The sequence below is a fragment of the Lytechinus pictus genome, chromosome 2, assembly GCF_037042905.1.
Source record: "Lytechinus pictus isolate F3 Inbred chromosome 2, Lp3.0, whole genome shotgun sequence".
NCBI lineage: Eukaryota > Metazoa > Echinodermata > Echinoidea > Temnopleuroida > Toxopneustidae > Lytechinus > Lytechinus pictus.
Window position 1 is genome coordinate 21,141,646 of NC_087246.1, and position 121,436 is coordinate 21,263,081.

The 121,436-nt window shown below is 36.5% G+C and overlaps 4 protein-coding genes across 33 annotated transcripts; 2 read left to right on the forward strand and 2 right to left on the reverse strand.

Moving 5' to 3' along the window:
- Positions 1-14,185: 14,185 nt before the first annotated feature.
- LOC129254581 (deoxynucleotidyltransferase terminal-interacting protein 1-like) lies at positions 14,186-31,958 on the forward strand. The gene is made up of 10 exons (XM_064112770.1): positions 14,186-14,304; positions 14,976-15,064; positions 15,960-16,065; positions 16,468-16,566; positions 19,912-20,076; positions 20,561-20,632; positions 21,240-21,415; positions 22,302-22,362; positions 23,421-23,545; positions 24,094-31,958. The coding sequence occupies exons 1-10, from the start codon at positions 14,224-14,226 to the stop codon at positions 24,230-24,232; spliced, it is 1,113 nt and encodes a 370-aa protein (XP_063968840.1). The 5' UTR covers positions 14,186-14,223; the 3' UTR covers positions 24,233-31,958.
- Positions 30,303-54,250, reverse strand: LOC129254580 (DNA repair protein XRCC1-like). Of its 2 annotated transcripts, XR_010296423.1 has the most exons (10): positions 54,163-54,233; positions 47,188-47,326; positions 46,239-46,391; positions 44,971-45,137; positions 43,023-43,147; positions 41,882-42,270; positions 40,622-40,982; positions 36,304-36,431; positions 33,987-35,193; positions 30,303-32,073 (listed from the first exon to the last, which is right to left on the reverse strand). XR_010296423.1 is itself a non-coding variant. In XM_054893077.2 (9 exons), exons 1-9 carry the CDS (start codon positions 54,205-54,207, stop codon positions 34,325-34,327), a joined length of 2,376 nt encoding a protein of 791 aa, XP_054749052.2. In that variant the 5' UTR covers positions 54,208-54,250; the 3' UTR covers positions 30,303-34,324. The 2 variants fall into 2 exon arrangements, 1 of the variants encoding a protein (XP_054749052.2); XM_054893077.2 differs by having other exon boundaries at positions 30,303-35,193; positions 54,163-54,250.
- A 5,597-nt stretch (positions 54,251-59,847) lies between these two features.
- Positions 59,848-86,136, forward strand: LOC129254578 (RNA-binding protein cabeza-like). Of its 27 annotated transcripts, none has more exons than XM_054893058.2 (17): positions 59,947-60,023; positions 65,846-65,876; positions 67,282-67,372; positions 68,176-68,356; positions 69,113-69,379; positions 70,868-70,924; positions 71,084-71,149; positions 71,777-71,830; positions 72,348-72,422; positions 72,827-72,929; positions 78,353-78,393; positions 80,739-80,801; positions 81,635-81,738; positions 83,202-83,331; positions 83,733-83,964; positions 84,574-84,650; positions 85,007-86,136. In XM_054893058.2, exons 1-17 carry the CDS (start codon positions 60,008-60,010, stop codon positions 85,255-85,257), a joined length of 1,839 nt encoding a protein of 612 aa, XP_054749033.2. In that variant the 5' UTR covers positions 59,947-60,007; the 3' UTR covers positions 85,258-86,136. The 27 variants fall into 27 exon arrangements, with proteins under 27 accessions (XP_063968983.1, XP_054749033.2, XP_054749040.2 ...); XM_054893065.2 differs by having other exon boundaries at positions 69,113-69,292; XM_064112786.1 differs by having other exon boundaries at positions 68,179-68,356.
- A 2,711-nt stretch (positions 86,137-88,847) lies between these two features.
- Positions 88,848-117,259, reverse strand: LOC129254577 (ADP-ribose pyrophosphatase, mitochondrial-like). Of its 3 annotated transcripts, none has more exons than XM_054893057.2 (8): positions 117,022-117,259; positions 107,156-107,769; positions 97,177-97,428; positions 96,600-96,698; positions 95,741-95,827; positions 95,108-95,219; positions 94,581-94,724; positions 88,848-93,925 (listed from the first exon to the last, which is right to left on the reverse strand). In XM_054893057.2, exons 2-8 carry the CDS (start codon positions 107,752-107,754, stop codon positions 93,695-93,697), a joined length of 1,524 nt encoding a protein of 507 aa, XP_054749032.2. In that variant the 5' UTR covers positions 107,755-107,769; positions 117,022-117,259; the 3' UTR covers positions 88,848-93,694. The 3 variants fall into 3 exon arrangements, with proteins under 3 accessions (XP_054749032.2, XP_063969048.1, XP_063969060.1); XM_064112978.1 differs by lacking the exon at positions 117,022-117,259 and adding an exon at positions 115,478-115,902; XM_064112990.1 differs by lacking the exon at positions 117,022-117,259 and adding an exon at positions 110,190-110,237.
- Positions 117,260-121,436: the final 4,177 nt, after the last annotated feature.

The window sequence follows — 121,436 nt, forward strand, 5'->3', positions numbered from 1 at the left end:
GGTAAAACCACACACGTTTTAATGAGAATGATGGAGTCAAAGATTATATAGGGGTCAAAAGGTCAAACAATATGAGGTCATGTCCATCCCTTTTAAAAAGTTTTTGTTCAACTTTGTCTTATTTCTTTATTTCTGCATCAATTGTGTTCACACTTGGTACACATTTAATACCACACATGTCCATGAGAATGAAGGGGTCAAAGATCATCAAGGGGTCAAAAAGTCAAGTTTTTGTTCAAATTTCTCACATTTCTTTATTTCTGCATCAAGATTGTTTACACTTGGTACAAATGATCCTTGGGTAATACCGCGCATGTGTTCATTTTGATGATGGGGTGAAAAGTTCCAATGATATGAGGTCATGTCCATCCTTTTTTAGAAATAAATAATTTCAGCCCAGAGTAGGCCTACTCCGGGCTGAAATTATTTATTTCTAAATAAATAGAGTAAAATTGACAGAGCAAAATTCTGAAATTTCATCAAAATCTGGTTACAAATAACGAAGTTATTGCTGAAATTTAAATTTTAACAATATTTTGTGAAAACAGTTATATGCAAATCGTCATGAATATTCATTAGACGGACTGATGATGTCACATCCCCACTTTTCTTTTTCTTATGTTATTACATGCAATCATAATTGTTTCATTTTTTCATCGTGTGTAGACGTGTCTCCCTTATATGTAAGTTGCCTCAATGAATTTTAATGCAGTCAGTTGTCAATCCAACTTTCTAATAGTTCTTGGGGAAAATGTAAACGTAATTTCACATGACAAAACAAAAAAGTGGAGATATGACATCAACATCATTTCGCTCAATGAATATTCATGAATACATGCATGAATACATGAATACATACATGCATTGACCAAAATAATCTTTAAAATGCATAACTTTGTTATTCCTTGTCCGATTTTGATCAAATTTTCAGTTTGTCTGATTTTTCTTTATCTATTCAAGTCATAAAGCGGCCTGGAGTACCCCCCCCCCCGGGCCCTTTAAGTTTTTGTTCAAGTTTCTCTTATTTCTTTGTCTGCATCACTGAATTGTGTTTACACTTGGTACAAATAATTATTGGGTAATTAATGAGAATGATAAGGGCAAAGGTCATCAATATTGGTCAAAAGATCATGTTGCATATTTTTGATCGCGAAATGAGGCGAGACTCGTGGTTCATGAACCCGGCCCCTTCTCCGTGTAATTGCTCTGCTTTACTTTGCAACGACCTTCGTCATCCAAAATGTTTTTTAAAAAAAATCATTTTTTGAACCGACAAGAGATCGAAACAGAAAATTATGAAAATGTTGTCAATTTCTGTGATGATAAGAAGAATTAAGATACAATAAAAAAAAGTTTTATGAAATTATTAATCTTCACTGGAATAGTTTTTTTTTAATATTAATTTCATTTTCATTGATAGCAGTTGAAAGGGAAACATGCATAAAATATGAATGAAGGTTCTGCATTCAAAAATTCACAACACTTTTCTAATTTGTTTCTTAAGACAGGTTGAAATCCTGGGTGAAATTTTCCCTTATATAGGGAATTTTTACACTTTCTGGTGAAACAATTGCAGACTATACTTTCATCATCACACATAATTTAACAAAAAAATATTACCTATTACACTAGGGACACCAACATATGGAGGGGGAATAAGTAGACTGCACCCCCATACTTTGGAAGAACAAGGGAGAACGGAGAAACTAGTGGGAGTGGAAGGATCAGGGAAAATAAGAAAGGACTTGATCATGAAATGGAACCATATAGGCCACTAAGACATTTATCTGACAAATGAGAGCAAAAAAAAAGTACGTTCCTTTCATCAGGTCAAAATTGCCCCCCCCCCCCCCAGTTTAGCAAAATACCCATAAAAATGCCCATGCGATTTTAATTGATTTTTTTATATTATGTTTATAACCCTTTTGAATAGAGAGTTAAATTGTTAGCCTGTATATGGATTAATGTAGGGTGTTTTCGTTTTCCCTGAGTTGAGCCTCGCGACCTCCACCCTTTTTCAGAGTCGAATTGTGCAAAAAAAGGGTTGCTCATCTTTCCTTATTAGTCGCTGCTTCAAATTTGCATGGCATGACACATGCACAGTATACAGTGCTGCTAGTGGACGCCAAATATCCTTACTTGTCGCTAAGTTTGATCACTGTTTGGTAGCTTCTTCTTCTTCTGTATCCTTCCTCCGCTGTATCGGAGATCCGCAGTTTAATACTGCATTATATTAGCGTTAAATACTTTGACGTGAGAGTAAGGTAGACCGAGAGAGGTGAATCTTATGCAAGAAATTTAAGACAAGTAGGTTGAGGTCGTTACTGGAGGAATCTATTAATTCGACGTCAGGTAGAAACAGGACGGAAATGGTAAATTGTTGAGGTTCTTGATCATTGAAGTGCTCAGAAAAATACTGCAGTTCCTCGTCTTCTTTTATTAAGTTTAGAAGTGTTTTCCTGTGTGTGCTAAACGCTGGGCATTCTCCAAAAAAATGTATAACACTTTCCAATTCGGAGTGGCAGAACTTGCAGGACTTTGTGTTATTTTGATTCAGAGAGAATAACCTTCTATTCGTTGGGTATGTACTGCAGGATAATTGAGCTCTGATGGATATAGCTTCCCTCAGGAGAGGGATGGAGACTTGTTTTGGGTAATAATTCTTCTTATCACGTTGGATCATGCCTAACCATAGACTTAGAGAAGATTTTTTAGCAATTGCAATTTCAAGGGCAGCATAGTGGTGTTTATAAATTTGTCCCAGTGCTAGCTTCTTCCATACTTTATATGGAATGTGATCTCTGAGGATGTTAGTGAGACTTGGAAGCTGATAACTATTGAGATTTTCCCCAAATTTTCATCCAGCGTCTCACCAAAGGTGTATTGTTGGCTATAGCATTCAGCAGGATCATTCTTTCGGGGCGTTCGTATGTAAGGCTTGCATATTGCCCGAGTAAGAGAATAATTTAATAATCGATTCGCTTATCCATTGGGAGGATATCGAGCAATAAATAAATAATTTCATCAGCCGCACTCCTTGGCAAACCAAGCACTCTTTTAAACAGTAATGTTTGAGCCTTGTTCAGACGGGACAGCATGTAGCCAGTAAGTTGAATAACTTGAATCCCATAGCATTCTTGGTATGCAGAACATTTTCCTCAGATGAGCACATATAGGTGGCAGCAGGCGTAGAGTTCCTTGCTTGGTTCCACTGAGAGAGAAGAAGCTGTTATATCCCTTTCAAATGATGTCATTGGTGTGGTCATTATTACAACTGCTTTTAACTATGCCAAGGTGTGGGTGCTTTCTGCTTTCCTTGATCGTCATTCCTCCCATTTTCCATTCGTCTGAACTTACACAATCAAAGAACGTAGAGGGCAGCAACACACATCCGTGTTGCTGCCCTCTACGTTCGTTGGTAGCAATTGTCCTGTTTGTGCACGAATCAACTTCCGAATTTCCGCCCGGGACTAATCCTGTCTACTAGTGCCAGTAAGTTATATTTATATTGCATTAAAATTAAATATGATTCGTCATGAGGAATTTGTCGTTTTTGTTCACTAAGTGCTTAGAGTGTTGAGCTGTGACTGTGAGTTTGAAGAAGAATTTTAGTTGTGACAATATGCATGAGTCGATGACGGACTGAGTCGGAGAGCTTGCGACTGGCGAACACAGTCACAGCCAAAGCGCTCCGAGGGCCGGGGACAAGCGCTGGCGAGGCGGCCGGCGGTGAGGCTCGGCTTGGACTGCAGTGCCAGTAATTATCCAGCCTAAATAAATTCTGTTTGTAATGCAGATCTTTGAATAATCTGCTCTGGCAGATGATCGCAGCCTGCGATCATCTGCCAGAGCGGATTTCGTCAAGTAAGTAAAAGTAGGCCTAACGCTAGACAGCTGGCAGCCGTCTGTTTCGAGGAGTTTTTCAACATTTTTTTATTTTTTAAATTTCTCCTCATACACAGACGGCTCGCTAGCGTGTCGCCACCATTAGGGGAGGTACAATGCAAATTCCCCCCGACGGGGCTCATCGATTTTTGTCTTTATTTCATAAATATATATGAAAATAAATGGACAAGTATGCGAATTAATGTTCCCTCTTGGCATTAATTGCCAAAAACGAGGGAAAAATAAAGTTAAAAGGAGAAAAAACAGCGACTTACCTCGGCTGTCGTGTAGCTCCTAGTTCACTCGTTCATCCGAAGTCGATATAACACACAAACATATGCCATTGGAAGAACTTCCGGGTCAACTGCGTATCAAAACCATTGGCCAATCAGATCATCTCTTTTACGTCGGGTTTATGAATACTAAAATTCTAGATGGTTTTTTTTTTCATTTTCCATTATCTCTTTCTCTTTCGTTTTCTCTCTTTTTTGTTTTACTTTTCTTTTTAATTTTTATTTCCCCTTTTTTCTTTTGTTTCTTTAACTGCTCCTTTCTTTCCCCTTCTGTAATGTGTGACGTAAAGGTCATGGGGCGGAGTCTGACTTTCGTCGGCCACTTTTTCATGAATTATTCATTACCAAGATGGCTGCCCACAAGTCCGAGTCGCAAGTGTCAATTTCAGAGTTAATCCCCTGATTGCCAGTTTTAAAGCGGGAATTTAGGGTAAGAAACTGTCGTTACTTATACATTTTCAGCTATAGGTGCATATGTATGAACTTTTGGTGGAAAATATCGCGGTATCGAGGAGAAAAACAAGAAATTAGCGGTGGCCATTGAGCCCCTGTACAGACGACGGTTTAACTTCGGTCTATGTATTTGGTGAGTGGAGCCAACGTAGTTCAGCGGAACAACCAACATAACAGAGACCGAAGCTTTTGGTCTAGCCTAACGCACTCATTCAATTTCAAACAATGAGCAAGTAGGATGGGGGATCGGGTGTCCGGACACTTTATATTTTTGAAGCCTTCTTTTTTGTCTTAAGATTACACTAAAAATATTAATTCAATAGTTGTAATCATCTTCTATTTTGTTCTCTATAATATTTTCTAAAATTTTGTACTAAAATTTGATGAAACTTCGCTTGTAATTTTTTCCAAATGACTTTCTAAAATTGATCGTCCAGACACACAACCTGTCCGGACACACAACAACTGGGTATACTAAGTAGGCCCTAAGTCAGACTTAGGTCTTAGTTAGCCAGGCGGCTTCTAGAGAGTAAAAATCATTTACTAACGTAAGGTCACTCTCATGAAGCCAGGCCTTCTATCCCATAGACCCACACAATGGAAGCCAAAACCTGAAACTTTCACCCCCGAGGTTTTGGCTTCCATTGTGTGGGTCTATGGGATGGAAGGCCTGGCTTCATGAGAGTGACCTTACGTTAGTAAATGATTTTTTACTCTCTAGAAGCCGCCTGGCTAGTCAGACTCAAGTCAAGGTTGGCCTTACCTCGAGCGAAGTTCGTGCAGGCTCCACTCCACTTCACTACCGCTACACTACGCTTCACCTACCCGAACTCCGAGACCATGAACTCGATCGGATATTCCGAGTGACAAAAGGTGGGATTTTATGGGGAGAAAATACAAAATTCATGCAACATCACGATCTTTAAAAACAAGTGCAACTAATATTCTTACTTTACACAAAGTTTCACTTCTTTTCCATATTTCTATCAGTCTCAAAATTGATGATTTAGAGCCAACATGAAGTTCCTCACACGTAATAATTCGCTGCCGATTTCGCATGCGCGCGAGGGTCCGAGCTCGGACCAGACCCGGTACCTCCCGCATGCGATGTTTTGAAGTCGGCAGCGCATTAATATTTATACGTGTGAGGAACTTCATGTTGGCTCTAAATCATCAATTTTGAGACTGATAGAAGCATGGAAAAGAAGTGAAACTTTGTGTAAAGTAAGAATATTAGTTGCACTTGTTTTTAAAGATCGTGATGTTGCATGAATTTTGTATTTTCTCCCCATAAAATCCCACCTTTTGTCACTCGGAATATCCGATCGAGTTCATGGTCTCGAAGTTCGGGTAGGTGAAGCGTAGTGTAGCGGTAGTGAAGTGGAGTGGAGCCTGCACGAACTTCGCTCGAGGTAGGTTGGCCTTAGAGTTAGACAGCTGGCAGCCGTCTGTTTCGAGGAGTTTTTTAATTTTTTAATTTTTTTTTAAATTTCTCCTCGTACACAGACGGCTCGCTATCGTGCAGCCACCATTAGGGGACTTACAGCCCCGTCAGGGCTCTTCAATTTTTGTCTTTAATGAATCAAACTTTTGAAAATTAATGCGAACGAAATGCAGATTAATATTCCTTTTGCCTTGGCATTAATTGCCAAAAAACTGGGGAAAAATCAAGTTAAAAGGAACAAAAACAGTGACTTACCTCGGCTGTCGCGCAACTTCACCTCCCTGTTTTATCCAAAATTAGTACATAAACATATGGCCATTGAGTCCCCTGTACACAGTAGAGGCGCACGGCCAATATTGGAGACTGTCTCCAATGTGGGAGATTATCTCCAATATCAGAGACTTTTGTAAAGAATTTGGGTATCCAATTTCAGAGACAGTCTCCAGTTTTGGAGACCAATTTCCTTTGTTTACATTTGCTGCGAAAGGATTACCTTGGCGGCAAATAAAAATGTGATAAGCAGATTCCTCATGAAAAATTGCCCCTTTTCACCGTCTACTTTAAAAATTCACCGTCTACTTTTGTTTTGATAAGGATTTTTGTTGTCAATCACACACAAAACAAATGACCTCAGTGAGACAAAATTTTGGGTGGAAAAAATCATGCTTTTGTTGGTGTTGTTTCTTTTGTCCTTTTGCAAAGCAAGTCTCCAATGTGGGAGATTGTCTCCCCTATTGGAGAGAGTCTCCCATATTGGCCGTGCGCCTCTACTGGTACAGATCACGCTAGAGCTTCGGTCTCTGTATTTGGTGAGTGAAGCCAACGGAGTTCAGCTGAACAACCAACAGAGACCGAAGCTTTTGGTCTAGGTTGGCCTAACCGGCTAACGTAGTCTTGAGGACTCCATGATGATCATGATGTCTTTTTAAAAAAATTTGACATATACTTATTCATGATCATTGCCATTGGAGTTGTTGTTGTTGTTATTTTTAATAGGCAAACTAGTCAGTTTTGACTATTGTTGCCTTGTAAAAATGCTTTCCTTTTTTTTTCCAAAAACATAATAATTTCTTTGTTGAATCTATATCAGTTAGAAAAAATAAAGGAAAAGAGAGGAAAGAAAAGTTCCTAGGAAATTGTGCAAGACCACCTCTCCTGCCCTGTACAGCACGTTATCCTGACAAGCCCGCTCGAGTTGCATTTCGAGGGCGTCTCAGGAGTACAAAAAAATTGTATTCCCTATGTCTCTCAAACGTGAGCAGGGGGCACTCTATCCGATACTTGAATCCCCTCCCATATATGCATAAGAGAGACATGTAAACAAAGATGGATTTCCCTAAGAAATCCATCTTTTTTATTAAAAATCACGTAAATGATCATGATTTTATTATTCTCCACACCTTCCTACGCCTAATGCATGAGAAGGTTTAAAAAAATATTCAATTAAAATGTGAAAAAATAAAGGTTTCTTACCAGACCGATGTCGTGTAGATCCCTCGATCCAAATGTACACAACGCAAATACAATAGGGTCGTCCCTTGAACCGCTTACCGTTTCGTATGACGTACATCCGGTTAGCGATGCCGTTTTGAAGAACAATTTATAGATAAAAATTATTATTTTACAAATAATAAAATTCATTACATGATTATAAATAATTAGCAGTATTATACTAATTATTTATAATCACGTAATGAATTTTATTATTTGTAAAATAATAGTTTTTATCTATAAATTGTTCTTCAAAACGGCATCGCTAACCGGATGTATGTCATACGTAACGGTAAGCGGTTCAAGGGACGACCCTATTCAGGGTGCGACATAAGCGCTTGCCCGATTGCCCGGGGCAAGTAAAAGTTAGAGTCGGGCAAGTGTTTTCAAGCAAAGACAAAAACTGATTGCCCGAATCGGGCAAGCAAAATTCTCCTAGGCTATGGAAATTATATTTTAGAAAGATTCCCCATATTTCACCGTCAAAATATAGAAAAGAAAAAGAGGCAAATAAGCAATATCATTAATTTCTTCTTTCAAAAAAGTTTATAAGTCATGATTCGAATTGCAAAATTTGCGCCATTTTCTGCAATAAACACACAGCTCAGAGACATACACACACACACAGAATCAATGGCAGTCTAGCATAGCTAGCTAGCGCCTAGTCCACACAACCGATGCATGTAGTTAAGTTTCTACGGAGTACGGTGCTGCACGAACGATGTTTTCTCTCCCACAGAACTGTCAAAATTCACATTTCTTACCAATGAAAATTCTTGTAATGTCCATATTTCCTTAAAAAATTGGGGTAGCTCTGTCATTTGTAAGCAGTAAAAGGAGAAATTTTCACTTCTGTTATGCTTCAAAAAGATCGGGTTTCGAATGATCGTCTGTATCGCACACACTGAAATACATTGTTTGACAGTCCCACATATGCATTTGTGTGTATGATGATAAACGTGGTTTCTTTCGTAACTTTTTTTTTTAGCCAAGAAAATTAATAAATTTTCTTCTTTATTTATGACTGGATAGTTTGAGCTTTCTTCCTCTCTATTTTCTTTCCTTCTTTTCTTTTCAATCTTTCTTTTGAATCTCTCTTTATTTCTTTAAAGGACAAGTCCACCCCAACAAAAACTTGATTTGAATAAAAAGAGAAAAATTCAACGAGCATAACACTGAAAATTTCATCAAAATCGGATGTAAAATAAGAAAGTTATGACATTTTAAAGTTTTGCTTCATTTCACAAAACAGTTATATGCGCATCCCGGTCGGTATGCAATTGAGGGAACCGATGACATCACTCACTCACTATTTCTTTTGTATTTTATTATGAAATATGAAATATTTTGATTTTCTCGTCATTGTCATATGAAATGAAGTTTCATTCCTCCCTGAACACTTTGTGGTTCAGGCAATGAGGTCCTAATCGTCAAATTGGTAAAAATTGAAATATTGTATAATTCAAACAATAAAAAACAAAAGAAATAGTGAGTGAGTGACATCATCGACTCTCTAATTTGGATGTTACTGGCTCGTTCATATAACTATTTTGTTAAAAATAAGCGAAACTTTGAAATGTCATAACTTTCTTATTTTACATCCGATTTTGATGAAATTTTTAGCATTGTGCTAGTCTGATTTTTCTCTATTGATTCAAATCAACATTTTTCTGAGGTGGACTTGACCTTTAAATTTCCTTCCTTCTTTTGTTCATTTTTTTTCTGTTACTATAGCTGTCTTTCTTTTTTGGCATTCTTTTCTTTCTATCTTTTTTTTCTTTCTTCCTTCCATCCAACCTTTGTTTACCTCTTTCTTTAATCCTTCTTTTTCCTCTTCCTTTCATTCTTTCTTACTGTCTTCCTTCCTTCCGTCCATCCATTCTTTTCCTTTTCTTCCTTACTTTCTTCATCCCTTTCATTCTTTCTTTTCTTTCTTTATTTCTTTCCTTCATTCCTTCCTTTCTTTTTGTCTTTCATTCTTTCTTTCTCTTTCCTTCCTTTCTTTCTTTCTGATTTTCTTTATTTCTGTCTTTTGTTCTTTTGATCTTTCTTTTTTCCATCCATCCTTTCTTTTCTTATTTTTTCTTTTTGCCTTCCTTCATCTCTTTCCTTCATTCCTTCCTTCATTTCTTTCTGTCTTTTGTTCTATCTTTTATTTCTTTTTTTCCTTCCTTCCATCTATCATTATACCTTTTCTTTCTTCCTTCTTTCCCTTCTCTCGTTTTCTTTCTTTCCCTTTTCCTTCCTTCCATCAATCCTTTACATTTTCCTTTTGTCTCTTCCTTTCTTTCTTTTCACTTTTTTTTTATTCGTTCCTTCCTTTCTCTTCCCCTCATTTTTTTCTCTTCATTTTCTTTCTTTCTTTTTTATTTCCTTCTTTCTTCCTTTCTTTTTCTTTCCTTCTTTCTTTCAGATTTTTTTTTTCTTTCGTTCTTTTGATCTTTCTTTTTTTCCCATCCATCCTTTCTTTTCTTCCTTATTTTTTCTTTCTGCCTTCCTTCATCTCTTTTGTTCATTCCTTCCTTCATTTCTTTCTGTCTTTCGTTCTATCTTTCTTTTTTTCTTTTTTCCTTCCTTCCATCTATCATTATACCTTTTCTTTCTTCCTTCTTTCCTTTCTCTCGTTTTCTTTCTTTTCCTTCCTTCCATCAATCCTTTACCTTTTCTTTTTCTCTTTTCTTTCTTCCTATCTTTCTCTTTAACATTTTTCTTTCTTTTTCTTTTTTATTTGTTCCTTTCTTTCCTTCCTTTCTCTTCCCCTCATTTTTTGTCTCACCTGCATAGCAGAGTGAGACTATAGGCGCCGCTTTTCCGACGGCGGCGGCGACGGCGGCGTCAACACCAAATCTTAACCTGAGGTTAAGTTTTTGAAATGACAGCATAACTTAGAAAGTATATGGACCTAGTTTATGAAACTTGGCCATAAGGTTAATCAAGTATTACTGAACATCCTGCCTGAGTTTCATGTCACATGACCAAGGTCAAAGGTCATTTAGGGTCAATGAACTTAGACCATGTTGGGGGAATCAACATCAAAATCTTAACCTAAGGTTAAGTTTTAGAAATGTCATCATAACTTAGAAAATATATGGACCTAGTTCATGAAACGTATACATAAGGTTAATCAAGTATCACTGAACATCCTGCTTGAGTTTCACATCACATGACCAAGGTCAAAGGTCATTTAGGGTCAATGAACTTTGGCCGAATTGGGGGTATCTGTTGAATTACCATCATAGCTTTGAAAGTTTATGGATCTGATTCATGAAACTTGGACATAATAGTAATAAAGTATTACTGAACATCCTGTGCAAGTTTCAGGTCACATGATCAAGGTCAAATGTCATTTAGGGTCAATGAACTTTGGCCAAATTGGGGTATTTGTTGAATTACAGCCATAAATTTGAAAGTGTGTTGGTCTAGTTCATAAAACTTGGACATGATAGTAATCAAGTATCACTGAACATCCTGTGCGAGTTTCAGGTCACATGATCAAGGTCAAAGGTCATGTAAGGTCAAAGAACTTTGGCCACGTTGGGGGTATTTGTTGAATTGCCATCATATCTCTATAAGTGTATTGGTCTAGTTCATAAAACGTGGAAATAAGAGTAACCAAGTATCACTGAACATCTTGTGCGAGTTATAGTAGTTTTCAAAATCAGCACTGCTGCTATATTGAATCGCGTGATGCAGGTGAGACGGCCAGAGGCATTCCACTTGTTTTTCTATTTTTTCTTTCTTTCTATCCTTCTTTCCCTTCTTTCTTTCTTTCCATCTTTCTCTTCCCCGCAGCCATTCTCTCTCTCTCTTTATTTCTTTTTTTCTATAATTCTTCCTTTATTTCTTCCTCTCTGTCTTTCTTCTTATTTTTTTTCTTTTATTCTCTCCCCCTCTCTTAATTTCTTTTTTTTCCTATGGTTATTTTCAGTGATTTCCCCTTTTTTTATTGTGTGTCCTAGTCCCCTCCAAAATATATGGAAAATATATGAGATTAGGAAATTAATTAAGAGCATATTGACCATATATTTTGTCATGATGTTCAAGATAAAAAAATAAAAAAAATACAACTACAAGGTCAGGTACATCAGTAGTCATGTTAAAAAATGTATTTTTAAAGCCGTCAATGGTATGGTATGTAAAACCATAAAACCTAACTTGTTTTGAAGCAATAAAACTTTGTTTTGAAGGATTTTTTCGGGCAAGTGAAATCTATATTCGGGCAAGTATTTCCCAACTATTTGAAAATTTACTTGCCCGACTGGGCAAGTGCTTCAAAAAGTTATGTAGCCCCCTGCCCTATTGTCTTTGCGTTGTGTACATTTGGATCGAGGGATCTACATGACATCGGTCTGGTAAGAAACCTTTATTTTTTCACATTTTAATTGAATATTTTTTTAAACCTTCTCATGCATTAGGCGTAGGAAGGTGTGGAGAATAATAAAAACCCGTTCATTTACGTGATTTTTAATAAAAGAGATGGATTTCCTAGGGAGATCCATCTTTGTTTACATGTCTCTCTTATGCATATATATGGGAGGGGATTCAAGACTCCAATGATGAAGAAGTATATGTCAAATTTTTTTAAAAGACATCATCATGGAGTCCTCAAGACTAGGCCTAACGTCAATGACAACGAGGCTTTTAATAGGGTGTATGGAGAAAAAAATTATTTTTCTTATTTCAAGAAAATATCACATTTTCTTTGTGAATTTGAAGAGAAATAACCTTCAGACTGACAGAAATGTAACATTTTTGAAAAAAAATCCAATTATTGGCTGCAAAAAAGAAGAATGAAATTAGGTCAATTTTCAGCATTTCTCTGCCATAGGCATACATAGACTGTGTAGTTAAGAAATGGACAAACACAATTCAAAATTTTTAGCTTCCGAGAGCTGTTATAAATTCATCATTAATGCCAAAAACTTGTCCATAAAGAGTCTAATAAGATTTTTTTATGCTCTTTCTGATGGTATGATTTTTATAAAGATTTGGAAACCAGATCACAATGAAAAATTGCGACGAAGTGAAAAAAATTGTGCAAAACAGACATTTCATTATCCCATAGAAAACGCATGGGGAAATGACAATCTCAACACACACAAATGAGGGTTTGCAATTTATCTCTAAATCCTTATTTAAAATGATCATATAAACTTGTCCTTACTGTCAAAAGAAGCCCTTGAATCTTCTCTTTCCATACATGCCAAACACAAGTTAATAATAAATTCAGATCACATTTTCCCCCTAAATCAGCCTGTTTTATGCTGACACTTCAGTGTGGCTTCAGACACCCTACTATTAACGTTGTCGTTAGATCTTGAATCTAATTCTAAGACTAACGTTAAGACTAACGTTAAGCCTAACTTGTTAATTTTGTATTTGTGGACGCGACCAATCGCAAGTCTATTGTTAAATCAATCATTTCTTTTGTAATTAATTGTAAATTTGTGATTGATTGTTGAACTAGAAAATGTACAAACAAGGGCTACTAAATTGGTACCTGAGCGCACTGGTCAACATATCATATAGTCTATAAGGATTATGCTCGGGCACTTTGTTCAATAATTGGTGCTTTTATACTTTTCAATTGTCATAGAGTTCTTTACATGGATGGCTGACAGTTGGTCCTAAGGGGGAGATGCCTGCCCCTCAAATTTTGAATTTTGTGCAGCAAACTTCTGGGGTTTTGTCTGTGTCTTCTCATAGAATGACTTAAAAAATGTCATGAAATTTCAATGCATGATTGAAAGTTTTGCATTGTGACAAGTTTCATTGCTGGAGTTATCAAGTTCAGATGCCATACAACTTGAATCCTTTCATGGACCAATACTTGGATTCCTTAGACGTAGGATTTAGATCCACGTTTAAAGTCAAGTTGGAGACAAGACAAGTAAGAACATTGAATTGAACCAAGACTGAACAGGAGCGGGGGAAATTTAAAGGGGAATCCAACCCAAATAAAAACTTGTTTTTATAAGGAAAAGAAAAATCAGACAAGTTGATAGGTGAAAGTTTGAACAATATTCGACAAACAACAAGAAAGTTATGAATTTTTAAAAGTTGTAAATATTGTTAATCACTATACCCATGGAGACTTCAAATTGGCCGCATAGGGGATGTCATAGTGATGTAAGGCAAGGACTACTCTTCCATGTACTCCAATACATATTATGGCTTAAATGTCATTTTCCCCAAAAGTTTTATTTCAAATTATATTTTTCTTTCATGAGGAAATAAAACAATATACTACCTGGATTATATTTAGATTACTGCCCCAGGGGAAGGGGTACTTAGGAGAAAACCACAAATCCCTGATTATAAAGTACATGGCCTATGGGAAAGTTGTCCTTGCCCTTTGTCATAATTTACTTACCCAGTTGCCAATTTGAAATTTACATAGTATTATTGATCTCAATTTTAAAGCAGCTATAACTTTCTTATTGCTTGTTCGATTTCTTTCAAACTTTCACCATTCTGTTTAATTTATTTTTCTCCTTCCCAACACAACATTTTATGGGCAAGGCTGGATTCCCCTTTAAGCACTTTCCATTTTCACAGGAAAAAATCATCAATCCTAGACAGTGTATCACACTACAATGCTGACAAATTTTGTTATGATTTCCTTTCAGGTACAAATACAATAAAGAATTTGACAGGATGAGTTCTGTTGAAAGCCTGTCACCGCACTGGACGAATGAAAGACTCACCAAGAAGAAGGCCCTCCTATGTAACAAGATAGTAAGCATCCCATTCATAACTTTAAATATCTATTCTATGTCTGTCTGTGTCTCTCCCAGGGCTAGTGCATTCGAGCGAATGGGTGACCACCCCACCCTCTATCATATTTCAAAGTAGTCGGGGCAAAAATAGAAAATTGGGGGGAGGAGAAGAGGGAGAGAAAGAAAGAAAGGAGAATATGTAAAGAAAGGTTTTGATTGTTTAACTCTATTATACCCTTAAAAAAAAATAACACAATTTTTTAATTATCTTGACACCCCCCTTCCCAAATCATAACATTAGTCATAGAAGATAGGGGTCATGATTCATTTCTCAAATCTGATATTACCAAGTTAATACATTTAGAGTGTTAGACATTATCAGATAAAAGGGAGAGAGTTGGTCAATAAAGGTATTTTTTTCATCGTTGGTGATGTGGAATGTATGCCATGATTATAATTTCCAATAAAGATTTTGGATACTTTCAAGTTGGTACAGTGTATTTTTTAAAGGTGGAGAAGCGATTTATCCATGTTATGGAGAAATGAAATGGTATGATATACTATTAATTAAATGGATGAGTATATTTTTCTCAATTATAGCTACATGTACAGCATTACACAAGTATGTGCTTAATGTTATTAATAATTGTGGGTGTGTTTTTCTTTACAAACTTGTTGTACTCTTTGCAGAAGAATCCATATTGCATGTCTTTGAAGACCTTTCCTACCAACAAACATCAGCGGCTCACCAGGCAACCTGGTGTTAACTTCAAGACAAGGTAGGAACATGTGATGGTAGAACAACAAAAATTCAAGAAAGTGTGATATTCTCACTTGTGTAACTTTATCCTTATCTCAAGTTTTTCTTTCTTTTATATTAAAAAATATATGATAACACATTGTTGGCTTGAATGTCGAATGGTACTCATCATCTCTTTATTAACTCATCAAGATAAGAAGTGTTTCAATAAGTACATGGATTCAGTGGCGGACCGTGAGCCGGAGGAGACAAAGCATTGGAGGAGCACAGCATTGTTCACAAACAAAACAGTGCTGCCTCCAATCATTGTCTTCACGGGTCATGGTCCGACAATGCATGGATTACATGCAGAACATGGTTATAGGTGTTATTCATAGCATACTTTGCTGTATCTCTGTATCTTGAATGGTAACACTTGAATATGGAATTTTATTTGAAAGAGATATATGAACTGGACAAAAATGCTATATTATTGCTGATCCTGAATATAAGTCATTTTACTTGAGCTAATCATTACATATTTTGAAGTGGTAGCTTTTCATGAAAATTCTGATTTTATAATTCATTTTCACTATTATTCATATTTAGGTTGTTTTTTTTTAAGTATGAAAATGAATAGAAAATTAAAAACTGTGGCCAATTTAAGGAGAAAACAGACAAATAAAAGATGTGGTCTCTAATGTAAGATGTTTGCTGTTGACTGAATCCTGTAATTTCCATAGACTTTATTTGTGGACTACCTCAATCCACGAAGCAACGGATTCATTTTCAGATTAAGAGTTTTAAGATTAACACTTTCTTAATGTTTGTTTTGATTAGACATTTGCTCCAAAATATCCCACTTGTAGTATGGAAATTACCAGATTTATCTTATGTACATTTACATATCTTATTTGTCATTGTTTTGTATGCAGGAGTGGCGTGGTGTTCAATCCCATCACGCCCTTGGAGATTTTACGAGGGACATTGCAGAAACGAATTAATAAAGATATCCATTGTATATTCCAGTATTATGCTCAGGTTGGTACGATTGTTCTTATTTCATTGGCAAAATATTGTGTCTTGGGGCAACCTTTAACATTCAAGTATCTTAAAAGAACCTGTCCTATGGAGAGGTCACAGGTCATGTTGCTTAAATGTGAAACACAACCCTGAACAAATTTTGTATTTCTTTCAAGTGTATAGTTTTGTCTTTTTGTTTAATGTAGGCCTCTATAGATAATGTACCTGTAAGTGATCCCTTGCTCTAACAATACTATAATTGAGTGGAATCTGATCATATTTTAGTCACTTTCAGGCTTTGTTGTCTGGTGGGATGATATCAAATATGCCTTTATAAAGAAATGCACTAAGTATTATGTATATCTATGACTATACTGATTAGATTAAGCAACATTTTCATTTTTTATATTTTTTTCAAAGTATTTCTACATGGCTGTTGAAAACATGAGAGAGAACTATGGAGCGGACAGCGTGACTGAAGAACATGTTCTCACCGTCTTCAGGAATAGCTTGGAGGCCGTAAGTTGGCTAATTTAAGCTGAACCAAGTGGAATTCTGATTCTCTCAGTATTTTCATTTCATTAAGGGAATAATAAAAAGAACAATTATTGAATTGAAAATAGAATGAATAATGACAAAATAGTTCTGTTGGTTTTAAATGAAAGAAGGGAGAAGAAGAATGGATTGAATACTCCATATGTCATTCGGAATCTTACTTCACTTTGGTTGTTCAACCAGCTTTAAGTGCTCTTCATCACCTAGAGTGGAGTAAACTTGTTTGAATAGACATTGGGTGATTTCAAGTTTGGTGTTGGGGTTGATGCTGCCACCAAACGGATATCCGAACGGTTTCCGCCCGCGTGGACGGATAACGGTTTTCATTTTTCGGGTTCGGGTATCCGTGGACACTGATTCACCACTTTCCTGTCACAAAAACTCATTACATTTAGTAAGACTCACCAACAAAATTTATAAGTTTTAGTCGCCAATATATCACCAATATCATTTAATCTTCTTCTGTAATATATTCCCGCCGAAAACCATCGTTTTTATCAGTTTTGAAACATGACCTTATATCAGTTTTAGAGATTGACTGTCCGTGAATGGAGTAAAGTTCCGTTCTGACAACGATGGCGATTTTACTATGGTGTCGCTTAAGATCGTTTTTCTTTCCCGTCTTATGTTTTGATGATTTCAAATGCGTAACTCATCGCATATTTTCTTACCTCGACTTTCAATGCGAGTGAAGAATGAAAATAATTTGAAACCATTTAAGCGTCAAATAAATGTTGATCGTGTTACTCGGGTGTGTCATGTTGTTTCTTGTAATTTATTCATCAAATGCAAAATGAATTCTACTTTTTCTCACAGCAACTTTGGTTACCAATGAAGATGATTATTTTTGAAACTATGAAAAGTTGAAAACGTCGAATGAATGTTGATTGCGTGTGTCATGTCGTTTCTTGTAATTTATTCATCAAATGCAAAATGAATTCTACTTTTTCTCACAGCAACTTTGGTTACAAATGAAGATGATTATTTTTGAAACTATGAAAAGTTGAAAACGTCGAATGAATGTTGATTGCGTGTGTCATGTTGTTTCTTGTAATTTATTCATCAAATGCAAAATGAATTCTACTTTTTCTCACAGCAACTTTGGTTACAAATGAAGATGATTATTTTTTAAACTATGAAAACGTCGAATGAATGTTGGCTGCGTGTGTCATGTTGTTTTTTGTAATTAATTTAAATTGAAATGCGTAACGACATATTCATTTTCAGTACTTTTTTCTCACATCAACTTTCGATATGAATGAAGAATGAAGATAATTTTGAAATCATGTAAACGTCAAATACATGTTGATTGGCCGTTTTATTTTGTTTCTTTTGACTTATTTATCAAATCTGAAATAATGATTCATCCCTTTTCTTTCTTGAACTGTCATTAATAATAATTAATTAGAATGAAACTGTCCATTATCTAGATGTCAATTATATTTGTGTTATTGCAAATTTTAAATTGTTCACGTATGTTTATATTTTGATAACTTGTTCGTAGAAACTTATATCAGGATCAAAACTTCATATTTTATTCTGGTAGAATTATTGAATTATGAAAGAATGATAATTGTCAATTGAAAATCTCTTTCATGAATTAATATTTAATATATAAATTACAAAACACACAATTTCCTTTATTTCAGTTTAAATGGCATATCCACTGTAAATTTTGATATCCACCATCACGTAAACAACAATTATTTAAAAGGCGGTATCCGATCGTGCCAGAAAGGTTTATGATGTGCGCCTGCCGAGTATGTGGTCGGTTGTGAATCGACGTGTTTTGCAGTAAAACTTACAGGTGATGAATGTAAGTGATTAGTTACTGTTACTGTGATTAAATCTTGTCTTGAATCTTTGTTTAGAAGTGTGATTATGTTTCAGAAGTTGGGAAATGTGAAGCTTGGCTATAATTTGGGGAATGGGGAGAAACCCGACATGAAAATGAAAATATTCCAAGTACGATCCCATTTGAAGGTGTAGCAAGTGTAATGTGACCGAATAAATATCGGACGATTCACTCCAGACAGGACAGCACGTGCAGGAGCTGAATGATGTTAGCCTGTCTGGTTTTAGACTTTTAGTAATAGTAGACTCGCACTTACACTCGCCTCGGTCAAATTCATTGCATCTTATTTCATTCGATCGGAACTTAAAAAATAAACACACATACTCTCGCAACCATTAAATCGGATGGTTACTAGGCCCGACTTGTATAATTCAAATAATAGTCATTTACTAATAGCTTACACAGTCATACGATCTACATTTGTAGCCGTAGCCTCACGCTAACTCACATTAGTCGAATCCGATTGCAAAACAGATTCAACCAAAAATATTCAGCTTCTCGTAATTTCGTGGTTTTCAGAAAAATTTTAATTAGCGCACGCTGACTCTCGCCATCATCGGATAGGTTCAAAACTCAAATATAACAGAAAATCTTAAATATAACTCAAATAAGTGCAAATGGATATTATTTTTTATATTTCAGGGTAAAATTTCGGATACCCGTCCGCCGTCCGGTTTTCAGTGACGGGTATTCGAATATTAAAATATCCGTTTCAAGTCAGGCCTTGTTGGAAACACAATATAGATTGCCATTCCTCACTCCAAAACCCAATCAGTGTCTATGAATATGATCCAAATCACATAATAGTTCAACACCTGGTGAGATTCATCCCAGAATATCTTCAGTACAGATTTGATGACATGCTGATGAAAAAAAAATTGACTCAACGGCAACATCAAAACGTCATCACTAAACTTGAAACCACCTGTTATGTAATGTTCTGTATATTTCACCCATCGATTCATATTGTTAACATTATCATCTCGTTTTCACTGGGCCAACAATGCCTGATGCAAACCAAGGAATGTCTGTAATGGGACAGCTAAATTGGCTGAGCCGGAAGATGAAGCCATGTTGCTGGCATTTCCATTGGGTCCGAGTTGGTTCGGTCGGTCCTTTGGAGCCTGATTGAGGCTGCTGGTCAAGAAATACATATGAACTGCACAGTTAACTTGTTTAAGAACTAAATTTCCTTAAAGTCAACCAAGTGGCATTATGACAGTAAGGTTACTGCGCAGGACATCTCAATTTTCTTGCTTGAATTTATTGTCCTGTAGCGGAATAATATTGTTGCACTCTAGATTGATGTGCACTGCATTAAACAACTATCATCATTCGATCCTCACTCGGAAATGGCGCTATAACTCCCTTAGAATCACAAGTTGTAAACAAACGAGACAAAATGGCTGTGCCCATAACCAATGGCTTTTTATTATCATTTTCATACTATACAGGCAAAGGATCTCTTCCAACCATCTGGTAAGCATACAGGCAAAGATCGACATGAAGACAATTCTCATAAGATCAATGTTAAGATGCATCTTGATAAGATGAATCTGACATCGGATGCTGTACTTAGAAGGAACGATGATGATGATTGTGATGAACCAGAGAGAAAGGTCGGTACTTAATTGGATGTCACTTTCAAACAAAAATTACTTTTTACTGATCATCAATTTGTGTTTATTGACTAAACCACTCAACATTGATTAATTGTAATGTGCAAATTAATACGCTGTGAAAAATTTTTGCCCATGAGAGAATGAATAATTATTAATTTTGAATTTTTTTTTTTAATACAAATTTTTTAGGGAAAACACAAGTGTTTGTATGTGTTGTTCTTCTAATTTGGACAGCAATGTTATATTTCATTATGCATTTTACCATAATTTCTATCAAATTAGATATTTTAATCTGTTTATCAATATCATATTGATTTCTTCATTTCATATATGCAGAAGTAACCCTTTTTGCTTCAGAGTTGTATTGATATGTTCGCTTGTGCACTTTGGTTTTGTTTGGGATGGTAAGGTTCATTGTTTTTGTTTGATACATAAGGGAAAATGTATTAGTTGTATTATATTCTTGTTTTGTTTTGAACAGAGATCCAAGCATAACCAAGATAACGGCTCTACATTCTCACTTAGACCACCTCCAAGAATACAGACAAGAAAGGTATGTTAAAAGTGTGTCATGAATCTGTAGACAAGGCGACTATTATTGTTTTTGTTATTATTAGTAGTATTATTGTTAGACTTGTAAAGAAAAGAAAATGTATAAAACTTTAGAGAAACGGAAAATAGCAAAGCAAGTAAAGAGGAGAGTAAACAAAAGAAACAAAATAAAAGGAAATTTTATAAGGGAAAAGGATGAAAATGACATTAGTTTGAAAAAAAATATATATATAATCACTGCAATTATGTACATAATTATACAACAAGAATTGTGGCAAAAAATCATTTATTTGAAAAGATGATTATCATCTCAACATCTCCACCATCATCACTATCATCATCTACATTATCATTAATTTTGTACATTATAGACAAAAAGTCATAATTCATTAATAATATACATAACTTAAGGAGCCAGAAAGGTTTTTTTTTTTCATTTATATAAACTGCTTATGGCTAATTCCTTGGCTTTTCACTCCAACTGAAAAAAAAAAAAATTCATTTTTAAATGATAGTTTTTACAGGTAGTAAAAAAGAATTGTGAAAAGTTATTACAGTATAGTATGTCATAACTGGATTAATGTTGCAATTTCAAATTTACTTTACAGAGGAAAGGACGCCCTCCTGCACATCATCGTGACTACACTGACGTGATAACAACGTCATCCGGTAATTACAAAGGTAGTAAGGTCAAAGTGGAACCGGTCAAGAGAGAAGGGCCAAAGTGGGACCCATCTAGACTAGTCCCGGACACCATGTTTGTCATGGGTGCCAAGGCTAACAAGTAAGTCCATTGCTCTAGAACTTTGTCATCTTCTTCAGGGATGGGGGTGGTATTCAGTATTCACATTCTGTGTTCAGAGCTGCTTTTTCTATTGTAAAAATATCAAATATTGATCTTTACTTTTGATATCTTTTGAATAGTGTTCATGATTGATAATTTGAGTGACGATATTCGTGATGATGTCTATCATGTTGGTACTGGCTGCTTGTTGTTTATTAAAGTGAGGACAGGGGGGCATTTCATGACAGTTGTCAGCAATGACTAAATTGTTTGTACTGACAATTTAAAAAATCCTTGGTTTTGATTGGCTAAGAAGCTCTGGCTTATGACTGTTACTATGGTGACTGTCAGAGAAAGAGAACTTGTCAGTGCGGACAAATTTCATCTGACAAATTTCATGAAATGGTTCCCAGGAATGGAAATTCAACTATCAAATAATTTGTGCATATCTCCATACATGCACAGCCAACATTCATTATCATGAGAGGTTTGTGGGCTGACTACTCTCTCTAAGACACGCAAGAGACCACAGGCAGGGAGCAAGAATTGTAAGCTTTTAAAGAAATATTTAACTGAACCGTGAATCCCAAGAACAGGGGAAAATATGGATAAATTAGTAGTATGGAAGTGAGATCATAAGAAAACTGTACTGTTGGACAAGATTTGTAATGAATTTGAAAGAGAAAAACATTCATGCATGGTGTTTTCGACCAATCTTTCACAATCAACCCAAATAGATGACAGCACAATAAGGGTGCCACTCATGTACATGTTATGTAACACATATTATTCATTGTCATACCAGCGTTGAGTTGACAGAGACCTTGACAATTTCAAACAAACACTTCATGATTTTTATTTCTTCAATATTTGATGCACTTTTCAGAGCTCTTGGTCTAGGCGCTACAAGAGGACGGTTGTATATCAAACACCCGGAACTGTTTAAGGTAAGACTTTTTTTTCCTCTTTCAAATCATTCAGTAATCACAATACTAAATGAATGGTCAGTTTATATTGAGTTGTTATACAGCAGGCTTAGATTTGGTAACAGTTGGCATATTGGCATAAGGGAACTCTCAAGTGGTTCCTTAGTGGTAATACAGTTGTATTAATGGTTTTGGGGGGGGGTATGTTTAATATTTAACAAATTTAATTAAGGGAGCAGTGGTACTTATAGAGCTCAAAATGAATGATCTGGGGAGCTTTTCATGAAAGGACTTGTCAGCCGTTTTATCCGACAAGTACTGTTTTACCCGACAGTTACTATGGTAACAGTGCCTCTCAGCCAATCATTATCTAGGAAATTTGTCAGAGCTGACAACTTGTCGGACGAAAATATTGATGAAACGTTCCCCTGATGTACACTTGGTTGGAATTTTTGTGATTTCATTAAATTCACTGTAATTAAAATGAAAATAATGATAGAATTTTACAATTTTCAAGGTTACTTCCCTTGCCCCCTATCGGTAAGGGTAGTGAATGATATTAAAGACCAATGAAATTACAGGGCCTGTCTTACAGGCAGAGTTGCAATGTTGACTCAAATTCAGATCACTTCTTTAGCCCTCGACTCCTCAAATTAATGATAATTGCATACATGCCAATTGTTTTCTTTGAATAGGGATTCCGTAGGTGAAAGAGAGAGCCACTTCAACCACAGTGTCCCTTTTTTGTGAAAAGTCCCTCAGTACTACATGTAATATATAGGGTACTGTGGAATTTCTGTACTTAATGGTCGGCAGGTTTGCAAATTTTGTGAAAGTGACCTTCAAATGGATAATGTCAACTTAAGTGAAATAAATGAGGTTCTGTTATATTTCTTTACCATGGAATGTGCTGTCTAGCTGTGAAGTTATACAAACTTGAAAAATGTGTATACCTGTTGCCACTGTCAGTAGCCCCCCCCCCCCCACCTCTTCCAGTCAAATATTACCATAAAAAACAGCTTTCAAACTAAATTTATTGATGAGGAAGTTGTCTTATCTTCACCGACCTTTCAATATAGTATGCTGGGGACCAAGACGATAAAACATGGCTGTACGACAATCACTTGATGCCTGCCACTGGTGGAAAAGCTTACATTCTTCTGCTGGATGATGTCCTGCACTTGGCAGAAACAGAGGAGTACAAGTGAGTCAAATACAACAAAAAATCTTTTTTCAGATCAAAATGGTTGTGGTGCAAGTCTAAATTGCTCTTGAATTTGTTTGCCCTATTTAATAATGTTTATGCATCATTTTACTGATATATTGATGTAGTTTTTGGTTTTTGAGAATTTAACCTCGTGTCAATCTATGTATGTATGGTATGTTGTAAATATGTACGAGTATGTTTCCATTAAATCATCAGATTAAGACATACACATAGTGCAAAGAAAATGATTTGATTTCATGGGTACTTCCATCTTCAGTGCTAAATTTTTATGTTTAAAAATAAGCAATAATTCTCAAAATTTTATTAATGGCCCTTATGTCCAGTCTTCATCAATTGACTTTCCACAAGTCAAATTATTACGTATGAATGTTGAATAAACTATTAGGTTGACTTCTGTTAGGTGAACTGTATATTGAATTGCATTGTCTACACATTTTATACGTTTTCTTTTCTCCTCTTTCTTTACCCACCAACTCTCGTTTTCTTGTTCCTTCATCCTCTATACAACCTCAAATCTCCAATAGGGAATGTGGAAGCCTGGCCGTTGAGGAACTCCAGGCGTTCAAAGTGACACCCATGATCCTCCAAAAGATGAAACGACACATGGAAACTCATCGTACCGATGGTGATGGAAGTAACAATAGCAGTGATAATAATGAATGACATTTTTCATAAGTTAGCTATATGATTGCACTGTATCATGTCACAGTTATACTTGCCTTAGTCATATCTGTTGGGACTTGAGAATTACCTTGGACTTTGAATAGAAACAAATCAACTTTAAAGTGTTATAATCAATAGAATATTTTAAAGGTGAATGTAAACAAGTAAGCAATTTTTTTTCTCAGCTTTTGCAAGTTGGACGTGGGCAAAGTCGACTATATATATATATATATATATATACAAGTAATGAGATCATTAGAAATACTATAAAACTTTGTTAAAACATCCCAAGCACTGCGGTTTATGTTTAAGCACTTCATATTCTGCGTAAATGGTTTATTTTATGACAAATTCCTAGTTATCAACTAATTATTTCAATTGTCATCCTCCCCCACTTTTTGTCTCGCGTGCATAGCAGAGCGAGTCTGTAGCATTTTAAGGTCTTGATTTTCTATGCTGTTGTACTCGAGCAAACTCCCATCACTCCCGAGCGGTCATAATTGTGAGATGAAGCAACCATCACTAGCGCAGCAATCAATCACTGAACCAAAATATATGGCTTAGTTGGTACGTATCGAGAACAACTGAACAACACCAAAACAACACAACTTGCTCACACGCTCACTATTTCTCTCAGCTTTCCCTCACAGCACTTGTGTCGGTCTATTTTCCAGCAATCATCATCAAGAGCAATCAAACAAATGGCTTAGCTACACATAATCTACGGTTAATATAGGGGAAAATAGAGTTTATAAATCAATCATACGTTGAACTTGTCTTTATTATTGAAGATTTCCAATGAACACTAGTCTTCACCACGGTAAAATCAATGAGCACTCCGTGAGCACAGTATAAATACACACGCGTTACATAATAATACAATGAACTGAACTGCAAGCTGGAACACAATTAACTGAACCTGCACACACAGTGCAGTGTTTTTTATACCCTAATGGTGGCCCTGCTATTTCCTGACCCTGGCTGATAACGCCCTCTCGAGGCCTATTTTGTCACATGACCCCCCACTAACTTTGAACTTCCCTGTTTTAAAATGACTATAAAAACAGAATGACAAAGTAGCGAGATACAAAATATCAATATCAAAACATAATAATGACTTAATAAAAACATATCGTAAACATTTCAAAATGTAACAACTTCAATATCATAACTCGTCATCAAGACAACTAAATTCTGAACGTATTGTTCTGTACCAGTAAATAACTTCAGTAAATAAAGCAAATATTCACTCCGGAATTCCAACACAACAATTGCTCTTTAATCATCGCCCATTTTCTACACAATTTCTTCGTGCACCCTGAATAGCATTAGTCTTACTTCAGGCTTCTTGGTTTATGAAGCAGTATACACAATATCTCCCCTCTACTTGAAATGGGGTATCAACGTTGACCTGTTAATTAAATTTTCAGACACCAAATTATCAAATAACAAGTCAAGCTTCCCTGATCCATTCACCGTAACTGGAAACAAGATTGCATCCTTAGATGGGTGAATAGACAAAACCTCAACGTTATCTACATGTAGTTGAGACTGTTCTGTAGGAACCTATACACTTTAGCAAAATGTCCATTTTCCCCGCATGAATTGCAAGTTGCTTCTCTAGCTTTACAAGAGACATCATTAGCTTTGTGCCTCTTATCACCGCAACAATAACAAGTAACAGTTTTCTGTTCTGGTGGATTTTTAACACTGGCAGTTGACTGTTTCCTCGCACCAGGCTGTTTCTGTTTACGCTTGGGCTTAAACTTCACTGCATTCACACTATCTGCAGGTGCATTCAGTGCCCGAGTCTGTCGTGACGCAGATTCCATCTGACGTGCAATTGTCATAGCAGACTGAAGTGTAAGAGATGGCTCGATCAGAAGCCTTTCCCGAATTCGCTCTGAGTTTTTTCCACTAGTTGATCCCGAATGAATTCATCTCGAAGATCACCAAACGCACAGGTAAGTGCTAGAGACCGGAGTGCACAAATGTATGTTTCCACAGGCTCGTCTGGCATCTGGCCTCTCTGTCGGAAACGGTAACGTTCTGCCACAATATTAATGTTCGGTAAAAAATTATTGTCTAATCTGGCTATGGCTTCACCATATGAACACAGCTCACTAGCACCGGTTTCTGTAGATGACCCAGCAGGAGAGGTCCAGATGAAGTAGGTGGTAATGTATAAAACACCTGCTGGCCCTCCGCTCCGAGACAGTGGAGTAGCAAGGCGCGGCGACGGTCTTCACTAAATTTGTTGGCGGCCGATGCAATGAGATACACGTCAAAATGTTCTTTCTACTGTTCCATGGCATAGCAGGAGTGCCTGGAGTAGGTAAATAGTGGTGGTGGGGGTTGCAAATTCGCCATCTTTTCACCAATGTTCAGTACCAGTTCATAATTTCAGTAAATAAAGCAAGTATTCACTCTGGAATTCCAACACAACAATTGCTCTTTAATCGTCGCCCATTTTCTTCACAATTTCTTTGTGCACCCTGTTTCGGGTCATAATAGCATTAGTCTTAATTCAGACTTCTTGGTATATGAAGAAGTCTGAATTATACACAACACGTATACAATATGCATGAAAACATTTCATAGAAAACATAATCTGTATATAAGATAGACATCAGCTGTATATAAGATAGACTTTTTGGTATAAAACAGTACAAAACTTTATTGCATAAAAAAAGGCAATGATACTGGATTTTTGCATAATATACTGATAAAAATATACAGAACTATCAAAAAGAGTATGTAAGTGCTTGCCCAGCAATAAAACACGAAAACTCTTCATATCAAAATAAAACTACACCAATATTTTTAGTTTACACAATCAAACTACCCAAAGGTATCAAGATCAAGATGAATGTGTATTATCATTGCAATATAAAGAAATATCTCTAACTTCCTTATGCACATGAGTTAAAGGCAGAAATACAAAATAGTACTTTTTTTAGCAGTTTGTTTAAACCAGAAGGTGCTGTACATATTTACAACAACGAAAAATACTGGTCTTGAATGAAAACATGAAACTCAAAGAAGTAGGAAGATCCGAGACAGGGGAGGTAGGAGCATCAGAGAAAAGAATGGAAACATGTAATAGAAAGAACGAATCTCGAGTTCACTGAAAAAAAAAATATACATCATAAAATATCAAAACATCATGGCCTCATGAATACAGTCTTCTAAAATTACTTCTGGAGTTGGTGGTAGCAGTCCTGCTTTTGGTCCCACGAAGCAGGCACAAGCTGGAGGAATGATTCGGTAGTGTCCTTTTGTCGGATTAGTTTCCCTTGAGATTAGAATCGTTGAACCCTCTCCTCAACAACGGAGACAAGGATTTGCATAGAAGCAGATTCAGGAGCGATGGGAGACGGTGGTGTAAAGATGGAACAGGTGCAGGTCGAGGCTGAGGAGTCAAAGGGGTCTCTGGATAGTTGGTTATTAGGGCTGGAGATGTTGGTTTCTCCTCCTCACTGTCCTCCATACTCTGTAGCAGCATGGCAAGGGGCTTGCCGGTAGGACGCTGAGGGGCTGGTGGGATTTTAAATCCATATGAAGTTGTTATTGATATAGCTACTGGACTACTTATTACATGTAGTCCCTGTGACGTACTCGGTACGTCCAGGCCAAGTGGGTCCCGTGAACACATGTCCTTCTCATGGACCAATATGTGACGCCGGAGGTTGGCGGATCTCATGGTCCTATAATAGTGACATCGGTCACTTCTGTGCTTTCTTTTGTCGTGCTCATCTCTTCCCTTCTCCTCACATTGATGCCTCTCCCTTACGTGCTGTGTCAGCTCTTGTCCATCGAAGAACTTCTTCCCACAATCCCTGCAATAGATTGCCTTCCTGCATGGAGCCATCTGGAGTAAAAGAAAGAAGACACAATGAGCAAATTCTCATACTCCATCAGATATTGGGTTTTTTGCTGTATACTTAAAGGGTAACATCTTCCGCTGTTAGCATCATGTACAGGATCATTATTATGGTCATTTGTAGCTATTTCATTTGAACCTGAAAGCAAGTTAGTTGGAAGCTCATTGGTAATGAGATTTGGTTCATTTCCCCCACAACAGTTTGCACTGTTTCTCTTCCCTCATCATTTGTGTCTTCGGTTATTATAAGAGCATCTGGATGTGTCCATGTCCATTTGGGTAGATCAGGCCCATTGTACGGCCTTAGTCGATCGACATGGACCACAGCAGGTTTCGCTCACTGTCTTGCCTGTATCCTCATGGTGACATCTGACAGTCGACTTACGATCAAGTAAGGACCTTTCCATTGTAGCTGCAGTTTGGGTGACACACCCTTCTTCTCTGATGGGTCATGTAGCCACACAAATCCCTCACCTTGAGACCATGTTCCTGAGAACTCCAATCGTAATTTTTCCTCTGTCTGGCTGCAGACTTTTCCAAGCAAAGCTCTTGCTCGTTCATGAGCTCTCATCGTTTTCCTTAATTTCATGGCGTCATCGTCTGATTGTTCCTCGTCGTCAAGGGATGGTGTCATCAGGTCCACTAGCATCCTCACTTCCAGGGCCAACATGATGATATTGGGGCTTTCTCTCGTTGACTCCTGAGGTGTAGCTCTATATGCACTTGTAGCATATGACAGATGTTTATCCTTACTCTTCTTTGCCTCATCTTCTTCTAAAACCATGGAGACAATATTGATTAACGTTTTGTTGAATCGTTCCACAAGTGCGTCAGATTTCAAAATGTACTGGGAAGCCCAAGTCTTGGTAATTTTCAATATAACTCACACATCAGCGAACGACCGGGATTCAAAATCGGATGCTTGGTCTGAGTGAAGCTCTAGGGGTATCCCGAATCTGCATATGAATTCTTCAACAAGTGTCTTTGCTACTGTCTCTGCTCTAGCATCAGGAAGAGAATATGCCTCCATCCACTTGGTGTGGTATTTACCAACAACCAGTATCCATTGGTTTCCTGATGCTGTCTTGGAAAATGGGCCCATCGAATCTATGGCGACTCTCCAAAGTGCCCCTTTGCTTCAGTGGAGCATTGCGTTTCTTTGAAGGTGATAAAAACTCTGCACTGTGTGTGCAGGTTCAGTTCATTGTATTATTATGTATTGAGGAGGAGAAACCAATCTCCTGCCCAAATAAGCAACTATCCAGAGACTCCTTTGACTCCTCAGTCTCGACCTGCACCTGTTCCATCTCCATCATCTGTTCCATCTTCACGACCTGTACCATATCCCACCGCTGCCACCACTTGTAACGTTTTAAGGTCTTGATTTTCTATGCTGTCATACTCATGAGCAAACTCCCATCACTCCCGAGTGGTCATAATTGTGAGTTATGGAGCAAACATCACTAGCACAGCAATCAATCACTGAATCAAAATATATGGCTTATTTGGCACGCATCAAGAACAACTGAACACCGAAACAACTCAACTTGCTCACCATTTCTCTCAGCTTTCCCTCACAGCACTTGTGTTGGTCTATTGTCCTGCAATCATCATCAAGAGCAATCAAACAATCGGCTTAGCTACACATAATTTACAGTTAATATAGGGCAAAATAGAGTCACAAAATACAGTTTTTAAATCAATCCGGGGAGCGTTTCATGAAAGGACTTGTCGGACGTTTTATCCGACAAGTCCCATTTTATCTGACAGTTACCATAGTAACAGTACCTCTCGGCCAATCAACATCAGAGAAAGATGTCAGATCTGACAACTTGTCGGATGAAAATGTTGATGAAACACTCCCCAGAACTTTGAAAGTATATGAATCTAGGTCATGAAAATTTTGGACATAGGAGTAATCAAGTATCGGTGAACATCCTGCATGAGTTTCACGTCACATGACAAAAGTCCTTGAAGGTCAATGAACTTTGGCCATATTGGGAGTATTTTTTAATTTACCATCATAACTTTGAAAGTTTAAGGGTAGTTCATGAAATGTGGGGACATAAGGGCAATCAAGTATCACTGATCATCTTGTACAGATCTTCGGTCACATGATCAAGGTCAAATGTTATTTAGGGTCAATGAACATAGTATTTTATTATCATATGAACGGTGTTAAAAAAAAAAAAACAATTATATAGTCATTTTCAAAGTCAGCACTGCTGCTATATTGAATCGAGTAATGCAGACAAGACTGCCAGAGGTGCTCCACTTGTCGTTTTTTTATAAGAGGAAAGAAATTGCATTTCCCATAGCAGTGCACAGGAAAAATGTCCCCCCCCCCCCATAGGAAAATCTCATATAAACCATATGTACCTCTGAATGGAAAAGATTTAGATTCTTTCCTCCAAATTCAGAATGGTTGATAAGTCTGGGTTAAAAAAATCTACGCTCATTTAATCGTATATAAAATATATTGAGAATAAAGTTTCGTAGCGGTATGTGAATAGGAACATATATTGTGCAATCTTGTGTTATTTGCTGATATGGCACTATTTGTTAGCACAAATGACATTCCATGATCATCTTGTATTAGCTTTTATTTTTGTACATGTATTTAGAAAAAATGCTGTTGTGCCATTTACTATTAACACAGGTTTCTGTCTAACAACGGAATATTAACTCAAGCCTAACTTAACAAATGGGATTTAAACCAGAATAGGGCACAAAACCACAAAGTGCTCTAAAATTCAGGTAAATACATATTATATGATCCAAAATATATTTGGATCATATTCTGTATGTGTGCGCACTGAAAAAAAGAAAGAATTTGGTTGGGGTTTAAACCAGAAAAGTTTAAACCTCCTTTACAACTTTGGGCTGTAGACATTTTCTTCCTAACTGGAATGAGGGTTGGAGATAATCATGACTTTAAAGTATACATGTAAGAAATCCCAATCTTTTATCCAGTGTAAGGTAGTCTTTTATATGTATTTTTCTTTTATTTATTTGATGTATATACCTGGCATGTTTGATATCTGTGAGAAGTATCAATTTTTTTTTTCATGTTATGCTCATTGAGGCCAATTTCCCGTTTTTGAATAGGGATCATCATTAAGTCCAACTTAATATATATTTTTCTCAGCAGCACTTTAGAATTGATAAAGAGTCTGATTTTAAGATCAACTTCATTGGGTTTTGATTGATCTCATGGATTAATATAAATAATTACTCTGCAAAATTTGATAGTGTAAATTTCAGCTTTACAATTGAAAATCTTGATAATTATGATTTTGATGAGAAGGCAAATAAATACTTTTTGAATATTTCATGTCAAAGAAAATATGTTTACATAATACTTCACAAGTTCTCATTATTGCTATTTGTTTGCTACATCTCGGCATTGTTGCACAACCTTATGCTGGAAGTTTATGTGATTTCTTGTCATTCAGGTGCGGGGGGGGGGGTGAAGCGACACTGATAGGGTGTTACCAAAAAAAGAAATTGGCCAATACAAAATTCATCATATATATAGATTATCTTTGTTGTTCAAAAGTTTTATAAAGCATGTATAATTCATATCATTTAAAAATGTCCTGTTAACCAATCAAATATCAGTGAGCACAAAATAACCACTTAAATTTGTCTTAGAAATTTTGTTTAACAAAGTCATTTTATTGTACATTAAATAAGTATAAGAGTACAAATGTAAGATATTAATATTACATGTATTTACAATTGGTAGAAAGGTAAACATGTTTATCTGAAGAAAACTATTTTAATATACATGGAACTATGATAGAGTTATTGGAATAAATATCATTTGCTGAAAGCCTGAAATGATAGATTCCTTGTGTATTTTGTAGAACACTTTTTTATACATATATATGTATGTATTTTCTTAATACAAAGAATTATGTTCATCAATACAGGGCAGAGGCGGTGGAACATCAGGCTCAAACAATGAAAGTGGAAGGGCACCTATTGTTTGGCAGACAAAAGGTTCCCCTCCCCTTTCTTTGTCCGAGCCTGATGTTCCGCTCCCTCTGATACAGGGCAATATTGCCATCACATAGGGTCTACAAAGACTCTGCATAGGTACTTAGAGTTTTCTAGACTACCATATTGTCTTAAGTCTACGAGGTTGGCGTATAAAGATATTAAGCAGAGAAAAATGCAAGCAACAAATGTTGATACCACAGGCAAGTTGTTATCATTTGGCTTAGTCTTATGATTGAGACCGGGTTCTTAGTCATATGATTTGGGAATGGGTTGGGTTTGAGGCGAGTCTTTATATGCAAATTGTCATAGGACTAAACTCACAGATGGTGCCAAATCATATTCTAAATCATTTCATTTCTCATAGGTTGATATCCAATCTTTTCATATCAAAACCTTTGAAAACCTGAATGGAAAGTTCATTATTAGAGTTGAGTAGGAAATCTACTCCAAAAAAAGGAAACATTTGGGGTATCTCATTTAGCCGCCAAATGGGTCCCGGGTCTTGTTTGATCATTTGCTAGAATGCAGTGGTGCTGAAAATTTAGTGAACCCCACCAGAAAATGCACTCCTTCATGCCAAGTGTCGAACATAGACAACAACACTAGAATGTCCAGCAAGGCAAGCCCAGAGAAACAAACTATATTGAATGTAATATTTCATCACCTGACTTCACAATTACATACCTAAAAGATGGCAGAATTTGAACACTTAAATGTTTGGTGCAAATTGAATAATGGAAGCGTTTCCAGAATTGAATGTTGATTTCACACTACATATTCATTTACATGAATATAAATAAACAAAATAGAAGAAGTTAACAACTAGCAATGAGTAAATGGCTGATTAGTTTACGCCTGCTTCATCTACTTTCCATTTTGTCTCATCCCACATGGTTTAATCCTGGTTCATCTAAAACCATTTACCTACTAACCAATTGATCTAATACAATTTCTGTCTAATTTCCAATTAAGCTATACTGTATACCATTTTGTCCAATATCCACTTTTTAGTATTTATGGTTAGATGAACTCTCTATGAACCAAATATTCATTTTCAAAAGTAAAAAAAAAAAGATTTGGAAGTTAGACCAACTTAGCATAGACTAGGTGGGCATTAGACCAAGTGTAGTGTAGACCAAACAACAATTAGACCAAATTAATAAGATACCAAATGGTCTTAGTCCATATGTGGGAATTAGACCTTCTGCTTGTAGTTATAGTAAATATAAACTGCGTAAATGTACCCCCAAAATAAGTTTTTGTTCAAATACAGTGTGACAACTTTAGCTCAGCAACATTTTCCAGAATGTTTAAACACGGTGGGACGAAATCTCCCACATGATTGACCATGCAATTGTGGACAAGCTAATTTGCATTGAGTTTGATTGGTTCACTAATTTCTTGTCACCTTGTCTCTTATCTTGCAACATTATTAATACCCATATACCCCACTGACTTTGAACACATAAATATTGCTGAGCTTCGTCGTACTGTATACAATCACAGGAGCCCGTAACACAAAGCTTAGCAATGATCGTAGAACAAATTTTTATGATTGATTGCATTGACTACTATGTACAATCAATCGTAAAAATCTAGCATACGATCAATGGCTAACCTTTGTGTTACGGGAAAAGGCAAGCAATTGATTTACGCATGATTTATACCATTGATTGTACATTGTAGTCAATGGAATCAATTGTAAAAAATGTTCTACGATCATTGCTGAGTTTTGTGTTACGGGCCCCAGGTTACAGTCTTTATGTTTTACAATTTCATTTATGGCACGGCAGTCAGATGTCTGGTTCATCAATACGGTATAAGACAAAATAACTGGCAAGTTTTGAGTTTAAAAATAGTATCAGCAAATTGTCCTCCAGACAATGCCATCTTTCCATACTCAAAGCTAAAAACTTTAATACTGACAAATGTTCTATTTACAAATAGAATACAAAATACTTAATACCTGGGCAGTGTTTCATAAAGCTGTTCGTAAAGTTACGCACAACTTTACGCACGACTGGAACAAGTTCTTAGGACATATTCAATTACATAGGGATATCACATGGCACAAAAAAAGGATCACCAGTCGTGCGTAAAGTCATTCGTATCTTACGAACAGCTTTATAAACCACCCACCTGAAGACATGATCAAATGACATCAGTCAAGGAGATAAAACTTGTCCCTTTCCATATTTTCATGATCAGTCGACCCATATAGCAGCTTCAACATCCCTGAGAAAACCCCCACTTAGTGCACCGAAGCCTCCCAATCCCAGCCCACCACCATGCATCCCTCCTCCGGACTCCCCACAGAATGCTGCATGGGTTTCTATGCTGCACTGAGGGAACTCCTGGTTGCAGATGGGACAGGAGACCATGTCCAAGAGCATTCCTGGCTGAGGATCATGATACGAGGTGTCCATGTCGTCAGAGACATCAGAGCTTCCAGGTGAGTTGGTCCATGGATTCGGTAAGCCATTTGCAGGTGACCTAGCCTGTCCTCGACCTCGTCCCCTACCCCTGGGCTGACCACGCCCTCTTCTCTGCCCCCTCCCTCGAACGGAAGTTGAGGGTGTCATATGATCAACTTCATCGTCGGAGCTTGAGAGTGGATCAACGTATTCTACTGAGGTAGCCTTCTTTCCTTTCTTGGTCGATGATTTTGTACCACCTCTACCTCTCCCCCTCCCTATACCCCTACCACGCCCTCGTCCAGGGGTGGAGGCGGCATTTGTTTGACCATTGTTCTTCCCACCACGCCCTCTTCCTGTTCTACCATTGGAACCACGCTTACTTCCTCGCCCACCTCTCCTTGGGGTCCACATATCTTCCTCCCCATTGTTTATCCATGATGTTGCTGCATTATCAGTTGCCATGGGAACTCCTCCACCAACTATCCCACCACCTATTTGCCTTTTTGATGATGATTCATTGAGATGTTCATGGATCAGACTGTTGGCTCTACGTTTCAGGTGGGTTGCAGGACTTTGTGATGATCTAACTGGCGTTGATTCTCGTTCCCCTCGGCAATCCCAGATGTGCACGTTCATACGAGATGCAGGAAACGACCCTGTTCAAAACAGAGCAAAAAAAGGAAGATATAGGTATAGTGAAGCATGGAACAAAGAAAGTCTTCATATGAATTTGACATTAGTATCCTCATAATTCTATAGGTTAAACAAGGTCAAATCTATGTTCTATCAAAAGGTTTTCTGATTCATTATTAATAAATCTATACGCAAGATGGCGTTTTGCCATGGCACACAATGTATGCTGGTAGCCCAGTACAGCATGGTGTTTCATATGGTTATTAACAGGAATATGAAACCAAACATCTAATACCACATGATATCATTGATTAATACAGGACAATCAAAATGAATCCACTTATACCCTAATCAGTTTTCTCAGTATGGAGTACCACCTCTTCAAATTTGAGGTTCTTCAGGTTCGAAGTCTCTGGATGGAGGTCAGAAAAGCGGCGATTGATTCTCACTATCTAATTTGCCAATTTGGAAATTGTAGATGATACAGGTGTAAAACTTATCATTAAAACTCATCAAATCAGGGTTTTTAAACAATGAATTATTGAACAAAGTTTCAATGATAGATTCATGTGTTTTATGTGTCTATTTGATTATTGGTAAAATAGAATCTATAATTGCAAACATAGATATCTACTTGTAGATGTAGTTTATGAGAGCATCACAATTTTGAACCAATCCTGTGAAAATGGCGACCTCCATCCAGAGACTTTGAACCTGAAGAATCCCAACTTTCAAAAGATGGTATGCAATACTGGAAAACCTGATTGGGATATAAATGGATTTATTTTGATTATCCTGTATTAACAATATTATGTGGTATTAGATTTGTTTCATATTCCTTTAAGTATGATGACCCATTTATTTCAAGAAATCAGTTCTTCTTTGTTTTCAAAGGGTTGTTGCATACATTTCAAAGATGAAAAATTATGAATGACCAAGCATATGAAAAAGAATGATTTTTATGAGATTATGGTATAGCAAGTAAAGATTGGCTAACAGACCTTGGGTTCTGACAAGAAATGTATGGACTTATGAGGGACAGTTCTATGTACTGAGTGAAAGACAAGCATGAACAATTTAATTCTTAATTGGTTATGGTCAAGAAGGAAGCTACTGACGACCTTGAACCTTACCTCCACATTTGGGGCAGGGTTTGCCCTCACCACTTTGAGCAGGGGAGTTCATCCAAGATGGAAGGTCACGACCTTTGTCCCCAGGGTCTTTAGGATTGATGCCAGAATAGGGGATCCTGATATCGTCCCTGCAAGGAGGAAATAAATATTTCATTCCATACAATGATACAACCATAGCTATTATAGATATTATTCTGGACATCTGGTTCATTAAAGGGGGGGAGCACTCATCTGTATTGATGTACTACACATGCGCAAGCAAATGTTTGAGAGCATTTTATCTTTCAAATTTTCAAAATAACTTACTGAGGTACTTCAGCATGCAGTGTAATATTTTAAGAGAGAAGGAATAAATCCCAAAAGGCCTATTTGTATTCTTTGCCTCTTCTCTTTATTTTTTCTCACTCTTGACACCCTTGGCCATGTATATATAACTTCTCAACCAACAAAACTCTTCTTATGTCTTCTACTTGTCGAACATGTGTACATAAATATAGTTGAATCCCCCCCTCGCAAGTTCTCTATTGATCCATTATTCAAATAAAAATTTAGCTCTTACATTAAACAAAGAACACGATGCGATCGATTCTTAATTGGTTGGCCAAGCTTTCAATCTACAATACCTTTTTATCTGGATACCTAATCCTTAATGCAAAATCATCCGAGATATAATCCTACTTTTGTTCCTTAACGCTTTTGGAAGCCAGAGAAATAAATCTTTGACTCAGGTATGCTGTTGGTATTAATTTGTGTTTCCTCTCCCACCATAGACATTCACAAAAAGCCCAGATAACTAGCTTATACAATTTGCAGCTTAGTAAAGCTTAGAAGTTACATGTATCTTGAAAGGAGGCCTTAAGAAATTGTTTTAACTCTTTGCCCGCCACGTACACTATCCCCTCTGCGCCACATTAATTTTGGGGTGCCACATTCAGAGGGGGTTTGCGTGCACTGTCTTATTCAACTCGCAATAACTTTTTACTGGTTTGTCGTATTGAAACAAATTGTGTAGCAAAGTTTTAGAGAAATGAATATTCTTGCCAATGGTATCATTTTTGCTACGTATAAAATCATAGATTTTGAGAATTTTAACTTTACATTCTGTATCCAATTTTTCGTTTAGGAGGGTATTTTATACCTCTTATATTCAATACTTCCTAATGAAGGTTAAATTTTTAAGTTAATTCATTAAAAAGATGTGTTCTTTAGCTTTCATTACATACCAAATCCATGTCTTTATGGTCATTATGAGCTAAGCAGTTTAGGATTGAAATGGGGCATTCAAAAAGAGTAAACTGACAATGAACTAAACTCTTCTATTGAAATCGTCCCTGGCTACTTCTCAATAGACTTCCCGTCTATTGATACTTTGATCCCCTTATTGGAGACTTTTAGGAGCAGTGAACGTGAACGACGTAGCAGTCCTCTGATTGTTCGAGTGAACGTCGTCGTCTGCCCTTGTTCACTACAGATGCGAATACTTTACATTTTACTCGACTTGTACGTGTACGTACGTCCACTTGAAACAGCGCGATAACCAGCGGTTCATGACATGCTGCCCGACCCTGAAGATCTGGCGCACCATCGCCTGGCGACCCGGTCGGGTGATGAGAAGGTGCAACTTGTGCACATGTGCCCTTTCACTTGCTTTTATTCCTTTTTACTTGAGTTAGGATGTATATCGATATAAATTTTGGAGGTCAGAAAGCAATTCCAATTATAATAAACATAATGCATCGTACAACTTACATTTATTTTGTGAAAAGTCACTGAAAACTGTGTTTCAAAAGGGAAAGGTTGATCTTCATGCTGGGCTTGAACGGTCAAAATGACGTCACTCACGTACACGTCCACTATGATTTAGGAGAACCGCAAAATGGATGTGGCGAGATTCTCGATTCTGATAGTGGACGTGTGTGAGGACCTGAGGCATATGGAACGCCAAAAAATGACGTCATCTCGTACCAGTCCACTATGTGGACGTACATTTCTAAAAGTGCTCATTGTTATAGGGAGGTGGCAATTTGTATCATTCTTTTACTACAAGGAAAGCAGTGCAAGCTATTGAAAGCTCATCGAAATATATTCTAAAGCAGTTAAAAAAACTCAATTTTACGCGAAAAATATCTATGTAAACAACGTCGGCGAAAGCTATAACACGAAAGCTAGATTCGTAAACAATGCAATACACGCGTCGCTATTGTATGTGTGTGCACACAATTACAATTAAATGCGTTCCGTATGCATTGTGTGCGAACTGTGACTTGAGTCGTCGTTGGCAGTCCGCTGTATGTGCCGCGAGTCGTCCGTGGCGGGCAAAGAGTTAATGGGAAATATTGAGGGAAGGAGTAAAGGGGAATATAAGGATAGTTTGGTATGGTTCTGCAAAAATTTGGGCAAACTAAGAAATAAGTAGAGGAAGTAGGAGCGGCGCTCATTGGAAAGGTTAGGATCTGACGGTTGTGCAATGAACAGCAGGGCCACCAAATTCAAAAGAATATTGCAATAATTTGTGAACAAATTTTCGGCATTACTCCTATGTGTTTAAGATCGCATGCTCGATCTTTAATGAAAATCATAAGTCAGAAAAAATTGGAACCAGTGGGATTCGAACCTGTTATCTACTGCTTGCCGGGCAGCGTCTCAACCACCAGGCTATTCTGGTTCATGGCTAAGTCACGATGAACTGGAATACGAATACCCTATATCCTCTACTTTCTGCCGCCGTGGACAATAAATAGTAAATAAAGAGGCTTTAATAGGAGGTAATAATAATTTGTGAAAAATTTTTCGGCATTACTCCTACGTGTTTAAGATCGCATGCTCGATCATCGTGAGTTAGCCATGAACCAGAATAGCCTGGTGGTTGAGTCGCTGCCCGGCAAGCAGTAGATGACAGGTTCGAATCCCACTGGTTCCAATTTTTTCTGACTTATGATTTTCATTAAAGATCGAGCATGCGATCTTAAACACATAGGAGTAATGCCGAAAATTTGTTCACAAATTATTATTACCTCCTATAAAAGCCTCTTTATTTACTAATATTGCAATAGGTATAGAGACAGACAGAGAGAGAAAAAGGAAAGATCAATAAATAAAAACAAGTGGAACGCCTCTGGCAGTCTCGCCTGCATTACGCGATTTAATATACATGTAGCAGCAGTGCTAACTTTGAAAACTACAATAAAATAATCATTCACAAAAACACCATTCATATAATGACATAATACCACGTTCATTGACCATAAATGACATTTGAACGGTGACTTAAGACTTGTCAACTACACCCATGTCCACATTTCATTCACTCTATCCATAAACTTTCAAAGTTATGATGGCAATTCAACAATTACCCCAACATGGCCTAAGTTTATTGACCTTAACTGACCTTTGACCTTGGTTTTGTGACCTGAAACTCACAGGGGATGTTCAGTGATACTTGATTACTCTTATGTCCAAGTTTTATGAACTAGATCCATAAACTTTCAGAGTTAGGATGGTAATTTAACAAATACCCCCAACACGGCCAAAGTTCATTGACCTTAAATGACCATTGACCATGGTCATGTGACCTGAAACTCGCACAGGATATTCAGTGGTACTTGATTAACCTAATGTCCAAGTTTCATGAACTAGATCCATAAATTTTCAAAGTTATGATGGTAATTCAACAAATACCCCCAACTTGGATAAAAGTTCATTGACCCTAAATGACCTTCGACCTTGGTCATGTGACCTGAAACTCAGGCAGGATGTTCACTCATACTTGATTAACCTTATGTCCAAGTTTCATGAACTAGATCCATAAATGTTCAAAGTTATGATAGTAATTCAACAAATACCCCCAACTTGACCAAAGTTCATTGACCCTAAATGACCTTTGACCTTGGTCACGTGACCTGAAACTCGAGCAGGATGTTCACTAATACTTGATTAACCTTATGCATAAGTTTCATGAACTAGGTCCATATACTTTCTAAGTTATGATGTCATTTCAAAAACTTAACCTTCGGTTAAGATTTTGAAAATAATTCTCCCAACATGGTCTAAGTTCATTGACCCTAAATGACCTTTGACCTTGGTCATGTGACCTGAAACTCAGGTAGGATGTTCAGTAATACTTGATTATCCTTATGGCCAAGTTTCATGAACTAGGTCCATATACTTTCTAAGTTATGATGTCATTTCAAAAACTTAACCTTAGGTTAAGATTTGATGTTGACGCCGCCGCCGTCGCCGTCGGAAAAGCGGCGCCTATAGTCTCGCTCTGCTATGCAGGCGAGACAAAAACCAATTTTAGAAAATAAAACACAAATACCTAACAGGAGGGCTTGAGGAAGCAGAAGGCGGTGATGACTGTAAACATCCATTGTTCTTGCTATTCCTAGTTGGTCCAGAGATTGGTATATTTGGCCATGAGGTATTAGCTTGTGACCATCTGTTATTTAGCGAGCTGGCATCCTTACTGCATGGTCCAACATTTGGTATACTAGGGGTGGGCTTGGCTTGTAGCCATCCACTCTCTTTCTTGCTTGTCCTTCTCAGTCCAATGTCTGGTATATCGGTCCCTGCTGGGTCATCTAAGGCTTCTACTGCATGAATGGCCAATCGTTTGAAGATTGCTTTCTCGCTCTTTACTAGTTTCCGGCCGAGGCAACTCTCAAACTTGGGTCTCAATTCTGGATTGAATGATAGGGGGAAAATATCAAAAGTTGTTGATAATAAATAGCAATAATGTGATTTTAAATCAGAAACCCACAGACAGGAAGTTTTGTAGAAGATTTCAACAGGATGATATGCTCATAAAGGCTATTGCACAATGTAGGACATGCTTGAGCACAGAATATTACCCCCAAAGCTTTCAAAATTTGCAAATTACAAGAGATATCTTCAAGTGAAGACCCTATTCAAAACTTAAGACAAGTTATTCATCTACATATATACCTCATGTATGTATCACGTCATACATGGATATACATTTGCCTTGAACCTAGCTTATAATCGTAACAGATGCTGCAGCTGTCTTTGATGTTCAGCTAGGTTCAGGCAGCCTATAATCGAGGGGGAGGCTTCAGCAATATGTCTGATGCAGTGAGACTACTGGATGCAAATGACCCACCACCTATACCGCTAAATGTAAGCGATACAACTGTTGTGACAAGACGTTAAACCATGGATTCAAATTGCAAAGTACCCACTGGTTGTACCCTCTTGCCTTGCTTTCATTTTCATCATCTGTGATTCAATGCAGATTTTTGTGTGCAAAAGACTGCCACCAGATATCAGCCAAAGAGAAAACAAGAGTAGGTATAGATGGTAGGTGCTTTGCATCCTGTAGTCTCACTGCATCAGACGTATCTCTGAAGCCTCCACCCTGAACCTAACTGAACTACACTTGGATAACATTCAGATGACTACTTATTATACTTAATACACATTTCTTATGTTGCCACAAAGATTGAGACGTTTTTACTACTTCCTCTATTCCATTCTGACATCCCTCAAATAGGCATGCACCAAAAGTTCAGCAAACAGAAATTGGACAGTAAAGGCAGCAGAGAACACACAGTTTCTTTACCTGTGAGAGTAGCATCCTTTAATGCGGGGCCTACATGGGACAGAAATTCCTTGACCTGTTCCTCAAGGAGAATAGCTGCATCATCAGGTGGCTGCTCCAAGACAGACATCTTGTTCTTTCCTTTTCCTCTCTTGGTGCCTGTTGATGATGATGAAGAAGGTGGTGGTTGAGGAGTTGAAAGTGATGCAGTTGGTATGGTTATTCCCGATGATGTTGAGGAGTTCTCATTATTGATGGAAGACTGGGAGGTCGATGAGGGTGCTCTTTTTCCCGATGCAGCTAAGATGATCTGTGCAGCTCTTCCCAAGGAGTGTCCACTCTGAGACTTAGACTCTGAGGTAGACTCTATCCTGACAAGCCTGTCTTTAAGGTCTAATGTTGCACTACTCCTATTTCAAAAATGAATAAAATATGAATACAGAGTATGAAAAGATATATACAGGTACTTTTAAAATCAAGTATTTTCCTTTTCATGAAAAACAGGAATAATTGTCAATTCCAGCGAGAAATGATTCATGAACAAAACATTATGATGATGTATATTCTTCACTGGCGATGGCAACCACAACATCTCGCAACACAAAACTTTTACTTCAAATTATAGGATACTTTTCCTTCACGAGGACAAAATCCATGCTACCTGAGCTATAGTTTGATTATCGGCCCAGGGGAATAGTTGCGTAATTAACTTTGGCCTGTGGGAAATTTATCCTACCACTTGTCATAATTTACTTACAAAGTTGCAAATTTGAAATTTACAAATTAATAATAATAACAGCTATAACTATTGCTTGTCCGATTTCTTTTAAACTGTCACCATTCTGTTTTACTTATTTTTCTCCTTTCTCTAAAAAGTTGACCAATGTTGGATTCCCCTTTAAAATAATTAATTTTGAATGATTTCTATTTCACCACAAGCTATTTTCTGGTTAATAAGTACCTCTTTGAACTTTGACCTTGTCACTCCAAAGCTCCTAAAGTAAATGTCTGTCCTGTATTTATATGTATATCAAGTTTGAAGTTGATTTGTGAAACAGGTTTTAAAAAATTTACACTAAGAAATTACAAAAAGCCCCGTCCCCAGACAATGCAATTTCAAAATAGCCTGGGCTATATAGGGTTAATGAATGATTTTACTTACTCTCCAGGGTTGATTGCATTCACTTTTTTCTGGAATGCAGCATTTGACTTCCAAGATGGTGAAAGGATCGAGACCTTTTCTTGTTTCTGAACAGGCTTAGGTTTCGGGACCGGCTTCTTTATCTCCTAATTTTACAAAAAGGGAGATAGGTTTTTAATAAAGTTAATGCACATATAGAGTGGCTTACATTACTTCATGTTACACAATACTTTGCATGGATCTTTTTGCACACTATAAAGAAACCGAATACTATTACTATTTATAGAGTTTAGAAATATATGAACAACTGGTTTCAGACATAAACATGGAAAATGTCATTTTATTGTCAGAAGTGCAGGGCAGGCAGGTGGGATATTAAAATGCTGGCTGGAAATTTTGAGTAGTGGAAGATCCACTCAACCATCTAGTGACATCCCTATTTTCAGAACTTAGGTCAAAGGGTGATTTTATTTAGAGTTTGTCAACTCTTTATCCAGACAGACCAGACAAGGATGTAATTTGTTTTATATGTAAATTGGGATCAAAGTCACTTGAATGGAAATAACTAAGAGTTGAGTTATTTAGGTCAACTTTTTCTTTATGCTAAGTATTTTTTCTCAATTTGTTCAGGTATACAATAATTCAAATTCACATCGTTTATTTCCTTATTTTCTTTAACTTTGCTTGAATATTCATGTAAAGTATACTGATTAATCCATTGTTGTTGATAATATTTTTAATAACAAGAAAGCCTGAACATATCCAGTGCTTCCAACACAAACACAAACTTTGATATTAAATGTTTTTATTTCTCCATATCAGTACTGTTGTCTGATCTCAACTGTATTTTAAAAAGAAGGCTTGTTGTTACACATTTTCCAAGCTGATATACATAAATTTGCAATGAAATAATGTCAGTTGCTTAATTTCAGGTATTTCACATTCTTGCAGTGTGTCGACTCAAGTCGACAGAAGCACTCAAAAGCGCTTGCAGTAAGCGCCCTTGAGGGCAGGGCAATTTGAAAAAAGTCTTAGAATCACTGTCAGTATTAAATATAGCAGCTTTGAGGGCAGCAAGGCAGTTGCGATAGGCACCACAGGCAACTGCCTCTCTCCCCTTGGTCACCGGTGACAGTCAGGGATGTAGGCGAGGCTGGTATTTCTGAGTCACAAGGCCTTTGGAAAAAACCTCCCATAGATTTTGTACATGTGAATCTGTCCAAGGCCAGTGAAATGTGGACTCAGGGTCGGCCTTGACTATATCCCTGGTGACAGTAGCAGGGAAAAAGTCAAATGTGCAATACTTAAAGGACAAGTCCACTCCATGATAAAGTTGAAAAATCCAACAAGCATAACACTGAAAATTTCATCAAAATCGGGTGTAAAATAAGAAACTTATGACATTTTAAAGTTTCGCTTAATTTCACAAAACAGTTATATGCCCATCCTGGCTGGTATGTAAATGAGGAGACTATGACGTCATCCACTCACTATATCTTTTGTATTTTATTATATGAAATATTCTAATTTTCTCCTCATTGTCAAGTGATACAACTATTAATTCCTCCCTGAACATGTGGAATTAGCATTGTTTAATACTATATAGTTCAGTCAAGTTGGTCCTTATTGTCAAATCTATGAAAAATGAAATATTGTATAATTCAAACAATAAAAAACAAAAGAAATAGTGAGTGATGGACATCATCGACTGACTCACCTAGTTGTGCATATCACTGTTTTGTGAAAAATAAGCGAAACTTTAAAATGTCATCACTTTCTTATTTTACATCTGATTTTGAAGAAATTTTCAGCACCATGCTAGTTTGATTTTTCTCTTTTTATTCAAGTGGGCATTTTCCTGGGGTGGACTTGACCTTTAAATGATGGATTATGCATAATGCATAATCCATTATGCAGTTTAGAAGGTGGAACAGAATAAAATAGTGCAACCCATACACAGATGACTTACTGTATGCATGACATGCGGCTGTCTATCTTCAGCGACATTCTCTTTCTCCTCAATGGAACTAATCTTGATGAATGCAAGACCAAACTGAGCATCTTTCTTGAAGGGTTGTCTACAAACCACCTTGATTCGGTCCCAGTACTCATCACGAGCATCCTCACAAAGTTGGTCTGCAAAGTCAGTTTAAGATTATGAAAATATGACTCATCAAAAGTAAAAAAAAAAAAAAAAAGCATTCACATTGATGACTCTGAACTTAAATATATAGCACTTAAAGGAGAGGTTAACTCTGAAGAAAAGTTTGTTGTAAAATTCCAGATGAAATAAAAACAATATGGTGAAGGTTTGAGGAAAATTCATTTTAAAGATTTAAAAAGTTATAATACTTTGAAACTTTTGATTTATGATGTAATATACGAGCAGCTGACCCATATGTCATGTAATATAAAATGCATAGATATAAATTTTTAAATGGTTCGAATGACTAAAATGAAAATCTTTCAGGAGCAGGTGTGGAGAAGTTTGTCTGCTGATATACTGAAAGTACAATAAAAAACGTTCTCAATTCTTTTTAAAAAAATGACATTTAATCTATTTTTTTCTACTACATATTAACGCGAATGACGTCAAAAATCAACAAAATTAAAATTTTAATAACTTTTTAAATCTTCGATAGATTTTCCTCAAACCTTCACTAATATTTTATGATTTTTTTCTGCTATAATTTTACAGTTAACTTTTTGTCAGGGTGAACTTCCCTTTAAATCGTTAAGCACAGCCCCGGCACCAATCTTTAATGCTGTGACATCATAAATGTATCTCAGTTTATTTCAGAATGGCGAGAAAAGTCAGGGGGATCATGCTAAAAGGGGTCCAACTCAAATCCCAAGTTGTTCTGAAATAACATGCAGATTGGTGAAAATTTTTACAAAATCAATCAATGTCACACTATAAGTACATAGAATTACTGAGATACAACTTTTTCTTTTACAAAAAAAAAATCACTCAGTATGATTTCTACTTCTTTTTATGAACTATTGCAATAGTGGGAAAATGTACTCAGAATACAAGAAATTAATGATAATTAAGAAAAAAAAATTTTTTACAGTTGTCCCTTCAATTTTCCATAACTGATGTACCAATTAATGATTAATTTTTTTCAATCATTACACATTTCATTTTTCTTACATTGAATTTTTCTCTTTCTTATTTTTCAGCTTTCCATTTTGTTTCTATTACCGAAAGTGGACAACACACCCACTATATCTCACCTCTAGAGAACATCTTGACACCTGTTTTGTTCTTGCCCTGTTTACTATCCATGGGTGTCATACAGCTTGTCGTTGGTACCAGAGTCTTGAACTGATCATCAGAGGCAGATGACCGACGCACAAGAATCTCAATCAATGCGGATCCATAGTTCCCTTGGGAAAACAAATCAAGATATCAATGAGAATAAATAGTACATGTAGTACAATAAAGTTTACAAATTAAAATTTTCATTCTAAAAATTTACAAACACCTTTCCCCTTTTAAAAGGAAAGGGAAAGCATGCAGTACTTAACATAAGTCATAAATGTTGATCTACCATGGTTTGACCATGTGTGATTTATATCAAAATGGTGTCAAATTCCCCATGAAAACAGACAAAAGCCCTCTTCAAAGCTTTAGTTTTCTGCTATACAATTTAACTACTTCTCAAACTTACAATGATCTTATTCTTCAATTTTTTTATTTTTAAACAAACCTTATTGCTTCAAGAAATTCTTTCTCTTAAATCAAGGCAGAATCATATAGTAATTTGCAATTTTATATCCATATAGGAATTATCTTCAGCCAGTCAGGGAAGGTCGGGAATTAACTACAACTTGTTCCTAGTACCAGTGATTTCAATGCTTCTGTAGTTTTCACCTCAGGAGATAAAAGTGCAAATACTTCGGGAAGAATCTGTACACATGGCAACACAGGAATGCAAACTATGGAAACAAAATAGGGTTTGATGAACTGTGAGTGCCTAACAGATTTGCTATCATTTTTTCTTTTAATTTCCAACATCTGTAGGTAAAATTTCTTGTGCTTTACAACAATTTAGATTTCACATAGGCATGAAGTTTCAGAAAATTTAGAATGGTAGTTGTTGAAAATTATTGAGGTTTTCCAATCATTATCGTTGTGTGAGGCATATGACACGTAGATGTCCCTTATCGTGTTTTAACATACCAATATCTATGAATCCAATCCTAACAGCTCTCTCCAGTTGAAACTCTGCTTGAACTGACCCAGATCGATCACCAGGAGCACACAACCAACGCCTCCATTGATTAGTTTCTAGAAGGTTTTTTGCACAATGATCTGTATCCTAAAATGTGAACAAACAAGAGTCAACAATCAAAAGATTAAGGTGATAACAGTGAACATATCAGATTATCAACCAACATCAAACCAACATAGTTTTTCTCAAATGACAGGGGAACCCAAGATTGAGTTGAAATTTTAAGTTGAATGTATTTCAAATTCAGATTAAGATTTTCCATGTCTCATTAAAGAAAAAATGCAAAGTAGGCATAATTTTAGAGATAAAAAGAAAAATATCCATGGTAAAATATTACAAGTAATGAAAGGCAAAACCCACACTGTACGATATTCGCTCCTCCTCCTCTTCTCTTTCTTGCTCTTCATCTCCTCTCCTTTCCTATTTTTTGTCTCCTCATTATTCTCCCCCTTTCCCATCTCTTGGTCTTCATATATCCTCCTTTTCAATCTAATTCCTATTTTGTTTTCTTGATGAGTGTATACCACCTCTTTCTTCTTTCTTAACTTTGTAAAATTTATTCTCCTTGTTCTTCTTTTCCATCTTTTGACATATTTGATCTTTATTCCCTAATATTCCTTTCTTTTTTAAAATTTATTTTAACCAACTTTATCTTTATTTACTCGACTTTTGAACTGAAATTCTTTTGATTCAACATTCTTCTTTTTCTCATTCTTCTCCTCCCCCTTTTAAATGAATATGATTTTTTTAACAAAAAATATTGTTGTTGACAAATTGACATTATCATCATCATGGGTGAATATAATTCAAGTCGGTCAAGACAAATCAAGTTCAAGTTTATTTAAAGCAATCAAACAAGAGATACATTACACAGTTTGACAAAAATAATAAGACATGATAGGTTTGGGACCCCATAGAAGCAGAGCTTGTGAAAAGAGCCCCTTTATGAAACAAACATAATAAAACAAACTAACAAAGTAAGTTAAATATAACATTATAACAAGAATACAATGATAAACTAGAGAGTAAATAAGAAGAAATATACATATACCCACATATACCCAATCAGCAGAGACACTTTTTTTCATGGGACCCTTTGTAAAAAAATAAAATAACAATAGACACAAACATATATATAGTACAAACTAAATTTATAATTACAAATTATAATATCCTCCTCTCCCACCTTTTTCTTCTCATCTTCCTCTCCTATCCTTGATTTTTTTCACATATTGGTCCAATCATTGTAGGATCATAATCACTGGCGGATATATCAGCCGAGGACTAGTATTTCAGCCGGTTTGCCGATCAGCCGAGTATTATACATTACCGATGATTAATTCCTTATTTTTTAAATTTTTCTGCCGGAGAGGAAAAACTGGCAGCCATTGTTGCTGCCCTCTATGTTCGTTGAGTTAGGCATTTATTAAGGCTTCCCAATTAGAATTTTTTATATCCTGGCCAATCAATGCGAGCGACAAGTTATGCATGCACATAGACAAGCGCAACACAGCGGCACGAATCGCGATGTATGGCGTCTTAAGGATGATGACGTTATCCAAGATGGCAACTTACGATGACCAACGAAAGGATCGAGGATGGAATTAGCAGTAACTGCAATCTAAGGTACGATATTTCTGAATTTTATATATTTTGTGTCAAGTTGGATGTAATTTCTTTTTTATGTGACATTTTATGTTTTAAAAAAACGATCCAAAAATCAGGTTTAAGTCGAATGTTAGAACTAACGTTACTGCTAGTACATCTTTACGTATGGGACAACAACAACACTTCAGTCTATTATTGGTGAGTGGAGCCAATGCAGTTCAGCGGAACAACCAAATACAGAGACTGAACTTAGCTTTTGGTCTATCTCGATTCTCGACTAATATTGTCTTGTTTTGGGTTAAGTCGGCATATAATGCAGACTTGCTGTACTCCGCCTACTTTATTGATGAGTGTGAGATCACCAAGTAAGCAGGTCACTTACTAGGTTTTTGAGTGATTTTGGATTTGAAAGAGTCCAATGGGTTTATCAATGTTGTGTTCATGTTTAACTCGTTCCAATCTAGTTCGAGGTTCGTGAGCCCGAGGGCGAGGTTCGTACCGGCGTAAGTAAGTCTAGACTAGACAGAAGAAGTAGATCTATACAGTGCATATTAAAAAAAAGTTTACACTTTGAAAATATCCTGTAAAATTACACATTTGTAATATCCTGAAGATTTTTCCACATTTTAACATTGGTACAGATCCATTTAAGCAAATGACGATATAACTGTCGAAAAATATTTCCCCTTGAGTGAGCACCACTTACTTTTGAAAAGTTAGTGAAAAATAATTTGCGCAGAACTTTGAAATCGTTATGCAAATAAAAGTAGACCTTAATCATGAAGAACAAGTGGAATTTAGCTAGTAAAATTGATTTGAAGATATCTTATACCTTTTAAAACTTGTTTCCTTGCCCAAAACAATTCAAAGAGTGCATTGCGCCCCACCCTACTCCCCCACACACAGAGGCCATCGAGATGTTATTTGCTTTACACTGAGCTGTGATTTATATGAAATGGCTTTGGCTTGATTTTCATTTAGTTAATCATTGTCAAGCTTGGAAAAAGTGTGGAGAAACAAGTATTACAGATCTCATTTCCTTACGCTCTAGTACCTCCTCAAGACCTCTTCGTTCATCGTCTACAATGCAGTTAACTCCTGGACCTCGAACCTCTACAAAATATGGTGACCGCGCTTTTTCTTCAATTGCCCCTTCCCTTTGGAATAAGCTACCATCTTACATTCATAATGCCAAGTCTGTGAATCAGTTCAAAACTCTACTAAAAACCTACCTGTTTAATAGATGATTCACAGTTGTGGGTCGGTCAATTGGAGGTGCACACCAGTTTTGATTTTTGATTATTAGTATAGTTGTATTACCTGTTTCATTATCCCCTACCACTTTTTTTTTCTTTCTTTTTTTCTTTAACCCAAGTACAAACCATAAACAGAACACAGTGCGCTTAGAAACACCAGTAGTAAGCGCCTTATAAATGTTATGTATTATTATGTAAGTATTAAATGAAAAATGAAATGTAAACCCACTTTAAATTATAAAAACTTAGTGAAAAAATGCTGGAGATGTCTGATATAAACTTTTATTCAGATTCAGTTATGTCCTCAGATCCAGCTGGCACAAAAAGGGTAAAGATTGTACTTACTAAATGTTAAAATTTCAATTTGGGTGGCAAAATTGTTACAAAATGCTTGAATGTATCTGTTTTATTTCAATGGACTAAAAGTGCAAGGGAGATGTATGAGAAATGTTTTGCAGGGTAAGTTTGATTTTGCCCTATCCCCTTGACACAGCGTGAAAACAAGCATTTCTGCGCAAACAGATTTCTGCGAGCTTTACAAAAATGGACAGTACTCACTCAAGTGTATCATTCTGTCATAACTTTTACTTTCATTGGATAGATGAGACCCAAACCCAAGATTATAAGTGAAAAAATACCCACATGTTGTATATTTTTTAATTCCCAGGGCTTTTTCAAAGTGTAAACTATTTTTTTATACGCACTGTATAGCGACAGCGATTGCATGAATGGCCTGCAGCTGCACGCCTACTCTAGTACACCCATGGGTTCATTTCATCTCACGTGCGAAGGAATATTATATGCATGCGACACATGCAAGTATATCATTGGCTTTTGCCCAAATAAAATATAACACTCAAGTTAGGATTTCACATTGTGCTATGACACTTACCGAACCATTTAGATCCTTTGGTGACTTCTCTTTGAAGTTTGCTTTAAAAAAAATATTTTTTCTTGATCTTCAGTGAAGATTTCACGGAGATGCCCTTCGGACAGGCCAAATCATTTTTTGGCCTAAAGAGGGCGTGCGATTTATATTCATATCAAAGAATCGACAAGGGAAAGACTAGGCACCTAAACTATTTTACACGCAAATCGATGCAAGGCATTACGCGAAGTCCGTGAAGTGTCCAATCTTTTCATTGTATAGACTTTGGTAGACCGTATTATTGACGTTCGTTAAAGCTTGTACTGCTGGTTTCGTTCCAGGTACGTAGATTTTTTCCATTTTTTTAATAAGTCATTGTTTTAAATTATTTGCAAAAAGGTGTTATCATCGCCAATAATAATCTTGAATTATGTTTTTGAAGGTATTTCATTTATTGGTGCCCATAATTAGTCAAGTAATCATAAGAATTGCGCATTCAAAGAATTTAGACAGTTATAAAATTACAGAGGAGCTGAATCAAGGTTGTGAAATTTATTAGCGCCACCAACGACGGGCTTCCTTGTATTTTACGTAGAAGAGACATGCGAAGTCACTTTCCAGGCCGAGGTAAGCGAATTTGCTCTTTTTTGTACAATTTTTATTTCCAAATTAAATTTTTAAATTATGATTGTATTGGCTATTGCTACTTTCGGAAAGAGTCCCGGTGAGTAGCGAGAAGGAGTTTCGGCAAATATTACTTCTGCAATTGCCGACTACTTAGAAATCCAGGGTCAAACGCGGTCCGGTGTACAACTTAAACTAGGTAAGCATAGCATACTAACCTTGTACTAGTGTGAGTGACTCTAGTATAACCTCTTTGAGGCGTTCAAGTGCAGTATCACTTATATAAGAAAAACTGCAAAGTAACTGAAAAACAGCTGAGCAAAAACTAGACCAAAAGCTTCGGTCTCTGTTCTGTTGGTTGTTCAGCTGAACTCCGTTGGCTTCAGTCTTCACTCACCAAATACAGAGACCGAAGTTCTAGCGCGATCTGTACAGGGGACTATAGTATGGCCATATGTTTATGTGTATTATTAAGTTCGGATAAAACAGGACAGTGAAGTTGCGCGACAGCCGAGGTAAGTCACTGTTTTTGTTCCTTTTAACTTGATTTTCCCCGTTTTTTGGCAATTAATGCCAAGAGGGAATATTAATTTGCATTTCGGTCGCGTTAATTTTCAAAACTAAAGTTGGACTCATTGATTAAACTAGGGTGTCTGAAGCCACACTGAAAAGTGTCAGCATAAAACAGGCTAATTTAGGGGAAAATATGGCACATTTTTTCGGGGAAGTTCAGGCTACTAGAAAAATGTGATCTGAATTGATTATTAACTTGTGTTTGGCATGTATGGAAAGAGAAAATTCAGGGGCTTCTTTTGACAGTAAGGACAAGTTTATATGATCATTTTAAATAAGGATTTAGAGATAAATTGCAAACCCTTAATTTTGTGTGTGTTGAAATTGCCATTTCTCCATGCGTTTTCTATGGGAAAATAAAATTTCTGTTTTGCACAATTTTTTTCACTTTGTCGCAATTTTTCATTGTGATCTGGTTTCCAAATCTTTATGAAAATCATACCATCAGATAGAGCATAAAAAATCCTATTGGACTCTTCATGGACAAGTTTTTGGCATTAATAATAAATTTATAACAGCTCTCGGAAGCTAAAAATTTGGATTTGTGTGTGTCCATTTCTTAACTACACAGTCTATGGCAGAGAAATGCTGAAAATTTACCTAATTTCATTCTTCTTTTTTGCAGCCAATAATTGGATTTTTTTCAAAAATGTTACATTTCTGTCAGTCTGAAGGTAATTTCTCTTCAAATTCACAAAGAAAATGTGATATTTTCTTGAAATAAGAAAAATAATTTTTTTCTCCAGACACCCTAATTTAAACACTCCTAGTACCAATGAGGTCCAACATTACATGTATGGACCTCATAGGCGACATCAGTAGTATTTTGTGTCAGAAATCTTTGTGAAGATGATTATTTTTGTATTTTATCAAAACTACAAGCTATCGTACTGTCTAATCATTACATTTCGATCTCACTAATTGAATACATTGTTAGCAATAAAAAAAATTGAAAGAAATGAAGGGGAACTTACATTTTCACGGCTTTTTCCTGATTTTCTGGGCAACTGCTCCTCTCTTCTGACTCGCGATCGAAGCTGATATGAAGATCACGTGATTCGCATTCTCGTCAGCTGATCGGTTGGTTATTCTTTTCGTCAGACGTTAATAATATATATTTTATAATGCTAGCATTCATCGCTAATTTAGGTGAAAGAGATTGAAGTTAAACAGCGCCAGGTCGGAATCATAATTATTTTGGAAGAGTGTATTTATACACTCGATCTCATACCTGACGTAGACGGCGCTATTCAACAAATGCACAATCTTCAATATAAAAATAAAACAGAAAGAATGCCTTGAACACAGGCCAAAATGCCTAACGATTTCTCCGCGGCATTAACAACTATCGTAAAGGGCGCTCCATTTATCAATAAAGATGGACGCTAAGCTGTCTATGGCGACAAAATTTGCCGCAAATATTTACGAAGAATTGTGAGAAATGGTCTGAAAATGCAACAAAAGAACCAGTGAGTACCGATTAAACATTATTAAATTTATAAATAGATTATACATACCTTGTAGATTTAGTTTTTAAGGTGATATTAGTGCTTAGTTCTAAGCTAGGGAGGCCCAAACGCGCGTGAGTGGAGTCCCAGTTTATTAGCACGGGTAAGTATTGGGGTGTCGCCTAGACTCTAGAGTGAATTTAAACTAAAGACAAAAATTGGAGAGCTCCGGCGGGGGGATTTTGCATTGTAAGTCTCCTAATGGTGGCTGCACAATAGCGAGCCGTCTGTGTATGAGGAGAAATTTAAAAAATAAAAACATGTTAAAAAACTCCTCGAAACAGACGGCTGCCAGCTGTCTAAAGCAAAAACATGCTAGTTAAAGACATAAAAAGCAATAGGTGGGACTGTGTCCACTGTTAACACTTTTATAAATCATCTGATATTTCCATTTCCTGTCCGTTATAATACATGACAAAAATGCCGAATATATATTTTCCCATCCCCCCTTTCCTTCTACTAATATGGTGATTACTAATTTCTTACTTGAGAGCTGAATGAAACAACATTCTTCAGTTTAACAGGGGCCATCTCTCTCGATCCGACCGTACTCCTCTGGCTCTGAGATCAAAAATAGCGCGCTGGGACAACGCGCATGCGCTATGCGCATTATATACAGGATCGATCCTGTGCGTTCAATCAATTTTAACTTTTCCATCAGTGTCATAATTTTTAAAACAGGAAATTGCAAAATGTCCTTAAAAACAAAAGAGAACACACAAAATTGTCAAGAAATGAATGAATTTATGGATATAAATGCATAACTAGAAAATTTTTGAACTTAAATGCATTTTTTTATTTTGACTTTGCTGGCTTTCAGCTACGATTGATGGATCAATTTCAACTCTTTGTAAGATGGGGCCAGATCGAGAGATATATATATATCTATATGGATGGGGCCCACAGGGGCCTGTTTAAAAAAAGTTATGTTTAAACATAATGGACCATGGTTTAAAAAATATCAAGCGCAAGTCCTTAATACAGGTGCTTCATTAGCTGAAAATCAAGTTGCGCGAAGATTTTTTGAGTTACGTTTGATCGCAAATCTTTATGCAACAGGACCCAGATCGATCAGCACCCCAAATAAAAAAAGAAAATAAAAAAATCTGGGGGTACTGTGCCATGTGCTGTACGTGCAGACGGTGCAGTAGCATGCGCAGAGGGAGGGGGGAAAACCCGGGACCCTGGGAAATATTTTTTTGCTGGGGGTGCTAAACTATATTTGACAATTAAGCAAAAAAATATAATAAAAAAATGATCGAAGGTCTTTGTGATCTCAGGAAATTTGACAATTAAAAAAATGGTTTTACTACAATATGAATTGGTCGTTTTGGTCCCAGGAAATGGGACAAGCCCCCCCCCCCCCCCCCACAAAAAAAAGGATTTTAACACAAAATGTAAAAACTTTAACACACCTAACAAAATTCGTGGGGGTGCTGCCTATGGAAAATAATACACGCAGTACCCCCTGGGAAAATCTTCCCAGGGCCATGGGGAGGGGGCCACTCAACCCCCCTTAAAATTTTGTTAAAGACCCTTTTTTTTCTTTGCTTTTCAATCTTTTTTTAGATACGAAGTGACGTAAAAAATTCGCGGTGAAGACCTATTTTTGTGGGGGGGGGGGCTAGTCAATTTTTTTTGGGGTAGGAAACGGCCTAATATTGGTGGTGACGACCTTTTTTGGTGGGTTGTAAACATTTCATTCAGATTGAACCCCGGCCCCCTTCAAAAATCCTGCATAGGCTACTGGTGCTGTGCATCCAGGGGAGGGGGGCACAGCCGACCCGTGCCCCCCCCCCCCCTTTGAGAGCCATAATCAAAATTTGTAATGTAAATTTACCAAAGCGTGCCCCCCCCCCCTTGAAAGTGATTTGCTTGTCAAATTTCTCGCGGACGAAATGACCTGCATTTTTAAATGAAAAACTTTTTTCTGTCGGAAAACTGTGCCCCCCGCCTTTGGAAAATTCTGGATCCGCCCCTGACCATAAGTCGCACCCTGGGTGTTTCATAAAAAAATATTGTAAGATCTATACGAATGACTTTACGCACGACTGGTGATCCTTTCATGTCCTATGTGATATCCCTATGTAGAGTTATGACCTATATGATGCAGTACTGTAAAGTCGTTCGTAACTTTACGAACAGCTTTATGAAACACCCAATAGGCTGATATATTAGACATATGAGCAAAGTCACCTTCATTTTGGAGGTATATGAAAATCTGTTTTTTTGTCATTTTTTTTCTGACCAGAATCACGTACCCTGCCCCCTTTATTTTGGAGTGTAAAAACTTTTTTGTTTTTTTGGGGGGTGGCATTTTTACTTGAAAACATCAGTACCCCCTAAATTGATTTTTTTGTGCCCGAAAATAATCCCGTGAGTATTGATATCTTTTAGTGGGGGCAGGGCTTGTCAATATAACCTTCCTGCAAAGTATATGGACAAGTCCACCCCAACAAAAAGTTCATTTGAATAAAAGAAGAAAAATCCTATAAGAATAACACTGAAAATTTCATCAAAATCGGATGAAAAATAAAAAAGTTGTGATTTTGTAAAGTTTCGCTTAATTTCACAAAACAGTTATACATCCTGGTCGGTATGCAAATGAGGGGATTGATGACATCACCCACGCACTATTTCTTTTTGAAATATTTTGATTTTGTCCTCATTTATGTATCACCCACGCACTATATTTATTTTTGTATTTCATTATGAAATATCTTGATTTTGTCCTCATTATGTTGTGAAACTAAAATAATTATTTAGTGGGGTCTACACAATACAAGCACTGCTTTTTAGTGGATCCCTCCATTTTCTCAGAATTTTATTTTAAAATGGTTATGATATTTTGCTTATATATAATACTCTGTTTTGTTTTGCTTTTACTAAAAGATAAATATCATATACTGTACATGCCTGAATTTATTTTGTCTGTATAAGTTCACTGTAACTATTTTGACCCCATTACTTTGTTCTGTTGAAAATGAAATAAAATAAATTGAATTGAATTAAATAAAAATTATTGCTCCCTGAATTTGTGGAATTACCATTGTTTAAACATTTTGTGGTTTAGTCAAGTTTAGTCAAGTTGGTCATTATTGTCAAATCTGTAAAAAAAAAATGAATTATTGTATAATTGAAACAATAAAAAACACCAATAGTGAGTGATGGACACCATCGACTCTCTCATTTGCATATTACCAGGGGCGGTGGAACGTAGTTTCGTTTGGGGGAGCCAAAAAAGGGCATGTCGAAGTAGGCATTTTGCAAATTAAGGCATTTTTTTCACCGTGAGATGCGTTAAGTATAGTTGTGTGTTTTGTAATAATTAAAGCCATTTTAAAGTGATTTGAAATTGATTAAATATATATTTGGGATTTTGCCGCGAGCGAGCGGTTGGGAAAAGTTTTCAAATCTGAAGTTGTGAAACTCGCTTTTTGACCAATTATCGCGCAAATTACTGTTAAAAGAACATCTTTGCGAGATGTTTCGAGCGCGAATCGCGAGCTCAAACTTTTGGACACTTGAGACCTAAAAATCAAACATTCCGAAAAGTATTTGTTATCATGATTGCTAATGCAAATTTGTGATATTCTAACCTGAAAATTTGACATTCTAAGCACTTTTTGTAACCAATTACAGAATGAGTACCTTACTAAACATTAGTTGATCTGTTGATGTGAGCGTGAAGCGCGAGCTAAATTTTTTTTGATATTCTAACCTGAAAACTAGAGACATTCTGATCACTTTTTGTAACCAAGAACATGAGTACCTTACTACATGTATATACAATGTGCCAGCGCGAAGCGTGTCTAGCCAAAAATGTTGTTTTATTTTGAAAAAGGGCACATATCATTAAAAAAGGGGTATTTTCCATTTTATAAAAGGGCATTTTTTCTTACTGGGCGGATTTTTTTTTTTTTTTTTTTTTTTTTTTTTTTTGGGGGGGGGGGCAATAAAGTGCAATAAAGTGCCCCCTCCCCCAGTTCCGCCGCCTCTGCCATATCAATGAGTTGTGAATACCACTGTTTTGTGAAAAATAAGCGAAAATTCAAAATGGAATAATTTTCTTATTTTATATCCGACTGAAATTTTAAGTGTTATGATTGTTGGATTTTTCTCTATTGATTCAAGTTTTATCTTGAGATTCTGTAAGATAAAATTTTGTGATTTTTTAAACCTTAAATGTATTATGTTTTACTTAAAAAAGGGAAACTTATTTTGAAAAAAGGGCACTTTCCATTTTGAAAAGGGGCATTTTTTCCTACTGGGAATTTTTTTTTTGGGGGGGGGGGGCAAATGCCTCCCCTGCCCCCCGGTTCCGCCGCCAGTACCATATCACTGAGATACATGTATCTGTTTTATGAAAAATAAGCGAAAATTAAAAAAATGGAATAACTTTCTTATTTTATATCCGATTTTGATGAAATGTTCAGTGTTATGCTTGTTAGGTTTTTCTTTATTGATTCAAGTTTTATCTTGTGATTCTGTAGGATAAAATGTTGTGATTTTCTAACATTAAATGTATTATGTTTTCCTTCAAAAAAGCCCAGAAGGAAAAACCAGTAAGACCAGTAATTACTGGTTTCCAGTAGATTTTTTACTGGTTTCCAGTATTTTTTATTACTGGGCCAGTTGATTTTTAACTAGACCAGTAAAAATCAACTGGAGACCAGTTCCAACGATTGTATTCAAATTGAAGCAGAGTAGTAATACCAGTTGAATTGTTTTTCATCAAACTGGTGTTACTGGTCCAATAAATGGTTTCCAGTAGATTTTTACTGGTTTCCAGTAGATTTTTACTGGGCCAGTTGATTTTTAAATGGACCAATAAAAATCAACTGGAGACCAGTTCCAACAAATTGTATTTCCAGTTAAAGCAAAGTGCTAATACCAGTTAATTTTTTTTCAACAAACTGGTGTAACTGGTCCAATAAAAATAATGATTCATTCAGTGACGAATTGTGGAAAATGAATCTTGCAATTCAGAAAAAGTTGTTATCGTTATCATTTATCATTATCATCATCATCATTCTTCTTGTTATTATTATGTTTATTATTATCATCATTATTATTATCATTAATATGATGATGATTATATGATCATTGTTGTTATCATTCTTATCAATGTTATCATTATTGTTATTGTATTATTATTATTATTATTATTATCATCATCATTAGTATTAATATTGTAATAATTATTTCCTTTAATTATCAAGATCAAATATAATATTCCTCTGATATAGTCAACTGGTCAAAAGTAATTCCATTTATTGTTTGAAATTGAATTTCCAACTGGTCAAGACCAGTAATACCAGTAATTATGATGATGCTGATCACGTGGTTTACCTCATTTGCATATTTCCTATTTTTTAAAGAAAAATCAGGATTTAGAAAAGAATATCATTGCAATGGCACTCATTGTTGTTAAAAAACTTTCCAAATAATCGTGTGAACTATTTCACAATGAAAATGTGTAATTTCACATAACACATTAAAAATTACAGCAGAAAGATTAATTTACTAACCATCTTTTTCACCACATTTCACTGACCATGGTATATAATAAACTAAATGCATGTAGTAAATTGTTGCAGTAAGACCGGTTAAAGGACCAGTTGGACCAGTCATACCAGTAGGAAATACCAGTAACACCAGTATTACCAGCTTAAGTTGGATACCAGTTTGAAGACCAGTGAGACCAGTAAACTCCAGAAAACAAGACCAGTATATAATATTCCAGTTACAATTCAAGACCAGTATAAAATTCCAGTTACAATTCAAGACCATTTTAATTTCTAACTGGACCAGTATGACCAGTTAGACCAGTAAACCAATGTTCCTATTTCCAGAGTTACCAGTTAAAATTATACTGGTCTAACTGGTCCAGTGGAACTGGTTTTTCCTTCTGGGAGGTATTATATTTTGATAAAAGGGTACAGGGCAAAGTGGACATTTGATTTACCGATTGAAAATAATTCCTAATGTGCGGACATTTGGATTCTCTATGGACATACAGAAATGTATATACAGAATTAAAGAATTGTTTATTAAGGAAGTACTGATATTATTTATTCTTGTTGTTTATTCTAAAATAAAGTGACTGATAAAAGAAAGGGGATAGTGCATAGAAATCATAGAGATGTATGACTAGTTTGTACTGTAGCTATGGGATACTGTAGTATGACATTAGTAGTCTACCGCCATCTCCTGTTCATCCTGTTCAGTTCTTGGCGCCTATTATGACGTCGTATCACGTGTCAATTAATTATGCAAATTAGCGTCATTCCGACATTTACCTCGCCTGTGTTATCTCACTCATATCACCATGTCGGCAGATTCTCGTAAGAAATATCACTTACTCTATCCACCCACCTTTTTCAAAGCGTGATAAATAATTTTGCTCGTTTTTGCTGAATTTAATGAAATATCTTTTGTCACCTTGTGTATTTTCATATGTTGTAATTTGGAAGGCGAAGTTTTATATTTTTTACGGCGTGTGTCGTGGCCGCGCGTGGTTTCTTGCGTTGTACGATTTGCTGTACCGGTACTGTATGCTCGAGCCGCGAGGTCTACTCTGCGCATGTTAGCTGCATTGACTTTGTGTGTGATTGCTTTCCATGTGTGGCGAGTGCCCATGCTGAATATTGGTGTGTGATCATGTGTGAGTTTGTGCATGCCCTGAATCTAATGTTTGATTTGTTGGAAAAAAATCCTGTACAGTACAATGATGAACTTTTAAAGATTAAATTCATGACATTGGAAGCGATTGGGAGGGGTACGGTAGGGGTACCAGTATTTATCTGAAAATAAAAAGGATTAAAAAAAAATTTTTAATGAAAAATGAATTAAAATTTTGAACAATTGTTGTGATGAAGTTTTAACTTATAATGTTGTTGATGATTTCTTAGAGATTTTTAGCAATAAGTTTTCTTGGTGTTGCCTGTTGGCAATAGTTTATATAAACAACGTTAAATATCCTAATTGTGGATGCGTACTGTACATTGCTGAATCTGGAACCTAACCATGCGTTAACGTTAAAGAATAAAGAACAAGTCCACCCCAACAAAAAGTTGATTTAAATATTTATAAAGAGAAAAATCCAACAAGCATAACACTGAAAAATTTCAATTGTCAATTCGTCTACTGCCAACTCGTCCACTCACCACATGGTCTATCATTTAGTCTAATGCCATTCTAACATTTTGTCTAAAGTACCATTTGGTCCAATAGCCAATCACTTTGTCTAATCACCATTTCGTCTATGACCATTTCGTCTCTTTACCAGTTGGTCTAATATCCGTTTCATTTTCATTCATTTTGCACAATTTAACACTCAGTCCAACTAGACCAAATGGTATGGACTAAATGGCTATTGGACCAACTGGTTATTAGATGGAATGGCATTAGACCAAATAAAAGTAGACCATATGGTGAGTGAATGAACTGATGGTTGACCAAATGATACATGTAGTAGATGAGTTGGTATTAATTGAATGAATTTGCATTAGACGAATTGGAAATCTACATGTATATGGGTCAATCCATATCAAATCAACCAATGCTTGTCACCCGACCCCCTCCGATTTTCTTAGAACTCGCACCAAATGTGCCCCCAAATAAATATTTTGTCCCAAGGTCAAATGGTTGCTAAGTTACGGCCTCCCTTAGCAACCAATGCGTGGCCAAACAATCAAGTTTGAATAAAATTAGCTATTTTTGATTGACTGCTGGAGCCAAGTTTGATGAAGCAGTGTTCTAATTTTATGTAAATTTTAAGAACTTTATAGTCTTAACACACACAATATATTATGACGTGGATCTGACCAGCCGTTATTGTGCACGAGGTCGCCGAAAATGGTGTTAAGTGTCCAAAGTCAATGTTTTTGGGTGCCTGTTTGGAGGCTCATAACTTCCAAATTCAACTAGCTTAGAACCCAATATTATGCATATTTGAAGACTAAGACTTGCTCAACAGACCTACAAAAAATTGGCCCTACCATGCACGTCAATTTCTTGAAGGGCGCCCTCAAAGTTGGATTTTTTCTAAAAGTTGCCAAGTTCAAGGTCACGAATCACCCCTCGTCCCATCGAGGTGCGACCCCATTTTCTGTATACTGATAGACATTTACCTATATTTTCATGGGATACTTAACATTTTTTGTGACCGAAATGTTTAATAGCTGGTTTACGCATTCGAAAACGGTCGTAAACGCCCAAATATCGATGTAAAACGACACGTACAAGTTTTCATTACGTTTCAAATAGGGATAAATCAAAAATGAAAAGCGAGCAATCACTGGTATTGTCTGTAATGGTAGTCTGTAATTAGTACTAAAAGGATATGCATCACAATTCTTATTGGCAATGACCTTGAAAAAAATAGCTGAAAATCATAAACAATAAATCGGGTCAATTTTCCGTAATGATAGGGCGTTAAAATGTGTTTACACCCACTTTCACTTGTGTGTCATTTCAATACTGATTGTGACTTTAAGCTGATAATTGCAAATCATGTTCCTTGTTCAATTTTAAGCTACAAATAATACATAAAGTCATATTTGTATTTTGACTTTGACATTGATATGAAAATAGCTGTAAATGGCTTAAAATTTGGCATATTCACATTTTAAGGAATTTACTGCTATATTTAGATCAGTGTCAAATTGTATGAAAATTGGTTGATTTGACGTGGATTGACCCATAAGAAAGTTATGACATTCTTAAGTTTTGCTTAAAGGTCAAGTCCACCCGCAAAATTGCTATTTGAATAGATAGAGAAAAATCAAGCATAACAATGAAAATTTCATCAAAATCCGATGTAAAATAAGAAAGTTATGGCATATTAAAGTTTCACTAATTTTTCACAAAACAGTGATGTGCACAACTCGGTGACATGCAAATGAGTCAGCCGATGATATTCATCTTCAGTGCTGTGCTTTTGGATTTTTCTCTTTTTATTCAAATCAATTTTTTGTTGGGGTGGACCTGTCCTTTAATTTCACGAAACAGTTGTATACACATACTGGTGTGTAAAATGAGAGGACTGATAATAAGAAATACATGAGATTTGTATAGCACACTTTCCATCTTGATTAGATGCTCAAGGGGCTTCAGAGCAGAAAAAAAAAACTTTACATATAATACATGCATGTCTGAACAATAACTCAATATCTGTAAAAAACACTCTTATACAGGTATGTTTTCAGGTTGCCCTGATGTGACATCACCAACTCTCTTGTATTTTATCATATGAAATATTCTAATTTTCTGCTCATGGTAATATGAATGATGCCTCTCATGAATATGTAGAATTACCATTGTTAAACATATTTTGGTCAAGTTGTTCCTCATTGTCAAATTAAAAAAAATTGAAATATTGAATAATTCAAACAATAAAAACAAAAGAAATAGTGAGTGAGGGACATCATCAACTCTCTCATTTGCATGTCACGAGTTCTGCATATGGGTCATTCCATCTGGATTCACCCAGTGGTTGCACCCGACCGTCTCAGAATTCGTTGTTATTTGGTACACATAAAATTCACCATGGCCCACGCACAAAACAAAAAAAATAAGTCCAATTGGTCCGTTGGTTCTCGCGCTACGGCCCGCCCTTTTCTCCTTGTTTTGACAAAAATGGGCGTGACCTTCAACTTTCAATGGCCACTGCGTCGTAATGTGTTGACCAATTTTCATGAAACTGGTACCATTTATTAGGAAATTCAGAGAGGAATCCAAAACATGCATCAAATAATGTATTGGAGCGATTTATAAGGTCGTGACCTTTGACCTTTACTTTGACCTTGAATTTGACCCCCGGACAAATAATTTTTTAACTTGATTTTCGTGTATGTTAATTATTTGTGTGATATTGACAAAATATGTTAAAACCAATGATATTTTATTCCTTCACCTTTAAAAACTCTTCCAAAGATACCATGAAATTTCACTCTAGTCCTACATACTGATATTCATGTTAGTAAAGTGTTTACCAGTTACATGATTTCTTCCAATCTTAAGTTACAGTACGTATGCACAAAAGAAATTAAGCTCATCAGTTCACAAATGAAACATTAAACATTTATGCTCATGAATAGGTATATGTTTAGGCATTTTGATGTTTAGCAATATATATCATATATATATATATATATATATATATATATATATATATATATATATATATATGATATATATTGCTGAACATCAAAATGCCTAAACATATCATATATATATATATATATATATATATATATATATGATATATATTGCTGAACATCAAAATGCCTAAACAGATAGCTATTCATGAGCATAAATGTTTAATGCTTCATTTGTGAACTGATGAGCTTAATTTCTTTTCATGTGCATACGTACTGTAACTTAAGATTGGAAGAATCATGTAACTGGTAAACACTTTACTAACATGAATATCAGTATGTAGGACTAGAGTGAAATTTCATGGTATCTTTGGAAGAGTTTTAAAAGGTGAAGAAATAAAATATCATCATTGATTTTAACATATTTTGTCAATATCATACTAATAATTAACATACACGAAAATCAAGTTAAAAAATTATTTGTCCGGGGGTCAAACTCAAGGTCAAAGTAAAGGTCAAAGGTCACGACCTTATAAATCGCTCCAATACATTATTTGATGCATGTTTTGGATTCCTCTCTGAATTTCCTAATAAATGGTACCGGTTTCATGAAAATTGGTCAACACATTACGACGCAGTGGCCATTGAAAGTTGAAGGTCACGCCCATTTTTGTCAAAACAAGGAGAAAAGGGCGGGCCGTAGTGCGAGAACCGACGGATCAATTGGACTTATTTTTTTTGTTTTGTGCGTGGGCCATGGTGAATTTTATGTGTACCAATTTACAACGAATTCCGAGAGGGTCGGGTGCAAAATTGCACATTCACTGGGTGAATTGGCATGGAATGACCCATGTATGAAAACAAGCGAAACTTTAAAATGTCAACTTATTTTACATCTGATTTTGATGAAATTTTCAATGTTATGCTTGTTGGATTTTTCTCTTATTCTTCTCTCTTCACTGCTATGTCCGCTCTAAAGGAGCCTCTTTTATACCCCTTTCATAAACCCATCCTCCAATTAGCCGCCTAAGAGTAATGCGGATAATTCAATGAAAATTGCGTTCACAAACTCCGAAAATAATCCGCACTATTTTTATGAGCGCCCGTCCTGAAAAAGGCGGATTATCGTCATGACAACTGCACACGCCCCCTCCGATGTGGTTGTGTTGGAAAAGAGTGACCTTGTGACCGCACCATGGCAATTATCCGCATTATTTGGAAATGCGTTCATAAACTCAAAATCTGGTCCCGATGCCGCTATTATGCGGATAATTGCAGCATCAAAATAATGCGGATAACTCTGGTCCTCCTCCGATTTTACGACCAAATTATGCTGCTATTAGCCGCATAATTGGGTTTATGAAAGGGGTATTACTGGGGCTCAGGGGGGGGGGGGGTTGAAGTCTGGTATGGCACATTTTACCTGAAGGCCACTGACAGTTCCAACTTCGAGTGTGCAAAAATAATACATTGACTTGCATTCTCTTGATCTAACTTTAGTGGTTGGTTGCTTTTTTTTTGGGGGGGGGTTATCAATTTCCTCTGTTAAAGCTTTTCATTGTATATCTTGGCACAAAACTAATTTAGATTCTTTGATTTTTTTATAATAGGCTGTACGTACATGTAGGCTATACTTTTAACTTTCCACCAGTAGAGTGTCTTGTACCTTGTAGTTGTTTTTCCTTAAAGTCCTTCGCCAGGAAGTGTTACTCGGGGCTGACGAGAGTGGTGGTGTTATTAATGGTTTTGGGTTTTGGGAGGGCCTTTGTATTTGATTTTGAAGGTTTCAGAGCTTTTTGAAGTGACAATTTCTTGAGTGAGATAGTTCCAACGGGTGATGGTTTCGGGCAAGAAGTAGTTCGCTAATTGTGTTGTTGATATGAAGGTACATGTAGTTTACCTTAAATCGTTCATCGTGAGGGAATCTCAATCGTGTTTCCTTCTTAGAGGCATATTTTTGTAGATCGAGATGGAGTTCTCAAAGTTAGCATTTGTATTGCTCCTTGAAATGAAAATAAGTACATTATATTGTGACAATAAAGTATCTTTTTTTGTTTTCTTTGCAGAATATGCTGGTTATGGCGCCACCCAACAGTCGTAAGTATCTGATTGGGAGGAAATAATGTTAAAGATTTTTTTCTGATGTAGCTTTTTTGGAGGGGGGGTATGGCATTATGCCAATTATGGAAATACATGTATGTGCAGTACAAGTACTTATATAATACTTTTTATACACTCTGACTTCAACTTCATGGTATGAATATTGACTATTAACATTTCTTTAAAGTATTGCTTAGGTACATACTTTGAAAAAATAATTTGAATATTCCCGATGATGAGATGCCTCAACATATGCTGGAATTACCGTATGACTTCTGATTCCACCATGGCTCCTGAGGGAAAACATGTTATTCTTTTCAAATTCATTTACCTGCATAGCAGAGTGAGACTATAGGCGCCGCTTTTCCGACGGCGACGGCGGCGGCGGCGTCAACACCAAATCTTAACCTGAGGTTAAGTTTTTGAAATGACAGCATAACTTAGAAAGTATATGGACCTAGTTCATGAAACTTGGCCATAAGGTTAATCAAGTATTACTGAACATCCTGCCTGAGTTTCATGTCACATGACCAAGGTCAAATGTCATTTAGGGTCAATGAACTTAGACCATGTTGGGGGAATCAACATCAAAATCTTAACCTAAGGTTAAGTTTTTGAAATGTCATCATAACTTAGAAAATATATGGACCTAGTTCATGAAACTTATACATAAGGTTAATCAAGTATCACTGAACATCCTGCATGAGTTTCACGTCACATGACCAAGGTCAAAGGTCATTTAGGGTCAATGAACTTTGGCCGAATTGGGGGTATCTGTTGAATTACCATCATAACTTTGAAAGTTTATGGATCTGATTCATGGAACTTGGACATAATAGTAATCAAGTATTACTGAACATCCTGTGCAAGTTTCAGGTCACATGATCAAGGTCAAAGGTCATTTAGGGTCAATGAACTTTGGCCAAATTGGGGTATTTGTTGAATTACAGCCATAAATTTGAAAGTGTGTTGGTCTAGTTCATAAAACTTGGACATAATAGTAATCAAGTATCACTGAACATCCTGTGCGAGTTTCAGGTCACATGATCAAGGTCAAAGGTCATGTAAGGTCAAAGAACTTTGGCCACGTTGGGGGTATTTGTTGAATTGCCATCATATCTCTATAAGTGTATTGGTCTAGTTCATAAAACGTGGAAATAAGAGTAACCAAGTATCACTGAACATCTTGTGCGAGTTATAGTAGTTTTCAAAATCAGCACTGCTGCTATATTGAATCGCGTGATGCAGGTGAGACGGCCAGAGGCATTCCACTTGTTGATCTTATCACTACAGTGCAACTGGAAGTTGGGTTTTTGAAATTGGAAAACAATTTTTTTTATGGGGTTTTAATGCATTGTAACTGACTCTAACCCCAATTATCTTGACTGAATTCATTTTTCAGGTATGGGTATGGAGCCACTACTGGATATCAGCAGCAAGCAGCTCAACCTGCAGCTACCAGTGGTTACCAACAACCAGGACAGTATGCAGCGGTAAGCAACTTTATACCTTCAACAAAGCTTGGCCATTGATCTTGCAGTCAATTTTCATTTATTGAATTGTATAATTTATGGAAGCAATAGGAAAATTGTCTCTGTGTGAATTGGACCCTGTATAGTTTTCACAATTCATTGAAACCTGATAAATGACTGCTTAGGACGCTGAGAAACAGTACTCTCTTTGGTACAATGGTATTTATGCATTAGGGAAAAGTAGAAGTTTAAAGTACTGTTTGCTGAATCAAATGGGTCTTCAGTTATTAAGTCATTGGTCTGTGGTTTAGGCATATGGTTAGATACCTATTTTGCAAAGATTACTATTCTACAAAGACTGGAAATTGACAATTCATTTGGGTGGAGGAGACTATAGACTCCAAAGTCACTGAGAAGTACAAGTCTCTACATTCAGACCCTGCATTGTGCTGTATGCTATTAAAGCCATGTTTATCATGGGTTTTGTATTTAAACTATGAAGGACCAGAATGCTCACACCTGAAATGCCACTACTGTGTTGGTACTTCTTGTCTTTTACTGGGTCAGAGTTAAGTCCATCCTGGTACCATCCAATACAAGTGGTAGTTGACTGATAGATTATTTAGCAGTTGTGAATTTGTGAATATGAGTTATTTTCCAGGCCCTTTTTCAAATCTAACTGGCTCGTCTGATTTTAAGAGGGGTCAAGTTTTGTCTTCCATACTCCTTCCCTTTTCCTCTAAAATTAATGGTACCATGCTATAGTACAGCTGGTTCAAGCTTATTAAGTATTAACACCACTCCCTCTATTGTTCTATTTGCAGCAGGGATATGGTCAAGCAGCAGCCCCTGCACCAGCAGCTGTAGCGGCAGCAGCACCCCAGGCCTCCACTGGGTATGATTATTCTCAGCAACCTCAAGCCCAAGGTCAACAAGCATACTCCTCCACCACATACGCTACTCAGCCAGCGGCACAGCAGCAACCACAACAGTCATATTCTACTGGTACGTAATAAAGAAAAAGAAAGGAGATTTCTTTAAGAAGTGTCTTTAAGTGAAGGATGTTGTTCAATCCTAATGCCAAATTTGAGACAATCCTGATGCTTAACTTGATGTAAAGTGCCCCAATACTTTATGTTGACAGTTGATATTTTGATATTATGTCAGTTTTGCTATTTCATCCATGTAGATTTAGAGTTGTTCAGCTTATTTAATATTTTGCAGATCAGGCTAAAAGCCTGCTCCAGATTAGTATATCAATGACTGATCTGGCGTTCCCGCTGCAGAAATTAAATTCATGTACCGCTATCTTGTCATCTAGACACTTGTGGATGACATGACGAAGTATATGTACAATACCTTTATATCAATTCATTGAAGCTTTTATGCACCTTTAGATGAAGTTTTGTTGTTGAATGGCAACTACTTGAATTTTCTAATCTATTTTCTTGTAATAAAATTTTGCTACATGATTACACAATTTAAAGGCATTGTGCATACAGCACTTCCTCCCCCTTGCTGACCATCAGAGTGGAGAGTGGATCCAGGATGTCTTTCCTGTCAACCAGCTCTCGTGTGATGTACCCTTGTTTGACATAGTTTCTCCTCTCAAGCCGTCTTCCTCCTTACACCATAGGCATTAAGAACAATATGTAATTTTTCTGCAGTCAGTAGAGGCGTATAAAGACATGCATGATTCGTGGATGTGGATGCCATTCTTGTTCACTCGTTCTAAAATTCCCTATATCTTTTCTGTCTTAGGCTTCAGTCAACAGAGCACTGCCAGCACAGGATATGCCCAGCCCCAAGCAGCCCAAGCAGCACAGCCAGCCTACAGCCAGCCGGCTGCTGGCCAGTCAAGCTACAGCCAACCCCCAGCCCAGCCGCAGACCCAGGGCTACCAACAGCAGAGCCAGCCAGGAGGTGGTGGTTACAGCCAAGGTCAGTCTGGTGGTGGTAGTGGTGGTGGATATCAAAGTGGTGGTGGTGGTGGTGGTGGTGGACAGTATGGTCAAGATCAGCCACAAGGTGAGGATAATGGCAAAGCCCTTCCAGAGATGCCAACTCTTCCCCTTTTGCAATATTATGTTTTACCCAAACTATAAATTGCAGGTTTCATCATAAATGACCATTTTCTCCTAAAAAATAATAAAATGGAAATATTAAGGAATAATATCCCTGATTTGCATTAAAATTTACGATATTTTATTATGGAAATTACATCGCTCTGTACAGAAGTGTGTTCAAAGTAATTACCCGTGTCATTTTAAATCCTCAATCCTATTTCAGGAAGATGGATTTTTGGCATCTCTACTCTAAGGCCTCCATCATTCTCTCATTCGTGGTTGTCATTATCATACAGCAACATATTCGAAAGATGTGTCATACAGTCAAACTCGCTTATCGTTCGAAATTTTATCTGCTGAAATTGCCCGAGTGTTGCATATTATGAAAAGCTGCATGGCGAAAAAAAAAGACCCCCCCCCAAAAAAAAAAGGAAAAAAGAAAAGTGGAGCAGGGAACCAAACATCGGCTAAATAGGGATTTTAGGAATAATACTTTTGACTTGGGAGAATAAACTGACTTGAAGGTGATTCTGTAAGCTTGACTGTATTTAACACAAATTAGTATGAGGATATTGGTGACTTGAGGGGATTCTAATCATAATTCTTCCTTGGTAGAGTAATTGTAGATAAAGAGACCAGCATATCTTCCTTTTCTACTAATCTTTGCCCATTTTTGATTTCTGCAGGGTTTATGCTCTTTCATTTTTCCTTGACCTTTTACCATTCAAATTGTTACATTTTTGGAGTGTCATTCTAATATCAATACAATGTTTGGACCCAAAGTTTTTAGTTTATGTTTGTGATTACACTGGGCTAAAACAATATTGTTCTGCATTAAATTGAGCCATATTTAGAGATGCAAAAATATTTTTGTAGGATTTTGATATAAAAAATGCATGCACAATTTATAGATAAAATACACCCCCCCCAAAAAAAAAAAAAAAAATTGTCTACTGGATGATACTTAATTTTTTTCTCAAAATTTTGAAGGGGCTGGCATCCCTGCAAAATGGAATATAACTAATACCTGCTTCTGAAAAATATGACCCTTTTCAATCAAAATATGTTTCTCTCTTGCTTGCAGATTTCTTTTTTCTTCTATGCATAATAGTTGGCCCTCCAATCTCTAACATACAATTTCCCTTTGACTAACACCATACCACTTTGTACTGTAGCATCCACTTCAGATGCTGAAAACTCATCCAGTGCATCCAGGTTCTTCACAAGAGTAGAAATGGAGCTCTAATATGACTTCATAAGCTTCGCCTTGGCGACATACTTCAATGAATCTGTACCCAGCAAATTTCTGTGTTGATATTTAACTTCATTTAAATTCCATTCATTCTTCCATCTCTAATGCTCTTAATTTCCTGTGGTGGTTGATAGAAGCTGTAAACCCCATATATACGAGATATGTAATTGGTATTTATATCGATGTTTACATTCTCAGGTGGTTATCAACAACAGAGTTCGGGAGGCTACAGCCAACCACAAGTCCAGCAGTCAGGTTTGTTACCACACGCCCTTGCGGTATAATCGAATCCATCACACGATCACGTTTGACTCTTCAAACTATCTTAACTCTAAACTGTTCATTTGTAGTAGCTGTAAGTTGCATGCATGCAAAACGGGTAATATCCATGTTTATCCCTGTTCACACTTTCAGGTGGTTACCAGCAGCAGCAGCAGCAGAACACTGGAGGGTACAGCCAACCGCAAGGCCAGCAGTCAGGTTTGTTCACACATGCCCATCTTGCTACAATCCAGTGCTTAATTTGATCATTTTGCTTTTCAGTAACTGTTTTATACTACCAGGCATGTTCACATTTGCAGATTCCATTGGAGAACGGAGTATGCATCATGTGGCGATGATCATGTCGAAGGATGCATTGAACATGCCATTGCTTATTGATGTTGTGATGGACGAGTATACCTTGTTGAATATAACATTTGTTTATGGGTTACTATGTGTAAACAGGTGTTGAGTATTTTGATTATGTTGTGGAAGAGACAAATGAAAAGATTTAAATCACTTAATCCAAAATCTTTGTGACAATAATTGTGTGCATCAAAGGAAATGATATAGAATACGCTTTTCTTAGAAAAATTAAATAAAAAAAGCATCTTGATTTGCTTTGAAAGTTGGACATTCATTAGAATGAATGAATTTGATTTTCTTAATTCACAGTTTAACAATAAAAATCTTTAGATTATTAGCCCCAGCCTTAATAATGATACAATATATTTATGGGAAAATTTTTTATTTACAACAAGTGCATAAAAACAGACAAAATAACATGAGTCATTTCTTTTGATAGGTTAATATTATCATTCGGAATGGTATCTTGTTATGTTGCAGGTGGTGGTGGTAGTGGTGGTGGCTACCAACAAGGTGGTGGATATCAACAAGGCGGTGAGTTGCACAACAATTTTTGGTCATCCATATTGAGCCTTTGTCTCTTGACTTGGCCTAATGGCTTCCAAAGCACACTGCTGAATTGCAGTCACATGATGTACATGTAGGAAGACTGTTAGATGGCCTTATAGATAACCTTCCTGTTGAATGTCTTTTGGTATAATTTTCAAGTTTACATACGAATGTTTTGCTGAGCTCTTGTGCTATCTGGAAAGACCCCATAAACTAAGATAATTTGATGCATGCTCAATAGTATTATCATAAGACATAAATAAAGTGGAGATAGAATCTGCAGGTATTGTGGTAACAAGTTTTATATACGGTCATGTTTGTTGAATTTTAAGGGGATGAAAGAAGCGAAGAGATCATTAGAATGGTTAAAATTACATGGTTTGTTTTCTCTGTATTTAGTCGTAGCTTTACAAGTAGAGTAGATAAAGATTTGCAAGTATTATAGATGAAAGTAGGCAAGTATTCAGCCTTGGTGAGAGCTTGTGGTTTGGTGTTTTTATAGGGTTCAACCAGCGACCTGGAGGGCCTGGGCCACAAGGTGGTGGTGGTGGGGGCGGATACAGACCCCCTCCTCAGGGTAAGTCTACATCATCGGGCGCAATCTATTCCTGAAAGATGTTAGGGTTAGTTAAATGTACATAATCTGGATAAGAAGATTAGTACGGTTTTGTAGGATGTTCTTCAAATAAACATATGGTAAGATAGTTTGTTAAAAGCCACATGCATGCATTTAATATTATCAATTAAATTACATGTCCTCTTAATGTCATAAAATTGGATTGCAATGATAACGTTGGCAACAGAAATGGAGAGATTCAAGAATTTTTTTTCTAACAAATAATTTGGTAGTCACTTGGACAAAAACCCACAGTGCTTTCAAACACATGGCACACGGGACATTATTCCTGGACAACCAAATTATATAAGGTAGGTTGGGTTTTGCATTAGTAATTGTTTGACTCCGTGAATTTTGATTTCTAGGTGGGCCAAGTGGTGGCGGAGGTGGATATAACCGAGGTCGGGATGATGGCGGCCGTGGAAGCGGTGGTTATGGAGGACGTGGCGGTCGTGATGGTGGATTTGGGTGAGTAACTATCCGAGTAGGATTTTGAAAGTTTGCATGTGTTGTGAAGGTCCTGGGCCCCTTTGCATAAAAGTTACTATTATGGTAACTTTGCCATCCAATGGTAATTTGCATGGAATCCTAGATTTTGATTGGCTGTTGATCAGCATTACCATGGTAGTTGCCATCGGATGGCAAAGTTACCATAATAGTAACTTTTATGCAACAGGCTCCTGGAAAGGTACAGTGGCTCAGGATTGTATCTTGGAAGACTTACAAAACAAAATAGAGAATAGGTGCATTTTCCAAATGCCAGGATGCCGCTTTTCAGGTAAAAGTATTTTCTAGTCCATAGATATGTCTGCATGTGAAAAAGCCCTTATCAGTTACAGTGTGATTAAGGTGTTTTTATCTCATTTCATTCTTTGTGGGTTTCATATGTTTTTATTGAGTCGTCATGACACGAAATCATAATTAAATATCTTGAATAAAAAAAACAATAATGCACAAAAAAAAGAAGGGTGAATATCATTAATCAAAGAACTAGTGTTACACTAGCAAATAAGACTGGTACATTGATTCATGTGTGTGCGTGGTTTAATCTACAACAGTTCTAGAAATAATTTGGGTGTTAATACAAATTGAACCTTATGAGACAGGCCTGTCCTGTTCCTATTCTCATTGGTACAGGGTCAGTGTTAATACATGTCCTATGCTACAAGTAATATTTTCAGTATACAGCTTGTTCTGATTGGTTTGTCTAACAACATTACAATGGTTTCTCGTTTCAGGTTTCGCCATAGTTTTGAAAATGTAGTTTTAAGTATATGTTAAACATAATAAGGAGCTACTCTATTATCATTTTTTGTTTACATCTATAAATGTAAAGAACCAGCCAAGTTTCAAACTAATGAAAAGGGTGTTTTGCAAGAATTAAAAGAATATGGCATGTTACTTTTCAAACATGCTTTACAGTTACAGTATAAGGTGTTTGAAATCCTTGGTGTACAAGTAAGAACATGGTTATACCATGAGTGTTATAGAAATAGGTTATGCATAGAACTCCATTGGAAATGGGTCAGTAGTAAATGTTAATGAGTTGTTTAGGATTTTGTTTTCATCTTTCGATCAGTTATTACCATTTCATTTGTCAGTCATGAATATATTTCTCTTCGGAATTTCTCAAGGAGGTGCAAAAGTACTGACTATTCATTCCTTTTTTACTTCGTGGATTACAACAGAATCTCAGAAGATGCACGAGAACGTAAATATTCAGGGAGCGATGCGTTAAAAATATTGTGCGTTGAATGGTCCCCTGTTCCACTGCCCCTCCCCCCCCCCTTCTTGGGATAGTAAAGGTTAAATATTCTGCCTTGATATGGTGGCAGATGGGTTTAGTGTATAGATGGTGAATGAGACATCCATTTATGGTATTTTCAAATGATTGAAATGAGGGAAAAGTGTAACTTTCACTTTCATAGTGTTTAGTGATTTTATAATAATAATAGCGGCATATTTACCCAGGGTAGCCACTTCAGTTCCGAAAACTGTTCTCCCAGCTGGCCCGGCTATTATTACCCCGGCTTTAGCACGCCTACCTTGATCGGGCGCTCGAGGATTTGAGGAATTTCTTCCTACTGGGTACCCATTCACCTCACCTGGGTTGAACGCAGCACAATGTGGATAAATTTCTTGCTGAAGGAAATAACGCCATGGCTGGAATTCGAACCCACGACCCTGTTTCAAAGTCTCGAGATTAATCCACTGGGCCACAACGCTCCACTATTGCTCCATTTTGTCACTCCTGCCTCAGATTTTGCAGATCTACAACTGTAACTATCCATTTCAGACTCCTGAAGTGCTAGTTTTCATATTGAATTTCACACAATGTAGTTGTTACCCAGCTACGGGCGTTCATCACGCAGAGTGGAATCCAGTTTCATAAGCATTAGACAAACATGTAATATGATATTGCATGCATCACCTCATGCAGTAAAGTTATATTTGCACAGGTGTGACGTTATATGACGTAGAGCAAGGGATGTATGGTGATAAGACACCTGAGTTAGTCTACTTGAAAATATAATGCAAGCGATGATATATCTTTCTTGAATGTACTGTGCACAAGGGTTTTTTTCCCCCCTTTTTTTTCAAAATCGCGATTTTTTCAAAATACTCCTTATGAGGTGGAAGTTGACCTACTATTTTGGTATGAATGTTTTTATTGTATACTTAGGGACAGTGATTTTCCGTTTCTAAAAATTGCCTTTTCCGTTTCAGAAAATCTCAAATTCCATTTCAGCATGTCTGAAAACGGAAATTCTGTTTCCCCATAGACTTTGTGTACATGAAAAATTGACAATTCCGTTTACATAGAAAACCATTACGCAATGAGTAGCGATGTCAAAATGCTAGCGCTGCTCAAAATTTGCATCTACCAATGTACTAACATCGCTTTACAATCCATTTTAATCGAAGAGATTCGAGCTCAAAAACTATTTAGAGAAACATAATCAACATGAATACATTCTCACCTTTCATAGTATTAGCATTATTTTATTGTTAAATGGGATTTTATCGCTGATTTGGGGACTTTTCGGACATCGTTTTGAGCAGTCAACGACTTCCGCCTATCCGCCATTTTGGATTTGTTGAATCACCGTGATCATTATATTATGACCGAACGCAGAGGGCAGCAACACACGGCCGAATTCTGCCTTATATGCGGACGTGAGTGTAAACTAATTTAGATACGATCGAGTGATTGAGAGGCTCGAGTGTAGTTGGGATGTGTTGATTGTTGTTGCAAAGTGAGATCGTGTTTTTTTCAGTTGATATTCGTATTTTGGATTAATTTATGTTGCTATTTTGTGCATTATGAGAAAAAACATGTTTTCCGTGATTTTCCGTTTGAAAAGCCACTTTCCGTTTCAAACGGTCGATTCCGTGAATTCCGTCCATTTTCCGCGATCGCGGAAAATCACTGTCCCTATATACTGACCCATTGACCTTGAATTGGAGCTTTTTTAGGATTGGAGAAACAAAGACACAAGTTTTGTCAAAGGGTTTATTTTTTAGATGTATTGAACTGGCTGGTTCTAGTAATTAAATTATGGTTTTACATGTATGTCTCAATGTACTTTTTTAATACAGTATTTTTTAATGCACCCTGAACGTGTATACGCATGTACTTAGTGTTAATTTTTTTTTCTTCATATACCCAGTAGTATGTTAACATCAACATATACACATTGATATCACATTATTCATTTTGAATCTTGAAAATGAGTCTAATATATTTTTTCACAGTAATAGTTTTTCTCCCATTTAAATTATTATAATAAAAATTATGTATGCAACATAATTTCTCATCAACATGGGGGTTAAGTTATTTGGGGCTAAAGCTTCTGTATATCATTTGTTGATTTAAAGATTTTTCAAAAAGAATAACTTCAAGTTGGTGCATATCAGAACCAAACTTACTAGCACCCATCAGTTCCTGTTGGGTATAAAGTGAAATATGATTACATGACGGCCATTTAGAACATTTGTCATGTAAAGAACATGAAAATGGTATTAATTTTTTTCAAATTTGTTTAAGTCATATTAGGGCTGAGTCAAAGTGGGCAGTCCACCTGTGACCGAAAGATGATGCCTGTCACTGATGCAATTTCTTCCAGACTGGTGGACCCCCAAAAAGAAGATACAGAAGAAATTCAGTGTTATCAAGAATGATAATATCAACCACTCTAAAAATCTATATTTCCATATCTACATCTACATGTATATATATATATATATATATATATATCAAAACTTTCTGATGATCCTATTTTTTAAACTTTAAGTCAACCAAGTAGATATACGGAAAAGTAGAACCAAGCAGGATTTCTCAATTTTCTTGGTTGAATTTATCGACCGTAATTTAATTATCCCAGTGGATGGGCACTGCCATTTGTTCTGTTGCAACTTTTAAACATCTATACTTGGTTAGTTGAAAAAAGGTTTGAAATATAGCATCATGTGAAAGTTTTATAAAAAAAAACAACAACCCTGTAATGACTCAGCCCTGGTTCAAATGATTTGTTAAATATTTTGTGTGTATTAGAAGCACATCGGTAGAATAATCAGTTAAGTTAAAGGTGCACTATCCCCGGCACTGTTGGACGGTTTTGTACTCGCTGCCATCTTCATTATGAAGTTCACTAACATAGCTGTCAATCATCAGCCTGTCGCGCAGCACGTGCACACATTCACAGAACACACACCCTATGCTGCTTTTGGCTACATCGGCATTAGCCGAATCATCTGCTGACATCACATCTCATAGCAAGAGACAAAGACAACCTGCCAAGATCTTCGAACAGCAGCCAAAGCATACGCGAACTGAAATTTGTCAGATCTTGGGCGTTCAGAACATGGCATCTGCGTACCCGTCGTATAACATGCAGCTGGCGCTGTCCGCAGCCTGTACGTATGTCTAACAGTGCCCTCTGAATCCAGGGATCATGCAACTTTAACAATACCACATAAATTTACTTGTGTCAGGTAATATTAGTGGAGTACATATCAAACAAAAGGATATTTTCTTTAGTAAAAATGTGTATTTTTTTAAATGCCACTTTAACATTTAATATTTTAAAATGTAGGTGATTCTGTTCATTAATTTAGATCAAAGTATTAAAAAAAAACCAGCGAGGTATACATGCCTTATGTAGAAAATTTTCTATTTTTTCTGAGTAAAGTCCAAAGGCTCAAGTAAAAAAGTGTTAGAGTGAACATGTATGACAAAGTTAATGGCCACACCTTACAATTATGTTGCTTTTTGTGTCTTGTTGGCTATTGAATACCATAGCTCCTTTCATAGAAAAGCTTATATTTTTGCTCTATGATAGGAATCATTTATTTTCTTCAAAATATCCAGTATCAAACATTTGCTAAGTACCTTATTTATTGATAAGGATCAAACATAGCTTTGCCTCAGGCCAACTTTAAACTGAAACCCTTAAGTTTTGATCAATTTGTGAAGAGAGGTTTATTTTTGTAGACCCTGTATATCCTATGAAAGAAGAGATGGTAACTTGTCAGGAAGTTGTACTTGCAATGACGATCAAACTCATATTTCGGGACAGAAAAAGAAAACAAGAATAAAACTGGTTGCTATTGTATGATTTGCAAGGTATATTTTCAGAATAAACCTCTCTGGATCTGTAATCTTGTAAACTGTATATGAACATTGCCTGATTAATCCTGAACAGCTGATCTTGGTTTCTCACTACCGGTTACTGTCAAGAAGACATTGAAGCTGATTCAGGCTGTAGTGAAGAATGTAAAGATGCTTAACGTGAGACCGGGGAGCTTTACCTCAATGGGGTATAGAATGCTCCCTTTCTCCTAAGCTCTTGCTCGCTCTAAATCAACTTCCCCTTTATTTATACAACCAGTGATCGCGGTGGCGGCAGGGGTGGATTCAATAAGTATGGTGGTAAGTCTAGGTCACCCGCCTCAGGTGTGTCATCAATGTGTTCTACATTCATATATTAATTCTCTTTGAAAGATAACTTTAAAAAAAAAAAAAATGATGAAAAATATGATAATCAGAAAGAGTCCGTAATTTAGATTTCCTGGTCAGATGGGTCAGAATATTAAATGATGAATCAATTTTGATATCTTAATAGGGGCTGTTTTTTCAAATGGAGCTTCTGATTGAATTTTGGCAATATAAATCACCTTATGTTTCACAGAATGTGGTATAGTGCTGCAACATTATTAAGAGTTGATGTTTTTTTTCTTCACAATATTTTTGGGTTCAATAATTCCCGTTTCAAAAGTTTGCTATTGATTGGTTGAGTTTGAAGAGCGATTAAAAAAACCCACCAAGTAAGCTAGTTCTCCCCAGAATTCAATTAAAAGTAAGTTTGATTTCAAATATTGATTTGGAGAAGGAAAAAAAAAGAGCATCTAAGATTGGCAATTTTTCTAAGATTTGAATTAACATTGGGTAGGTAGGGATGGTGGATTGTGGATATATGAAGTTTTATTTATGTGTTCTAGTGTTTTTGAAAATGTTATTCTTTACAGCATGTGGTAATCGACAAGGAGCAGAGATTTCTTCAAATGTTCACACTTTATTCATTGTTTGATTACAGGTGAAATAGAGTGCAAAGGTGAACAAGTTTTCATGCACAAACATACTTTAATGCGCAATGTCGGAACTAAAATGAGTTGTGTTATACACTGCGTTCCGGGTAGTAGTTGCCAACAATTGCAGTTATTGATTCAATCAATTGGGATAAGTAGTACTTTGTGCATGACAGCCAATTGAGAATTGATAAAATAGTGCTGAAGTTTTGGTGTTATCCTGATGTATTTATTCAAGTAAACGCAGCATTTGTAGTAACATGAGTGATATACACTTCAGCAGCATAAAGTATCTAAAATAAAACAAGAATAAAGAAAGAAACTTCTGACATACATTGTAATCACAACAGTCATAAAAAGAGTTACACCTGTGATATGCGGTATCATATATTGGGACAAACAGGATTTTTTTTTAGATCCCCATTGAATGTATGCATCTGAATTATATTCCTGTGTAGAAATGTGTTTGATGGGATCATGTACTATTTACTTGGTTTGTGAAATTTTGGGATTTTTATAGTTTAGTTGATATATCAAGAGAACAAAGTTCAGTGTGTGTATTGATGAGTATGCAGGGGAAAAAAGCAATCTGATGCAGTATATAGAAATTGCCAAGAATTTTCTCTTCGAACAAGGACAGGGAGAGGGCCGAGAATAAAAACTGTTGTAAAATGTGTTGATAAGAGTTATGCATATTTTTTCCCTTTGATGGAATTTGGTCAAAATGCCAGGGTACAGCCAGTTTATATGAACTTCAGAAGAGCTTGTGGGGTATTGACTATTCTAATATTCAATGAGAACAAGAAACGTGAATTGGAATGATATGAACATATATCTACATGTAGGTTCTTAAATATGAAAAATCCTTTGATGGTGAAGTAGGAACATGGTTTTTTTTTTTTTGGGGGGGTGGGAGTCTCGGGTAGAAGCATGTTACTGCGGACTTTTCTCTTATTTCCATAACATGTTTGCCTCTCATCTAAGAAGAGAAATAAGGTATGATAAACTTGACTTTCTAAGACAGTATTGAATAAATGGGATGGTAGTGTTTGAATTGAAAGAAAAATATGCTTGGTAAGAAATACCTGCGCAGCAACGAACAGCAGCAACTTGCCAGTTACTAAGTACATGTGATCTGGTATGGATAGTTGTTAGTGGCGAAGGTTTCGCAAAGAATGTGAATTTATGGATCATTAATGGCCTATAGTTTAGGCCAAAAAAATGTGGATGGTTATTGGTTTGCAAACTTCATGTAAAATATTTGACAGAGGTGCTGTTATGAATGCAAAGCATTTTGCTGGTATGGTATTATGGTGTATGCAGGAAGAAAATAACATGCATTTGAAAGTTAGGGCATGCCAGGTAGTTGCAAGCGGTTTATCAGATCTGTTCACTCAATGTGGAGTGTTTAATGAAGCCTGTTCTTGTACGTTTCCTTATTTCCTCGTATAATTATTAAAAAATTGAATAAAAAAGGAATTAAAAGGTTAAAAAAAAACAGTTGCAACCAAAAAAGATGGAAACAAAGACGAAAAAAAAAATGACACACACAACTGCATTACTAACTCATTTATTTTGACTCCTTTCTTATAGGTACTGAATGATGAACTCCGCTGCAACCACATAATGTTAACAAGTACATGTTACTGTGATATTAATGCATGGTTGAATTTTCTTTTCTTTTTGAAGGTGATGGTGGCGGAGGATTTGGCGGCAGAGACTCTGACAACGGATACAACAAAGGAGGAGGAGGTCAGTTTGAATTGTTGAATTTTAATAAACTTAGTTATATTTACATCAAAAAACAAAACCATGTGTTTTGCTCCTTGAAATGTTTTCTCAAGAAAGTTTGGCCTACTTTGTTCTTTCTACATAATATGAACAATAAATTTGTTTAACCCTAAGAAGACTGGGGGGGGGGGGCTGATTCAGCCCTTTGACATTTTCCGTGATAAATCCGCTGCTTGAAATGTCAGCGTCGCTCACTGACATTTTACTTTCAAGTCTCGCGCAACTTTTGAGACCAAAATTGTGACCCCCCGGGTACGCGGTTCCGAAATTACGCAACATTTCGTAAGTGCATGTAGACCAAAATTAAAAACGTGAATTTGTGTACAAATCCAATGCAAATAGTGTTTTTAGCCATAATTCATATATGTATCATTATTTTTCCTTTAACGGCTGAAAATCAATTAATTTTATCTTTTTTATGGTCAAAATAAAGTCCCAGACAATTTCCATTGAAAAAACAATGAAAAACAAAAAGTCAAAAAACAATAGAATACATAAGAAAATAAATGTGATGTTGAAATTTTTGAAATATAAATTTGATCAAATACCTATCTAGAGTATGTGAAACAAAAATTAGCATTTTAGGGGCATTGTAGCCAATGTTGTTTTGAATTTAACATGTTTCCAATCTCACATGTTTCATTCAACATTGTTGTTGGCTTCAGATGTAGATATAAAGTTGTCCTTATATATTCGTATTTCATCTTGGCTTTGTTATTCATACAATTATGTGCACACAATGTTCTTGTAGATCTTTAATTGTCAATATATGAACTTTATTTTTCTTGGAGCAGAGATGGAAGTACAACACGACACCGTTTTCATCAGTGGGATGCAGCCAAATGCTGTGGATGAAGGCAAGATCAAAGAACACTTTGGACAAATCGGTATCATCAAGGTAAACACGCAGATAAAATAATACACTGGCACTAAGCTGATGTACAGGGGAACATAAGGAGCTCAGGCACACAATGAATCTACTGTGCATTAAGATAGATAATCATTCCGTTACCTGAAAGAAGTAGAAATAATCTTCACTTTCATTTAGAAATATGTGGTCATTTAATCTTTATTTTAAAAAGAAAAGAATGTTTTGAAGCATACTGTCAACATTTGGTCTTTGTCAGTGGATACATTGGTGCTAAAAAAAAATTGTTGAACCCCACCAGAAATCGAACATATTTGAAGTTCTGCCAAGTTTTAGATACCGTATTTAATTTTGAAGTCAGGTGATAAAATATAACATTCAATAGGTTCTGGGCTCGTCAACATAGTAATGCTGTTTACAATTAACACTCGGCGTGGAGGAGTGCATTTTGTGGTGGGGTTCACTAACTTATGACCACAACTGTAAATGGAGTTAATAAAAATTATCGTTCAAATGGATGTGTATAAGACTACATGTGTAAGGATCACAGACTATGTAAGTGGTTGGGTCTTCAGCTGGTGCTGTTAAGTGAAATGGTTTATTGGCTTCAACTCCCTAGTGTCCCTAATGGCCTATGTAAATGAACATAGGTCCTGTACATATTACCATTAGGTACAGTAAAAATAAATTATTTGGAATGAACAGCAAGGTCCCAATACGGAAAAAACAAGGCAATAGTCCATACATTGTCATGGGAAAAATCAATGATTTAAAATTCCTTACGACAATTCCTCTGGCAATGCAGGTGCAATTTTTCTTTTGAAGGCGAAGTCGATGGCCTAAATAACGGGGAAGGCCCATTTTCGTATATTATTTATTAATGTTAGTGCTCGGAGGGCAGAACAACCTTTTGGTTTTTTTTATAAACTGGCCAGCAAAAGAGAGTACCCACTTCTTTCAAAGGCTGCACTAAAAAATTCACCCCATAGAAATAAACAATTTTGTACACAGGTATGGTGCAATATCCATTAGTAATCATATACCCAACAGGAAGTGATTATCTTTATTACAAAGAAATAAAATGACATGTACAGCATCTTGGTCACTGAATCAAAAGTCACAAAATGTAACAGAATGAGCCGTCCAGGTTTTACACAAAAGTCAATGTCAAAGGATGAAAAAAACCAGACACAAACAACAATGTTCAATAATGTGTATGTCCTCCTCGTGCCTGGACGGCTCATTCTGTTACATTTTGTGACTTTTGATCACTTCCTGTTGGGTATGTGATTACTAATGGATATTGCACCATACCTGTGTACAAAAATTGTTTATTTCTATGGGGTGAATTTTTGTGTGCAGCCTATGAAAGAAGTGGGTACTTTCTTTTGCTGGCCAGTTTATATTGGAAGCACATTGGGTATGTTGTTCCTTGGGATAAATATATGTGATGATTCAATATATTTTTTTTCTTTGTCTTTAACCTTCGATAGCTTGATAAGAGAACCCAGAAGGATAGGATCTGGATCTACAGGAACAAGCAAACACATGAACCTACAGGAGAGGCCACAGTTACCTATGATGATCCCCATACTGCCACATCGGCTATTGAATGGTTCAATGGTGAGTGTAAAGTGTCCTACAGTGTTTTTGTGGTGTGGAACACTCTGAGAAATCGTCTTCACACTGCAAGGATCAAATTCAACATGATTGTGAATGCCAACACCTACATTTCTATGGCAATATTACTTCTGTAAAGGGCTTGTATATTTTGTCATCTGTCAAGAACCAGATCTTGAAAATTGATCACATATTTTCTGCCTCCCCCCCTCCATGGCAAGTGCAACTGCAGAGTACACCAATATTTTTGTTCATTCTTACACACCTCATGGGGTGTTGTCTTTCTCTCCATCTGATATAATTCCTCAATCATTCATATATGTAATTTGAATTAAAGAAGATGTATCGGTTTTGCGATTATCCTGGTTTTCGTCATTGTGGATTTTTTGTTTTTTTTCCTGCAGGCAAGCCATTCGCAGGCGGTACCATCAAAGTAGAACTAGCACAGCGTCCAGCCAACCGAGGTGGAGGTCGCGGCGGAGGTCGCGGCGGCGGTGGTGGAAGGGGCTTTGATAGGGGTGGACGAGGTCGTGGTGGCATGGATAGGGGAGGCCGTGGTGGCGGCGGACGTGGAGGAGGAAGGGGAGGACCCGGCGGAGGTGGAGGCTCACACCGAGATGGAGATTGGGAATGCTCGTAAGTATAGGATGAAGGTATAAGAGCAAAGGGATGGCATCTGCAGATAGTTGTACTTAAATAGTCAACATTAAGTTATAGTTCTGTTTCAGTAACATTCCTTGTTGATTGAACCCCCCACCCCCCCCCCCCCCCCCCCGGTCATGTAACGCCAAAAAAAGGCTCGCCTCTTTAGGGTTAAAAGATTATCTTTCATATTTGTATTCTATTGCAAACCTTTTGTGTTATAAGTCTCGCGTACTACATTTACCATCGTATTCTTCCTTTAGGTGTGCATGAGGCATACAGCAATTTGGAAAGACTGCTCTATAATTGTGCTAGCGATCAGGAATATGTGTTTAATAATTGTTAGAAAACCAGGGCAAAAAGCTAAGCCCTTGATCATTAAGTTTTGTGTTTGTTTACATATACTACAATGTACACACAAACATTTGTAACAAATCAATTGATAGAATCAGTCAATATGGTTTGCATTACATGCCCTAGTTCCCCAATTAACATATTCCATGAGTCCTGGTAGAATTTGCTTCCAGATTGAATATGTTTATGTGGTACATTTTCCCATGCAGTTAGATGGTGTCATTAATTTCTCACCTTTCTATAATGCAGTGATTGTGGCAACAAAAACTTTGGATGGCGACAAAGCTGTAACAGATGTTCAACTCCCAAGGAAGGAGGTGGTGGTGGTAAGTTCATGTGTCATGTGATTCAGCTCTCCTTACCTTTTTCACTTTACATTAGTAACATGATATGTGATGTTCAGGAATTTTTTTCTTTTGAGATCAAATTTGGGACAACCAGATATGAAATTCCAAAGTCACAATGATTTTGTTCCTCCATGAAATACTGAAAATTGATCAAAACATGATTGATCCAATCCAATACTAATTGAATTTTAAGACAATTTTACATATGTATGGTTATTTTGCCTGTAACAGATATATGTTTATGTGCCTAAGAAAAAAAAGAACAGTTCTGTCTAGATGTAAGTGCAATGTCAGACAATTTTAATTCATAACTATCATTTGACTTCTTTATACAGGTGGCCAAGACATGGGTGGCGGCATGAGAGGAGGCCGCGGTGGTGGATTTCGTGGTCGCGGTGGTGACCGGGGCGGTCCTGGTGATCGCGGAGGCCGTGGAGGCTTTGGTGGTGATCGTGGCGGTCGTGGAGGCTTTGGAGGACGAGGAGGTGGATTCCGTGGTGGGCGTGGAGGACCAGGGGGTCCAGGCTTCAAGATGGGCGGTGATAGAATGGGCGACAGGAGAGATAGGAGGGATAGACCTTATTAAATTCATCCAGGCTTTAACCTGTGTATAGATGGACACTGCACAACTTATCGTTTTTAATGAATAAATGGATCGAAATCAACTTTTAATCTCATCATCTACTGGGAAGTGTTGGAAGCTTCTGTGGGCATCCAAACTTGTGATATTCGCTTTGTGCCAAGGCTGTAAATAATCTTAAATGTGTACCTTTATTCACTCAAAGTTCTCAAATTCATTGTCTTATGTAATTTGTTATCTATATAGAATCCGTCAAAACAGAAGTAGTTGTAATCATGGTTCGATTTGATACAAGTTTTTTTTAGGTGCACTTACATGCCAAACAAAGCCAAAGTCGCTCTTGTTCAACTGTTGACCAGATTCACAACTGCCAACTTTCCCTATTCATCAGGCACAGTCATACTTTTGTAGAACATCAGCAATTTTTATTTAAAAAAATTTAGGGAGCTGTTGAGCAGAAATCTATTGTCAGTGTTGTATAGAAATTTCACGACTTTCACAAACCCCCCTCCCCCCTATTCTTGACTGAAATTGGCAGGTATGAGATATTCGCCCCTTTTTTAAGAGGTTTCTTGCTTATACATGTATTTGCATTGGTAACAGAGAAAATATACTTTTTGCATCACTACATAAAATGCAAATAGATTTCTTGTAATACCATGTGTGGGCATCGATCACTGAAGGAGCAAAATCTGTTATTTTCAGAAATGAATTACACAAATTTTTAGGGAATTTTTCTATAAAAAGTGCTGAATGTTTTTATTCCAGTAACTACAGTTGAGCTTTGTTTTCATGTATATTGTAACTGTTTTTTCCTTATTTTTAATATGTCTTTGTTAATGTTGGTTGTAGATTAAAGTAAAAGTGGCTATATTCCTGAGAAAATTGTCATTTTATTCTTCTTCGCTTGCAGTTACATAGCAATTTATTTGAGTTTTCAAAACCAGCTTATTTTTCTTCTTCGAAATCATAATCCTTCACATCTTTGATGGTGATGAGCTGATCGGGCATTGTTAGATATGTTTGTAAATGTCAAGAGAAAGTGGTTCAACAAATCATTTGGATGGATTCAAGGAAATTAGTTGGTGAAAAAAAATGCACCAACCTAAAGACACCCAGTCGTCTTGACATGTTTGCAGAATTTTAAGTGGATTGTACTTCTGCATACTAGGTCTGATCTGATCAAATTGAACCCCCCCCCCCCACAAGATTTGGCTTGAAAAGCCCTGGTACATATAGAAAGAGTTTCACCAGAGTCGTACATGAAAACTTGCCAGAGACTTTTCCAAAAAGTGTCTACAAGCTTCATTCCAAATATTGTAATTTGATTCATTACTGGAGGCCCAGTGATAAATTTGACTTTTAAAATGTGTTCTTTAGCTGGTGTTTAAATGTATCTCGTGACATCCTGTGCTAACAACCTCTTGAGGATAATGGATAGAATGGATACATGAAAATACACAGTATCATTGGATTGCAGTATATAAGATGCAGACGCTTGAGAAATAACCTGTTCCTAGCTTCCCAGGGTAGAAACATCCACGAATTTGAATTCATAAATGAGGGGCCTAATGAGCTTTTTGTGAGAAAAAAAAGTATGGTAGTTTGGTAGACTGAACAAGATGGAACAAGATGGATTGTATTGACTTGGGGGGGGGGGGGGTGTAGGTACAATTTCTAGGAGAGAAGAGGAATAAGGGTGAGGATGACGTGAGGTTTTGAACAAGGACTTCATAGAAAAGAGGATTAAAGAGAAAGGAGATGGCGAGAGAATATGTGACTGATAAAGGTGAAGTGAAGGAGAGAACAAGATGTTGAGGTGAATCAGTAAATTGCCTCTTGGCCTCCACCTGCTTTGTCTACATGTTATTTGGTTCCCTCCCACGTGGTCTAACCTGGGGGTGTTTCACAAAGATTTAAGTATGACCTAGAGTTGCAGTTAAATGCTGATGCAAACATGATGTGCAACGCGCAATCTTACTGATCAATATGCAGTAGTGCGCGTCTTCGTATGATCTGACCAATGCGGTCGTGCCTTTTCTAACCGTATGCAACTAGGCAACATTAAGTCGAACTTAAATCTGTGAAACGCCCCCGTTTTTAAATATAACCAGTATGTCTAAACATTTGGTCCAATTGCCATTTTGCCTGATCACCATTCGGTCTATTTTCCAGTTACACATTACCCACTTCATCCACATGGTCTACAGGTATGTGATTAGATGAACTGTAGATAAACTTATGACAAAGTGCAAAATGATTTGGTAGTAGACCAAGTGGGTTTAGCCATGATGGTGCTAGATGACTGATGAATAAAAGACCATCTGCTAGCAGACCAAGGGGAAACAAACCAGTGAATCAGCCGATGTCTAGATGTCCTCAGAAATCTTTGGCAAAATTTATCTTGGAAGAGGTGATGAACAAATGATGCTTTGGCAATCGACTTTTGCACACTTGAGAGTAAACAAAGGCATTCTTCAATGGGAAGAATTTTTGTTTCTGTAATCATCTACCATCATATACAAGTACCTTATTGAATCTGATAGCTTTTTTACACTGTAAGAGTGTATGGCCTTGATGGTCTTAAGAGCAGTGATCTGCAGGTGAATATCCAATTTCAAAGAAAGACAATTTCATATCATGGTGGAAGCCACAAGCTTGCACTGGCATCAATTAAAATTCTAGCTCTCATGATCAATCAAACATCAAAGCTTTTCAAGAGCTAAACAAGAGATGGTGAAGACTAGGTTGTGATTAAAACACTTCTTTTCCATTAAGACTAAGAACGTAGAACCAGAAAAAAAAGCTGAAAACCCAACATCAATCAAATGATTAAAATCTATTCAAATTGTGTGATCTTAAAAATATGAGTACATCTGTACAGTAGCATATAATTATTCACATTTATTTTACCGGAGACAAGAGGGCATATGCCCCAGGGGTCACTTTCAGGGGATGCAAATAGGGCACATTAGTGGAGAGGGGGAAAGGGAGAAGAATGGATAAGGGAAGAAAAAAAAATCCCTTGGAAATTCATTCTTGTGAACAATTAAAGAAGATACTGGAATCAAATAAATTTGGAAGAAACACTCTTTACAATAAACCACAGTCAACTGCTGGAAGAGGTGCGATTTCAGCTCATCCCCAGTTTCAGAGGTTGTTAGTTCTCCTCTTTACACTGGTCCAGTCTTAAACTTATCATCACCAAGTTACATGACCATACCCTAACCTCACAACACTGAAATATATTAATATCTCACCATCTCATATACTCTAATATTAAATTTTGATAGCTCTTTCAGCGTGGAAAATATGAAAGTAGTTTTGTTGAATACTAACATAGTTTTACACCCCCCTTACACATATACGCCCTTTCACACCCCAGTAAACATACATGTTCATGTACTATGTAAGCTGTCAATCCATAATAAAATACAGGTCTCTATCTGGAGCATTTTAAACTGCCATGCCCAACTGATTGATATAAATGTAGGCCTATTACAAATCATTTACAAAATAAATGAATTATATATTTTCATGTTGAAAGGACTGGTATGATATTCATACGGACAAAATAACACAGCATCAAACAAGAATCAATACAAATTGAAGTATTTATTAGATGAAAAAGACCACATATAGTAACATATTTTGCCAAAATCATACACTATAATTGATAAATACTGTATGTACAATCCCATCCCATAAAATTTACAGCAGTAATGATTTGAGGCTTTAGCTGCTTTTACATGTGATGTGCAGTTGTGCACACAACCATGCTTCAGAATAATATCAGCATCACTGATAACTTTTTTTTTAATTGTGGCCTTTCATTTGCACTATAATTATGGCACAGAAGCCTGTCCATACGAATATGTTACCAAAATGCCTACAATATTAATAAGGACATTTCAGGAATTCTCAGAAATTTGCATGAATGAAGTTACAGTGATCAATTTAACAATTACCTTTAAGGAATTAAGATTACCCACATTATGTCGGCACCCTGTTTTGCTTACAGTCCTACGTGTGTGCAGCACAGTTTAATATATTAGGATGAGACAAAGAACTGGTGAGGTGCACTTTGAATGAGAAACAGAAAATGTCCATAAATCTCTAATTTACTGTCAATATTTGTATATCGTTCCTGACAATCATATACAACCAATGCAATCAAACATTTCATGTATTATCTACACATACAACTATTGCCAAAAAAATAAAAATAAAATAAAACCAACACCACAACATAAACAGAATGAAAAAGGGGATATTGGAGGTTACACACATACATATTGGATAAATGTATACATCATATAAATACATCTCTATTAGAATAATCAGAAAACATAAAATCTACTGTTTACCATCAGTGTCTATCATACACTGATCTAAAATCAGACATACAACACACACAGTGGTACACAATGCAATAGACATGATCAAGATATTTTAAATCTCTTCTTGAGACTATCAGTGATATAATACAATTAATCAATTGGGAGTTCCTTAAATGTAGCAATTAAATATCACTTCTTGTAACAAACAAAGCTATTCCCCATAAGTTAGTCCGTGTTCATGTGCAAAAATAAATAAGAATTTAAATTCCTGTTTAAGGAATACAATGTTTCAACTTCCTTTTTCAATATTGATAATGAAGACAATGCAACGGTTGGTAATTATTTTTTTTTACTTATTTCATTAATTTGTTCTCATTCCATTTTAAAATGTTTCATGTTTTACATATCTTATTTTCATATAGTATGTTTTTATTTGCAATGCCTTATGGGAAAACAATAAATTGACTGAATAGACTGTGCTTAAATAAGCAAAATTAAATAATCATCAAACTCTTCACTGCAGAATAAAAATCACCTGTAGTTGGTGAGAGCATTTTTAACAGGCAATCCACAAAAGTATGGTCTATAGATAAGGTTGGCCAGGGTACACTGAATGACATGCAGGAAAATAACTTTTAAAAATCAAGTTTAGTATATATCATACTACAACTTTTTAAAGAGATTTTCAAATTTTAGATATATCAACACGATATGTTTAACATAAAACCACATTATATTGAATAGAATTTTCAACATCAGCACAGTAGTAAAAATTACATTCAAAAGTGAAAGTACTGAAAATTCAGAATATAAAAAATAATTAAGACTTCTAATCTTATTTCTTTACAAATCTTTTTAGATTTCTTTTTCTCTCCATATAGGTCATGCAGAAATGATTATATACATAAAAAAAATTTAAAAAGACACTTTAAAATACACAAGACATCACTGAAAATGTCCTTACAAATATATGCTACTTTGATTATATCCTAATACACATCTAAACAGATTTACAGAAGTAGACATTTCAGATTGAGAGTGATTGTATGAAATAAAGGAAAAGAATCCTGTGGATTCGATGTCATAATCCAGAAAGTGCTCATCTTATATTAAAGGGTACTTGTGCTCCATAATCATTTGATTTGATTGTAGGCTTGAACAGTAGGATAGGCCATGGTGAAACTTCTTTGGTTTTTAATTTTGACTAAATCTGCATGTCTTGCAAGAGCAAAATTGCAACAAAAGACTGAAAATTGGGAGGAAGTAAATATCCTCTGTAATGATAATGATGAGAGGCAAAACTACTATTATTATCCTGGCTTTAGATCGAGCTGCCACTTCCAGTACAATGTGGGTAAATTTCTTGCGGAAGGAAAACATGCCACGGTAGGGATTCGATCCCACAACCTTCTGATTGAAAGACAAGAATCAGGGGAGTGTTTCATGAAGGACTTGTCGGACGTTTTATCCAAGTCCTGTTTTATCCGACAGTTACCATGGTGACAGTGTCTTTTAAACTCAAGGAAAGTTGTCAGATCTGACAACTTGTAGGACGAAAATGTTGATGAAACACTCCTTGGAGCTATAAGGTAAGATGGAAAATGTTCTAATAAAAAGTCTGTCTCAAACCTAACTCTATTTCTTCAACAAAGCCCCCATCACAACCCTATCCTTGACCTTTACAAGATATCTTGAGAGAAATTAAGACAGGATTTATTTTCACTGTACATAGCAAATATTAGCTCACCCTAATAGTTTTCTCTCACACTTCTGTTTCAGTCTTTTTAAGCTCATTACCTTGTCTAAAGAACATCTTTCAGGTTGGGAATGATAAACAAATAAACATCATCCATGGTCTATTTTACCAATTTCCAAGGTTTTCTTGCAACAAGCTCGTGAAATTGAGGAAGTTGCACAAACTACCTCAACAAACCTTAATTCAAACTCTCCTAGTTTATGGTATGCACTATACTTTCTACAGTAGTCATGTATATACTTTATATATATTGTTTCTAGATAGGTTTTTGAGATTTTTAAAGAGATGTGGAATAAATAAATGGAAATTAGTAGCCTACTTAATTTCCCTAATACACACTCACAGATGAAACCAACTAACAAAATATGTTGAATTCATACACCGAATTACCAACTATTTTGTTCTTCTGCTAACTGTCATTCAAGACTTGCAACATTCTACATATTTGGAAGAAATTAATGAAATGACACAGAGTGGTTTGCTTTACATGAATTAAGTGACAAGTGCTTATCTAATATCTACTTTGGCACTCAATTAACAGTATCTTTTCATCAATAAAAACCTGCTTCAATAAATGCTACAGAGAGATGTGAGATTTCAATGTCCTTGTTCACCGCCATTTCACTGTATATCTGTCACAATTACTCTTTATACACAAACTATAAGACAGAAATGACCCTTAAACATTTCCAAACACAAGCACCCTCGCGTTACAACAACAAAACGGACCCCCTAAACCAACGTCAAATACGATCTTGAATACTGCTAGTGATAATTTTCAACTATGCCCCTTCTAGGAGACTATTCTGATGGTTCCATGTATAGTTCTTACTATTACATGACTTTCATCAGGTTTGAAGTCATGAGCTTTATACCCCACTTGGACATAATCAACCATATCAATACATGAATCAAACAGTTAAGTACCAAGCCGTGCTTTACACATCAGGTGACACTAAATAATAATAATTAAAAAAAAAAACAATACCCCAAAAATGCCCTCCTAAAAAGTATTTGATTGTAATGAGGATGACATTAATTCATTCATATCAAAGGGAAAGTCCATCATGATATACCGGTATGCTGATTTTAATAAATGTTGACAATTAGAGAAACATACATGAATGGACAAGAGGCTTGATTAGTCATGGAAAATTAACCACTTTCAATTTTCTCAGTAAATGCCAATAATACATAGGATGCTACCTGCATGTGATATGAAATTGAAATTGTGAAACCACAATTTCTCTGGCTTTGCTAAACCTTCAATGAAATATTTCTTTCATTTGTCTGCTTTATCTAAAACCAACCTGATATAATTATCTTTCCCCCATTCTTCCCATTTTATTAAAATCCTTGTCATTATCATTTCCGAATTTATATACCTTCTCTCATTTAACTATTAAACCTGTATTTCCCCTTGCCAGTAATTTCCTACTAAGCACAATTAAATAATTCCCTATATCTTCAGAACTGTACAACTTGACGTAAAACAGTACATTAAAAACTCTGTATCAACACTTCACATGACACTACTGTATTTAAAACTTGTCCTTACCTCCTTATCTCACTGCACCCATATATACATACACATAGACAAATAAGTTGGAAGGCGATTACATTACAGAGAATAATCTATTTCAATATCATAATCTACTTGTAATAAGTATACCGGTACTTCACAAATACATAGACATACTTGTCACACAGTATTTGTGAAGTATATATTCATGTACATATCTAATGCTGTTTCAATTAACAAAAACTGTATCTCAATACTGCAGAATGTCCGTGAGAGTGAAAAAGCATGGCTGCCATAAGATGTACGCATGTATACATTGGAATTTGGAAATGCCTTCTCTTTGAAATGAAGATGAGCTATCAAGTTTGCGAAAGTACATGTATCTTCCTGATTAACCAGACAGACCAAGACCACGCACAATATGTCAGAGTGTACACGAGCAGTAGGCTTGCTGTCTATTTAAATCAGCATCTATCTTGAACAAGTTGCTTAGTAAGGTTTCACTTGTGAAAGACATTCATGAATGGATTGCGTGTGAAACCAAGGTTAGTCATGCATCAGTGCCAATAGGCACATATTCAATGACCAATGGCAATGACTACACAACAGAGCACATGACCCCCTGAGCATAATCTGACCAATGGTGTGAGCACAAGCATCTATCTAATCTTCTTTTAGGTCTAACTCTCCCCTTTGTGAAACACCCTCAAGAACGTGATTTTCTGAAACAAACAGATTACAATTTTACATTAATGATACAACACTTGGACTATCTTCTACACGTCATTAAAAAAAAAATCAACATAGATGATCTACCATAGTCTATTACCAGTGGGCCCCTATTCTCTTCGTAACCATTTCAATGAATGAGGAATGACTAGCGTAGAGTTTCATGTCCGATCCCACATCGTGCCATTGAACGGCAGCAGCATCGTCGCCGGCGTGAAGTGAGAACTTGGCAACACTGTTTCCCTGATCGTCATGGAAATTGACAGCCATTGTTTCCATCCAGGCATTGTCTGTGTTTCTTGGGTCATCGACGTAGCCTCGATATACCTATTAAACAAAACAAGAAAGGTCATTATCTAATCTTTTTCATATTATTCATATCAGTGATACATATTTATTGTGTTCTAATTATTCTTGTTTTGATAAATGTCTTTTGTTTTTTCATGCCTGTTCCCCCTCATAGGTGCACTTGGAACAGTTCAAATGGATATGGCATCTTATATAATTTCATTAATTTATTATCGTTTTTTCACTACTTTAGTTCTTTTTTTTTTCTTTTTCACCATGGATCAAAGCAAGAATCAACAGATAAGTCCATCAACTGTGAACCACAATGTTTGGGATTCAAATCTGGGCCAAATAGGTCTACATTTGCTACTCTCCACCCAGGGTTTGCATGAGCACCTGCTAGGATGCAAAAGTCAATGTAATTTTTCCCAGTGTTTTGGGAGCCTGACTGATAACAAATAATGAAGAAAAAAAAAAACACCTCGAAACACACAAAAAAAACCAAAAGACACACAGTGAGTGATTTCAAGTTCAGTGTTGACAGCTGGTGGAGCAAAATTATTACCAACCACAGCACTGAACGTGAAATGAGACTGGTGCTATGATTTGTGTCACTCAGTGTTGGGTCAGTTATCAAGTATCAATTTTGTTAACCTACCTAAGCACTAACACCGTGCTTAAAAGTTACACTCACCTCGACACCATGTTTGAAGAGATTTGCTACAGCTTTCTCTACAGCTTTGCAATCCTTATCTTCCAGTGCTAATGAGTTCATGGCTTCTTCACCAAACTCTCTTTTCAAGGTTTGCGAGACTTTCTCTCCAGCATCTACCATCCCCTGTCAAACAGAAACAAAATTGGAAAAAAAAAATATATGAAGCTTACTCCTCTCTACAAGGTTTAATCACTTGAATGAATATGCACAATTCCAAATAAATTCCCATGTTTGTCTCTCTAATTTTGGTAGAATGTAGTGGTGCCATGGCCAATTTATCTCAGGTACCTGACTACACACTTGAAAGTCTGAAGTTCGATACCCTGCCACAGCACTTGTTCCAGAGTCAAGAATTATTCTACACTACTCTTTCACATTCTTTGGATGGTGATGTTAAAGGTTGGTCCGAAGACAGAATTAATCGTTTCTGACAGATGTGCATTCGCCCCCCCCCCCATCCAAACACACACACACATAAATTCTCAATGCATTTGGTCGATACTTACCCCTGGAATGGCCCACTCTCCCGAGTCTTTCCTCCTAATTGAGATGAATTGAAGAATGGGTTTGCCTGAGGTAGGGTGCAGTACTTTCTTTCCTAAAGGATCTCTTTTCCACCTAAAATGATATAACCATTGAGAGCGACATCTTATGATATTCTATAATGCTGTAATATCCATATCATAACAAAGTTTGAATGATAGAGGAAGAAAAAGAAAGAAACACACGATGCTTTGATATCAATACTCTATACTAGTCAATACCGTTATTACCATTCATCCTCCTCCCCATCTTAACCATAACCAATATCATCACAGCCATTATCACCTTTACAACCAGCACCACAAACATCACAATCATCACCATCCATCATCTTCTTCATCATCATCCATCCCTTCCTAATCATCATCTTAATAATGATGATCATCATCATGGCTATGATAATTAGTCCATTACCATCATCATGATCATGATCATCGTTGTGATCATCATCGTGATCATCGTGATCATCATCATCATCATCATCACCATCAACATCATCATCATCATCCCTATCATCATCATCATCATCATTATCATCACCATCGTCATCATCATCATCATCATCCCCATCATCATTATGGAACAAGATAATTTACCTGGTTACTATAGGATCAGCTGCATGGTTTGGTCCCCATTTACCTAATAAACCCCTCTCCATCATCCCTGTTCTTCCACATGGATTCCTAAAGAAATAGCAAAATACATTTTTTTTTCTTAGTTTTTTGGTTTATTCAAACCAGAATTACAGTATATCTGTACCAAGTTCAGATTCATAATGGTACATATATATATCTAAAAGTCGACAAAAAATGAAATAATCAAATTGTATGAAGACAATTTTTTCCATGAATATATACATGCATCATTGTTTCTCCTGGCAAAACTAAGTTCATGTATGGAAAATTGAAACCATCTTTTGCAAATCTATTCTTGAGAACATTGCATTTGCAATCATTTATATGTATCTTTTCCTACTTAGGTTTAAACTTCTATGGTTTAAATTACCCTTGTTCAACTTACGATTCATGTAACAATTGAAAAATCTGTTAATGTTCGATTCCAAATACGCCTACATTAAAATGGTAAAACATTTGATTTATCCTATAGAAGCTAGACAGCTTTCATGTTTTTGCATATCATGGGTCTCATACCTAAACTCTAAAAAAGAAAAAACCCAATGAATCGCGCACACAATACCTCCTTTCATAAATGTGTTCACTATTTCCAGTTTAAATCAGGTCTTTCAAGATAACAGTAAATGATACCGAGAGAATAACCCTGTATGGATAAAATACAGAAACCGAATAAATATTAATTACAGAAACTGTTATTAGTACTGTTCTCTTGGGTAGTATTTAAAAAGAGTGTTTCAATGAAGATTAATTAATTAATTTCAATAGTAATATAACAACTAATGAATGAGCCTATACATTTACAATATCAATGAATACGTACCGTGGTACTCCTTCGGTACACTCATAATTTCCTATATAGCTACGGCGATTCACCTTTCCATCAGTGCAGTTAAACTTTAATGATGGACCATCCTTTTGCCTAGATACCAAGAAATAAAATAAAATACAATTTTGAGATCAAACATAACAAAAAAAAAGAACTTTCTTCTCTCAAGTAGTGAAGCATCATCCATAAATGACATTTGAAATACAAGGTATTTGGATGAGAGAGTCCAATAATATTCAACAAATGTCATAAACCCTTTAAACATGAAAGATACAATCAATTTTCTTTTCAAAATTCCTTTACAATGCTGGCTCTAAATGAAGTAAAAAGTGAAGATCATTCAAACAAAATTAATTACGTGGATGAGTAACTGACTGAATGGATGAATGAATGGGTGGAGGCTGAAAGGAATGTCTGATTGTATGAATGAAAAGTGTGTGAAAGATTGAATATACTACGACAGAATTAAAGATAAATTCATACAGGATGAATGGATAGTTGAAAATAGAATGGATTAATAATTGAATTATAATATCAAAATAAAATCAAACTCAAACAACGCAGTCCTTACATGATATCAGGGTCTGCCCAGACAGGAGCGGCTTTGACGTTAGCTGCTGTGTATCTAACAGGGTTGTACTCTGGCCATTCAACCTTCCATGGAACCTTATCATCTGGTACCGCTAACCTTCCCACCGTTGAGTTAGGATAGATGGCTTGCCTCGCCTTGGTGTGCATCATGGTGGCAGGTGTCGAAGACCCGCCCGGTCGCAGCTTGGGAAGGTGGAAGTAATGTCCGCAGAGGACGAATGATGAGAAGAGGCTGTAGCAGGAAGAACAAACACAAAGAAGACAGAATAAGTATCACTGCAATATGGTGTAACACAGGGTAAACCCATAATGATTCCAAAGGTTTGGTCAGTATATGTTTTTCCATGAAAGAAAACTAGGAGAGGGATGAGGTTCACAAGCACACGGGTGTATTTCAAGGGCATGCTTCAATGCCAACGCTCCAATAGTTTTGAGCAGGATAGCAAGTAGTAGCGCACCCACCGAGTATGATTTAACCAACTGGTAATGTGTTTGAACGGAACCACATACAACTTTACATACACTACTCAAAAAAAGTTAAGGACCACTTTTTAAAACGTACATAAAGATTTTATACAAGGTGTTTTATTTCTGGAAATACCTCAGTACAACTGTCCTAAATGTCCTTAAACACGCTGTAATCAATTTCACGCATGGGTGGTTTCAGTTGTTGCACAATGTCTCTCGCATCACTGCACATCCTGAAAAGTGGGCCCCGAGGGGTATCAGCTACCGACATGAAGTGGTAAAAACGAATGTCTGAGTGTCTTTCAGGCAGTTCAGTAACGAGTGTGACCACCTCCTGCAGCAATAACGGCGTCACAGCGCTGTCTCATGGAGCTGATGAGGCGATTGATGTCTCTGACGTCCAGTGCATCCCATGCAGCCTCCAGAGCCACACCCAGCTGCTGCAGTCCAAGTGGATGGGCTTCGAGCTGCTCGAGACTCCTCCCCATCATGTCCCAGACGTGCTCTATCGGGTTTAAGTCCGGGGACCTCGCTGGCCACTCCATACGCTCAATCCCCTGGCCCTCAAGGAACTCGGTCACCACCCTAGCTCGGTGGGCACGGGCATTGTCATCCATGAAAATGATGTTTTGTCCCACTTTTTCTGCAAATGGCACCACTATAGGTTCAAGGACCTCATCCCTGTACCTCACTCCTGTCATTGCTCCCACTGGGACCACGTAGAGACGAGTACGGTTGGCGTAGGTGATGCCTCCCCACACCATGACGCTGCCTCCCCCATAACGGTCATGTTCTGCAATACAGGGGTCTGCAAATCTCTCTCCTGGTCGCCTCCAGACTCTCGAACGTCCATCATTGTGGTCAAGGGAAAATCTGCTCTCATCTGTGAACAGAACTCTACGCCATTGCTGTCTGGTCCATCTGACATGCTCCCGGGCCCAGTTGAGACGAATTCTTCTGTGAGCAGGGGTGAGTGGGACACACTGAGCTGGCCGTCTGGCATGCATATTGGCTCTGTGAAGTCGGTTACGGATTGTTTGAGTGGAAACAATCACTCCAGTTGCTGCAGCGAAGTCATTGTTGAGGCGGCGTGCACTGTGAAAGCGGTTGCGGAGGCTGAGATTCGTCAAGTAGCGATCATCTCTAGGGGTTGTCGAAACTGGTCGGCCACTGCGGGGTCTCTCGGAGTATAGCCCTGTCTCTCGGTGTCTTTGATTTGCTCTGCTAATGACACTGTGTGACACGCCCATCATTCTGGCTACTCTTCGCTGACTGAGGCCAGCTTCCAGCATCCCTAGGGCTCTGGCTACATCTGTTTCACTTAGGTGGTGTCTTGGCATTGCTGTTGTAGGCAAGTTGTTGATTGTACAGACTAAAGACGGAAAATGCTTTGGAAGACACTTGTCTTATGGCCCACTGCAATGATGCCAGAGACATCATGAAAGAACTGCATGTGTGAAATTGATGTCATTGTGTTTGATGGCATTCTGGACAGCTGTATCTTGGCATTGCTATTGTCAGCAAGTTGTTGATTGTAGAGACTAAAGACAGAAAATGCTTTGGAAGCCACTTTTGTACGGGCACATTGCAATGATGCAAGAGACATGAAAGAACTGCATGTGTGAAATTGATTTCATTGTGTTTGATGGCATCCTGGACAGCTGGATAGCAATGCCAAGACACCACCTAAGTGAAACAGATGTAGCCAGAGCCCTAGGGATGCTGGAAGCTGGCCTCATGCAGTCAGCGAAGAGTAGCCAGAATGATGGGCGTGTCACACAGTGTCATTAGCAGAGCAAATCAAAGACACCAAGAGACAGGGCTATACTCCGAGAGACCCCGCAGTGGCCGACCAGTTTCGACAACCCCTAGAGATGATCGCTACTTGACGAATCTCAGCCTCCGCAACCACTTTCACAGTGCACGCCGCCTCAACAATGACTTCGCTGCAGCAACTGGAGTGATTGTTTCCACTCAAACAATCCGTAACCGACTTCACAGAGCCAATATGCATGCCAGACGGCCAGCTCAGTGTGTCCCACTCACCCCTGCTCACAGAAGAATTAGTCTCAACTGGGCCCGGGAGCATGTCAGATGGACCAGACAGCAATGGCGTAGAGTTCTGTTCACAGATGAGAGCAGATTTTCCCTTGACCACAATGATGGACGTTCGAGAGTCTGGAGGCGACCAGGAGAGAGATTTGCAGACCCCTGTATTGCAGAACATGACCGTTATGGGGGAGGCAGCGTCATGGTGTGGGGAGGCATCACCTACGCCAACCGTACTCGTCTCTACGTGGTCCCAGGGGGAGCAATGACAGGAGTGAGGTACAGGGATGAGGTCCTTGAACCTATAGTGGTGCCATTTGCAGAAAATGTGGGACAAAACATCATTTTCATGGATGACAATGCCCGTGCCCACCGAGCTAGGGTGGTGACCGAGTTCCTTGAGGGCCAGGGGATTGAGCGTATGGAGTGGCCAGCGAGGTCCCCGGACTTAAACCCGATAGAGCACGTCTGGGACATGATGGGGAGGAGTCTCGAGCAGCTCGAAGCCCATCCACTTGGACTGCAGCAGCTGGGTGTGGCTCTGGAGGCTGCATGGGATGCACTGGACGTCAGAGACATCAATCGCCTCATCAGCTCCATGAGACAGCGCTGTGAAGCCGTTATTGCTGCAGGAGGTGGTCACACTCGTTACTGAACTGCCTGAAAGACACTCAGACATTCGTTTTTACCACTTCATGTCGGTAGCTGATACCCCTCGGGGCCCACTTTTCAGGATGTGCAGTGATGCGAGAGACATTGTGCAACAACTGAAACCACCCATGCGTGAAATTGATTACAGCGTGTTTAAGGACATTTAGGACAGTTGTACTGAGGTATTTCCAGAAATAAAACACCTTGTATAAAATCTTTATGTACGTTTTAAAAAGTGGTCCTTAACTTTTTTTGAGTAGTGTATATAAGAGCATCTTTAAATCACACTTCAATTTTTGATTCAGTATCACATATTCACAGGAAACCACACAAAAGTACCTTTTTACTAAATTATGTTCTTCACACAGTCCTGAAAACATTGGAGTCTATGGAACTATATACATGTCAGCAGATGCTTCAAAAACACTATGCACAGATCATACATATTCTCTTCAATGTAAAAAGAAAACTGTAATGAAAGGTACTGGTACAAGTAAGGATACATTCAGGAACTACAGATCTGGAGAGTGTTTTCATGAAGATTTTTGTCAGTGATTTTCACAGGCAGACATTATAATCTACTGGAAATCCTGGCCTCTAATTGGCTGCGACCAATCTAGTCAGTAAAAATCAATGACAAGACTCTTCATGGAATGCTTCCCTGTAGTGAGAGGAGGAAGCACAACTCTTATACTTGTCCATTTCCTGAAAAACAAACCATCCTGTTTAGAATTTCAAGTGGAGTGCTCTTCTCAAGTGCTATGACACTTCCGACCTTGCTTTGTTTCCAATGGAAAAAATGTTTATCAACAATATAGAAGTCAGATATAATAGAATTACTGAATTTCGATATTCAAAACATGTACTGGACCCTGTTTTTGATGGATAGGAAGTTGAGCCCTGTTAACATACATGTAGTAGCTACCATGAAACCAGCCCCTGGGGCCCGTTGCATAAAACTTTTTACCTGAGAAAACTCAGGTTGTCTTTACCGGAGTTTTTTGCCCTGTGTTAAAGTCAATGGCAGATATCAGACTAACCTTAGTTTTCAGTTTTTACCAGAGTTTTCTCAGGTAAAAAGTTTTATGCAACAGTCCCCTGAACTCACTTTGATACTCGATGCCTATATATATTGAGCCTAAAATATACAAGCGTACATTGTAGCTTCAGGGAGCGACAAATGATTTGCTGGCACTGATGACATCAATAGCATTTCAATAAAATAAAACATCACTGGAAGATCAAGACACACTGTACATCGGCTGATACATATTTTTGGAATGAGTGCATGCAAACTGGAAGGTGGGAAGCCCGCAAAACTGAGAACAGCCCTGATGGAGCAGATGCAAGTCATTCAACCATATCCCTCTATGGCTGATATCTCAGCCACCATGAAATGATGATGACTGAAACTCAGACAAAAGCAATTAAAGTGTCTTGCTAACAACTTAGAATTTCAATCTACAGTGATCATAGTTTAAACTCTAGAATGAAAATGATTGAGAATCTGAATCACGTTTAATGCCCAAGAACATATATAAGTCATTTGTATAAGTTATGTGAAACCTATTTATGAATCAGCTGACTCACTGATATGCTTGCAGTTTCATGGAATGTAAACTGGTGGTTCAGTATTGACGCAAGCATTTAACTACAGTTTACTTAGAATAATTTCCTGACCCCTGATAATAAATGAGTTTTGATAAAGTAGAAAAAAGGAAAACAATTGGTGAAGGTTCGCTGAAGATCCGTCAAAGAATAAAGGAGTTTTTAAAAACTCTTTTCTTTTATTTCAATTTGTGAAGGCATATGTGAACATCAGCTCCATATAAATTCAATTAATTCCTGTTTTTTAATGGTTCATGATCACTAAAAATATTTGTTGTATAGAAGCGGTTATGAAATAATGTGTCTGAAGATACATGTAAATGAAGAACTTATACTTTAATCAGGTTTTTTTAGCACTCTACATTAGCAGAGAAGCCATTATGTGCTCTGTGTTTTAAGGATTAAATTACTGCCATAAGAATGCATGAAATTGCATTTTATTAAATTTATATCATATGAAGAACGGGGAAGCTGCTTCCATATATGGAAAAATGTTTACAACTTCCCAAACTCGCAGTGTCTTGAGAACACCAGAAAAAAAACCCCAAACTGAGACTGCCTTAAAAGGCAAATTCAACCCCATATATTTTAATAAATGTACAGTATGTAAGGCAATATTGGTGTGTAAAGGAGCAAAAAAGGAGGTAAGCTTGAGTAATAGAAAAGAAAAATCACCAGTCAACACAGGTCTATACGAATATGAGGAAATAAACTAGTATCATAAAAGTTTAAAGACCAGGTTTTGGTGACAAAGAACAAAAAGTAGGCTACTTTTAATGGAATTTAAGTTTGATATCTCTTAAACCATCACCTACATGTACATGTTTAAGACTGAGTGGGTACTATCACATTGTTGCTGTTGATATTTGAGTGAAAAGAGCATCCTGGAAGTCAAGTTAAAACCAGCAATCAGCCAATATGACTATTACGAGGGCACAGTCTATGCTAGATCTCTCAGCTCATGTTGATTAGCAATGTCAGGAAGTGACATCACAAACCCATCCCTCATGGTCAATACCACTACCCAGAAACAAGGACTTGGCAATTATTATAAAATTGATAGTCAATATTAATAAAAAAGAGAGGAATTGTCAGGAATTGCTGAAAAATACTAACATCAAATGTTATTGCAATCTCCTCCTAGCTACCTTTCATACCATAATCATGAAATCCTGTATTGTCCCTGTTCACAAAGTCCCTATACCCCCACCCAACGAATTACTCCTCGCCCCCACAAAAAGAGGAAAACAGTAATCACTCACCAAGAGTCAAATTTTATCCCAAAGAAATGCTTGAAAAAAGAAAGGAGTGGGAACTTCTCATTGGTTCTCAATGCACAATACAATGCATAAAGGTATAATGCTAAACCATAGGAGTTAGACACATTTTAGAACGATTGTTCCATGAAAAACTATATTGTTTTAAATCACCTGTAGGTTCATGACTCATCCTCACATGGGCATAGAGGGGGAAACAGGATGCAGAATTTCAAAACAACAACTTTCTTCCGAAACCTTTTCCTCCCACAGTACAAATGGAAATTATCAAGTTACGCTACATGATTTCTCTTAGTTTGGCACTGTAGAGCAATATCTGCTGGTTGGCCAATGTTTCATTTCAATGTCCAATTTAACAGCACTGTTTCCTGATGGCATGAATTCAGAAGTGAAATGTCAAGCTGTTTCACAGTCATTCCTGTAACACTATTCAAAATATTAATGATGGACAAAGCATTTCACAAAAAAGGAAGGATCATTGTATGCAGAGTAGTTCTTCAACCCATCAAATATGTGTAAAAAAAAAATATTACATTGTTGTTGTATCAGTCACATGATGAGAGTACATGAACATTACAGATTAATCAATTTTAGTGTTTAAATACAAACCCTAACTACTTTGAATCTATAACTGCTAACAATTTTTTTAAAATGGTGTAACTATATGTTGGAGCACCATAGCTCAAGCAGAGAAGAGAGAGAGAAGTTTGCACCGTACATGTACTGTTGTACATGTACTTCACACAGCATATGTACAGTAGCTGTTTATCAAAAAGAAACTAAAAAAAATTAATATTGAGTTCCCCAAATACATTTTGGAGACCCTCATATCTACGGAACTATCTATCCACATATCCATGTCCATGTATCTGGATATATCCAATACACGTCATGTCTATGAAAAAGAAAAGCAAAAAAAAAAAATCAAAAATGAAGGTTGGGGTGGATCATAGGGTTGAATCATATTGAGCTGACAAGCATACACTCACAGCCCGTTCAGGTTTAATTAATTGCCATGGCAACTAATAGACTTTCAGGACCTCAATTAGTTGAACGTCCACTATTAGTTTTGAAAAGCAATCACGTCTCCAGACGTGTACTGAACACCATTTGCAATGTACGGTACGTCAATTAAAGACTTGTTCAGACTGACCTCCAAGGGGAGAGGACGGTCTCTACAAAATTTCATCACTTTTTACCTACAGATACACTAGTCTCTGTGACCGAGACACTCAGACTCGAGCCACAAAGAGCGAGCACATTGTGTGTATAAAAAAGGGATCATAGTAGGTGCCACGAGCCTAATTACAGCGGGAAGGAAAGATATTCATTTGACCCAATTTTTTATTTGATATTTGATATTGCTGATTGATATATGGATATGATTGGCCATCCTACACTGATTATAGGGAGGACAACTACTGAACTTCCTTTGCCCAAACTGGGACGAAAATTTGATGACTTTGGAACTATCTTTTGGCTGGCGGTAGAATAAGGGCTACTTTAATTGTTTCAGGTGATAAATTTGAACCCGTCAGGAGATGTCTTCATAAATGCCCATTTATTTTTAAAATGAACTGGTCAAGGTACGCTTTTCTGGTCAGATATGGAATATCTGATATACAGGTATATCCTATTCACTGGTAGTAAACACTTGACCGGTCCTTCTCATTTCAACTTTATTTTTCTTTAATTTTTTTTGCAGTGCCATTTGAACACACGAGTCTATGGGAAATGTTAAATTTACGCGCGTGATCCCAGTACTGTTGCCACTGTTTTGTGTGTATTCCATGAAAATGGCCATGCCTTATCATTTTACACTCAAAGTCACTCTTTCCTCCAAATTTTGTTTCTGAAACCTTTGATTGATACATAATAGGGCAGATGGGGAGTTCTCTCCAATCGTTAAGATTTTAACAAGGTTTGAGGGAAGTTCTTTGAGGCATAAATGTAGATTAATCCCTTCCCCTCAGATAATAGTGTGAACAGGGAGTTAATGACGGGCCATAACTAAATTAGCCTCCGGATAGGTGTCAGTATAGTAGGACATGATCTCTTTATCAATTTAATCCAATTTGAGGTTGATGGGACAAACATGGATGTTTTTCATTCCACATGTTGCATTCAATATCAGACTCAGATATGATGTCATTCTTGCAAATGAAATAGCAAGCACAAATTCAATGCAATGCTCATGGCACTGGTGACTAGCAAAATATAAAAAAAACATTGCTAATTATTAAGTATTCACTAAAATGTACTTTATTTTTTTTATCATGTATTCCTTTTTTTCTTCATTTTATCATTTATGTAGTTAGTCTTCTCCAGGCGAGATTATAAAAATACAATCTAAAATAGAACCCAATGCCTCCTCGAACCCGGTGATGTCTATTCACTCTATACAGAATACAGAAATCACACCATTTAGAAGTCAACAGTTTGAAAGGGTCATATGATATAGATTGAAATAATGGATACATTATCTTTTTTTTTTTAATCATCAAACATGATACATTGTACAGGATGGATTCAGTGCAAAAACCAGAAAAATATTGATTCAGACAATGGGAAATGGTCATTTTAACATTTGTTACCCCTCAGCCATTTGAAAAGGTGATTGAATGAACACATGGAAGGCCTATTCATATAGGGCATGACGAAGCAAAAGAACGTTTTGAAGCTAAAAAAAGCTTTGTGTCTTTATAGCAACAATGTTCTGCAACATTTTTTGTGTACAAAGTCAATAAATTATGAGGCATTGGGAAGAAATGTTGCAGAGACACAAGACAATTTTTTAGTGGGCAAAAAGTCATGGACCAATGAATTTTGGTTTAAGAATTTGACACAAAAGGATTTGTCCAGACTTCTGTAGACAAACTTAAAAAATAATTAAACCTGACTCATGATGCAATAATACAATATCAGTTGCATGATTACTGTAAAAGGGTCTGGACAAAGAAATGTGAGGATATATATCAAGATTAATTCCACTTGAAAAGTTTAGATTTACAAATGTTTCTGTAAATGATTGAAATGCCATTTCATGCAACATGCAGCTCTTGGAAAAGTTAGTAATTTAAACCACCATCCATGAACGTGCTATTGTTAAAGAGTTTTATGAATACTTTTTTATCAATCTTTGTGACATGCACATGAATTATGAATTGACGTCAGGCTTCTCAATATCATTGTATGTATATTTACATGTCTCACTTCATTAAAAATCTCCAAATATGTTTTCGTTACAGGAATATCTCAGCTGATCATACTATCGACATTCTGATTCTCAAATACCATTCATGTAAATTATAATCAAGAAAATGAAAAACAATGACCATATTTGAGGCTAATCCTGATGAAATATTACTACATGTATCTGGTGAACATTTGTAAATTCATGACAGAAACAGAACAAAATGTGTGTGTAGATACATTATGTAAACTACAAATGAATGAACTAGGCTTGAAAGAAAATGTTTATTGTCCATGAACTGAGTTACTTAACATGAACTATTGTATAGATGATGATTTAAGAACAAAAAGAAATGCTTTATCATACTAAGGTTGTGAATGGTCTATCTACATTGTGTAAACCATACATTAAATTAAGTAGTGGTTCTTCGGGTCCATACAGGGTTGAAATGGGTGCTTTATCAGGTTTTAGTCATCGCAAATCTCCAAGATGCAACATTAGGCATGCAATATTCATGATAGTAGATGGCTTCCACTAGAAAGATCATCAATGTTAGATGTTAAGTAAGATGATAATTCCCCCGTTACAAAAAGAAACCAAGGAAAATCTAAAACAAAAACAAAATCAAGCACATTCTACATATCATGAATGGAAGCAAATGAGCCAAAATTATAAGTTGGAAGGGTGCAAAAGAAGATGTTTGAAATGTTTACTTCTTCTCGTTGTCAGAAGACGCATTCTTGGCTTCTTTTTTCCTGGTAGCTGTTTTCGACGGCTTTCTTGCACCTTTCTTTTTTGGCACTGTTTTCTTGGTAGAAGCCTTCTTGGACTCTGTTGCCTTCAAGGTTGTGAATCCTTTAGAAACCTTTGTGATATCCTTCTTGGTAATTTTCCTGTCAGGTCTCTTGGGATCCTTAACTGGTTTCTTAGCAGGAGCTGTCTTGCCACTGGTAGCCTTAGGTTCCTTCTTCGGAGCTCTTCTGGCTCTCAAGGTCTTTTTGCTTTTCTCAGCAAGTTTGTAGTTCAAGAGTCCACCCTTTGCTACAACAAGCTCAATTTTGCCCTCTCGAGAAGCCGCCTTCAGGATAAGGCCAAGGGAAGATGATTTGCTGACGTCACCATATATTGTTTTGATGTAGTTCTTTATTGATTGAGCGGAGGAACCATTGCTGTCTTTGAGGGCAGTAATAGCAGCTACCACCATGTCCTTGGTCAGGGGTTTGGTGACCTTGACAGGCTGCTTCCTAGATGCCGCTTCCTTTGGTTGCTGTCTCTTCTTAGCCATGGCTCGAGTATCGCGTCTAGTCTTCATGTAGTCTGGATATGACTATGATGAAGATCAAGGGGAGAATTCCAAGAAGATAAGTGACAAAAGACTAACACTACAGATAGATTTTAATTTGTTGCAATCATAAATATGAGAGATTTTGAGCTCAGCAATTTGGTACATATATAATCATGTACAAGTATAGGTGAATTGCTATATTTGTCAAAAATATACATGTACTGTCAATTCAAATTCCGGAATCTTCAATATTTGGTAATTGTTACAGCAAAACAAGTACTCCTTTCTCAGCACAAATCCAATCCAAGTACATAAGAATTTTCAGATAATCTGCTTCATCGAAACAAAAGTTCAATCTGAGCATGGTGGGCTTTAGGTGGATCATTAGACACGTTTAATACTAGATTAGTGAAGGATTTGTGGGTGAAAACGAGATCAAAATCAGGAAACCACAATTTCCTGATTGGTTAGACTCGGGTTCAGTCCTCACACACCAACTGCAAGCTCTCTTCTTTTTCTCCTAATTATCAGTGGCATAATGAGCCAAAAATTTTGAGGGGGCCAGTTATGTTGTATCGGGCAAAAGTTTATTAGAGTTGTGATCGAGCAAAACAAATTGTTAACATTTTTATTTTTAAAAATCCAATTTGTTTCCGATGTTGACATAAAAATATTCAGAAAATGATATCATATTTCACCCTTCACTCTTTTCTTTTCTTTCCTTTTTTTTCCCCTGCCCCCCCCTCCTCAGATTAATGTAAAATGACCCCCCCCCCAAGAAGTTAATTTAAATCTAAAACAGAATGGGTTGCTCCCCCCCCCCTCCAAATAACAAAAGACGGATTGGTGTTGGGCGCCTTCTTACCCAGTGTTCTGCATTGTTTCACATAGAACAGCAATGAAGAAAAACTACCAGAAGGGTACTATGTAAGTAGTTCCTGTTCACTTTATTAAAGTGACAAATAATTTTTTGGTACCAAACTGCAGTCAAGGAAAGTAAACATTCCCAACCTTTGCTATTCTTCTTGCTGAACACAATCAAATATATTCCAGTACGGAAATCATGTGAATTAGTCACCTGCCAAGAAAAATATTGAACCATTAAAGCTATTTATCTATAAGGTTTTCTGTTTACCTTGAAAATATTTCCTGTTATTTTACATTGTTCTTCTTACAGACACCGTAGCTTCCAATATAAAATAAATTACGTTTATCCACTCACATAGATCTGTAATTACATTTTAAATACATTTAATTGCTGCTTAAAATGGCCGGTGTAACACTTTGAATGGCATGATTTATGCAAAAAACAGGACTTCATCATATGATATAGGTCCAGTCTACCCTAAGGCCGAGTTCACATACATGTAGAAGTATACGGTACATACGCTTTACGCTATTCACTATACGCTATATGGGCATGGCGGGTCACATAAAGTAGCATGCGTATCCTATACTTTTATATTCTTCTGGCGCTGTCATAACTGATACCTCAAATGATAAAGGTTTGGCTCTTCTCTCATTTAAAATAGGGAAAATTGAAAAAATGAATACTATCATTTATCATTTATGTGAAATGGTTTCTGTAATTTTTTGTTTATTCACCTAGACTTAAACACTACATTCTTCACAATACATTCTTTAATACCGGTACCAGTATGAAGTTAGTTTCTGTTCTAAAAAAGAGAAAAGAAAACACTATTTTTCTGCATGATTTATAGATATTCGAGATATTAAAAAAAAAGTTGTTTTGGAATTAAACTTCAAGCAGAAGAATGTCCTCTTCAAATTATTGAACTTCTGTTTAATACAACTGATTTATTAATGGGGTTATTTGAGTCATATGATTTCACACACTAAAACTGAAATTTTATTTATTTATCTTCTTTTTTTTGGGGGTGGGGTGATTGGAAATACTGTGGTTATGTTTCCAAATATAAACATTTCAAACATGTATCAGCCTAATTAATGTTATCAATTATTCCTATTTTTGCTTTGATATGGTCATTTTTATGATGGGGATAGCTTTTTAATTCTACTTCCTTATCCTGCCAACTTTGTTAACTCATATCAAAATTGAATAATAAAGAAATAATTGTTATGAATAGTATTTTCTTTAATTGAATGTATTTCCTCATTATTTCAACTTACATGTAGTATAATAATAAAGTAATTAAATATTGCTCAACTATGAACAAAAACATGGCTGATGTAATCCGCGCTGTGGGTTAGTGCAGCCATTTTGACCCTGTGTCTTCTATCATTTCATGGTCAAAAAGAAAAATGAGGAGCCCACATAAATCACACAAAATATGCATAAGATATTGTTCTTTCAGTTAAAAAAAAAATGGGGGGGGGAGGGGCATTTGACATTGTAATCCTGAAGTGCTGGTATATATGTGTCATGTGCTGTGAAATTGCAATAAAATGAGAACCAAGAAATTATTTTATTTGTAATTTACCTTATTTCACCACAACACACCATCTACCACATCTGAACTGGATGGTATACGCTGCATGAAAATCAAACAAATTTGATTCAACTATACTACACGGAGCCAGACGGCATAAATTTCCAAAGAGTATCCTCTAATATGAACAGCTTTTAGGTAATCCTATAGTTCGATTCAAGCATTTCGCGTGACCTTCGAAAACATGCATGGTATACCAAGTAGAATACTTCTATGTGAACTGAAGAGTGTTTCCAAATCTATTGATCTATCCCCTTTTTTTGCTCTCGAATTTCCAAAAAGAAATTTTCTTTTACAATTTCTCTCGGTGAGATACTCATTGGAATATGCCCAGCCTGCCCTACATGTAGTACTACATTTATATCTAATTATCTTGCACAAATTTGAAGTGCATTTATTACATGACAGAGTGATTGATTACACAGTCGATCAAGTTTTTGCTGGTTGGTATCATTTTCAAGGCACTTTAGGCCTAAACATGTACATGTATCTGCATAGAGGTAAATGATATCTGGAATGGATAGCAGTTTGAAAACCTATATCCTTGCCCGTATTTATTGCAAAGGCATATAAATAGTTTTAAAAGACTGCAATTTAGTAATAACATATACATGTGTACATTAATCATGATTGGTAGTAAAGTCACACACATAGTTCTTAATTTTGTCTGGGGAAGCTACATGTAGGGAGTGAAATTATATGTCACCAGCCAAAGAGATTGGGACATTTTTATCCTATTCAACATACAGAACATGTATGCAATACCCCCCCCCCCCACTCTTTAATAAAAAAAAGTAGGTATTATTTCTATTAACATAAGTCTAGAACAAGTTCGACTTGGTATGGAGAAGCCTATAATACACAATTCCCATTCCTGTCAGGTAGTCTGAATAATAGCCCCCATTCCACAGAGGGGAGACCTTTGAAGGACCTTTCAAAGACCAAAAATTGGCAAGGTCTTACAACCCCCATTCCACAGAGAGCAAGACCTCTGAAAGACTGCTGTAAGACCATGAAACTTGCTTGATCTTTCAAGGGTCCTTCAATGAACTTTCAAAGATCTCCGAGGTCTTTCACGATTCCTGATGGATCTTTCAATGGTCTTCATGGTCCTTGTGAGTCCCAAAACTATTTGAAATGGTTCAAAACAGTCTTTCAAGAAAATGGTCTTTTGGTGGTCTTTCGATGAACTTTCAAAGTTTTCATTAGTCTTTCCATGATCTATAGACAGTCTCTCAAGATTTTTTCAGAGATCCTTGTAAGATTCATGAGAGATCATTGAAAGATCTGTGAAAGATCACTGAAAGACAAGGAAAAGTCCATGGAAAGAATTCTGAAAGATCACATGTTGCATACAAGATCTCTGAAAGGCCATTGAAAGATATCTATAGGACTTGTCTAAGTCCTGTAAGAAAACAAGTATCAATCAGTCTTTAAGAGGTCTTTCTGAACCATTCCACACTGATGACAAATTTCAGTGATCTTGGAGACTGCTGTAAGACCTAGCCAATATTTGGTCTTTCAAAGGTCCTTCAAAGGTCTCCCCTCTGTGGAATGGGGGCCGCAAATGCAGAACAAAATCAGGGCTTTGATTGTTTGGGGCATGGATCCTACTGTTTGGGGATGTAAACTGTTTCCCTGCACAGATAAACCTCAATTCAATATTAGAATGACTACTATACATATACTACTGGCTGAAGGGTGACAGTTTGTTTGTAACATCTCCCAAAACTTAACAAGAACACCTGTACGAGCTCCATTTGCATCCAGTACATAAAGCCCTGTGTTTAATGTGCAATCAAAGCTCATATCATTCACAATTCTAATAATCAATACATCTCCTTTCATGTGGCAGTGCAATGTAACATCCAACAAGGAGATGCGGTGAAGTAAATATTTGCTGTTGGGATCCAATAATGATTCTTTTGTCAAGCCACGTTGGACCACTTTCAGTTGCTGTTGCAAAAAGAAGTAGAATTTTTTTTTAAAGGACATATTAAACCAATGGAGACTGGCCCACATACTGGCCTATGTAGGCTGAGTCTCTAGAAAACATACGTTTCATGTATAGCAAAATTATTCAGTCTCCACTACACTATACGTATATGGAGATTTTGAGAATTTTTCTTCATTCCTTTTGCCTTTTTGGCCACACAGCCTCTGGACATGAGGTGTGTATAGCTAAAGAACTCTATATGGTGCTTTCACACATATCGGATAACTAAAAATATCTTATGTGGAGATTGGGTCTTCTAACCCAATCAGAAAAATATCAGTTATGGAGAATGACATTCTCAGCATGTCATGTTGAAGAAAGTGTACTTTACATTTACTTACCTGAGAACATGTATGTATGAATACTGTATGATTTTCCCAAAAGTTTTTTTGTTGAGCCCAGAGGTCATCATCAGACTTTGCAATGTGAAAGCAAATTATTCAAACTTCTTTACTTATAAAAAAAAACTAGCTCATGAAGATCGTTAATTCTTTAATTGCCATAAACATTTGAAAACCTTGTCAGATGGTTATAAAAATAAAGAACTTTCCAAATACAAAGCCTGGTTCGAGAATTGTACATGCACAAGTGCAAAATTATTTATCTTCAGGCGCAAATCCAGAGTCAGACTTTTTTATAGAGTGAATTTGTCTGAAAACATTTTACGGGTTGTGCAAAGAAGGCATTCTACTGGGTATGTCTTAATCTTTATGAGGGAGGTGCAAAAGACCAATACATATATGATAGTGACTCCAAGTATCATTTGCACTCGAGGGCATAGCTTGTACAATGATATTAAAATGCCTGAATGATGACACACTGACACAGATAAGCAACATGATACCAGGTTGATGCCCCAGCTGTAATGCCAATGAAACAATATATCACGATATATGGGGCCTGCTTCATAAGGAGTTTCACATGATAATGGTTCTGGCAACTGTACATGTATGTACCATGGTAACAGGGCTCAGCAGCCAACCACAATAATGATTTCCATTGTACATGTAGTTACAATAAACACAGACAATAGTAACTCTATATGAAACCAGTCCCAGAAGTAAAAAAGACATTAACTGTTGCGGTCTCGTATCAGTATGTACATGTATGTAGTGTATTACATGTAGGTCAATATACAAAAAGCCCTGCATGTACCGGTATACATGTAGATAATAGTACAAAATTTTCTGATCTACATGTATCTCTCCATATTCATAGGCCTACAGTGAACATGAACATGGCAGTAATGTAGAGAGGCAGAGATCATGTACTGTTGCAAAACACTGTAGCTCATGATGGCTGGGCGCTACAGAATACTATCTCAAGACGAAGAGATCATTCAATTCACTATGCAATATAGTCAAGTGTATGTTTAGTCATTATAGTGCATGAATTATCTTTTTGTTATGCATGCAAATCCCCAGTTAGAAATTGGTAGATGGGCTCCTAATGTACCTCACAAGACCGATTCAAGAACAATACTGCAAATTTTCAGAAAACAAACTTTTGAACTATTCTTAAAACATTACACCTCAGGTTTTTGGTGGAATCAATGGAGCAACAACAGAGACTACATCTGCTTCAGAACAATGTTGAAATATGCCTAGAATCACTATTATATGCACAGAAAGAAAGAAACCTGTACTAGGGCCTATACACTGTCAAATTGAATAGTGCAGAACTTTTGAAAATCTGTTCAACAAAAACTGTCTTACATGTAAACAATCTACAGTTCCTACAGCGCTTGATATCCCAAATGCATAGACTGCCATAGGGACATCAGTAATCTGGTCACTTAATTTACAAACTCATTTCTAAATCAAATACCAAGAAATACTCTTCCTGCAAACAATGAGCAAACCTGATCAAATTCCAAACATACTTGTATACACCCAACCATTCCTTTTTAAGATATTTGATAGAACTCTCAAGTTGAAAAAAATACAAACAAGTCCAAGGATACTGCTCTTTAGTGTACTGGAATTAATTTTTATATGGACATAAATGGTTTGTTTACATAAGGCATTCTATGTATGAACTGGGAAGAAACAGAACAGAGACAGGTCCATGGCATGCATAATCTCACAACTTGAAAAGTACACACAGTTTGGAAAAATGTATACATGTACAGTGTAGCTATACAATGATGAAAATGAAGGCTTATGTCTATTTAGATATAGACATGTAGACAAAATTTTGGTAAAAATGACATTGATTGTAACTGAAGATCAAATTGTTTGACATACATTGTAGGCCAAACTATTTTAAATCAACATGGCACCACCTACTATTAAAAAAGTTAGCATGTTCAAAATGAAACATTTTGAGGTTAATTTCTAAATCTACAAGGTATTTCAATATAATACAAATCTGCAAGTGATTACACTTCAAAACAAAAAGATAAGAGGTTTCTATTGGGTAAGTAGAATCATTTCTGCTTTTTGCAGATATGTAGGCCTATGTATTATATTGTGAAAAAATAATTTCTGCTTTTTGCAATTTGTGAGTGCGAGATCAAAATGGAAGTATTTTCTTCATGTATCAATATGGACGACTAGTTCAATATTTTGTTTACATGTAGATCGTACTGATATGTAGGCCTATCAGGCCTGAGGCCTACCGGTATGTATTATATTGTGTAAAAACAGGTGCTTGTTATGCACATGTACCAGCAAATTATGCAAAATATTTTCAAACTGTCACAGGTGACCATTTCAAGAACAGGAATTACGCGAGCAGAATGTACATTTACATGCACCTGATAACAATGGAAAATTATAAGAAATAATAAAGTAACCCAACAACGCAAATGTTCCTGTACATGTAATTCAAGCATTTGAAATCAAAGACAGAAAAGTGTAAAAAAAAATTCATACCCACATTGACCCAAATGGCAAATATTTTTAATATGGAGAGCTGTCAAGGAAAAGAGCTGTCCAATCCCACAAAGGGGGGAAACAGACTTTAAACGTTGATAATTAAACCAAAAGGCACATTTTCACTATTGAATAAAAAACAGTGCAATAAACATGCATGTATTAAATGTAGTCAGGTACTCCAGGACAAAAAGAATCCCTTAGATTTCTTTAAAAATGCTAATTTCAAAGAACAAAAACAATTAAATTGAAGAAAAAAAGGAGACATATCTGCAGGGAAATGAGACACATGCATGGGGAATGAAGCAAAGAAGCATCTCTTAAGTGTATTTAGCCTGCAAGAAAGCTGTTCATGCAGGTGTTCAGAAGCTGTGATCAATCGATACCAGAATTGAATTTTAACTCACCATCCCATATTTCCTCCTAGTACTTTTGATGTGAACAAAGAAATTCCAAATCCAACTCAGCAATATCCTCTCTAAAACATCCGTAGGCTTATTAAACTTGACAAAAGTCCGAACTGCAACTATCACGTCAGAAATGAACTCTCACTGCTTCCCAGTATTTGTATCATCAATCTTGACTAATGTATAGTTGTGTGTCATACATTACAGGGGCATCAGAAAGAAATGTTTTTCTTGTTTCATGAGTTAGAAAACAACATTCATCCATGAGTGCACTAACTGGAAATCTCTTCACAATACATAGAGCAGATATACTTGACTGCTAATGCATATCCCCAAACTACACCAAACTCAAGACCAGTTCCACCAGAGAGCATGTATTGTTGCCTTGACATATACTGGTATGAGAGATATCTAGCTGTCGGAATGACAGATATGATCCTGCGGAATACATTCAGGCCTGGCAAACGTCCAAATAGTCTCAGCACTATCTCCTAGGATCAAACTTCTGAGCAGAATCAAAGACTCTTTAGAGAAAGTTTTAGGAGGTTCCGGAAAGCAAATAAAACAAACAGCCTCAGAAATATACGTCATCAGGTGAGGCAGTTCCACCGAGTATTTTTCAACTTTGAGGCAAGAAGAAATTTCAATTTGAGATCTACCATGGACCTATTACAATGATATGACTAGCGCCTACATTTACAGTGTACACCTTAACAAATCTGTATGATGTTCAACATAAGAAAATATTTGCAAAAATAGTAATGAAAAGGATACAGCTGGTTAACAAGGTACATGTAGTAATATCAATTAAGTCTAGAGTGTATTGAAAATACATTGAGTTAAATATTCAGATTAAATGGAAGATATAACATATAGAAAATTTGGGCAGAAATAGAAACCTGTCTGCAAGTGAAGCCTAGAGAGGTTTGTATGTGGGTCTCGGCTTGTCTGAGGTCATGACACCACTTTCCTGTGCCTCCAGATCAGTCATGGGACATCTCTATTCAACCCCCCCCCCCCTTATCATCCACATTACATTTAAAAAACAATACAATTTAATTTATATACATAGTAGTCTTGTATTCAAGACAGTCTAAACTTTTTAATCAATCACTGGTTAGTGTACCATAGCCAAAAGAGAATAACAGGAAGCGATGAGGGGGGGGGGGGGAGGGGGACTCAACTGTTATTGGTGTAGATACCGTACAAGTAACCTGAACATATGGACATTTTTGTGCAAGATGTGTTGCACGGATCACGTAAACTAGTAAACTACAACATTGCAGCTGGTGTACAAGTGCTCTACCCTAAAAAGTTGAGGATACAGGCATACCTTTTTTTTTGGGGGGGGGGGAATTGACTCATTTAAATGATTTCCTTCCCTTGATCTACAGGGAAAAACAGAATCTACATGGAGATAAAAAAATGAATATCAGGTGAGGGCTGAGTTTGGGAGGGGGCGGGAGAGGCAAAAATAACAATTGATTCCAAAGAGTACTTAACAACGATAGAATGGGTGATGATGGGAGGGTGAAAATACTTACATTTTAATAGAAACAGAACCTGAAATAATTTAATGCTTTATTTACAAGTCACTATTTTTTTAAGCAGAGCGGTTGTTTTAAATGCTTCCAAGTATAATTTCCACCTAAGCCTTAAACAGGGAATAGCCGTGTTCACCTCATTAGCACTCCTAACACTTGTACAGTTTTCAGCATGGTGGTCAACTTATAACCAAAAACTTCCTGACGATATGACGTCAATGCAATACCACTTTGTAAATAGAACGTTTTTCTGTATTCAGCCAATAAATCATTGTACGTTTTGTAATAATGACATCATCTCATTTTAATATCTAGTCCATTTTGACTCATCGTCTCTGATTGCGTCAAAGTTCCATGACGTGACGTCAAAGGCAAACATCCTGCCAGCCAAGTTTTCCCTATGACATCATACAAAACCTTGTTTGAATAACCTGTGCCTGAAAGGCTGCCCTCTACATGTAGCACTATTATAATACTTTGCTGAATTAGGAGAATGAAATCTACATAAAATCTATACGTATCTACAGTGCCAAAGAGGCCCCTACTTTGCTCCCTCTTCTGAATCTGAACCATGCTAACTTTTGAAATAAACAGCCACTTCCATGATATTTTGTCAGAAAGATGTACCTGAAAAACTAGAATAAATTCCTCTTTTAAATGATGCCAAATGTTTGTTCATTTAAAAAATTCATGCATGACAATTATTGTAAACCACCCTTTTTCTGACTTCTCCATTTGATTATGGCACTCGTTTTTGGTTATTTTTAGAGAAAATCAATCACATGCAAAATCTGCATTTCTTTTTCAATAAACAAAAAGCAAACATGAGGAAGTATATAATGAATGATGACTATTATGCAATCATTCTCTATAAACATTATGGGTGATTCTAAGCAAAAGCGGATATTTTCTAAAAACTTTTCATAGGCTCTATTTCAAATCTGGATCAGAATTTTCTATTAAAACTCATATAGAACTTAAATACAAAGGGGGGGGGGTCATTATTAGCCTCAATTTTTTTTCCTTTTAACTGCATCTCCTTATAGGAAAATCCGAACCATACACAAAAATTATATACATGGGACTACATAAATAAAATCATATTTTTTCAAAACTTAATTTCAATTTTAACAAAAAAATTCAGTAAGATAATCTGAAGGTCATCATTCTATATTAAAATAAAAATGTGTAGTAAAAAAATCAATGTAATGTCATTTTCTCAGAAAAAGTCATCACGAACCATTAAAAAAAAAGAAATTTCTGCATTTCATATTACGTAACATATGGGGCAGCTGCTCGTTTATGACCTCACAAATCAAAAACTTGACATTCTAATTAAACTTTCTCAAAATTTAATGGATTTTTCTTGAATCTTCACCAATATTTTTCATCATTTTCTCTACTATTTTACTGTTCATGAGAACAATTTTAATTTATCCTGAAATTTTCAGCATTATGCTTGTCTGATTTTTCTCTATTGATCCAAATCAACATTATTCTGAGGTGGACTTGACCTTTAAATGTGCTGAAAATGGACTCTGTGTCATAAAAAAAGTCTTATTTTACTGTCTTTTCTCAAGACTTTCAGTGTTCCCAGCAGGCCTGGTTCCCAGGGACTTGTTATGAAACCTATGAGATTGCATTGACTAGCACATTCAGTTTAAAGGTCATCATTTGGTATTAAAGTGATTGAACTTTCCTAAATTTTATGTGGAGGTCAGAAATACTTTAATACCTGTGTTATAATCAAAGACAATCCTATTTATGGCTGATTCTCATTTCAGGATTCTCTGACCCCCATCTCTACCATAATGAGTGTGTGGGATTTAAATGAAGGTGATTAAAGATGGGTCCCAGGCCTAAAGAACATATCTGAATTATAGCCTGACCAGCAACTACATGTACATGTATACCACCCCCAAAAAAAGCTCTATCCAAAAAAAGGAAGAATTTTCCAATGATATGCCTATTCTTTTAATCAGAGTCTAACATGATGCTGTTTCTTTGTGACACTGTTTCATTGTTTAACTGATTGATTACAGGTCTGTATAAAATGCTCATTATCACACACACACAACAGTCACCTAATCATGTATAGTAACTACCGAACACAAGTAGTGCATTTATGCATCAGACAATACCCTTAGAACTTCGCAACAACCTTCCAAAAGGGAATTGAATAGGAAGACAATGAAAAAGGATAGAAAAGGGCCAAAACTCATTTTCAAATCTTCATTTTCTCAAAACAACAAGATATGGTCAGGTTTTATAGTGATCAGAGAATTTCCAACTTGACTTTCATCAGGGTAAATAAGATTACCTCATCAGCATCATTACATCACCTTTTTTTCAGTAGTGTAGGTAGTCCTGTAATAACATCTCAAGTGACCAAAATATTTCACTAGTAGTAGTACATATTAAAGCAGATAACACTAACATGCAAGCACCCATATTCGCATGTGCAATATAAGAATTAGTCCAGCAGTACACATTCAGATTGCAAAAGACTGATCATAGTCTGAAATTAAAGATAATTAAAGATATTGCATTTAATATGAGTTCATAAAAAGTGAAATTATCCGGAAAGTGTTATACTAGTAAGTAACTGAAAAATATGCTGTTTCTGATTTTTAAAAACATTTTCCAATTTTTCTCAGTCCTCTTCATACACAGACAGAAAACTCCCATTGAACTAGCAATGGCTGTGGTTCGCTCCACTGCTTAATTTACTGTGAAATCCTGTTGGGTGTGTGAGGTTGGTATATAGCTCAAGCTAACCTACCTCAAGTGATGGTTCGTGTACGCTCCACTACACTTCATTATCATAACACTCCGCTACATCACCTACCCGAACCATCAGGGAACAAAAAACGGATGGACACTCCGAGTGATAAAGTGTGTCACTTTTTGTAATTAAACACAATGCATCATGTAAATAAAAACCTTACCCGTCATCTATGATAACTTGACTTACATTTTGCCCTGTCTCACTCCTTGTCCTTGCTTCTATCAGTCTCAAAATCTGTGATTTAAAGCCAGTTGCTATCCTCACAGGTATTACCGTAATTCACTGCCGATTTCAAAATATCACAATCGCAAATTGCACATTGGGCGGGGGTCATGGGTCAAGCCGCATTGAATATTCATGAATATTCACGTATCGGGATCTGGTAAATGAATACGCAAATAGCAAAACGATCCTAATCTAGATCTACAAGGAATACTCATGAATATTCATGTGTCTTGAGCCGCCCATGCGCAATTTGCGTTTGCGATGTTTTGGAATTGGTAGTGAATACGTGTGAGGAACTACATGTAATGTGGCAACTGGCTTTAAGGACGTTCCACAGTTAAACTGAAATCCATGTCATTTTTACCAAACTTTGCACATTGATACTTTAGAACCTTAATATTCGAAATATGCAAAAATTAACATAGGTCCATGTGCTTGATTTTTTGCTATAGAGCTTCAAAATTCACCCAAATTGATGTTCTTAAGAATTGCGCATTCAAAAGAATTTTGTATTTTTAGACCGCCCAAGATTACTACAATGAGTTTAAACCTCTATTACTCAGTCAAAATACATGAAAAAGTCATCAAATTTTGCAAGAGAGTTAATAATTGTATCGTTAGAATGGAGAATCTATTTATAGTGCTATTTGTTTGCAATTTTAAGTTTAACAGCATTGCCTGTTCTTAAAAATGGCGTAAAAGATAACAAAATCCCAATCTAAAAAATGTGAAATTTCAGTAACAAACTACAAAAGTACAATAAATGCTGCACTTTATTCAAAATCCATGTCATTTTCACCAAAATTTACAGAGTTGTAGAGGAAGGTATACCTAAGAGGTACAAACATTAAAAAATAGGGGTTCATGTGCTTCTTTTTAAACTATCAGCATTTTTATTAGAGCAAATGTGCTTTTTAAAACACCAAAAATGCGCCGAATGCTTTGTATCTATGTGAAGAAAAAAATCAAAACCACTCTACCATTTATTCAAACTCGGGGTAATTATATATTCGTGATTCTTGGCAGCACTACAGAGTAAAATATTTTGAAATTGTAGAGAATTTTTTTTGAATGGTCCATGGAATAATTCAATTTTTTAGCTTCATGAAATAACGCATCGGATCTGCAATTAAAGTGCAGAAGATGAGAAAAATCAGCTCGTACCCGCAGCTAGTTAATCACCTGTTCATCCATTGTGACGTCAGCGCGCAGAGTGTAAACTATGCGCAGATCATGATGCGCACAAACATAACTGTGGAACGTCCTTAAATCACCCATTTTGAGACAGGGCAAAATGTAAGTTGAGTTATTATAGGTCTTTTTTTTTACATGACGCGTTGTTTTTATCAACAAAAAGTTACACACTTTGTCACTCGGAGTGTCCATCCGTTTTTTTCGCTAG

Excerpts from the sequence above, each read along its gene's own strand:
- LOC129254581 (XM_064112770.1), top strand. The coding sequence starts at position 14,224 with ATGAGTTCTGTTGAAAGCCTGTCACCGCACTGGACGAATGAAAGACTC. Across the intron at positions 16,567-19,911 it reads TCAGGAATAGCTTGGAGGCC|GCAAAGGATCTCTTCCAACC; the intron begins GTAAGTTGGCTA and ends CATACTATACAG. Across the intron at positions 23,546-24,093 it reads GCAGAAACAGAGGAGTACAA|GGAATGTGGAAGCCTGGCCG; the intron begins GTGAGTCAAATA and ends AATCTCCAATAG.
- LOC129254580 (XM_054893077.2), bottom strand. The coding sequence starts at position 54,207 with ATGGCCCCTGTTAAACTGAAGAATGTTGTTTCATTCAGCTCTCAA. Across the intron at positions 47,327-54,162 it reads TTGTTTCATTCAGCTCTCAA|GATACAGATCATTGTGCAAA; the intron begins GTAAGAAATTAG and ends TTCACATTTTAG. Across the intron at positions 40,983-41,881 it reads AAAGGATGCTACTCTCACAG|AATTGAGACCCAAGTTTGAG; the intron begins GTAAAGAAACTG and ends CATTCAATCCAG.
- LOC129254578 (XM_054893058.2), top strand. Across the intron at positions 70,925-71,083 it reads ACCACAAGTCCAGCAGTCAG|GTGGTTACCAGCAGCAGCAG; the intron begins GTTTGTTACCAC and ends TCACACTTTCAG. Across the intron at positions 78,394-80,738 it reads TGGATTCAATAAGTATGGTG|GTGATGGTGGCGGAGGATTT; the intron begins GTAAGTCTAGGT and ends TTCTTTTTGAAG.
- LOC129254577 (XM_064112978.1), bottom strand. Across the intron at positions 95,828-96,599 it reads TGTACCGAAGGAGTACCACG|GAATCCATGTGGAAGAACAG; the intron begins GTACGTATTCAT and ends CTATTTCTTTAG. Across the intron at positions 94,725-95,107 it reads GAGAGTGGGCCATTCCAGGG|GGGATGGTAGATGCTGGAGA; the intron begins GTAAGTATCGAC and ends TCTGTTTGACAG.